The following is a 144,179-nucleotide window of genomic DNA, read 5'->3' on the forward strand; positions in this document are numbered from 1 at the left end:
ATCGGTCCCAATAGAGAGGAGCAGTGCAGTGGTTAAATGAGTTCTCCAAAGTATTTTTAAATGCCCTGACCCTGGGGTGAATACTTATCCCTGAACAGAGGCACGATTTAAGGCTGGCAGTGGAGAGCGGGTGGAAAAGATGGACTGGTAATTGCCGTGCCAAGGCAGGGGTATATTAGAATGCCTGAATACATGAATAAGTATGTTGCAGATGCCGTGGAAACTTGAGGTTAGGAATAGAGTTGGGGGGCAGATGCAGTCTGAATAGCTTCTTTCCTCAACGGCAGCATCTATTAACTATATTTTTGCATTTTATGAAGAAAATGCGACCTATGCTTTAAAACCACAGTAGAGGGTTGTGGGTGGTTGCCAGGGCATTGTTAAGGTGTTCTGAGGTGGTTGCAATAGATCCCTTTTGCTATGGCATTTTTCACCTGTTTTAATTTCTGCCGGTAAAATTGTAAATCTGACCCTTTAGAAAAGCAATAATATGCTTTGTTTTAGCTAGACAGTTGGTATAATGCATGTGTGAGTAAGGGACCGTTCACATACCATTGCATTGCGCTACTTTTCAATGTTTTTCTGTGCTTTTGTTTACAGTATCAAGTTTGCATGGCAACTTTTTGATTTCTAAAACTATTCCTGAGTGCTGCATCTCGCATTTTGAGACATAAAGATGCATTCTGTGCGTATGTCCCCTTAGACTATGGGTCTTTAAATGTCTTAAATTCAGTTTGATTAAATTTAAGGTTATGAAAATATCTTAAATGGTATAACAAAAGTCAAAATTATCATTTAAAGGCCTGGTTTCGCAGACAGAGTTTAGGTTAAACCAGGATTAGGCCATAGTTCAGTTAGAACATATACCTTTTATAAACATGCCTTAGAAAATAACATTACTTGTGTTCATCTTGAGACAAAACAATGGCACTGACATATTTTAAGATCGATCAGTGCAAGTTTCTTTCAGTTAAAACAGCCCAGATATGCATTTTAGTCTGGGACTAGGCTTAAGCCTTGTCTGTGAAACCGGGGGATAAGATCTTACTTTTATTTGGTACATTTCGCTCTACAGATGTCCTGGTATGTTTCAAATTCAAGGAACATCCAGGCTGCTTCCTTCCATAGCACTGCAGCTATTCAGATTGTCCATTGTTTTTGTTGGACGTTTTATGGTTACATGGTTTTCTCAGCACTAGTTGGCTTAGTTAAAAATGTATATAGTCAGCTTGTTTACACCCGTTTGGATGTCTACGTGGAAAAACAACATCAGCTAAATTGTGGCGCAATGCATTAATCTTTAAGTATGACCTGCATAGATTGTAATTTAGTCCTGCTCTTTGAAGTAAACCCACAGGGTGTGATACAAAGTTTCATGCGGTTTAATAGACAAACACTGCAAATCACAGGTTTTAATCCATAGTCTCTCTAAGGCATATTTTATTGAGTACAAACAGTGAAATCTGTTGTCAGGTGCCTATGTTTGAGGTAAGGACATCTACAATTATGCAAATTAACCTTATAAAGTCATAGGAAACCATCTTAGCCATTTCCACCAGGTGGCGCTGTAATGTCATTCTAAGTAGTTTAGAACAAGTAAAAAGCTACTAGAGGCTGTGCTGATGTGTTCCTAGATCAACATGTTTCATTGGTACTGGAACAGCATTCTTGTCAAAACAACACAAGATGGAAATAGACTGATATAATGCTGTCAGGTTCTGACTTCTGCTCTAACCTTTAACCCTAAACCTAACTTTACAAACTAATTGATTGTTAAGAATGTGGATCTAGCAACGCATCCTACTTGGAAAAATCCCAGTCACTATTCTGGTATATATTTTTGGATGGATGGACTACTGTTTGAAAGTTTGGGGCTAGTTTTTATTTATATATATATATATATATATATATATATATATATATATATATATATATATATATATATATATATATATATATATATTTACTTTCATTCACCAAGCTCACATTAAATTGGCCAAAAGTGACAATTAAGATATTTGTAATGTTACAAATTTTAAATAAATGCTGTTCTTTTGAACTTTGTTAGTCAAAGAGTCAACACTGATAATAATAAGAAATGTTTCTTGATCAATAAATCGGCATCGGAATCATTTGACACTGAAGACTAGAGTACTGACTGCTGAAAATTCAGCTTTGTATCACAGGAATAAATTACATTTTAAAAATATATTCAAATAGAAAGCAGTTAATGTTAATGTTTCACAGTATTGCTGATTTTACTGTATTTTTTAATCCTATAAATGCAGCCTTGATGAGTATAAGACACTTCTTTCAACCACATAATTTACTGGTCTTTTTTGAATGGTAGTGTATATAGATAATTGTATATACTGTTGTGAATAAGCAATAATATATTACAAATTTCTGTATTTTTTAATTTTGTTCAGATTTTAGGAATGCAACTTGATGTCCAATTTGAAGTCTTAAGCATGACCAGTTGAAAAGAATCTCTCTTCTAGATATATCAGCCAAGTATATTGACAAAGCTGGATTATAAAAATTCAAAGTTCATCTACAGGGCCAACACCAGAGGGCTCACAGTGGTGACGCATCACTTGTCTCACAGATTGTACCCACTCAGCAGGCCGGCCATCTGGCTTGTCTTTACAACAAGGACAGAAATACAAATCATACCTAGCCACAGATTTTGCAGAGGTTACACATTAGCAAAAAATAAAAAAACGAAGGTTCTGACGTAAACTCACTAGAGCGCTGCAGCTCCTAGCCATATGGGGACTTGAATGGATCCTAGAATTGCTCAGTCTATCTGCTGAGCGCAGGTTTTGAACTACACAGAGGCAGGCCTCATCCAGCATAACGCAGAGGAATGTACTCGCTGCCATGTTGACACAATGAGGGCACTATATGGAAGTTTAGGAGCATCAATTTTGTGTCTTTTGAAGGGGCCATGGGCCTTTTGCGTGTTAAAAATATTTAACATCAGACAATGCAGCTGCCAGTGACTGTGTTTTGTCAATATAAATTATAAGTGTTGTCATGTGTGGATTCACTGTTGTGTGGATTCACTGTTGTGTAAGCAGTATTAATTGCTCAGTATAATTTGTTGGCTTTTAGGTTTTAGCTCTGAATTTCTTTGATGTTTGGCATGTCTACATATTGAGATTTTGAACAACAGTGAACAGTGGAAACTACTTCTTAATCTCTTTTTCTTTTTTCTTTTCTTTTTTTTACAGTGATTAAAAAGATTAAATGGAGAATAAATAGAGACTTTTGTCTAACTGCTTTCACAGCCTATTTTACTTCTGTAATGTGATTTGTATTTTTGAGTAAATGTATTTAAAAAATGTAAATATATTAATAAATGACATTTTTATCATTTGGGAATTTATTGGATTGTAAAAAGTGGCTGTTCCATACTACGATGGAGCCAGAATGTAAGTTTGCAGTGAATTGTGAAGGATTTTGAAGATGGTTTTTAACGGAAGTTCACCCTTGAGAGAATCTTGTCGTATCCCAATGCACACACTTTACACATTCAAATATTACTGGATGTTTTTGCCATCACATTTTTACATTTAAGCTGCCATGAAATTGCTTCATTAACTGTTGGCAGGATTTCAGTAAGGCTGCATTACTTAAATGCCTAAATTGCCGTTTGGCTGTTTTTAATGATTACTGATAGCCTTAATGGCCTAAATCATGTCAGCCATAAAGGAAAGCAGGCAAAACAAGTAGTTATTTTTTTTAAATATTAGGCTAAGAGATATTTTTTGGTTAACGTGTTGATGGATTATGCCAAGTTTGATTTTGTGTAGATATTTTAGCTGGAAGCAATGGTTTGAAGTTAAAAACCTCTTGATGGTGGACTTGTTTATTACAAACAAGCAGCTTTTTGCTTCTCAAGGCATTGTTTGGTGAACTGGAGTCATTTGAATTACTTGTTGATTATAGTAATGTTTTTATCAGCTGTTTGGACTTTCATTCTAAAGCACCCATTCAAAGTAGATCCTTTGAGCAAGTCATGGAATGCTAAATTTCTCCAAATCTATTCCATTTTCATTTTTGGATTAACTATTCGTATAAGAAATTTTAAAACTCGCTTCTTCAGCTATAGAAACAAAACTCTGCAATATATATATATATATATATATACACATATATATATATACACATATATATTATGGTTACACTTAAAGTTTTACATGATATAACCAGATTGTAGCTAGACGTTTCTATGAAAGCACAAGAGCACTTTCTATAGGCATAAGATGAAGTGTGCGATGAGTAAATAGAGGTAATGCCACAGCTCCAGTGTGAGAGCCGTTAGCAGTGACATTACTGCCTGCTAGAGCGAAGCTGGATGGGCAAGCACTGGTGCACTTTAAGAGTATTGCAAAATACATTTCAGAAGATCTGCCTGCCCATTAATGTAACTGTACTACTCCAAATAATACAATGCTATCTAAACCATCCAAACTGTTAACTCCATCCAAAATGCAAAAAAGAAAGATGGCATCATGCATCAGAATTCCCTAATGTAACATTTATTTCCTCAGCTCATTGGTGTTTAATTATTGCATGTAGCTTGTGTGTGAATATACAGATAGCATCAGCGTGTATGCGATCTGTTTGTGGATGAATGTGCAATTATCCCAGTGCATTGCATTTAGTTGTACAATAAGCAATCTTAGCTCTGCAATCAAACATTTATGTGCATGGGCATTCAGTTCTGTGCGGTTCATTTCCTTCTGCTTTATTTCTCATTCTGTGTAAATACAAAGCTGGGCTGGATGGAGACTTGAGCAGACAGACATTAGCCGTGTGGCATATGCCCTGAACCGCTGTGATCTATGTCCATGTGGCCAGAATTGACCCCCAGTGGATTAAGAGATCCAAATTGGATGTTTGATATATGGCCAGTCCTTGTTAACAGTGTTCCCTCCTGTCAATTCTCTCCATTGCTTTCAAGGTCAGCCGCCCTTTTCTGCTGGACAAATCAGAGAGCGAGTCAGTAATGCTCGCACATACATGCATGGACTTAAAAAAAAAAAAATGTTTTAAAATATTTGATTATATGTGTTCTAACAAGACTTTCTCTACTTTATCCTCCCAGAAATGTATATAGGAAATGTTTTGAAATTGATTCCTGTTCTGCCCTAATCATGGCCTTACATTAAAAAAGTAAGAAGGAAATTCAAACCAAATAGTTTTAGTTTCAGATTCTCCTATACCTTTATACTCTTATATACATATACATATTTATTTTAGCCTGTGTGTTGTATTGACCTGTTTTTTTTTTTTGGGGGGGGGGGGGGGGGGGGGGGTGTATCTTCTGTATTCTAAGTGCTCTTTTGCTTTTTTTTTTGCTTTTGAATCTTAGCTTATGTCTGTGATCCTATTTTCATTTCTTCTTTAGAGCTTGCAGAAAATACATTTCATTGCCTGCAATTACTGATGCATGCTTAAATGTTGTGCACTTGACTGCAAGACTCTGAAACGGATCAATACCAGACCACACATCTCAGACCAAGACTTGATGATTTATAAACTAAAGGAAATTATTGTAGCCTTCATTTCAAATAGTGGCATGCTGAACAAGTTTTTGCCTTGTTATACTACAACTTTAAAAAAAAAAAAATTATCAGTTTAGAAACATTTAGAAATAATCCGAAATGCACACTCTCACATCGCTTTTGTAGTGTAAACACTAATCTGTCCTGATGCAACACAGAAGGGCCGCCTACTCCCATGTCATTCAACCACTGAACAAAAAACATTTGCTGGTTACTACTTTGAGAGAAAATCCAACATATAAGAATGCACCAAATGTGTTTCTTAGACCTTAAATTAAACATGGAGTAACACACGTTTAAAGTTTAATACTGGCGCACAACTAAAATAACAAAAAGATTTCTGCTGGAATTTTCATGTTTGCCACAAAATTACAATATGAAGGTATAGTATAAATCAATATTATGCACCTTTTTTTCCCTTTATTGAAATGCAGTGGCATATTGATATAGTAAGTGATATAGGTAGTCACAAAATCAGAATGACAAGTAGTAACATAAGATGCATGTACTTTAAATACCAGTTGTAAATGCCAATCTGTCTCTGACACCATTCGATTGGTTCTCTCTAGATGTTTGTAGCAGGTGTTCAGGTGTAAACGATGTGAAAGATATCAGGAGTTGTTAAGACGTAGCAGATTTGGGAACTGTAAGCCAAGATGCCAAGGCTGCAAGACTCCAACTGAGATGGTACTGATCCAGGTGAGTAATATAAAATCCTTAATGCTTCTTAAATTGTCACATTTTAGTCTAATGTGTTTCTCAAGTGTGATGACAATTAACCTCAGTGTGCACCAAAGCTAATTAGAAGCTGTGAAGGTCAAAGCCTCCCCTACTTTATCTTAGCCTTTAGCTATGAAATGTCACACTTGACGGTCACAGCAGCAGAAATCTGTGACATGTAGAAAATAGATTGAAAGAAACAATCAGACTGGTGGTCTTTTGAACCTCCTCTTTTCTATAAGCTCTATATATGACCCCATTAGGAGTGTCACACAGCGCTTCCTTTCATATTAAACCTTGATGTGTTGAACAATAGAGACCTCGACGGGAGAGCACTGCCTCGTCTATTCTTTCCTGCTTTTTTCGTGGCATGTTTATTGTGACAGACGTTTTTCTCCACGCAACATGCATGTTTCAGCGTGAATGTATGGCCATCAGATCTTGTGTTGTTTGGGTGTAGGGCTGCAAACACCTCAAAAAAGGCCACAATTGCTCCTCCTGTGGTTGGCCTGGGTGCAAAACTTCCTGAGAGGAAGAAAAAATCTATTGATGTCTGTTTTGTGAAGGTTTACTACGAAACGCAGAGAGAGTAAATATTTTGGCTTGGTGTCACATCCAGGACACAGTCGCTCTGAAATGAAAGAGTGACTAGGCCTTTGAAAGTCACAGAAGGGAATTGGGAAGAACGTGTTTTACGGTTTGACTCTGCTGATGCGTGGAGCTGAGCATTTTCTAGTTTCATAAAAAAAATAGAGTGCAGTTTATTCTCGCTTGGGAAATATTGTTTAAAACATTGTCACCTTTGTTCTTTGATCCAATGAAGGCTCTGCAACTTAATGTTGATCTATTAGTTCTGTATGGTTACAATTTAGATGTTTCAGTTGGAATTGGTGAGCATGAAGACACTGTGAGTTTTGGGGTTCCAAAAATTTATTTGAATTTAAGGAAGTGGATTTGATAGATAGATAGATAGATAGATAGATAGATAGATAGATAGATAGATAGATAGATAGATAGATAGATAGATAGATAGATAGATAGATAGATAGATAGATAGATAGATAGATAGATAGATAGATAGATAGATATTTATACAAATGGGTACAGGATTAAACTTGTATTAGAGAAGTATATACAAAAAAATATGTATCAGATCAGTGTAACTAAAATTTGTTTCTGCATTTATTTGATCTGGTTGGCTGTTGCATCTAACATGGCTCATAGTATTTGTAAGTTATTCTAAGAAATTGCATCTAATTCTGACATTAGCCTTTGCACTGCAGTTATTTTTCTTGAACCGCATGGCAAAACAAGAAAAACCTCTTGTTCTGAGCATTTTATGCAATCTTGGTCACAGATGTCAAAGAGATTACCAATTGTAAACGGTTGCTGTGCTCGGAGGAAAGGATTTGACCCTTAGGAAACTGCGTGTGTGTGTGTGTAATGGTTTTTGTACATGTCACATCTCATGCACAGCTGCAAACGCTCATCCTTCTTGTCAGTCATTGTTTTTTATTCCTTGACCTGATTGAAAGACAAGTAACGTGAATAAGAGCTAATTATAAGTTAGCATGTACACGCTGCAGGAAGTATAACAACGTCAGTGCATGTTCCTATATAATGGGTGTTTGTTGACAAAAAAGCAATGTACATGCTATCTCAAAGACCCCATATTGAAACCTGTATCCTTCAAAGGAGACCTCAACAGAGTCCTGGATGGGTGGCTCAGACAAAGAACAAGGAGGAGGAGAGTGGGCATGGTGGCAGATATCAAGGAGCCAATAGAAACTTATCTTGAATTCTCTGTAGACATTGGGGGCCAATAAGAGCTGCCCTGAACTCAGTTGAACACAGTTTGACAAGGCTGACCATATCACAGGCCTGTAGAAGTTTCAATAGTTCTTTTTTTTTTTTAACAGGCAGACCTCCGTGTTTTTCCTTGGGAATATTCACATAACTAGAGACTTGCCTTGACCCAGACCGGTCCCTTAAAATGCTACTCGCCATCACTGTGGAATAGAAGAGTACTTTGGACAATTTTATGCAGAGAATTTATAGAGTGTGCCAGAAAGGTAGGAGCGCTTCTGTGTGGAATGTGTGATTCTAAGCTTGAATACGCTAAAATGTCTAGCTTGGTGCCGTGTCAAGGACCCGTTTTACCTGTAAAGTGATTCAATTCATTCTCACTTCTTTTTAAACCATACAGCACTTCAGTTGAAATAAATAATATGCTCTGCCAACATGATCAAACTGTCAGATTGTCCAAAATCAAAGTGAACAGCCCAGTGATGCAATAATGGCTAAATCAAAATATATCTTTAATACAAAATTGTTTTAATGACATGATAAGAGAGCTTGTATTAATTCAGTTCATTCTGTTGCATTTGAAACTGTTTGACAATACCTTAAAAATACTATGCGCCATTCTGGAATGTTTGATTCTGATCATGCAGTTAAATATTTTTGTATAATTATATCAGGTAACCAATCACTCCATGGATTCAGTGTTGTCAGCTTGGGGGTTAGAAAGAAATGGATACTTTTGTTTAGCAAGAATGCATTAAATTGAGGTGAGACATTTATGATGTTACAAAAGATATATAATTCAAATAAAGGCTGTTCTTTTGAACTTTCTTTTCATTAATTAAAGAACTGTGTAATATGGAGGAGAACATACAGGCAGCCAGTCATTATCACTAAATAAACCTCTTCGGGGTGATGCAAGACCCTCTTAACGTTGAAGTCCTGATAGCCTTGTATGAATTAGTTTTGTGATAATGACTGCACATTGTTTTTTTAATGAGAAAGTTGTTCTTAAAAAACGATCTAGCAGCTAATGGCAAGGCGCCCTGATGCCTCAAAATCACGCTGTCTGGGCCGGCAAAACAAATCCAAGAGCACATGTAGAGAGGCTTAAATGCCAGTGGGGGAAATAACCTGATATTGGTATAAGGTGCCTCTCTCTGACATAAACCTCTGATCCTCCTGAAATAATGTAAGTCGCATTTCCATTTTGGAGGGCATGTTCACTTTAAAAGCCTCCTGCTGTGGCTTTACAAATACTGGATGCACTCAGTTCGGCTGTGAGGCTTTAATATGTAAAGGCACATGCCTCTTTATGTACCGTCTACGTTTCCTTTGAATATTTTTCTACCACATGTATGCACAATGATTTCTTGCAGCTGTTGGATATGATTCATGTTTATTGATGTGTGATGTTTTGAAGTTTTAGGTTTACCTTTAGAAGTCTAGTTGTGCAGAAAATCTTGTATTTTCTGGCCATGAATCGAGGCTTTAGAGATGCTAGCATCACTTTTACTATTGCTCGTACTTAATGATAGGGATTTGAACAAACCCTTGGTATTAAATTTCAGCGCGTAACTCATCCCACACCACTTGTGCTTCAGATATGAATGTTGCCTCAAATGATGCGGTTGGAGCTTTTCTGACTTTAGACGTTTCTCACCTTCTGGGTAAATGGACAAGAATATCCTATAGAATTACACTGAATGAGTGACATGGGCCATATCTAGAGACCAGAGTATTGTAAAGAATCAGCAAACAAACAGGAACATACTGAAAGCAACTAAGAACACACTAGCTTCATTTGCACCAGCAAACACTATTAATAAATACTTAATTTCTAGTGATTATCGTCGATTTGATTACACAATCTGTATTGTTAAAAGTGCTATATAAATAAAGGTGACTTGACTTGAATAAATATGAAAGTTGAACTGAAAGTTCATTAAAGTTGTGTTTTCTTTTAAAAAAAACTACTAAAAAGTTTTCATAGTTTGCTGTTCAAAAGGCCAGTAAGACATTTTTATTATTATTTGAAAGAAATAAATACTTTTATTCAGCAAGGATGTGTTAAATTGATTTAAAAAAAAAATGACAGTAAAGCATTTACAAAAGATGTTACAAAAGATTTCTATTTCAAATACATGGTGTTCTTTTGAAACAAATTTCACAGTTTCCACAAAAATATTAAGCAACTTAATTGTTTTCAACACTGATAATAATAAGAAATGTTTCCCAAGCATCAAATCAGCATATTAGAATGATTTCTGAATGATCAGCCTGGAGTAATGATGCTGAAAATGAAGCTTTTCCAGCAAGAATCAATTACCATTTTTAAAAATATTAAAATAGAAAATGGTAATTTTTACTAATCTTACCGACCCCAAACTTTTGAATGCTATATGTTTCCTGTATGTTTTCTATTGTGAAGTTCTTTACAGTTTATATTAGGTGACATCGTTCAAATATGCAGTCAACAATGTTTTTATAAGGAGCCTTGGAGATGTTGAGATTTTGATGTCAAAACATTTGACCTTTTTCTCTTTTTTCCCACTCCATTTTCCCTGTTTCTGTACAGAGAGAGCTTTGTGAGCACCTGGAGCCATGGCACCTGCTGTTGGAGGTCCTGTGGGATACACCCCTCCTGAAGGTGGCTGGGGTTGGGCCGTAGTGTTTGGTGCCTTCATTTCTATTGGTTTCTCCTACGCCCTCCCAAAGTCCATAACTGTGTTCTTCAAGGAAATTGAAGTCATCTTCCACGCCACCAGTAGTCAAGTGTCCTGGATCTCTTCCATCATGCTTGCTGTCATGTATGGAGGAGGTAAGCAGTGTCTTCCTGCTTTTTCCTATTTCTCCTCCCCTTAAAACTCTCAAGCTCTCTTTATAAAAAGTTATTTCTGAATTCATAATGGCTTAATCTCATACTAGATGTTTGCATTGATTCATAACCAGAGTTGTTTAATAGAATAATTCTGTCCTTGGGTAACTTTTAAATCAAGCTGTTTTGTCATCCATTCAAGCCAGTGGTGAGATCATGGCACAGGTAATGAAGATCCCGACGCAGTTTATCAATAGAGGTGGTGCGAGTGAAAGGCTCTTATTCATTTGAATTGTAGAAACGAGAGGCATGCTAGACAAGGCTTAGACATCAGCCACCGGCTGCTTTGCTGAGAGATTGAGCTCTGAATGGGCAACTCTATCTCCCTCTGGAGTCTTTCTTCTCAGTCAGCTCTTTATTCTGCAAGTGTCAGATGTTTTCCTTGGAGAGAGATGAGGAGATGAGATGCCTAACTCAGGAGTCACACAGACTTGTGATGACTAGCGTCAATAGCAAACTTGTCTCAGGAAGTGGAGCACCACCGGATGATGTCAGCACACTCAGACTAAATTGCACGTTCGCCTTCTCACGCTACTGAGCAAATCAAATGCGAGATAAAAAAATATAAATCATTACGGGTATAAAAAATAAAAGTTTGAATGTTTCTGACAGTATGGTGTTACTTTTTGGTTACAACGCAAAAGCCAATTAGTGTTCAGAATGGTTTGCTTGTGTGCTTATACATAACCTTTAAAACAGGCAAAAATAAACCAACCTGCAATTTGAGTAAAATATTTAGTTAAAAAAATATAACTCTTACTCTTAAACTTATCATTTTTTTTTACTATTCTCATGTCATTCCAAACCTGTGCGACTTTCTGTCTTCCATGGAGCACAAAAAAATACATTTTGTAGAACATTAATACTCTTATTTTCCAAGAATACAGTGACTGGGGTTTGTAAAACTCCAAAAAAGACAAAAAAGTTTCAGAATATGGATAAATTATTTGAATTTTCCACATGCTCTAAGGGAGAAATGGTTCAAATAATCCTTAAAGCATTAGTTCACCCAAAAATGAAAATGGTCATTAATTACTCACCTTCATGTCGATACAAACCCGTAAGACCTTCTTCAGAACACAAATTAAGATATTTTTGAGGAAATCTGAGAACTTTTTGACCCTGCATAGACAGCAACGCAACTGACAAGATCAAGGCCCAGAAAGGTAGTAAGGACATCGTTAAAATAGTCCGTGTGATATCAGTGGTTCAACCGTAATTTTATGAAGCCACGAGAATAAATAAATTGCTGAATAAAGTCATTATATTTGTTATTTTATTTTTGTTATTCTATTTTCATCAAAAATATCTTAATTTGTGTTCCGAAGATGAACAAAGGCCTTACAGGTTTGGAACGACATGAGGGTGAAGAATAAATGACAGGATTTTCATTTTTGGGAGAGCTATCCCTTTAATTACTTTATTGTCTTTATTGTAGACAATAACCCAAAAAATCTACTGGTAACTGATAAAATCAAAAAATTAACATTGTGGGACCAAATGGGTGGATATATAATTACATTAATTTTTGTCCTAAATATTGATTTATTCAAAAATATATTTAAAAATGCAATTCATATGTACAATGACTTGACTACACATACTGATGAGTACTTTTCATTGTTGAATTAATATTTATTTTGATAATAGGAGTAAAAACAAAAAGAAAAAAACATTTAATTTTTGTTAGTTCAGGTTGTACAATGTGATTTTGTTTCTTTCTTTCTTTCTTTTACTTGTGCTGTATGTCATTGACTCACATACTTCTGTCAAACTTGAGCTTTTACCCTTACATTTGTCATGAAAAAGAACAAGACGCTCGATCAGGATGTTTGTGAAAGATAGACCTTTCAGTTTATGCCGGTAGGGGGTTGACATTATGGCCATGAGAACTCATGGCATGTGAGAGGCACATGACTTTACATTTGACCTCATACTCCTACATGCCCCTTCTGGCCCAGCAGAGCTAATTCCCTACTGTAATGCAGGGGGCAATATAGCACATGACCCAGATGATCACAGAACCAACCACGCGTGGAAAAAATCCAGCAATTTGTTCTGACGACAATGATAAACAGAATCGCATTATGTAGTGCTACTGGTTTGTACTAACATGTTTGCAGGCAAGACATAATTGTGTGAATATTTTATGCTGACTTATGCACATCAGATGTCAGTGTGGCAATATATTCCATATTCATAATAATTCACAATATGCTCACAAGTAAATCAGAATGCCATTGTTTTAGCATCTAGTTTGATGCTGGCCATGACTGACATGTGTTGTGTTGTGGTTCCCCTTTTGCTCTCATTTCCCTGAATACAGCCACTGTCTCACTCATAGTTTGCAGAGAAGTCTGAATGCCCTCTAAGCTAAATACTGTCAGAAGGTGTTCGTTTCTTTTCCAGGGATGTGTTGTTTTGGCATTCTAGGCCAAGACATCTTCCTGCATAGACCTCTAGTGCATTTAAGCTTGTTGTCGGTGACCCAGGGAACCCAGAGGTTGTTTGCCTAGAGCAAGAGAGGACCAGATATGAGGATATTTACATTAATGTGGACTGATCCGATATGTCAGGAGCGCGTTTTTGTTTAATGTCACCCAAGGGCTTAGCCTAATTCTTGATTATTCTTGTACCACATTTACAGTCACATTAATTTTATTTACTCTAATTTTAATACAAAGCTGCACAAAATGTAGTGATGCTCCCAAATTACTCTGGAAGTTAAATAGTTAAGGCTTACTATTAGGCTTTCTGCATCACTACAATGTCACATAATGACTGTTTTCATACAGGTTTCCTGAGTACTCCGCTCATCTGCCATTGGTTGGTTAAACAGATAGCCTTAGCCCTAGCCTGACACCATTGGTTGCGACAGTGATTGCATATTGATCTGGTATTCAAGCTGATTTGTAAGGAGCGTTTATTTACATCTAATGTTTGAAAATGAAGAAATTAAGACCAAAATAAGCTATAAATATTAGTATTGTAATTTTACAGTTGTAATGTAAAATAAATTATCATGTTATCAAGTTTTTATTTTTACAGTGAAATGTTAAAGAAGTAAAATTTCTTGTTTTTTAGTAATATTTATATGTACTCTAATATCAACACTCTTATCAGCCAATCAGATTCGAGGACCAGAAAGAACTGTTGTGTAATATTATTTATTTATTTTTTACTGATGTATAATCAAAATATTTTGGCCAAATTGTGTAGCCCTACAAATAGCGAATCCAGATTTTTTTATCAGAAAAATCACAGATTTGTCCACCTAAATGTATCTTCACCATTTATATATAGAGCCTGAAAGCTCAAATCTGGTGAAAGTACTGTGTATTAGTCGTTGTTGTGACGTAAACTAGGGCTTGTACGTGATGCTAATGAATCTCTGCATTTATAAATGTATTAATACGTTCTTTCGTACATGTTCGCAGTGACTCGCTCCCCCACTGTATGAGGTGGATTAGAAAGGCAAACAAGGCATCCTATTGTACTGGGAGGCTGAAGACGTGTAGGCGCTCACCATCACTCCCCGGTTTCCACATGATTAGCAGGCTTCCTTCCTACATTCATGATAGGATTTGGACTCAGTACACGGAAGCCTTAAAAACACGCACGCAACTGGAAATATCTTTGGTATCCTTGTGTTTGCTACTGTAGGGTGGTATCAAAACACATTAGTTTGGTTTGTTAGGACTAAAGTTTGCCATAGGGCGAAACGTATCTAAATTATTATTTAGTGGATCAGCCTCTGCATCTCACATCTTTTGCTCAGGTAGCTGGATGATGGTGGGAAACAGCAAAATCTGCAGTTTGATTATTACTGCAGTAATATGCAATGTCAAATTGTATTGTTCTTCCCCACAGAGCTGCAATGCCCTCTCCTGGTCTGAACAGAGACTATCACCTTACATCATGAAAAACCTAAATTTACCCTGCTTATTGTTTTAGTAAACATTCCTGGTGTTATTGTGAACAGTTCATGTGTGCATGTTATTTCAGATAGATGTTTGTCTTCGTAATCTTTTATCATAACGTAATAACATGCTTCCCCTCTGAAACAGTGTTCTTGTGATAGGCCAGACCATCTTTTTTCAACCCCACTGTTTTCAATCCCATCAATTGCCAATGGATAAAATCAAGTCCTGTATTAAACTTCCTGATAACTTGGAATTGGGTGTTGCTTGAACCATTTTACTATTACCTTGATTTTTCTTCACACGCCACATATCTTGTACTTAATCTCAAGCATGCTTTTCAACAACACTGTTATCTCCTTGGTAAACAAGTACACTAACTTTAGATAAAGTCATAATTTATTATACATATATATGTATAATAAATAAACTCTGTGTGTGTGTGTGTGTATGTGTGTGTGTGTGTGTGTGTATACCTATATGTGTGTGTGTGTGTGTGTGTGTGTGTGTGTCTGTGTGTGTGTGTCTGTGTGTGTGTGTGTGTGTGTGTGTGTGTGTGTGTGTGTGTGTGTGTGTGTGTGCGTGTGTGTGTGTGTGTGTGATTCATTTTCACATTAAAGTGGTTTATGATCACACTTTTTTAAGAGTAAAATAATATTTTTATGATGGACTTTCATATTTTAAGGTTTAAAATCTGGATTTGATAAAAAATTCAGTAATATCAAAGTAATGGTTTTACTTTATTAAGATGCATAATGAGGAACAGGTTAGGGCATTGTGCATTTCTTTTTTTTCTTTATATATAGGATTTTTTTTTCAGTTTTAAAAGCATTTTAAAGGCTATAAATCATTATTTATATATACATATATAATGATTAACCTATTGAAGTATCAGTATTAAAAATATATTTTTGGGCTTCAGATTACATAAATAAATACATTTTCCTCTGCTTTGTGCAAATTCTGACAGAATTTATTTATTTATTTATTTTGCATCTCATTCCCAGGTCCTGTCAGCAGTATCCTGGTCAATAAGTATGGAAGTCGACCTATTATGATTTTAGGAGGCTGCCTCTCAGGAGCAGGACTCATCGCTGCCTCTTTTTGCAATACTGTCGAAGGCTTGTACTTCTGTATCGGTGTAGTGGGAGGTATAATTAAAAACAAATAAGATTTTTAAACACACACCATTGCTCTTATCCCATGCTATTTACAGTAATAGCACTCCTAGTGATGTTACACTCTTTTGACACATTTTAATATCACCCAGGGGACCTGTTTTCATTTCGAACCGTGTGTTATGATGTTTTCCAGGTCTGGGACTGGCATTCAATCTCAACCCAGCTCTCACAATGATCGGCAAATATTTCTACAAGAAGCGCCCAATAGCTAATGGTATCGCTATGGCTGGTAGCCCAGTCTTTTTGTCTACTCTTGCTCCCTTGAACACCTGGTTCTTCGACGAGTTCGGCTGGAGAGGGAGCTTCTTGATCCTTGGTGGACTTGTGCTGAATTGTTGTGTAGCTGGATCACTGATGAGGCCCATTGGGCCAAAACCCCAACCTGCTGTTAAAGCTGCTAACAGTAATAGCGAAGCCAGAGAGCAAAAGAGCGTGATGGAGATCATCAATGGTTTTATCGATCTGACACTCTTCAAGCACCGTGGCTTCTTGCTTTACCTTCTGGGTAACGTGGTCATGTTCTTCGGCCTCTTCTCTCCTCTTGTGTTCCTCAGTAATTACGCCAAGAGTAAGGAGATTCCCAAGGAGAAGGCGGCTTTTCTGCTCTCTGTCCTGGCCTTTGTAGATATGGTTGCACGGCCTTCAATGGGAATAGTTGCCAGCACGAAATGGGTGAGACCAAGGGTGCAATATTTCTTCGCCGCATCCATTCTCCTTAACGGTGTGTGCCACCTGCTTGCCCCTCTGTCCACAGACTACACAGGGTTTGTGATTTACGCCATCTTCTTTGGGTTTGCCTTCGGCTGGCTGAGCTCTGTGCTGTTTGAGACCCTCATGGATCTTGTGGGATCTCAACGTTTCTCCAGTGCTGTGGGACTGGTGACGATTGTAGAATGTGGGCCAGTGTTACTGGGGCCTCCTTTACTAGGTGAGTAGTTTTTGTTAAATAACAAAAGGTATTTATCTGAAACTAGTAAAGGCAAAATGTAGTTTAAAAGTTTTGTTTGTTTTACCAAAAATGACCAGTCACATGATTTAAAATAAACTTTCCTTCATGCATTCAGTAAAATTTTAATAAAATAAAAAATATATATTTTGCGTGCCTTTGTAAAATTAAGATGCATAATGAGGAATAGATTAGGGCATTGTGCATTATTATCTTGCAAAAGTTTTGTAAGTGAAAGCAAAATCATGACCTACATTTGAATCACTTTTTGTTGAAAATGCATTGATGGATTCCACTTGGATCACTGATGTTTTTTTTTTTGTTTTTTTTTTTATAATAATTGTCTGCACTCACAGGGAAGTTCAATGATATCTACCATGACTACAAATATACATACATGGGCTGTGGAATTGTCCTGCTGGCTGGCAGTTTGTTTCTTTTCATCGGAATGGGCATCAACTACAGGCTACTGGATAAAGAAGCAAAAGAAGAATCCAAGAGAGCCAATCTGCAGGAGGAACCTGGCAAAGAGGTTGTAGAAGCACTGAAAGCACCTGATGACAATACTGCAGAGGATACTGTGTGACAATAGCTGATCCTGGTTTTATTCTGGGTGATTCTTACATTTCTGCACTCTCTATTGAGGATCTGATTACAGACATCAATCTTGGGCTATTCGCGTCACTGATGCAAACATTTCAGTGCCTTGCATGAGCACATGGTCGTGCAATTTATATTTTTATCTTTTAGAATTTAACTTTAGTTTAAAACGTATGCATTTACTGTAGGACAAGAACTGTGGCCATTATTTTGGGGCATTTTATGTACGCTGAGAGTGGGAGAAAGATTAAATCAGTGAATATATGAAGAATTAATCTGCAAGAAACAAATGTTGCCTTCTAACAAAAAAGATACTGGAGTAATGTAAAAGCAGTAGATATGCAAATACTGTCTCGTTAAATAGATGCACAAATTAAACATAATTTGGTAAATATTTTCCGAGTTAAAACAGTTAATGCATTGCTTTGTCAGTATCCATGGACAGCGTCAGCTTTTGTGTATTTTTGTGCATGTGTGGCTATGTGTGTAGTCTAGCAATTTAGTGATAAAAGATGATTTACTTGTTTGAAACAGTGCAAACACAAAAGCAATTTGTGTACAGCATAATGGGAAATTGTTTGTTAAATGCCAAATAAGTTACTATCAGAGTCGGTTTAAATGTTTGTCATTTTTCTGTTGCAAAATGGTTTTTAAAAAAATTATTCTCATTTTAATAAAAGTTTCACATCTCCTTTCAAGTGTTGGGGTTAACCCTGGAGTTCTTTTGATGTAAGTAGGCCTAATGTTACCTCTTCTTTTGCAAAATGTTCTTCTGACCTCTAACACATTTGAAGCTTTAACCCTTAGTTGGATGCACCTTTTAGAAATGTGACAGGCATGCTTTAGGAAATAATTGAATAAAATAAGACTGGCAGGAGTGTATTTTTACACCAGTCTGAAAATACCATCAGGTGAAAGTTCAACGCCTTTATGTTGCATTGGGTCTCTGCGGCGCCAAATTAATGCAAGTAATGTAATTTTGAAACATGCTATAGAGGCTAACGCTTGTCTTATAATTAGCATTCTTCATATATACTGATAGTGAATAGCTAGCCGTCATTTAATTTGAATCTGCCGCGCAAACTGTTTCAAATCTGGGTCGCGTGAATCAAACTGACGTCAGGGAAAAAACCGTTGGTCAGCGGAGTCGTAATAAATATAAAATATCCAGAAAGTGCAAGAGTGATTTGCTTGAAGGTAATGAAATGTTTCTAAAATTAAGTTTAATTACATACACGTAGTTTTTAAAAGAGGAAAAGTAACCGAAATCAAATAATTTGTGAGGAATTTCTACCTTTGCTCAACTGCCTTAACTTTCGACTTGACGTTTCTCAGCTAAATTAGCTAGGTTAATGTCTCAGAAGGGAAAAACTAAACAATAAAACTATTCGGTATACAGTTGAGGATTTTTGAAGTGATATTTCGTTTTACAGCATGCAAAAACCTTTCAACTTCAAACTGCTGGTGCCCCCAAGAGCTCATTTGAATCCAGTTTCTGCAGTAAAGCCTCAGGAAACAGGCTTGTTTGAAGAAAACTCAGTTTTTTCTCCTTCAACCCAGGTTTGCAAACTTGTAAATTCTCTGTTTGTGCTATAATGTTGCCTTTTGACCTCTGTAGGAACATTCAAATGTAGGATGATACGTGTATTTTGTTTGTAGAGTTATAACAAGTGTTCAGATGTGGAGACAAGCCTGCCATTTCCATCCAAAATGGTGCTTCCCACGAAGACATCAAGAACTGGTAACATTTATAATCTAAATGGGAAGGTGTACTGTATTGAATAGGTTTTAATGAAGTAAGTCTATTAATCCTGATACTTTGTTCTTTCAGAGGGCATGAAGAAGGCTGCGGTCATGCCAATGGAAAAGGAGGTTAAATGCTTATTTCATTTTGTATTGTAGTTTACTGCTTAAATCATTATTATAATTATTTTTAATCATCTATAATGGTTTAAGGTCCATATTATGAATTCAGTGAAATCTCAGTAAATCTAAGCAGTTTAATAGAGAATGGGAATGTATCGTCACAGCAGCAATGCATTCTGGGAATTTAGGTCACGGGCGCTACAGCGGAGACTGGATAATATAGTGAATGTGGACATTGATATTATTTAATGTTTATATTATTGTACTTAAGATCATGTTGGTGTGGTTAAGGCTACATCGTTTGCCATAGCCCTTTACACGGCCGGTGTGAAAAACGTGCTTTTTTCAGCTTTAGAAAGTGAAGTGAAGTGACATACTGCCAAGTATGGTGACCCATACTCGGAATTTGTGCTCTGCATTTAACCCATCCAACGTGCACACACACAGCAGTGAACACGAACACACACGCACACACACACACACCCGGAGCAGTGGGCAGCCATGCTGCAGCGCCCGGGGAGCAGTTGGGGGTTCAGTGCCTTGCTCAAGGGCACCTCAGTCGTGGTATTGAGGGTGGAGAGAGCGCTGGACATTCACTCCCCCCACCTACAATCCCTGCCGGCCCGAGACTCGAACCCTCAACCTTTGGATTACGTGTCTGACTCTCTAACCATTAGGTGATCTTAAGTTGAATCATATAAACATAAAATAATATAAAATGTCTACATTCACTACGGAACTCAGATGAAAGTTAAACTGAAACTCGATGTGGTAAACAACTCAAATAAGATGTGGATTGATCTCCGTAGATTTATTATATAGAGTGATTTTTCATTAAACTGTAAACCCTCACATTACAAAAAGAAGAAAATCATATATGGAAATATTATCTGCTGCAGCTCGTTGATACCCAGCCACTTGTTTGTACAGATTGAGTTTAATTCATTTATTTGTTTGCTTGGATCCTTGTTCGCATCTCTAATAATAAGGAATCTTCAACTTTCATTCAAGTCAAGGTATTTGCATAGCATCCACAATACACATCGTTTCAAAGCAGCTTCTAGTAAGTTCTGTTACCTCTAATGGCTTAATTCTTTACACTGAGCAGTTTTACTGGGTAATATGACAATATATAACAATGATAAATGATCCATTGTTTGAGATCTAGCTATGTATTCTCCCCATTAAAAAAAATAGCCATGGTTGTGTTACTCTAACCAAAGTGTTTTAGCAGTTACCCTATATCAGTACCAGTGTAGTGAAAGAGACTGAATAATGAATATTTGCAGCCTCTCAGACAAACCAGAGCGATTTTTTTTTTTTTTTGTTATTATTCAAGGAGATTTACATATTAGTCCGATTTATTCTAAGAGTGTGTAAGACGGTTTTCAAAAAAATATTAATAGTAAACGGTCATCATTTTCTGTGGTGATTTGCGTGCGTTTACATTGTGTGCTCCAGAGCGTGACCTGACATATGGCGGAATTCAATGTGGCGTGACGTAGATTCCCATTCTCTATTGATAGTTTTCAGTCACGTGACCGGCTTGAAGACTTTGAGGGCAAAACATCCATAGAACTGCTGTTTCACAGCCGCAAATATTTAGATCACCTCTCAAAAGAATAAAACAGTAAAGGTATTTCTGAACAAAATGCAAGTTTTGGCCATTTGCAATCCATATTAAGCACCCACGGCAATATTTCAATCATAAGCAGTGCGACAAAATGTTGTAAAAACACTTAAAGTGCCTTAATATATTTAAAACAGAAATATTAAAAGATCAAATTCAGTAATCACCACATTAATGATGCATAGTTTACACAGGCAAGCAGATGAGGCTGGGAACATGAATGCAGTCCGCTTAACAGTCCTTCTAATGGTTTTCTATGGGAAGCCATTTAATGTGAAACTTTGCACATTGTGTTTATATTCTGGCTTCATCCTCTTGCCTGTACAAAATATACATCATCAATATATATCCACTGAATCAGTGGTGTCCACTGAATCTCACCTTTTAATATCTGCATTTTACTACATTATTACTTGATGCAATCTGCGTAAAAATAGCTGGCGGTCAGTGGAGCAAAGCTTCGTTTTGCCCCCCAGGTGGGCATTCCTATAAGTGTGTGACGTCACATGAAAACTATCAATAGCTGTTTTGCTTTTGCATTACAGACATCGTTAAGATCCAGCCAGCTGTACTCCAGATTGCTTGATGAAGCTGAGAAAATCAAACTCTGGAAGTTCAAAATAGATTCTGAGATTTCACAAAAAGACAGGAAGCTTCAGGAGAACAGAAAAACCATTGAGACGCAGCGCAAAGCTATTCAAGAGCTTCAGGTAAATCAGATTTGCAGGTAGTAGATTTATTTTCATTATTTTTTTGTCTGCTTCACTAAAGACAGAATTATGACTTATGTCCTTTGCAGTTTGCAAATGAAAGTCTGAGCATGAAATTAGAGGATCAACTGAATGAGAATGAAGATCTTAGAAACAAGTATGTACATCATGGGTGATTTTTATATAAGCACATGTATTACATTATGTTATATTATATTATAATTGATTATATTCTTTATTATACAGAAGCAATGCAACCAGAAATTTGTTTAACATACTAAAGGACACATTTGAGAGATCTGCTGAGAAAATGAATCTGTGTAAGTGTGAGAGCATATTAATATGTCATACTGTAGCTTAACACGAAATTTGTTAATTCATTGACAGTTATTAGAGGACAATAATGTGTTTTTTATTTTGCCTGAATAGTTGAGGCTGAACGGGAAGAAACTCATGATCTGTTCTTACAGAACAATGAGAATATTCAGGTAACTACTTTAATTATTTATTTATTTAAGATGGATGCAGAGTTGACAATAGGCCGAACCCTAGATTAGGACAATCCTTTTCATGACATTGTAATTTGTTCATTTGCAGAGGATGGTGGTAGCGTTTGAAGCTCTTCGGAAGCAAGCAGAAGCTGATCAGCAGGATATGTTGAAATGTGCTCAGTTTTTTATTTATTTTTGAAATTAAGTAAATTCATTTGATGCATACAGTTTATTTGACACAATGAAATGAAACATTATTTTGTTAACATCCTACAGTAAGAGAATGCCTTACACAGATTGAGGATCTTAAAGTGCAGTTGGAGAGTGAATGCCATGTGAAGGAGGAGGAGGTTAGTGCCTTTGCTCATGAGCCTTACAATTAACTCATTCAGGCTGAAGGGGGCAGCACTTGCTTGAATAATCTTGATTTTGAAAGACTTTGCATACAGTAACACTCACCTGTCTTTGCGTTCTTGTTGTGACTAAAACACGTGTATTTTGTGTTGCTTGACTTTGACTTGTTGAGGTTGCTATGCTTCAAGAAAAACTCCAAGAAAAAGAAAACAATCTCAAAGATGTTTCACTAAAACTCAAAGAGGCACAGCAAGGCTGCAGTGTAATAGAGGAGTCAGCAAGTAAGAATGCATGAAACATTTGTGTCAGTATTTTCTTGATTAATTTTCAAAAAGTATTTTACCTTCACTTTTGTTGTTTTTAGGGAAACATCAGACATTACTTCAAAGCGTTACACAAGAACGGGAGGCACTTGAGGACAAACTCAGGTTGACAGAGCAACTCAAATGGGAGATGGAGGTTTGTCCTTTTGCAAGGTCTTAATACAAATGTACTTACTTACTTGTAAGGATAGTACATAAATAATAAAATAATTCATGTTATGCATTGTATTGCTGTTCATAGGAAAACCAGAGAGCCCTAAATTGCAAACTGGAACAAAGCAAGGAGAACCATGAGAAAGTTCTTCAGAAGAAAGATGATGAGCTACAGGAGCTCAACAACATCAAAGAGCAACTGTCAAACCAGCTTTCAGAGATGGAGCTGACAGTGAATTCTTTGCAGTCCTCACTAACTTCTGAGATACAGAGGTATGTTAAAGAGATGATATCAAATACAAGACCTAGCATAATGTTTTGTAAATCTCAAACCATTATCACAGAAAAAAAAAATTAACTTAAAAAATGTATTTAATCTTTTTTTAAATGCTTTCTTTGTGTTCACAGGGCACAAGACCTTGAGACAAAGATAAGCTCTTTGGTGAATGAACTCAGTGACAAAAACACAGAGTTAGGTGTGTTAAAACTGTGTATGGTAATGAATAATGATATTTTTGCATGCTTAGTACCGTTCTAAAATCATTGGTTACACTATCTTCGTGCAGAAGTTATCAAGGGGCAGAAAGAGGACCATAGCAAGCAAATACAGAAACTCAGAGATGAGCTGGTTCGTATTTTCTTCTGTTTGAGCATTCACATTCTTTGAATTGCAGTCATGAAACCAAGCTCATAGTATTTCTGTAACAGGATGAGAAGTCAAACTCACTCTCGTCTATAATGGAGGAATTAAAGACAAGGGAGGTTCAGGTATTCCAGCTTATTGCCTCACTTGAAGAGAAACAAAGTGAGGCAAATAATTTGAAGGTGAGGAAAAGATCATTAAGCATTCATTGACATAGCAACATAGTAATTTAAGTGCTATATGTGCTTCATATCTAACAATCACCCCTCTCAGGATGAAATGGAGAATGTCAGCACAGAAAATAAAAACACGAAGGAAGCCCTGACAAAAGCTAGACTTGACAGTGAAGAGCTGCAAGAAGTTATAGTTTTAAAAGAGGTCAATAAGTTTATATTTCCATTATATTACAAAGCATGTGTATTTATTTGAGTTTTATGATGAAACATGGTCGAATAACTTAAATACTCACATTGAATCTGTACATTTTTCATCCAGGCTAAATTAAAAGAGGTAGAGGAACAATTGTCAGGTGCTTTGGAGAGCAGTTCTAAATCATCAGAAGAGGTAGAAAGATTGGAGAGGGACATAAAGCAGCAGAAGTAAGAGCATCCATGACCTGTTTGGTTTTATATCATTAATCTTTATATCACAGACTGAGCCACTCATGCTAAAAAGTATAAATGTAAATTTGTTTAGCTATTTGCTCCTCTAATTTATTGCTTACTGTTTCATATACTATACAGATAGTGTAAATAGATAGATGGATCTGTGTTTCGAGTTATTATATGTGGAAACAAGAATGTACACAAAAGTTTGCTAACTCTTTAGATTGGGACCAATTCTCACTATTGACTAGTTACTTATTGGCATGAATATTACTAACTTTATAGTGGTTTATTAGTACCTATAAAGTATATATTAATGCCTTATTCTGAATTACCATATTGTCCATCCCTTAATCCTACTCCATAAACTTAATAACTATCTTACTATTAACAAACTGTAAATAGGAGTTTACTGAGGCAAAACTCAGTCAATATTTAGTTAATAGTAAGAACTGGTCCCCAAACTAAATTGTGACCTGAATTTCTTATAAGAAAACAAGCTATAAAAACATTGTAATGTTCATTTAAATCTCATTAATGTAAGTATTTTGGCCATTTTGCTATTGTACCATTGAAATCCATTCAGTATTTTATGAAAATCTCTTCTTTTATTTTCTTAAAGGGAGAAATATGAAGAGCTGATATTGAAGTTTAATGACCTGCAGATACAGAAGGACACCATTCAACAACAGGTTGATAGTGGTGCTTTAGAGAAGAAAGTCCTTCAGTCTCACCTCATGGTTTGTAAATTAAATCAAGTCTCTGTATGGAGTAAATATGAGAAAGAGATCCTCAAATGCTGTATGTTTATTGCTTTACAGGAAAGCAATGCAAATGCAGAAAGAGAGAAGACAGAGATAGAGAAACTTGAGAGAGAGAAACAACAGCTTCAGTAAGATTAGAAGAGACTTTTGTCTTGTAACATTTCAAATTTGGTTTTATTTATTGTTCTATTTTGTCTTACATATACAACTTCATATTCCAGGGAGCAGGTGGATATTTTATCTGCAAAAATTGCTGGGCAGGATGAAGAGAGTAAGAATGTTCAGCAGCAGTTGAAGGAGAGTGTGCGTTCTCTTTTTTACTATTTTATTATTTTAGTTGAGTATCATCTCATGTATCTAACCATAATTCATGTTAAATCACCCCAAAAGGGCAAAACCGCAAAGCGGGAACTTCTGTTAAAAGACAAACAAATCAAAGCACTGGAGTCAAAGGTAAAAAAAACATATTGTGACATACATGACGCAATTGTTCTCCGTACTCATTTTTTAAATGGATTTTTTTTTCAGCTATCAAACACTAAAACAAAACTAGAGACCAAAACAAAAGCTCACGAGGAATGTCTAAAAGAGGTAGATCATTTACTACTATTTTTCTGAGTGATCAAAAAATGTTGAAAGAAGTTTGTTGAAAGCCAACATGAAACAGGATCTTGGAAATGTCAGCCAGAATTCATTTAATTTGTAACAAGTTGTTACACTGCTTTCTCATAAATCTGATGTAAAACAGTGGTCATGTTACAGTGTTTGACATACAGTATTTATTGCAGATTATTAAATTGAAGGAAGATTCAGAAAGCATAAAGAAGTGTCAGAAGGATGAGCTTCAGAAAATAAGCTCTGACCTCGAAGACAAATCAACATCAGAGGTTCAATTCAACCTTGAGGTGAATTTTTTTTCCATCAATTGCTATAACTGAAGAATTAACTTAACTTGATGCAAATAATTGTTTTGTTTTTTTTGGTAGGTACAGAAACTGAAGCAAACAGCCATGGAGGCACTGAAGAGTAAAGATGACACAGATTTCAAATGCCAGCAGAAGATATCAGACATGGTTGCTTTGATGGAGAGGCACAAGGTCATTATTATTCTTAAGAAGTGGCCTCTGAAATTATACAATATTTTCAGCACTTTTTATTCACTTGAATGTTGTTCTTTTCTTGGTAGCATGAGTATGACAAAATGGTAGAAGAAAAAGATGCAGAGCTCAGTGAAAAACGGATGAGAGAGGCTGAAGTCAGCGCAAGCAAAGCATCTCTGGCAATTATTTGACCTTTTATGGCTTAAGACATCTTGCAATCCAAAGCTTGAAATGAATATCATACTTAAAATAACATAGTCATTAGATGCCTAAGATGTTAATTATAGAGTCCTAGGTCCAAAATATGGATTTATAAATTCATTGGAATCTTTGATGCTGAGTTACCATTGTGTCTTTGAGACGTTTAATCCAAGGTTGCTGTTGCAGCACTATTGTAGATTTTAATAGATAATGTAGATTGTGGCCTAATGGTTAGAGAGTCGGACTTGTAATCCGAAGGTTGCGGGTTCGAGTCTCCGGCCGGCAGGGATTGTAGGTGGGGGGAGTGAATGTACAGCGCTCTCTCCACCCTCAATACCACGACTGAGGTGCCCTTGAGCAAAGCACCGAACCCCCAACTGCTCCCCGGGCGCGACAGCATAAATGGCTGCCCACTGCTCCGGGTGTGTGTTCACGGTGTGTGTGTGTTCACTGCTGTGTGTGTGCACGTTGGATGGGTTAAATGCAGAGCACGAATTCCGAGTATGGGTCACCATACTTGGCTGAATGTCACTTCACTCACTTCACTTACATTTTTGGGATATACAAGTCTCTGCTAAAAACCAAATAACCGATAAATTTAGGAACTGGAGCTGTCTCATCTGCAAGTGGAAAATGAAGAGCTTAGACAACAACTTGAAAAGCTCAAAGGAGAGAAGATGGCCTTGAGGACACCAGTCTCATCTCTTGAAAAAGACACACTTCAACAGGTGTTGTATATTGTTATTTGATATACCGTAAGTATACATTGCATTCAAAATGGCCAGTGCAATATGAAAATATTGTTTTAGGCAAATGAAATCAAACCAAAGAAAGGAAGAAACAAGATCTCTAAAACTCAAAAAGCTAACATCACAAAGACGGCTGTGTATGAACTTTTAAATGAGGATGAAAATGAAGCATCAAGAAATGCATCTTACACTCCTGCTGTAGGTTTTTTCCCATTATCTTTGTCCATTTTGTGCATTCTTATTCTTCACATCTATCAACATTTGTTTTGTGTGTGTGTTTGTGTTTTTGTTTGTTTGTTTGTTTTTGTTATTGATGCAAGGGAACGGTGAATAAAGACCTTCATACCCCATTATGGAGCAAAACGACTAAAACAACACCTCAAATAAAGGTATGGGGGCAACCTGAAATCTTTGATTCATCATTCATCTTGAACATTTATATGAGCCAGTTTGTATTCCACTGCAGTCATTCAGAATTCGCACACCACCCGCACCTGAGATTATAGGGTCTTGGAAGGAAAACATTCTGAAACTGGATCCAAAATCAGACAATTCAGACAGCAATGATATACTGGTAAATTTGATTTACATACTATTGGTATTGTGCTATATACAAACAGTTTGTCAGTGATCTGCATTTTTATTTGCAGTCAGTTTTATTTGGTTTGTGTTACTCTTTCTTAATTTCCTAAGAGTTTCTCTCCAAGACCAGTGAAATCAAAGAAACCTATGCAACCAAAAGAGGCAGACAAAGGGAGTTTGGACATGTTTAAGAAGGTAAAAAATAACATTTGACCAGTTTTGTCCCAATTTTATGCCTTTATGTTCTTGTTTTGACTGTCATCATGTGCAAATGATGTACAGGTGCAGAGTTCTTTTCCATGCAAGTCTCCAGGAACAGTGCTGAAACTGGCTGCAATAAAGAGAATGCGAGATGCTGGATGGACCACCGTTAGCAATTCAGATAAGAAGAAAAAAAAAGTAACAGACAAAATCTTTGCTTAAAAGTATCAAAGCATCAAAAAATGTGTGATTATCCTTTTAAAAAAAAATATAGAGTACACATATTCGTAAGACAATAGCTTTTTATTGCTTGCAGTTTCCACTGATGTTTGATAGAAGTATATTTATATTATTTATTCTAAGCTCTTAGTACACAGATTCTCTATATAATATGTTCAGTAAAATACAGTACCTTAAAATGTTTATCAAAAAATGCTGGTTCCTGGTATTGTTGGTTGCAGTTGTGTTTTACACATATTTGTATTTACATTTGTGTTTATCTGTTATGTTCACTAATTTCATTACTTCAAAAGTTCAGTTTCAAAGTTCAAAAAATATAATTGTTTAAAAAAAGGCTTTTCCCATAGAAGCTTCAAGTGAAAGTAACATTTTCAGCTAAAAAGTTTTTTTTTCTAATAAAAAGAGGTTTGTTGCTGAGATCTTAAGGCTCTTGGTCATGTTCATGGAATGTCTGAAAGGTGAAGGTCTCATGGTCGAATGCTCTGTCTTGATCCTCTCTCACACACTCCAAGCGGAACTGAGTGGGTCTGGAAGCAAATCCAGATGCGTCTGCCTGGAATTCTTCATTCTGCACTGTCATGGTGGGGTTGTAAATCTGAGGGCCATCATAGAGTCCTCCTGAAATGACCAGCGTGTCATCTGACAGTGCAAACGGCTCACCTATGAAAGGGAATTACAGACAATATCACCATTCATAGTGAATATTTAATCTTTATGATTACTGTAAACTAAATGCTAGATTAAATGTGCTTTCCCATCGCCCATGACTTGACGGCATGATGTTGGAATTGGCCTGACAACTTTATCAGACTTTAACCTATTTCTAAAGTGTTATGAGTGGTTGCTAGGTCTTTTAAAAATTATATTTTAAAAAATCATGGTTACCTTTGCAAACACTACCAATAAGATCATTGAACATATTAAAGGTCATATTAGTTTTAACAGATAGGTTTTCCTAACCTGTATCTTCATTCTGGAGACGGCGGTGAGTGTATTGGACACTTCTCTCTTTGCTCCTGCCGAACTTGTACACAAAATATCCCAGAATTACCAGAACTATTACACCAAGCAGAATGCTGAATAAAATGGTCAGAGATTTCTCTGAATGATTCAGGCCACCATCTGCTTTAAAAAAGAGGTAGGAGTAGTTAGGCAGGGTAAACATATTTCATTATTTGGTTTACATTATTAATGCAGGGTTATGTTCAGACCTACCTTGAGATTCATTGAAGGAAGACGAGCTGTTTTGAGTTACAGCAGTAGAAGTAATCACTGTGGATTTGGTCACTGCTGTAGTGTTTGATGTAGCACTTCCATTGCTGCTACGAGTGCTGTTGTCTGTAGAAGTGACAGCTGTTGAACTGATGTTGAATGTTGAGGATGTGGCTGATTGGGTTGTCTGAGCACTTTCTGTTGTGTTTGGCTGCCCTACTGATCCTGTTACATTACTTTGGTTGGGTCCCAAAGTAGTGGTCGGGGTTGCCTGGGTTGTCAATTTGTTTTGAGTTGTTGCGGTATCATTGTGTGCTGAATAGCTTGTTGAATTTGAGACATTATTTTCTGTGTGGTTTCCTGTTGCATTCAGGGGTGGAGCTATTGTAGTTGTCAAGCTTGATGGTGACACATTGATCCTTTGTGCATTGGTTATATTATTCAAGACAAACGAAAACAATATTAGCTGGCCACATACCAAAAGCTGAAGAGTTAACACACCCATAACTGTTGCAACTGCTTGCTCCTTAAAAAAACAAACATATACTCAACGTAAGTCACAACAGGTCAAGCGATAAAGACATACACTTTCATACAGCGCATGCCCTAATTCAGCGCGTTTTATCTGTATGTGGTGTTGACGTGGTTTCCTGTTAGGCGCTTGCAAAGTTTCCATTTATCTGGTAGTTTTATTTCTGGTAAATAAGTAGCATCATGACTTCCTTTGTGTTTTATTATTAAAACAATGTTCTTCTCTTCTTTAACAAAATACTTTTTTTTTGTACTAGACATTTGAATTATTAATACATAGATTAAAAAAGAAAATCATACTTTGTTTAAAAGAACACATATAGAAAGTTAGAAGAACATATTATGTCTTCTAATGTCTAAAATGGCGCTGACATGAAAGTGAAGACAACAAAGAGCCACATGGTTTTGCATAGGCTAAACAAACAGCCATGGGCGACCCATTTTATAAATGTCACCCATCACAGATTTACCCTAATAAAGTGGCTTCCTATAATTTAATTGTTTTGCAGACAATTCTGTTGTATTTACATCCAGTATACATTATAGTTACAAGTTATAGTTAAAAGAAACTAATTCTGCTCTTATTTCTTTCTCTCATCTTGCTTTCATTCTCCTACACCCTCTCGTTTGTGTAATTGTTGTAGTTTATATAAAAACAGAATTAATATTGGACAACAAGAGCAGAACTTACCTGCAAGCTGAAAGAAACAGTGGTAGTGAAAGCAGGAAGTGGCTGGCAGCAGTTATTACACTCCCCCACCTGCTGCAGGCTCCGCTCTTTTTCCACTCCCTGAAGAAAACAGCTTGGCTCCACGTCAAACAAACAGGTAGAGTGGGCCGGCCTTGAATGACTGACTTCCTTTACCAGCATCGAGGAGGCAGGTGTTCAGCCATTGTGTAACCCGAGTGATTTTAACCCTTCACTCTGATGCACTTGTTTGATTTGAGTGGTTCCATCCTGAGTGTTACTATATTTCCCAGTGAGTTTGACAATTTTCAATTTTCACTTGTCAAATTTTATTTCAAAACCTTAACCCTAAACCTTTTACAGTATTCAAAACTTGATCATTAAAATCACAAAATTTTGATATAGTTTATGAGAAAAGTCCATATAAAGTATAATGTAGCCTATTGACATTAAAATAAAAATACATTAATTTTTTGCTTCTCTTATGGAAAGGTTTGAAAAGATTGAATGTATTATCATCACTTAACAATTTCAACATACAAAAAATACAGTTATAATTTACTATTTACAACATATCCAAAACTTAGTTTTTCACATCAAAACTTAGTGATCTTCTCCTTGTAGTCTTTTTCTTTCAGTGCAATTTCATTGTCGCAGAAAACTGGACTCTCCAGCCCTTGGATATTTTTTGGATCTTTCTCAATTAAGTCTGACACCTGAAAAGAATGAAATGCAATTAAAAGCAAAGTCAGCTTACTGCATGTTGTTGTTGTTATTATTTTATTTTTTAACTGAAAAATTTTATTTGAGACCTAAAAAACTATGTATAAAAATCTGTTTCTATGAGGGTTATTTTTTTGGTATAGTGTCTGTCACACTGGTAATGAAAGCTCTTACCTCTGAGTCTGAGTTTCTGCATCGAAAGCAGATGAGATCTGATTTTCCAATAAAGAGCTCGGGTCGAGCTTTCTCCTGCTTACAGCCACCTAAAGTAAAAAATAAGAGTTTAAGTTCAATGACTGGAGATTAGGTTCTGACTCTCTTTGCCAGACCAACAAGAAGATGAGAAAGCGTCACCTTACCTGTGATTGCACTAACTATTAGTCCTGTGACCATGGTCACTATTATGCCCACAGGGCAGAAGTACAGGTAGGACAATGAATACCAGTTGTCCGCCAAATCTGGTCTTGGCCTGAAGAATGCCATGATACAAGTTACAGTTAGCTTTGATTTCTGTATGTTGCATTAAATTGATCAGAAATGACAATAGAGACATTTATAATGTTACAAAAAATTTCTATTTAAAACAAAGTATTATTTTTATTTATATATATATATTTTAAAATTTTCTATTTAGCAAAGAATTCTGAAAATGTATCACATTTCCACAAAAACTATTAAGAATTACATTTTTAAAAAAATTCAGCATTGATAATAAGAAATATTTATCGAGTTGCAAATCAGCATATTAGAATGATTTGCGAAGGACATTAAAGACTGGATTAATGGCTGCTGAAAATTCAGATATGACATCACAGAAATAAATTACATTTTAAAATATATGAAAACAGAAAACAATTATTTTAAATTGTAAAAATATTTTTACAATTAACTGCATCAGTATGTTTGAATAAAATAAAATGAATGCAGGCTCGATGAGCATAAGAGACCCTGACCCCAACCTTTTGAATTGTTTTGTAAATATATACAAACATGGGATTGCTTACTGTGGAGTTGTGGTTTGTAGGACTGTGGTGAATGGTGTGATAGTGGTGGTTTCATTCATATCTGGTGCAATGCATCCTTCCACACTCAAGGAAAGTTGAAGGGTCTTCTCAGGTAAAGGAGGATACACCTGAGCTCCAATTCCCACCCATAACGTTATAGCCAGGCCAGAAATCAAACCAACTAAACCTCCCTGAAGGAACAGACAGTTAATCCGTATGAATCTGTGGTACATAAAATATAAACTCAAAGGCCCGGTTTCACAGATGGGGCTTAGTTTAGGCCAGGACTAGGCCTTAGTTATATTAAGATATTTAAGCAGCTTTTATAAAAACGCCTTAGAAGAAAACGTTACATGTGTGCATCTTGAGACAGAACAATGGAACTGACATGTTTTAAGATATGTCAGAGCAAGATATTTTCAGTTGAGACAGCTCAATCGATAATAAGAAATATTATCATTCAGTTAACATTCACGACTGCCCCTTGAGATAGGTGCAGTCGTGGGCTAATAGGGGCAGTCGTGGCCTAATGGATAGAGAGTTGGACTTGTAACCCTAAGGTCATGGGTTCGAGTCTCAGGTCCGGCAGGGATTGTAGGTGGTGGTAGTGAATAATCAACACTCTCTCCACCCTCAATACCACAACTGTGGTGAAACCCTTGAGCAAGGCACCAAAACCCCCAAATGCTCCCTGGGTGCGTTGGCTGCCCACTGCTCTGGGTGTATGTTCACTACTGTGTGTACGCTTGGATGGGTTAAATGCAGAGCACATATTCCAAGTATGGGTCACCATATTTGGCCACACACCACTTCTCTTTCCCTCAAACAGGCATTTTAGTCTGGGACTAGCCTTAAGCCATGTCTGTGAAACCGGGGGAAAGAGTCTAATTTTGGTTTAGTGTTAAAAGTGCATTAAGTACTTTTGTTAATATGACAGTTGTCTTGAAACCCTATTAGTGTGGATGTAGAAAAAGATGCACAAAATGACACTTGAAATGTAGTAATGAGTACATTAAGATGTATGTTCTTACCGTGGAGTTCGCACAGCGGAAGAACATGCCCAGTATATAAAGGCCCAAGAGAGGTCCACTGATCATACCAAATATAGACAAAGCTGCCTGTTAAGGAAAGGTTTCATAGTGTGTCATTACAGTCTATTATCAGCAGAGGGTGCCTTTGATACAGTGAAAAACTCAAGTTTTTCAGGGACAGTACTGCAGTATTGCATTTTAAATGTTGGCTTTGTGTATAGAATGGATTTACCTGCAGTATATTGCCCATCAAAGATGCCACACCAGCCATACCGATGCATACGCCTCCATAGAATACACCTAGAGATAAGCAGCACAGCATTAACACGTCAGTCCGTCATCCCCCTCCTCTTCCATGTCCTGCTTCAGTTGTCAGTGTATATCCAGCTGTTGTACTGAAACTCACTCATGCCCATGTTGATCCAGGACAGCTGTCTCTCTGTCAGCCAGGGCCATGCTGGCTTCATGAAGTCTTCCACTGTGACAGCCACCAGAGCGTTGATACTCGACGACACCGTACTGTTGAAACCAGACACATAAGTCATAACTAATGCTGACCTGACATCAACAAAATTCACACATTTAGTGTTAGATCATGACCTAAAATTTAGAGGTTCCCACACTAGAGTCTAGAATTTAGTAATGCGTGTAAGTGTAAAATGTTAGTAAAATAAAAACATATAAGTGGAAAAAATAACTAACATATTAAAAAATATATTTTAATAGTTTGGTGTAGTTATCGTATATGTATATTGAATGTATATTTACATGTATTTGGCTTAGCACTGCTATAACAATTGCCCTTGAAAAAATATATATATATTTCTAATGGGCCTGGTTAGAAAACCTTTCCCAAAATGATGAGGGAGGAATTACTGTATCTGACAGACATTTATTTCTTGTTCACCTTAATGTTCCACTGTAAGCTGCAGCCACGAACAATCCAGGCAGTCCTTGGAATTCTGCTAGTATGTCCATCACCAGATAAGGAAGGAGCTGGCGAACATTAGATTTGGTCAGATTAACCGTAAGCATTGTGAGTACAGATTAAAACGCCACTATTGGAACTTGTATTACCTGGTCTGAAGCTCCTACATCTTTGTTGGTGAAAGGATCACAGTCTTTATAAATGGAGTACATGCAGAGACCCGAGAGCATGGCCAAACTCACTGTCACCCATAATCCCACCATATTCAAATACAAAGATCTGTGAGGGCAAATGTTGACAGGACACTAGTGTTTGCACCATATTAGCTGTAGGAGCATGTGTAAAGTTTCATAATATCATGTCTTGAGTGAATATACTCACAGTTTGGCATGAGTCATTGTCTTACAGGAGATGTAGCGCTGGACCTGTGATTGGTTGATCGAGTACATGGATGCCCACATCAGACTGCCGCCAACAACAATTGTCCAAAAACTATGACGTCTCAATGGATCAGGATCAAAACTAAAGAAACATTTGAGAGGTTTGTGAGAATATCTCTGTTTGTCCATCTGAAGTAGTCTGTATTTAACTATAAATAACTGTTCAGAGGTTTGTGGTCGGTACAAATTTTTCATAGTTTTTGTTCTAATATATGCTCACCAAAGCTGTGTTTAGTTGATCAAAAATACTATAAAAACAGTAATACTGTATTTTGAATATTTAAAATTTTCAGCATCATACTCCAGTCTTCAGTGTCACATGATCCTTCAGAAATCATTCTAATATGCTGATTTGCTGCTCAAGAAATATTTCTTCTTATTATCAGTTTAGAAAACAGTTTGTGCAGCTTAATATTTTTGTAAAAACTAATACATTTAATTTTTTAGGATTCTTCAATGAGCAGAACATTGAAAAGAACAGTATTTGTTTGAAATAAAAATCTTTTGTTACATTATACTGTCACTTTTGATCAATATAATACGTCCTTGCTAAATAAAAGTATATATTTCTTAAAAAAAGTGACCCCAAACTTTTGAACAGTACTGTATGTTAGTGCAGAATTCTTTACCTGAACGTTTCCAAACGTCCTCCATGGTAGCTGTCATTCCAGATCTTTTCAAATCCCCCCTGCAGCACAGCTCCACGAGCGATGACCGCCACAAACCCACTCAACATGATGATCATCTGGAACACATCTGTCCATATCACTGCCTTCAGCCCTCCCTGTTAACAAAAGCATATTCAGGTAAAACACACAAATGGATGAACATTTTGTCCTTTTATGCAAATCATAGTTTAAATGTGCACCTAAAGGCTGAGAATACTATATAAAAGCTAGCAATGTTGGTGATTTCGAGTCTTTTTTCACAGCCTATACTGATTTCATTTTTCATGGAAATTTATGCAAAAGTAGAAAAGAGGCAGGAGTGTATGGGACACTGTGTGAAATTGCAATTAAACTGAATTATGTTACTGACCAGGGTACAGTAGATGATGCAGACGGCCCCTGTTGCCACTAGCACTCCCCACAGATCCAGACCGGTGACTGCAACACAACAGCTTATTTATAGATATTTAGGTATTTCATTTGCTAAAATCATCCTTTGGGACAGAAAAGTGCCTCTAACTGAAGAATCACCCTTATGAGTTTTCATGTAAGCTTTATTTGATTTGATATACAATACCAGAATTCAGAATAATAAGATTTTTTAATGTTGTTGAAAGAAGTCTCTTATGCTCACCAAGGCTGCATTTATTTGATGATAAATGCCCTAATATTATGAAATATTATCATTTTCAATAATAGTGTTTATTATAAATATATTAAAATAGTTTTCTATTTGAATATATTTGAATATATAATTTATTCCTATTAATCAAAGAATCCTGAAAAATCATGGTTTCCAAAAAAATGTTAAGCAGTACAACTGTTTTCAACATTGATAATAATAAGAAATGTTTCTTTAGTAGGAAATCAGCATATTAGAATGATCTCTAAAGGATCAAAATTGCAATCATATTTCATAACATTGCAATTTTACTCTATTTTTGATTAAATAAGTGCAGCCTTGATGAGCACAAGAGACTTCTTTTATTCAAACCTTAATAAATGCAAATGATTCTTTACTTACTCTGATTAAGTGCGAGTGCAGGTGCATAGATAACCATGCCTGTGTATAAAACCTATGAGAGATAACCCATTAGATAATTGGACAAAAATCTCTTTTGCCTTAAATTCTTCAATATATTCAACACTCATGCAACATTATGACATGAAAGAAGCATAGACCCAACAGACATTGTTTTTCCAAAGTGAAATACGATGACGCAATTGAAATGCGTCTTTAGTTATGTATAAAGTCATGCAAGAAGCTAAAAGCCAACTCACAGTTTGCGCAATATACATGCTGGTTCCAATCATTCGTATCAGCTTGTTGTAACGCATCTCCAAGTACTGCAAAAACAAGTGACCGATTCAGTTATTTATTAGCAAACGAAATAACAAATTTGCTTTATATAATTTACATAATTACACAAAACTTGATCAACTATTACACGATCAATTATTACATACTGTTAACATCTGTTGTTTTAAAGGTTAATGATAGAATCTTGTGTTGAAATGCACATCTTATTTTAACTGTAAATATATACCTTTTTGTTTTAATTTAGATTTATTTTACGTTTTAAAATATTTTTGAGTTACATTTTTTGATTGTTGTTTTTTCCACACTGCACAAAATTATGTATTCTCTTAGTCTTGGAATCACAATTTCCATTACTTTAATTCAAAACCATTTAACCATTTTAAAATGATTCCTAAAGTTAGTGTAAAATAATTGAACCTGAAATGGCTTAAATTTGATTATACATAAAATTTAAGGCAGCAGCTGAACTTTAGTTTTTAAGTTGAAGCAACTGGAAATATTGTACAGCGGTCATGGACACTAACCAAGAACAGCTTTTGCACTTTTATACAATTTTATATATAATTATAGTGTACAATAAAAGGATTATACAATAAAATTATTCACTATGAAAATGTCTAGAAGCAATGCTTTTTATCCTTATTTCACTCTCTCTCTCTGGTCCTCGTTCTGTTTCCATCAATTGATTCTTTTTCTGTCTCTGTCCTCATGCAAACCCTTTGTGCCCAGTGTCGCCCTCTTACCTCGTATGTGCTGGTGATGCTCAGTCGGTAAAACAGAGGCACGAAGAGTTCAGCGCTGATGATGGACATGATGGTATAGGAGAAGATGAAGAGCCAGAATGGAGTGCCGTACATATACGCCTCTGCAGGAGTGCCAATAACAGTGATACCTGACATAAAGCTAGCTGTGAGGGACAAAGCCACAGGCACTGCAGTCATCTGACGGCCGCCCAGGAGAAACTCATCACTGCTGGCCTCCTTGCGTCCACGAATGGCTTGGAACAAGCCGATGCCCGCAGCAAAAAGAATCAAGCCGGCAAACACAACATAGTCCCATACTGAGAACGTTGCAACTGGACCTCCGCTGCCTGGCATGATTCGGAAAGTGCCTTCAGAGAGACCTTCAAAAGCTATATAGCAGAAGTGATGTTCAGCTGGAAATTCCTCCGAAGCTTTTGCCAAGAGGAGAACGAGACAAAGTAGCTCCTGTCAGTGACAATAACTGATAAGAAGTCAGGTCTTCTGTAATCTTGGACCAACCACAAAAAAACTTAGGTTAATGATCCCTCAAGGCCAGACCAAGTTACATTGTAAAAGAAGTGAATGTTTTTTATTCCTAATCTTGCAGGAACAGTTTGATCGAAGTTGATTAAAGAATTTAGGAGGACGCTTTGTGCTGACGTTAACCACGCTTAGTCAGTCAGCTCATTTGCCCTCCATTGATAAGCCAGCAAGGTAAACTGCAAGAAGCTCTAGGCTCTTTTCAGAAGATCAGAGGACTTCCAAAACGTGACAGAACAAACGTACCATTTCATCACATGCCCGTAGAAGGCACTCTTTTGAAGTTTACTTGAAATAAGACTTGTTTTTAGTTTAAAATGTTTCCCGTAGGTCCTGTTGAATCAGTATCTACCGACAATTCCAGGTAAATCAGAAACTGTGCAGTTTTCCATTCAGTTACAGCTTGACAGAAACATTACAGGTGATAAGATGCAGCAATTATTAACTGCATGTGAAACAAGGGTTCTATAGGACGTCGTCAGATATGAGTACATAAAGGATAGCTGTAAAATCACATATAGACGCTATTCGATGGCACGTGTACTGTGAACATGAACCTATAGTTCACAAATCAACATAAGTAATGGCGCTGCGACAGTTTGGAAGTTAATCTGTGACACTGTCAAAACATCTTGTCGTTGTGATGCTGTTACAGGTTCTCCAAGCTGCAAAACAATTTTTAATGGCATTCTTTCTCCTATTTGAGCGCTGAAGATGCGAAGCACTCAGCTGGAAAGAATTGCACGCAAACTGTGCATGCGTTTACTTTTCCATTTTCTATACTGTGAACTTTGCACACCAGATAAGACATGAAATATGATGAGAGCTCAGTAAATTGACTGACCCGATAGCGCGTGGCTTAATTAAAGATCAGGTGTACGATCTGCCAAGCTAGATGACTAAATGAAACCCATTTGTTGCCATGTTATAATACAGCTTAATTTGTGTACATAACCGACATAGGATATATTTCAAAACTGAGTATCATAGGAACACTAGAAAAGTATAAAATGAATCCTGTAATTATTGTAGAAAAGTGACATTATATATGTTTATACCAAAGCATTCATACAGTGGTGAGATTGATTTTGGATCAGACCCAAAAAGCTACTGTAGGAAAGGAAAATCCCAAATGAGATCTCTCTAGTATCTTAGTTGTTTTTCTTAGACTTATAGTTGTAATTGTCTATTCATGAGATTAACTGAGATCACAACAATGTCTCCAACTGTCCTCAGATACAAAGTCTGCTATCAAAGGTCACAGACTTTACTATAAAATTCTCATAAAGTTCCTCCAAGACCAAGAGATACTACCAAAACCAAATACCTAAAAAAAAGTTGTCAGTTTTTTATTTTTTATTTTGCTCATTTAATTCATTTTTAATTCTATTTTTATTTTTTATTTTACAAGTCGTTTTAAGAGAAACACTTGAGACATAATTTGATATTCAAATGTATAACAGACCTGCATGAAAAGCAGCAGCAGCCTCTCCACTTAGTAGAAAAACCTAACTAATTTTGATACAAGATGAATATTAAGTGGGCACTGAAAGGTGAGCATACAGCATGTGGGTGATTTGGTTAGAAAGCGTTAGTTTTATGCATGCTGCACAATAGATGAAGATGGAAACAGATGGAGATGAGGTTCAGTGTCTGTATAAGAACAGCAGCCTTTCAACACAAACAGGCTTAACCAGATTCTCTAGGTAAGTGGTCCTTTGATTTCTTCTATAATAATGCTGTTTGACAGTCAAAAAGTTTAGGAAAGCTCAGAAAGACACATGAAATGATAGCTATGACATTGGAATGGCATTGTTACACTTTTAAGATGGTGTATAAATTTTAAAGTACCTCAATTTTACACTTTCAATCTTGTTTTTTTCTTTCTTTCTAGTGCTGCATCACTGTATGCTGTAACAAAAAAATTATAATAATTATAAAAAAACAGACAGACGTTTTTCTGTCGTCTCGGACTTGTCTTGGACTCGTTGGTATTTGGACTCGGACTTGGTCATTGGACTCGCCAAATGTTCTAGTTGGTCTCGACCGAGTCCAGCTATATATACTTTTTTTTTCTCTTTCAAAACAAAACCATTAATCTGGCTCGCTTCTTCGGAAAATGGGTAATGTAATTGGTTTAATTTACAATCTATCTAGAACGGGCATTGCCATTGGTCGCCTGGTAAATGCACGGCTGCCTGGCTCCAAGTGTGCGCGCTGCACAGAGGCACAATTAATTTTTATTTTGGCCACAGACACAATGTCGGCGAGTTGCATAATACAGTTTGGTTTTACAAAGTTCGTTGGAGTTTTCCCTCTCTTCCACCTGACTTTCCTTCGCTTTTATATAGCTTATAAATGCCCGCGCACAATTTACTTTCACCGCATATCAGCGCACATGATTAACCGCTCTCTTGTGATGCTCTCTATGCCATTCACACAGAATGAACGGGCAGTGGAATAGAAAAAAAATGCAAGAAGATGGGAGTTAAACATCTTTTAATAATTAGAGCGCCGCGTTTTTAGAAAGCCGTTTCATGCACGAGACACTGCAAGAGACACGAGCGCAACAGTCAAACGCGTCCATGTTTACATAGAAAAAACAATGGAAAAGCAGCGTAATAAAAAAAAAACCTGTGAAGAACTACTGTATGTCTGCTATTTCATGTTTGCATCAGGGTGACAGGCTGAAAACTACTGTTCATTGTTTTTACAGAGCATTTATAGTTAATAATAGCACTCTAGGTGTTATACCTTTAGTCATTTTGAATTTGAATTACTTGAGAATTTTTTTAAGCATTTTTCTTGTATTATTTCTGAACATATAATATGAAAAGTTTGTACAAGATGTAGTTGTAGTTCATGTATCTTTTCTGCAAAGATATTTAGTGATTTGTTTAACATTTATCATGATGACAACTTCATGTGTGTGGTGCACTTAGAATAGAATTTTCTTTAACTAGAGGTTTAATAAAAAAAAGTTGCTTGAATCATGTTGTAGTTATATTTTAAATTATTTCTAGTTAAAATTGTACAAAATCGAGAATTGGTCAAATATTCTATGAAAATCAATTTATTTATTTATTTTTTTGCCACATGGTCCAGCCTAGAAACAAATAAAAAAACCTTCCAATTTTTAATTTCTTTAATTTTTCAATCTTTAATTGTCTGTTCTCTAACTGAACTAAATGATTTTTATTTCTACTATTAAAAATGGCCTCAGCTTAACACCTGTAATACTGTCTATATCCCCCTATCCCCGGGGGACATATATTGCACCTATATTATATGGCCTAAGGTAAACAGCAAACAAATGCATGCGCGGCCACACACAGACACACATAGCTGAAGGTGTTTATATGCTACACAGCCTTGGTTGGCCCTCCTTACATTGTACTATGGTTTCTTTAGGACAGGGGTCTCAAAACTTGGTCCTGGAGGGCTGGTGTCCTGCAGAATTCAGCTCCAACCCTTAACAAACACATCTGAAACAGCTAATCAACGCATACTAGAAACTTTCAGGCAGGTGTGTTGAGGCAAGTTGGAGCTAAACTCTGCAGGACACCGGCCCTCCAGGACTGAGTTTGGACACCCTGCTTTAGAACAAGTAACAAGTTCAAGAATGGGAACATGTAGATTTATTTTTTAGACTTATGTGGCTTGTGCTTTGTAATATTTTCCATTGGCAGCCCAGAATGTGATTGTTACACTTTAATGAAAATGTGAAGTTGCACTTCAGTTTATGTGACTTTAGTGAAACTGCTAAACCTAAAGTAAATAAAATAGCCTAATTTGATCCTACAGTGTTGCTGCACATGCTTTTAGATCATTACAAATAATAATGCAAAAAGATTATCTTAGAATAGAAGGTATGCTGTCTCTCGTGTCACATAAATTATCAATAGTTAAGTATGTGGTTTTGAAGAAGATGTTTTTATTTTCTTTCTCCGTTTTGACTGTCTCATTTGGACTTGGACTTGACTTGGACTCGAACCTCTTTTGACTCGGTCTTGACTCGGACTCGATAGTCCTGGTCTTGGACTTGTCTTGGACTCGACAAAGGTGGACTTGACTACAGCCTTAGTTTATTGTTCACAATGTATTGTCCAGGTTATGTTTCCAATTTGAATGCGTGACAGGTCGCAATGATTTTATTTATTTATTTATTTTATTTATTTAGTCAAATAGCAGACGCTTTTATCCAAAGCGACTTACAAATGAGGACATAAGAAGCAATCAAAACCAACAAAAGAGCAACAACGTGCAAGTGCTATTACAAGTCTCAGTTAGCCTAACGCAGTACAGATAAATATTATTATTATTAATTTTTATTTATTAATTTATTTATTTTTTTTTATAAAAAGACATAGATAAAATACAATTAGAATAGAGAGTGCTAGAGTTAGAGGGTCAAGTAAAGATGGAACAGATGAGCTTTTAGCCGTTTCTTGAAGATGGGTAAGGATTCGGCTACACGGATTGAATTGGGCAGGTCATTCCACCAGATGGGAACAGTTAATGAAAAAGTCTGTGAAAGTGTTTTTCTGTGTCTTTGGGATGGTACAATAATGCGTCGTTCACTTGAAGAACGCAAGCTTCTAGAGGGCATATAAGTCTGAATTAATGAATTTAGGTAAAGGGGAGCAGAGCCAGTGGTGGTTCTGTAGGCAAACATTAATGCCTTGAATTTAATGCGAGCAGCTATTGGTAGCCAGTGCAAATTGATGAACAGAGGCGTGACGTGCATTCTTTTCGGCTCATTAAAGATTAATCTTGCAGCGGCATTTTGGATTAATTTTAGAGGTTTAATAGAATTGGCTGGAAGACCTGCCCAAGAGAGCTTTGCAATAATCAAGTCTGGACAGAACAAGAGCCTGAACAAGGAGTTGTGTTGCATGTTCCGAGAGAAACGGCCTGATCTTCTTAATATTGTATAATGCAAATCTGCAGGACCGGGCAGTTTTAGCAATGTGGTCTGAGAAATTCAGCTATCATCAGTCACAACTCCAAGGTTTCTGGCTGTTTTTGAAGGAGTTATGGTAGATGAGCCTAACTGGAAGGTGAGATTGTGATGAAGCGATGGGTTAGCTGAAACCACAAGCAAAATAATAAAAGCCCAACTCCAAGGTACCGGAAGGCAGCATATGTAACCACATAACAATGCAACCACCCACAAGTGCCAGCACCACTCACATTTCTCCAAAAAATGTTATCTCTAGTTTAAGAGGACTTTTAAATCATGTTGCTTGGGTTACTGTCTACTTTTGTGATTTTTAGTGTTTATTAATTATATTCACTGTGGTTCTCCATATCTCTTTAATAGACATCCTGCTATACCGCCAGATATGTCTCCTGTGTATTTGGTTGGCATGCTGGGTATTTTGATGAAGGTAGCCATGCCTATGTGTGCACCCACTGAGTACATCATCTACATCGAGAGACAGGAGTGCAATTACTGTGTGGCTGTCAACACCACCATCTGCATGGGCTTCTGTTTCTCCAGGGTAAGTGAACACGGTGAGGAAAAGGGAAGATGTATAGGGAACTGGATCCAAGGAGAGATGTTCCAGCTTGCAACAGGACAAGCAGGTTTGCAAAGGATAATTCTCTTAACGATCTGATCTTATTGTTTGATTACGACTGACTTCTGTGGAACACAAACAGAGAAAAAAAATGTATTTCCATTGAATTTTATTTTGGATTCCACAGAAGAACAAAGGTTGAATGAGTTTGGAAATATATGAGCATGAGTACTGCAGTTTACAGACATACACTATAAAAGTATTGGGTCACCCCCTTCTAATGAACCGGTTTGACTACTTTAGTCATTTCCATGAGTACAAATCTTAATGATAAGATGTTTGGCGATGAGTTTTTGGCTCAAGGTCTGCATTTAAAGTCACACCAGAGGTGTTCAGCTGGGATTAGGACTTTGCTTTCTGCAGACCAGACAAGTTCTTCCACACTGACTGAATCAATCATTTCTTTTTGAACCTTGTCTTAAACACAGAGGCACTGTCATGTTAGAATAGAAAAGGGTCCTGTCCAAACTGTTGCTATAAAATTAGAAGCACACAATTCCCAGAATATCATTATATGCTTAATTTAACTGTCACTGTCCCGTATACGGGACGCCTAACTTTACTTCACTATATTACAATTAAATCCTAATGTAATCATGACAAACTATATATCATTGGAAAGGTCTAAGTCTCCTAAATAGATATTTTGCCATTTTTTGTTGTTACAAATTATGTAGGAACAGTAATAGATTCATTTATGACAAGAGTGTGTGATAAATCTACATCATAACATGAGTTCTGACCTTTGTCACAAAAAGTCTTTATTTTCTTGCCTTTTTCCTATCACGTTTTAGCAATCATCATATGTTATATACCATATGAACGCTTAAAATCACCAATCATTCATCCTGTGAAAACTATTTTGAAATCGGACATTGCGTTACCATAGAAATGGTACTTCAAACTGTTTTAGCTGTCTCCTCCCCCTTAAATGTATTACGGTCTTTTAGAATCAAAACTTTTTATAATCTTGACAAAATACATATCGTTGGAAAGGTCTGAGTCTCAAGATTCCATATTTGGTGTTTATTTTGTATATAGATGTAATATTGAGAGAGAAATGCATCAACAAAAACTTCAATGGAGTTTGAATGGCACCCGGTGGCTGTTTTTGGTATAACGCCTAAACAAAATTGCATATGAACCTCAATTTTTTTTTTTATATCAACTTCAAATTTTGGAACACAACTTATGTACACATGGCTTTAATTTTATAGCAATTTTCGATTTTCAACAATTTTTTTAAATATTTATTTTATATAAAATAAAAATAGTATAATACATGTGTTTTACAGTAAATTTAAACTTCTATAACTTTTTAATACTTTAAATTTATTAAATGATTTCACTTCTGTAATAATCTGCTAATGGTCTTCTTTAAAAAGAGACCAACCTTAGGTCTGTATTGAAAGCGTTCATGAATTATAATAATTTAAGTTTACATAGTGCACTTTTTCGTGAATTTTCAAAAATGGGGATGACAGTTAAGGGGTTAAACATTAAGATTTGTACTCATGGAAATTACTAAAGTAGTCAAACCTGTTCATTAGAAGGGGGTGACCTAATACTTTTGGCAATACAGTGTAGATAACTGAGATGTTGATTTTATTGTGGCTAAATCTGCATCAATATCCGTTCTAGGACAGTAATGTGAAGGAGTTGGTGGGTCCTCGTTTCCTGGTTCAGAGGGGCTGCACGTATCAAGAAGTAGAGTACCGGACGGCCATCTTGCCCGGGTGCCATTCACATGCAGATCCTCACTTCACCTATCCGGTGGCACTTAGCTGCCACTGCAGCTCATGTAATACCCACAGTGATGAATGTGCCCACAAAACCAGCAACGCTGGCATGAAGTGCTCCAAACCTGTCCGTCGTTTGTACCCCGACCCTGAAGAGAACAACTACATCCAGGCATATTGGGAATGAGTAATGTTCAATTAGTCCTTTACTAAAACTTAAATTAAACAAAGTGTTTGTAGCATTGACTGTGTACAGTAGTTTTTTTTTAGGTAATCGTTGAGTAAACCTTATTTCACAAAGTTACCTAACGTATTTTATATCAAGCGTATGATGTCTTTAATGAGGCCAAAAGTGTTTAAAAAGAAGGTGTGGTTTTAATGGGGTTCAAATACTTATGCTTTTATGGATAATATCCATTCTGTAAACTTTAGTGATGTTTTATTGTTTGATTGGCAGCGCTTGTAAAAAATACAGAGTGAAAATCCTTCCATAAATTTTTTTTTTATCATTATTGTTAGTGTTTATGGTTTAATAGTTTGTGTCTGTGTAATTATTCATACTCTATTGTGGTTTCCAGTAAACTGTAAAGACAAAGGCTTGCCGTGCAATCGAAGCAAAACAAGAGGAGAAGCCCCAGAACCAACAAACTTTCATGGCAATTTTTATTAATTTTACATTTTGGCAAATTGGTAGCTAATTCATATGAATTTGTTTGATTCCTTTCGTACATTTGAGGGTTGAGGTGAGGGTTGTACCTTCATGATTTTTTCTAAAACATGTATTTCCGTATGGATCACATTGTATAAAATCATATGAAATCATTCATTCGTACTCCATATATACATTTTTCTCCATATTACACTTCAATGGGAGGCAGTGGGTTGAAGGGCCAAATTGCAGTTTCATTGCAGCTTCAACGGGCTCTACACGATCCCAGCTGAGGAAAAAAAAAAAAAGATATACTTTTTAACCGCAAATGCTCGTCTTGCACTATATAGCTCAATTTCACACATTACGTAGTCATGTCGGAAAATTGATTTGCAACTGAAGAAAAATGCATATCTTGGATGACATGGGGGTGAGTAAATTATCAGGAAATTTTCATTCTGGAAGTGAACTAATCCTTTAACCAAAAAAGATGCTCTGATGGCAATCCATATCTATTATTCTGGCAAATTGGTGTCTAATTCACAAATTTGTATAATCTCTTTTGTATATTTTCATATGATCTTATATCCTTTTGATGGTTATGTGTATGGGTGTAGTTAGGAGTGGAACTTCATGCTTACTTTTCTGGTAAGTTCAGTGAATTGTACCAATTTGTACAAAATCATTCATTCATACTCCATTGTGGTTGTCAGTTGGTTGTTAGGACAAAGCTAAACAAGAGGTGAAGTAATTTCAGACCCAGAAGCATCACACTTTCATGGCAATCAATTTTTCATTTTGGTGAATTGGTGGCTATAATTACATGAATTTGTCCAACATGCTTACGTCCCACTAACGGTCCTTCAGGCTTACTTTTTACGAAAAATGGCATGTTTCTGTATGAATCACATCGTACAAATTCATACAAAATCTCCACCTTTTTTAGGTGGATTTTTACATTTTCTAATGTGATCAGGTTGGCCAGAACTGCAAAACTAATATAAAAAATATTCACCCTGTCTGCCATTAGTCATCAAACAGATCCTGCCTAAAAACGCATTCCATGGGTTGAACTAATGTTGCTAAACTGAGCATGATTAGGAGGCTGAAAGGGCCATTTAAAAATTGATTCTGAAATTGTGCCACTTGGTAAAGCATTGTTTTGCGTAAATGCTGTTCATTAAAATAACTGTGTTGTATTGTATATTGTATACAGTGTCATTAACATTTAATTATGTTAGCCGTCATTGCGGGGTGTTTATGAGCACTCATTGCTAGATAATGCATATTTAGAGAGGCAAACAGCTGTGGGTTATTTATATTACGAGCTCATAGGATGGTTAACCCAAGCTTGCATTCATTCTAGTCATTTTGTTACTGCCTTTAGAGGCCATATGGTATTTTATGGGAAATTGTAACCAGCGTTACTACGGCTTTCTTTTATGGCTGTCATGCAATAATATATTCTTCATATTATTCAAGGATTCCTGTCGGCTTCGTCACAATCTGGCCAATCAAATGAGAATAACGCAGAGGTTTTCTCGACAATGGTGCATGAGTCTATGTTGTGATAATCCAATGCCCTGATATAATAATGCATCAAACAATAAAGCCGGTGGAATCCGGCTGCTCAGCAGTCTTGGTGGGACTAGCTTCCCATGTGTTCAGGGTCCAGTGAAATTTGTGTGCCGCATTCCTCTTGCTAAAACTAGACTTGAAACATAAACCAAAGGTTGAGAAGCCCAAGGCTGAATTTCAATGGGGCTGTTGTTGCAAGTTCAACAGTGTTGCATTCAAATTTGAGTCTTTAAGGTACATTCCAAGCGGGTCTTTTAAGATGACCTAAATAACTTTCACACAGGTCTCAACAAGTCAATACCTGTAAAAATCTGTCTAAGAGAAGTCTTTAAGATAAAATAACAGCATGACACAAGAATACAGCCTTATCTAAATTAGAGCTGATCTATAGTTCACGTGTTACGAGTCAGTGACCTAAATAAAGATGTGTTACTCTGAATGAGAACCACCAGCTGCAGGCTTGATAGTTTTAATAGAACACCTGTACTATCATTGTCTGTTATTTTAAGCATATCAGACAACTGTTTACTTAATTTAGAACTTTATTACTAGAACTGTCAGCCAGAGAAACAAAGATTTGCACGTCCATCACTGATCTTTCTGGAGTTTCACTGAGAAGAAGCTTCTAGGTATTTACTTTCATCATGTTCTAGGAAAAGGGTGTCAGTGTGCTACATCTCTACGTCACAGTAAGGCTACTTAGCTACACCAAACAAGTAAACATTGTGTTTCACAACACAGGTTATAACTATAGGGCTTTCCCCAGAGTTTACCTTTTCTATGTAAGCATTCTTATATTAAGCAGGGCAATCAAAAATATTAGTGTCTTTGAATTAGTGTCATTTTAGTAGTTTCTGTAATTGCTGGAGAACACATCCACTATATCTGTGTGTGTATGTTATCTGGGGGGAAAACATTGTCAATATCGCTCTCTTTTTTTTTTAAATAATCAGAAAATATGAAAATTACAAAAGTAAATATTTCAAATAATAGCCTAATGAAATAGTAGGATATTTTATGGTAATTATATGTTTACCTTTGTCATCTAGTTCTTAATGTATTATGAAAAATAATATAAATCATGACCATAAATAATTTTCTTTTGTTATTCATACATATTGTGTTTAGAACAAACTGAGCTATTATTCTGGAAACGTCTTCCATATGGCCGCTGTAATTTGACACCGTGTCCACTGTCACCTACCCCCCACCCGGCTTTGACTCAGAAGTAGGCGGTCCTTAGAACTGACTGGCAAATGATTGGATAAGCCCGATACAAATGCCCCGCCTCCTATTTTAAAGCAGAAAGGAATTTTCCATTCAAACATTCATTCAAAGTTCCTCGTCGTGAAAGGTTCTAGAATACGGAATTTTATTAAAATATTTGAACGATATCTGCTCATTTTCTGAGGTAAGTGTTTATTTTGGGAAACTAGTAACGTACTAATATAGAAGTTAAATAGCAGAAATAGAATCGTTGTGGAGCAAGCTCTTCACCGCCCAAACGTTTACTGGTAATATTACGTTACTCATAAAAATGTGATATATTCGGTGTTGGAGGCATGTTCTTTTAATTTATTTAAATCGGTTTTAGTTTGCCGTGTAACTAACCTGCAGTTTAGACCGTTAGGCGAAACCGGGTAATTCATTTCCGCTTTTTTAGAAACGCTGACTGAATTGTGTTGCTTTTGAGATTTGTTTATAAATGTTTTTTTTCCATTGCATTATGAACTCTCGTTAATACTGTATCATCGTTAATGCAATATCCACAAAAATGATGGGAATTAGGTGTGAAAATAGTTAATAGGAAATAACACGCAGAGACTTGAGCCTGGACTAATGAGTGAGTGTATGAGGAATGCCACTGAAACATGTCAGGTCTTGAGTTATCTTGTTATAGTCCTGTGAAGCGAATAGGTATAACTTATAAAGCCCGGGTATACTTCACTTTCACGTTCCGTCTCGCGGATAAACTCGACACATGCGCAGTACCACCAACTTGACTTGCCCTTTCGCAACATTCACCTCGCGCATGCGCTGTTGTCCGCGCGGTCTGACTGGATTAAAATGTCATGCGATGCCTCGGAAGAGTTTAATGACAGTGAGGTGTAAATTATTTATTCTGGTTGTAGAGTACGTGTAGACAGGCTTATATCAGTCAGTTAACATTGATCACTGTCTGTACTCCAGGTCTGAAATCCTTTACTGATCACTGCAAGAAGCTCTCATCAAACTCCGTCTTCATCTCATTCCTGAATTCCTCACAATGTCTCAGCAAATCAGGTACAGGAGATTATAAATTATAGATTTTAATTTGGTTATTTTTGGGTGATGTAATTTTTTTTGTTGTTTTTCTTCTGTTGAATGTCCTTGTAAATGTGACTTTGTAAGTAAAGTGTTCAAAAAAAGTATACTCTGTGCTCGCACACACTTTTAGCAATTTTAAGGTCCTTTTGATATTAAATTATACGTGTGTATAATATATATATATGTGTGTGTGTGTGTGTGTGAGAATGTATAATTTTTTTTTTTTTTTTTAGTTTTGATTAATTTTTTTACTTTTCCCCCTCACCTCTAGCCTCCCTGCCAAGCTGATTAATGGTGGTGTTGCTGGCATCGTTGGGGTCACTTGCGTGTTTCCCATCGATTTGGCCAAGACCAGACTCCAGAACCAGAGACTAGGCCAGCAAGTCTACAAGAACATGTAAGGGCTCTCGACTACTTTACTTTTCCTTTTCCTAGTCTATTTTAATTCACACACACTATTATTATAAACTCCTGCTTGTTTCATGGCTGTGTCATTCCTCACTTTGATTTGATTAGCCATGCATTGGTAGATAATCCTAGTGGAATGTGTGATGCATGGTCAGGCATTAGTGTCCGCCTGACATGACGGTTCAGCCGCTATGGTCACTGCAAAGCCTAATAAGGATTGAGGCCAGACCGTGTCTCATGCTTGATGTAAACACATACCGAACATACCACACGTTGCTTTTGTTGCTAATACAGGTTAATTTGTTGAAGCAGATTGGCTGACCCATGTTAACACAACTGTTTCTTTTAGGATTGACTGCCTCATCAAAACAGTGCGATCTGAGGGATACTTTGGCATGTATAGAGGTAAGAGTCACTCTTATTTATTCATAAGTGACTTAATGTATAATTATACTCTATTTAGATTAGTATAGCCTCTTATATGGCATGATGGGTACACCTGAATAGACTTGAGGAATCCAGTCCATATGACTTTGGAGAATGAACTAGAATAGCTTGGCTGGTGGTAGTTAAATTAAAACGAATAGTTTTTTGCTATTTGTAGCACTGAAATAGCAATATTTAAGCACTTTACCAACATTTCCCAGTTTTTTTGTTTTTTTTAAACGTTCAGAGTACACTTTGGTTGGTAAAAGGTCACAATAACAGCCTAGAGAAGTACATAACCCTTTATTTTTAACCCTCTGATGCATAGTGGCATTTAAACCATTCATGTCCAAACCACCTTGGGGTAATTTTTATTTGACCCTCAGCCGTAATTCTACATTTGACCGCACATCTTGCATAAGTAGCTGTAATATTTACCATTAGCTTAATGTATTTTGAGAGATTGATCCATTAACATTATATTTTAAATTCAAGAAAATAATGTACTCAAATAAGTAGGACATGGTTTTATGGTGTGTTAAAGTATGCAGAAACATTACTTTTTTGAGATTTAATAAATAATGCATCAGAGGGTTAATTTTAAATGAAGCAAATCAAACATGTTGTAATGATTACATTTGTTAGATCGGTTATTTGGCTTCAGTTATTCAGTAGACCAATATAAGTTTCCTTGAGTGTTATCTGTAGAGTTTGGAGGAGATTGGAGTCGGTGTTTTGTGCCGGGTCTCCATTTCTGTGAGGAATGCTGTTGTTTGCATCTGTGTTTTTCATGTTACAGACATGGGTCCCCGCTGGGATAGTGAAGGCTAGCCGATAAGGCGCAGCCACGCTGGAGGCAAATCATTTATCATGGTTCTTACTCACTCTGCTCTTACAATTAGGCACCAGTTTGTTTTATACATAATTGTTGAATTGATATTTACTTTTTTTGCTGCTTGTTTCTTAGTAGTATTGTTTTTTTGTTTTTTTTTTCACTTTCTTCACTGTCTTTGCTCTTGTCTCATTCAGTACTAACCCATCTTGCCATGTTCTGTTAACATCTAGAATATTTTGTTGGATATTCATAATCATCACTTATGCTCATTATCTACTTGTCTTTTTTTTTTAAGGTCTTTTTATGATCAAGTGAACAACTGCTGTGTAATAGTCTTTAAAGATAGTGGCATCTTAAAATAACATGGTTTCAATTAGTAGTATTAGTATTTTCAAATAGTCTGCTAAATAAATAAATAAATTAGGGCTGGGCAGTATGACCAAATTATTTATATATATATATATATATATATATATATATATATATATATATATATATATATATTTTTTTTTTTATTTTATTTTTTTTAATTCAACCCAAATTGTTTTATTTTACATTGTACAGTTATACTTTTCTCAATAACATAATGAATAATTTACAAATTAAAGTTTCTTTTATATGGATTATTTTCTTTAGTATGTGAAGTTGAGGAATGTACAACAAATCCATACGTCTGTAAAACATTTAACACTTGTTTAAAAACGAGTCAATACAATACATTATAAATATAAGTATAAATAAATTGAAGCTGTTGTGACCACATCAGATGACTAATATTAAAACTACAGTTAACACGTGCAACGCATCAAAACTACACAAAGCGGTTTTCAGTGTAAGCGGCTGTTTGCAACAGTTTGGAGAATAGGCTGTATTTCTCTTTGTTGTTTGCAGATTAATCACTGCATAAACGGCACAGCAAAATCTACCTGCTCACACGTGTCTCTTCTATTATATACCGTGATACTGCACAACCCTGTCGGTCTCTTTCTGGAATGTGCCTGCATTAATTTTTGTTTCACTACATTTATCTGAATATTCTATCCTATTTTTCTGTCCACTCTGTTTGTTTATGTTAGTTAATTTGTTTTTGGTTTTGTTCTCATTATGTAAAATCCCCCTCCATCAGCTCATAGTTCTCTCATAAGCTTTGCTTATCTTACAGTCTTAGTAGCATTTTTAACTGTTTGAATGGTATTTGATAAGGTCATGTTGTAGATTTATATCTGGTTTGATGGTGGTGGGGAATGTGTGTTTGCTAATCTGTGATCAGTTGCTTTTTTTTTTTTTTGCTTTTTTTTTTTTTAACCCTCTGTTTGTTTCTCTTTTAGGTGCTGGGGTTAATCTTACACTGGTCACTCCTGAGAAGGCCATCAAACTGGCTGCCAATGACTTCTTCCGATGCCACCTTTCCAAAGATGGGTACGTTTACAACCGTTGCACTTCTTACTGATTGTTCAAATGCAGTTCTTTTAAAATATACATCTATAATCATTGCCTTGTTTGTTACAGGAGAGGGCTGACTGTATTTAGAGAGATGTTGGCTGGATGTGCTGCAGGCATGTGCCAGGTTATTGTCACTACTCCAATGGAGATGCTGAAAATTCAACTACAGGATGCTGGGAGATTAGGTAGGTTTAATTTTTGTGCTTAATGAAGCAAATAAATCTAGCCTATTGAGTGTTATTGATTCTGTTGGTCATTTGGCATCAATATTTAGGATTTTTTTACAACGAGTACAGTGTAGTTGTATTTCTCACTCAGTCATTTAGCTGTAGTAACTAACTTTCCGATCATCTTCACAGCCGCTCAGCAGAGAAAACCTGGCATCATTCCTCCCAACAGACTGGTGACCACAAACGCAGTGTTGAGTCGCTCCTACAACGTGGTGCCCACCACCTCACCCAGGGCTGTATCTGCCACCCAGATCGCAAGAGAGTTACTGCACACTCAAGGCATTCAGGGGCTCTACAAAGGCCTTGGTGCAACTCTGTTGAGGTAATGCGTCATAAAATCTATACTGTAACAGAACTAAATGCAAACATTCACATTAATGAGACCATAATAAATGACCTGTTTTGTTTTTTCTCTTATTTAGAGATGTACCTTTCTCTATTGTCTACTTCCCTCTCTTTGCAAATTTGAACAAGTTGGGTAAGCCCTCGCCCGATGAGGCTGCACCATTTTATTGGTCGTTCATTTCTGGATGTGCTGCAGGCTCCACAGCAGCTGTTGCCGTTAACCCATGTGATGGTAAGAGTAGTTTTGGGTCCTCTTCATTGGCACACCATTAAAAAAAAGAAAAATAAATTAATTTGCTCTTTTTTATTTTTTTTTTCTCATATATTTGACAGTGATTAAGACCAGGCTGCAGTCTCTAAGCAAAGGAGCCAACGAGGAAACCTACAGTGGCATAATTGACTGTTGCAGGTGATGCATCAGTCCTACAACTTGTTTTAAAATGTTACTATTTAACTGATTTGTAATTCTGGAATGGGAGTATATCATCTACATTGTGTGACCTTTGCATGTTTTTTCATTCTTACAGCAAGATCATGAAGCGAGAAGGGCCGTCTGCTTTCCTGAAGGGAGCGGGCTGCAGGGCTCTAGTCATGGCGCCACTGTTCGGTATTGTACAAGTCATGTACTTCCTCGGCGTGGGAGAGTTTATCATGAGCCAGTCCTCCCTAAAGCTAATCTCTGACTGAACAGACCCCAGTACCTCTCAGACTGTGGCAGCTACACAACCAACTGTACATTTTACAAGAGAAGATAAACCGTAATCAAGATGGTAGAGTTGTCGAGAGAACGGCAACTTCTACTCTGGTTAAGTTCCTGTGAGTTTTTTCCAGCTTTACCACACTTCCTGCTCGGTTTACAGGCTTATTTGATGAGCTGTGGCCAGCGTTTTGCACTTGTTGGTAAGGATGTCTGGAGGAGAGCACTTGATGTGCTTACATTTTCTTCAAGCATATGCGAAGGTTTCCCCTCAATGAGGGAGACTGGTGTCACTGTATTGACACTGTAGATAGATGAAAAAAAAGGTCAAGAAAAACAATTCTTTTGTATTAAATTATTTTATCTTTTCCTACTCAACTCACTTATTTCTGTTCCTGTCACTGTTTTCAGTGTCTAAACAAATGGGTTACTTGATGCTTTTGAAGCTTTCAGCCTTTGTAACTCTAAATTGTTCATAGTTTTAGGGAATGTCATTGACTTTCATTCCGCTTCGTTCCATCAGATGCCCATTTCAGATTCTGAGCTGATTTTGGTGAAGGTACATATGGGGCAGTCTAAAAATGAAGTATGCAATGACTACCTAAAACAGCCTAACATTTGATGCATATCATATTTATGCAATATTTAAGACGTGCATTTATTTTTCTTTTCCGTTGTATGGACCAGCATGTTACTGTAGCTGTAGCTTCCAGGGAGTTCTGATCCCATAACGTAGGTCATTATTTTCAGGTCATGTGTTTGCAAGGTCATTTTGCAGGTCATTAACATGCAAGACGAACTCTTTACAAAGTTTGAGGGACCTGGCCTTGATCAAAAGGCTGTATGTTTAAGTGCTGTGACGTTTGATGACAGTATTAACATCTTCCTACAATGACACCTCAATGCAACATGTATTAATTTCTGTTTAATGCAATGGTATGCTTCAACATTACAAAAATGAATAAAAAAATCTTAATTTGTGTGAGCGCTGTTTTAATGTTGCTTAGGCTTTCATGCCCTGTAATCATAGTTTCTTATTTCAAAGCCATTTACATGCAACACGATGCTATGAAACGGTAAAAAGAAAAACCTACTTCATGTTAAGAGCAAATACAAAAATGTGCATACTGTAATTGCAAACATGTTGCAGCTTTGTCTGTTTTAAAGGCACATAGAACAATATAACTAGTGCGTCACATTCCTGAACAGACCTGCCAAAGCAAAAGTTAGAAAAAAAGAGGAAATGGTTGAAGAAATACTTTAGATGTGTTTTTGCAATTTTACAGTGGTATTGCAAATGACATTTGTTGATCTCCTTAAAAACTGGGGTTTGAACTCTTACAGATTCAAAATCAGCCAAGTAAGGAAAGTAATATGCATTAACCAGATTAAAAAAACAAACAAAAAAAAAACCAGTGACACTTGAAAAAGTCAACATGAATCAAACTATTTTAAGGTTTTTATTATCTAGAACAGGCTCTCTCAACCCTGGTGCTCGAGGGCCACTGTCCTGCAAATTTTAGCTCCAACCCTAATCAAACATACCTGAACAAGCCAATTAAGCTGTTCAGGATTATTAGTAAGTAGGGTTGCAAAGGGGTGGAAAATTTCTGGTTAATTTCCAGAAACTTTCCAAACATCCCAGGAAGATTCCAAAAAAATCCCAGAAAGTTTCCAACTTTTTGCAACCCTACTAGTAAGCTACAGGCAGGTGAGTTTGATCAAGGTTGGAGCAAAACTGCAGGACCGTGGCCCTCCAGGACCAGGGTTGAGAACCCCTGGTCTAGAACATGGAGGTTGAAAGTTGAGCTTCCTCTCAGCAGTAATATTTAAAAAATGTGATCTACGATAGAAGCCTAAACAGTGATGGGTTTTTTTTTTGGTTAACATTAACCAGTAGCACATAGGTGCGAGGTCAAAAAGATGTTTCAGAGAAAGAGCAAGTTAAGTTTTGGTAAAATTATGAAGCTCATTGTTTAGTTTGGAAAACCATGCACTGATGAGCCTTCACTATAAAACTTGAAATGTTATGAAATTAAATTGATTTTCAGTTCGTGTTGACTTCATTCAGTATCTGTATGATGTGGCAAAAGTACAATAACCAAATATTAATAACCAGCAAAACACAATAAACATATGATCCATTACCTATTAGCACAAAAACCTGGTCTAGTTCACACAATAAATAGCATTAAAAGAAAACATGAAAAGTAGTTGATCAGTGAGGCAGCAGAGAGCTTATTTACATCAGCAAGTAAATGTCCAGGTCACTGTGAAAGTCTGAACTGAAAACTGTTAAAGGAGATGTACACTGTGAAGTTTCCCCTTGTGATGATGATTCAGTAATAAATAAAGACAAAATAAATGTAAAAGATTAATGCGGTTACAGTAGCAGTCCATGCAGTGGAGGTCATCATCAAACAATGCAAGTAACAGAAAAGACAGAAACAATCGCTGTTCACGAAACAGTACCACAAGACCCACACTGCCTCATGGGAGCTCCTCCACCCGCTTCCCGAGCCTGAATGTGATGGTCTGATGAGGTCAAAGACGGTGGGCTTTGAAACAGTCCAACTGGGTGAGAGGGGAACCATGAGGAACCTAAATAACTTCTCTGCTGTTCCGAATGGCGCAGCACAGAACCATGCTGAAGATCATGCCAATTATCTGCCATAACAGAGGGAATGTTCAAATGTTAAACATGACAAATACAAGCTATAGTCTTCCCAAAAAGCATTTGAACACTTAAGCCACATGTGGCCAACGATAGTAGCCTAAACAGTGCAACACTGCTGGAAATGACAAAATTTCAAACCAAGTCTCATTAATATTAAAGATAACATATGCACATTTTGTATATACTTTTCTGTACTATAAAGCAAATCTCAGCTACCTAATTTTTAATTAATTGCACATTGTAACTGTATTATCACCTCTTACTATTAAATGATAAAAAAATGTATAAAAATTGGACATTTAAGTATTGTCATACATGGACTATACTAATGTAGGACCATATACATTGCAAAATGCAAACTATATTATCGCTCGGCTTTAATCAAGGCATGAGCGGCACGCACACACACACACACACACTCTCTTAAGATACAAAGATATACTAACCTTTAACATAATTTTCTGTCAAACTATGTACTGTGAAAATCACTATACAAATAAATATGACTAGATTTTTTAAGCACATTTCACAAAAAGAAGTTTGTTAGAATTGTGTTACCATAATTCCAGCAATGCCGATGCCAACATATCCGATTATGAAGAATTTTTTGTTGAAGAATTCTTGTATAGCTGTGTTACAATCCTTGAAAATAGTTCAAAAGAACATTAGTTGAGTGCGGCATACTGATGTAGTGTGATAATGTTACAACAACAGCATACATACACAACATCGGTTCAGTTCTACTGATTATAAAATTAATAGCTCTGGCTCTGAAATCTGATTGGATGAACCACTATCAAAGTTATAAAATAGCAGCCACGGATATGCATGTTTTATCACCAACAATTGTAATTGCTTATAAAGTACTTGAACTATGTACAAATCATTGTTATGCACAACTGTGTTTCCTACCAAATTATGCAAATATAGGCACTGACTATTTATTTTACGATTGTTTAAATTAAAATTAAAAAAAAATAACAAGCGATTTGACTGCAAACCAAATAAAACCTCATTTTTAAGTTCAAGTTTTTTGCAGTCAGTGAGACTTTTAAATTGTTACAAAAGATTTCGGGTTTAAATAAATGCAGTTCTTTTAAACTTTCCACTCATCAAAAAATCCTGAAAAAGATTTCCATAAAAATATTAAGCAGCACCAGTTTTCAACATTTCTTAAGCAGCAAATCAGGATATTAGAATGATTTCACTCATGTGGCACTGAAGACTGGAGTAATGATGCTGAAAATTCAGCTTTACATCATGAGAATAAATTACATATTAAAATAGAAAGCACGTATTTTAAATAGTAGAAATATTTCACAATATTGCTATATTTTATATTACACCCACCCAGGGCTGCAGCTAATAATTGTGATGCACAAATATATATTTGAATAGTTAATTTCTATGCTCTTTAGCCACTGTAAACACTATGTAAACATGCTGTTGCAGTTTGGTTTTCTCTAATGTGCTTTGCTGAATGTGATCAACTGACAGTATTAACTTGACAACTGAAGCACAATGTGACATCATGTTTCTCGGCCGATCAATGTGTCTTCCCGCCTGCTATAAATAAAAAAAAACTGGCGCCTTTGTGCCCCTGTGGGCTTATCGGATCAAGTGACTCATGGGACATCTTGCCATTGTCTGCTTCATTTCTCTCTCTAAGCCCCTCTTACCCCCTCACTCCACTGGTCTGTGTCCCGCACCCTTCCCTCTCTTATACACCGTACAGAACAGCATGGCTGCCATCTAAGGGTCTGTGTCAGAACTACTCATCACTTGAGTCCGAAACATGTCCTGCTTGTGAGTCAAAAGAGCAATAACAACCTTTGATGTTTAAGTAACACATAATAAAGTAAAAACCGAAATGTTCTGAAGTGTGCTTCCGTTTCTAGGGTCATATGGTTTCCACGAAAACGCGGACAGGATGGTGGAGTCCATTCATAAAAACGGAATTTACTCTATAGCGTGGAATGCTATAATGCAACGGAATTCGTAAATTTTTGGATGAATAGAAGAAGGTCTGTCGCTTAATTCGAATCGCGATATAAACTAGTGTGAGTATTAAAACGCAAAAAGACGGTTTAAATATGAATCCTGCATGTTCCGTTAGCCTCGGTATGTATGAATGGCGGAGACGCAGGTCTGTTACTTCACAAATACTGAAGCACACGTGAACTCGCGGTGATTTTCGGCCTCTCACTACATGTACACATGAACTTACAGGCTGTGAGAGTCACTTCATGAGAATTTTACAGTTTAATTTGAGAAAACTAGCATCATATCATACTGTATACACACAGAAACTTCACAGCAACCTGTCAAAATAAAAGTGCGGTTTAACATGTAACAGAAATATCTTACTCTTGTATTACTTTTGTACGTCTTAATATATTCCATTTACTAACAAATTTAAATAAAGCAATTAAATGGTAAAAATAATTATTACAACCGCATTAACCATTTAATTGTAGAAAAAAATACAATTACTATTAAAACTTTTTTAAGGGAATATTCACACAATTTTGCTACCATATATTAATTTTAACAGTAGACCTCTGTTTGTTTGTCAAAAAATAAAAGGGTTCATTTGATTAAAAATAAATAAATGTTTCATGCCTTCATTTGATTATCAGAAAAAATTAAACAAGAAAAAAAAATTGTAGGGCCCTATTATTCAAAATGTTGAAATTGAGCGTTTTGGACTTATTTTTTCACTGAAATAAATGTTTTTGTTGATACACAGAGAGTAAAGTCCCGAAAAAAAAGGTACCGAATTACAGGTACCGATACAAATGTGAACGGTACCCAAGCCTACTTTGGATCATGTGTCAAAGTTAATTTAAGGCACCGAATTATGTATCCCTTCAACTAACTCAAGAGATTCCTTCAGATTTGTGTTCAAATACATATTTCAAAAACAGATTTGAACATACCATACTTTCAGCAGTGCACAGTTCAGAAGAGGAAGAGTTCTCGCAGCATTTAACCTGTGAAAGATGAAGAGAAATGTCAGAAGATCATGATGATGCTGCCAATATAGGCACACATCATTTACTAACAGTGTCTGTAAAACAAAAGCTTGACTTGCCACACTCCGATACATGGATGCAATAGCAGTCCCGTTGTTATTAGACTGGTAATACTTTTGGACATCTTGAATGATCTAGAAACACATGTGAGAGTATCTGATCATATCACATGATTAGATGACAGATGGTCATATTTACGTTCAATAAAATTATTGATACAGTGTGTGACATACCTTATCCTTATTTAGAAAGCCAAAGACTCCAGCAGCAACCTCTGTGCCAAAAATTACAAGAAGGCAAGCGAAGAACTAGACAACAAAGAGACTTCACTTCAGTTTGTCAATACTAACTGCAAATCAACAGTATCATATCACAGGATAACAATTCTAATAGGACTGTTATTACTTATTTTATTTTTTAATACTTTTAAACTGATTTAAGACCAATTATAAATGAAAATGAGTCCAGTAACTAAACTGATCCCAATTAAAAAGTAAATAAATAAAATAATACAAATAAAATCAATCTGTTCGTATAAACAAACTAAGGCTTAGCCTGTGCTCTTTCCATTAAAAACTAGAAGAGCTTAAAGTCAGTTTTATTCTTGAAGAAATCACAATAGTGGTGCTTTAAAGCAGTCACAACATTCAGAGTGCATGTAGGCTGTAGAAGGGGATGGTGGAACAGTGTTTTTTTTTATTTACTGTTTCGTAGTTCCTACCCACCGATCCCAGAAGACACTGTGACTCCCTCACGGCCCCAAAGCAGCCGAAGAACCCCACCAACATCATGAGACCTCCTGCTCCGATCAGGATGTACACCGCTGAGGAGAAGCCAAGAGTACAGTGTAATGTTTAGAGTTAGCCTATTGAAAGTTGAACTTCAATCCACAAACATCCCAGCATGCAGTTCACTGTATGACCAGATGATGGCAGAGCATGAATAGACCTGTGTAATGAAATCATCTGTTAATTTTCAAGAAATGTGTAAAATGTGGATATTATAATTAATTATAGATATAAATCGGATATAGTGGTTTTTCAACCAAAGGGGAAATAAATGAAAATAAAATTTTATAGTTATAGGCGAGACACTGCAGGTGAATAGGGTAAAAAAAATAACTAATAGTTATCACCTTACTTACCTAGTTGATTGATTACATTGACAATTGCAAACATTTTTGTATTACAAGCTTTCTAAAATGTTAGGTTTAAATATGCAAATGATGCATTATTTAATGAAATATGCGCTAATCTGCATACATTTCTAGAACAAAAATCCAAATACTGGATGAAGTTGGTTTCAAAATTCTTATTTACATATTAGAGTCAATATTTTTTGGGAATTTTGGGTATCTCATTTTGTCACTCCATAATTCAGAAAATACTTAGAACAGACAGAAAACAATGCATTTTCAAAATTTTGTGGGGAATAAAATGCTGTATATAATCAAGCAAATTATATATGAACAAATCCCTCTGTAAAAACCTTCAGGATATAGACAGGAAAAAAGATGTAAAGTTTGGTGTGTGTAAGAGCTGTTGAAGTGGAGATTTATGGCTCAATGTAGGAGAGAAAACTCATTTTGAGAAACGGCCTTTAAAAATATGTATTGTAATTTAAATCTATTGACACAAATAAATAAAGTGCTATAAAATAAACGCTTAACGGTGTCTTTTGGATGTTTTCTTTCCACTAGTCTGAAAAAATACTTTATTAAAATTATTTTTTTTGCCTGCAGTGTCTCCCCTTAAGCTCTAAGCTCTGAGATGCAAATGAGCATATGCTATATTCTCTATGCACAATCAATATTTTCCAGCTTTTCGGCTGGTTTCATGTTCTTTGTACTGTCCCTATCTAGCGAAATAAATAAATATTTTATTTTCATGTAAAAACTGCTGAGAAAATTCTATTTGTGAATAAAAATAATTACAGTGTTATTTTAGTATTATTTATATTACTATAATAGTTTTTTATTAATATTTTGAATTAGTATTTATTTTCAGATTTCAATTTCAATTTTAGTAAGTTTTTATTATGTACTTTTGTCATTTTTTTCTGGGCTTTTAAATATTACTATTTAGGTTTAATTTATTTTTATGTCAGTTTTATTTTTAGTTCAGTTTTAGTTTATCTATTGACAGCGCTTCAACACAAAGACTACTTTTTTAGTTTTTCATCTAATATTTAGATTTTATTTCAGCCTCATTTCAATTAACAACAACAACAACAACAACAAAAAAGTAAAAGACACATGAACAAACCTTTATTATTAAACTTCGATGTGTAATCTAGTTCTCTCTGTTGCTTTACAGTGTTCTAGGATCACTGATGTAAAACCAGTCTATCTCAGCATTCTCACTTCATGGTGGTTTATGAATGTGGACCCAGATGTACTTTTAGATGATTGAGAATGAAAGCAGCTAATTCTAATTTTATAAAGATTCTGTGGGCATTTCCTGACAGATGGTCAAAATCACCCTTACATGTTACGGTACTTTCCAACACAATGCAAACTACAATCCCACGCAAAAAAAAGCACAAGGTATTAAGCATACTCTTGTGTTTTTCATCTTGTATGCAGGGAAGTTTGAGACTGTGTGAAATGTGTCTCCTCACGTATCTACAACAAGCAGAGTGTCAAAGGCCTCGCCTCAACAGAAACAAACAGTCTTTGTGTGCACAACACACACAGACACCACAAGCTCAACCAGTGCCCTAAGACCATAATCATATTTACCGGTGAGATTTTTCCTCCAAAACCAGTTAAGCACAAATTTAATCGGTCATCTCAATCACACAGTCACCTGTGGAAAAAAAGTTCAGATTTTATGGATTCACTTCAGAAAAATCATGGACGGATCCAAACAGGCCAGTTTGCACGTAACTGGTTTATGTTATGTTATGTTATATTTTTAAACCATTTTGCATAAATATAATGTTAAAAATATATTATTGTTATTTATGAAATTATAGAATTTATATACTGGGACTAAAATTAACAATCGCCAAGCGTCAAATGCGAGTAAAAATTGGCGTTGGCGAGTAGATGTAGATTAGAGTAGATTCCTGTTTTTTGTTTGTCAAACACGATCAGTTTCACCAGGGAAGAACTGTTGAACAGTCGGCAGAACACACCACAAAATCTCCAACCGGTTTTCGATTATTCTGATGTTTTGCTGAACATAGTAGTCGGCGGAGCTGCGGCGCTGTTTAGATGCTTTAGGACGCGCAGACGGTGGAAGCGAGCCGGCATGCTCGTGAAGCTCAGACAGCGTGGATTTCAAATGCCGTTGCCTAGCATCCATCTGGCTAATCTCCGCTCTCTACCCAACAAAACAGACAAACTTCTTCTGCTTTCCCGGTTAAACAAGGACTTTTCAAACTCTGCTGCTCTGTGTTTCACGGAAACCTGGCTGAACGGCGCTATTCCAGATTCCAGGGCGTTACATTTGCCTAATTTCCAGTTGAACAGAGCAGATCGCGATGCGGAATCAACGGGGAAATCGCGCGGCGGCGGGACTTTTACATCAATGAGAGGTGGTGTAGAGATGTAACAGTGTTAAAGAAGATGTGCTATTCAGATCTAGAAACACTTTTCATCAACTGTAAACCCTTCTACTCGCCGCGGGAGTTCGGCTCGTTCATTCTAGTGAGTGTCTACATTCCACCCCAAGCTCACAGGAGCTGTGTGAAGTCCCCTCATGCTTCAAACGCTCCACCATCATCCCCGTCCCCAAAAAACCCAAGATAACAGGACTTAACGACTACAGACCTGTGGCTCTAACCACATCTGTGGTCATGAAGTCATTTGAAAAACTGGTTTTGGCTTATCTGAAGGACATCACTAGACCCTTACTGGACCCCCTGCAGTTTGCCTATAGAACAAACAGGTCTGTGGATGATGCAGTCAACATGGGACTGCATTACATCCTACAACACCTGGACAGACCAGGGACTTATGTGAGGATCCTGTTTGTGGACTTCAGCTCGGCCTTTAACACTATCATTCCAGACCTCCTCCTGCCCAAACTAACTCAGCTTTCCGTCCCCACCTCCGTCTGTCAGTGGATCAACAGCTTCCTGACAGACAGGCAGCAGCTAGTGAGGCTGGGAAAATACACATCCAGCACCCATACAATCAGCACTGGAGCTCCTCAGGGCTGCGTTCTCTCCCCACTGCTCTTCTCCCTCTACACCAACGACTGCACATCTAAAGACCCCTCTGTCAAGCTCCTGAAGTTTGCAGATGACACCACACTGATTGGCCTCATTCAGGACGGTGACGAGTCTGCTTACAGACAGGAGGTTAAGGAGCTGGCTGTCTGGTGTAGTCTCAACAACCTGGAGCTCAACACGCTCAAAACTGTGGAGATGATCGTGGACTTCAGGAGAAACCCCCCTGCTCTCCCCCCACTCACCATCATGAACAGCACTGTGACTACAGTGGAGTCATTCAGATTCCTGGGCACCACCATCTCTCAGGACCTGAAGTGGGACAATCACATTGACTCTATTGTCAGAAAGGCCCAGCAGAGGTTATACTTTCTTCGCCAGCTAAGGAAGTTCAATCTGCCACAGGAGCTGCTGAAACAGTTCAACTCTGCCATCATTGAATCCATCCTCTGCACTTCAATAACTGTCTGGTTCAGCTCAGCTACCAAATCTGACCTCAGAAGACTACAGAGGGTAGTCCGGACTGCTGAGCGAACCATTGGTACAACCCTCCCCAGTCTCCAAGAACTGTACTTATCCAGAGTGAGCAAAAGGGCTGGTAAAATCCCTCTGGATCCCTCACATACAGCACACTCCCACTTTGAACTGTTACAGCCTGGTTGACTCCCACTTTGAACTGTTACAGCCTGGTTGACGCTACAGAGCTCTGAGAACCAGAACGACCAGACACAGAAACAGTTTCTTCCCTCAGGCAATCCATCTCATGAACGTTTGTTAACAACTCTTAACAATAAACATGAAACACACAACACTATCATACTTGGGGAAGTCGTGGCCTAATGATTAGAGAGTCGGACTTGTAATCTGAAGGTTGCGGGTTCGAGTCTCCGGCCAGCAGGAATTGTAGGTGGGGGGAGTGAATGTCCAGCGCTCTCTCCACCCTCAATACCACGACTGAGGTGCCCTTGAGCAAGGCACCGAACCCCCAACTGCTCCCCGGGCGCTGCAGCATAAAATGGCTGCCCACTGCTGTGTGTGTGTGTGTGTTCACGGTGTGTGTGTGTTCACTGCTGTGTGTGTGCACGTTGGATGGGTTAAATGCAGAGCCCGAATTTCCGAGTATGGGTCACCATACTTGGCTGAATGTCACTTCACTTCACTTTTTATTTTTTATTTAACACACATACTTATTACATTTCAAATTTGCACTTAACATACCTGTACATACTGAATTGTCTATTTTGTATATTGTGTTTGTGCTATTTTGCATATTATCCATTTTGTATATTTGTACATTATTTTTTTATTATCTGTGTCCTGTCCTGTTGCTGTCATTCTGTTGCACTGTGGAGCTACTGTCACTAAAACAAATTCCTCGAATGTGCAAACATACCTGGCAATAAAGCTCATTCTGATTCTGATTCTTCTTAATATTTCAGGGCCTAGGCTATTAAATGTTAAAAAATAATGGCTTTCAATTAAACTGTAATGTTGAATGGCTATAATTAATAGGGAAAATTGAGGGAAAATGCATTTAATAGTAGCAGTATTGGTATTAATGCTTCATTAATAATAGGCTACTTTGTAAAAAGATGCCATTAAAAACATATTTAAAATATACTATTTTTATTTTGTTTCTACATTCATTTGGAGGTTCAATGTGAAATTATGACAATATAAATATGTGATTAATCATGATTAATTTCAGAGAAATGTGTGATTACTTTTTTTAATCGATTGACAGACAGCACTAATGTTAACCTTTTTTAGATTTTAAATTTCAATTTAATTTCTAATTTTATAGGTCCCCAAGAAAGAGATCAGGATGGCCCCCACCCCCTTGGCCCCCTTCAAATTTTCAGTTCGATAATCCGGCCCTCAAATGAAGCTAATGGAATAGCCCTGCTCTAATCCGTTATCATGGGTGTGAAAAAAATAAAAAAAGGAACCACATACGTTCTGCAAACTGAGTATGTGTGAAACAGGTGTTAAGATAGACTGCTCCATTTGCCGAAAACATGCAAAAGACAACAATCTCAAAGTTTTTAGGACCAAAAAAGATCAATCAATAAATCTCTTTATGTTTTTTTCTTGTAAGTAAAGGACAAATTAAAAACATTGTAAATATGTTTAGTCATTGTAGCAGTAATAACCGCCTGTTTTTGCAAAAAGAGTTTCATTGCCGGTAAAAAAAATTTTGGCCGGTAAATTTTTTTCATGTAAACGGCCATTGGCAGGTGTGGCAAAAAGTTAGATTTAGGCCCTGTTTATATATATATATATATATATATATATATAAAATGCATATTATGTTTTATTACTGATCATTTAGTCAAAAGCAAACCCAATAATAACAGCAGCGCTCTGGGACCATTTATATCAAAAACAACTTCACATGATATAAATAATAATTGTATATTTAAGTACATTTTGCAATTCCTTTTGCAAAATAATAAAATATATTGATAAAATTATTATTGTTAAGTTGCAAAAATGTAATTATATTTGTGTTAAACTTAGCACAAATATAATGTACTAATAACAGTAATAATGATGATGATGATAATGCTCATGATTGTCATCATCATTATTAGTATTTTATTATATTTATGCAAAGCTGTTGTATAGGTTAATAGTTCAAAATTAATATTCATTTTTGTTTTGGCCGGTGTAATTGTTAAGCTACACATTTTTCACTTGAGAATGAACTGCTGTTTAAAACGTTCATTAATTATACAAAGAAAACCTTATAGAAGTTACTTCATTGAGAATATCATTTCTGGGTGCTTTTCTTTAGAGACGCACCAAATGTGTCATATATCTTCAGTGCTGACAAGCGACAAACAACCACCTAAAAACACCCTATCAATGCCCTGGAGCAACACTTTAGCATTGTGTCGACGTCTTCAGAAAATGTAAAGCTGTAGTTAAAAAGACATAACATTTCAGATCTATTCTGGACATTCATGATTACAGGATCTTCACGATCTTGTTGTCACTCTCCTCATCTTGCCAATTAACTCACCATAGCAACAATTGAGTCACCCCAGATGCAGGTCGCTAACACGTCTGCGTGCCACAGTCACTCGAGACGCCGTCGCTAGGATGCGCAATCTCCCTCGCGAGCAAGTGCTTTCCCTCGCCGCCGACTCAGAGCCACTTTAGACAAGCTAGGGCCAAACTAATTAATGGAAAAAGATAGACTAGAGCAAATCAGAGGACCTAAATAAACTACGATCCCTGTCGTTTAACAGCCAGCAGTATATAGTGTTTCAAACATGTTTCCAGCCTTAAACACAGGTTTACATTTCAGATATGACATTTCAATCCTCCAAGGAGTCAAGAAGACCAAAAGACTTGCCAAAAAGCACAGCACTGGAGCTTTGCTGAGGTTTTATTAAGGCTCAGGGAACACAATTGTCACAACACACAATAATTAATCCCCGAGCGAGAAAATAATGTTGTTTTCAAGGACAGGGCAAAGGAGATTTGACACGAGTCCTCTGTGAGTTCAGCAAGCTAAAAACACCAAGCCCTCACTGCTCATGACTTCCTAATTGCCAAATGGATGGAAAACATGCTGGCATTTCATATAAACAGCCCTCCTGCCTTCCTTATAATATAAACACTGAACATCTCTAAACGGGCAGAGAGATCTCTCTTAAACATGCCAAGACTCAGGCAATTCAGTGGCTCATGACTTGAGAGCACGGAAAATGGGCAATTGTTGTTTACCAATGACGCCAGAACAAGAAAAGCAAAAAGATGAGCACATGGAAAGCTTTGACTCATCTGCAAAGATGTTTACTGGAAGATCATAGGCTGTCAACTTTCAGCAGTTATTGTAAAATAGATTGTTCCAGTCATTGTTGCTAAAATGCACAATATAGCAACAGATACAGTATGATGCAATGCTGCTTTATGCAAAAAAAACAACAACAAAAACACAACACAGAGGCAAACCATCAACCTTACAGCAGAAGGAAGAAACTTATTTGCTTAATATTATGACGTCTGCGACTTATTGGTTTCTTATTGGTTAAATAGAATTAGACCAACATTTCCTTGGGTTTGGCTTCACTTACATTATTAACTCTTTCCCCGCCATTGACGAGATGTCTCGTCAATTAAGAGACAACGCTTCCCCGCCAAAGACAAGTTTTTAAGGCTAAGGCTGAAACAATTAGCCGACATTATCGACAACGTCAACAATAAAAAATTGTCGACAAATATTTTTGTTGTTGAGTAGTCCTTTGATCTCAAATGACCTAATGCAAGAGCCTGCAATAATGCCGTTTGGCCAGTGTGACGTAATTCAGCCCTCCTGGATGCAATTCAAGAGAAGACACACACAGCGCTTCAGAGCAAATGCAGCCGAACCTGAGCAGCGTTTGGATGAATATGCAAATATCTATTGCGCGCTAAATAAACACAACAAAAACTGACAACAGTGTGAAAGCAGCAGTTACAATGATGGGGATGTTTACATGAGCTCTGCAGTTCATGTTTATTTATATAGTACTGTATGCAATAGACAGCCTTAAAAATGTAGATCATATATGTAGATCATGTTTTGACCATTTTTAATCTGATCTGACAAAGTAGTCAGTGAGGGAGATTCCTTTACAAACACAGAAACATCTCTAGTTGTGTCGTGGATAGACCGATAACCCGTCAATGTATGTGTGTGTGTGTGTGTGTGTGTGTGTGTGTGTGTGCGATATATATATATATATATATATATATATATATATATATATATATATATATATATATGTGTGTGTATGTGTGTGTGTGTGTGTGTGTGTGTGTGTGCGATGTTCTAAAATGTTCTCCAAAATGTTCTATTTCTGATGAAACCTATCTGCATTTTTGTTTAAAAGCAGAGCCTCGGTTCTTTATTTTGATATATAACATGTTCATATATTCATAACAGAAAATATTCTGAGCGCCGTCTAATTTAGTTGGAAATCATCAAAAATGCTGGTGGTGGCTGGCAACTTCTTTTTTTTTTAAATGCTGGCGGGGAAAGAGTCAAAAAGTAATAAATGTAAAATACAAAATGTAAAAATGTATGTGGCTAAATATGGAGTATTAAATATTCAATATAGTGTTAAATATTCAAATATCAAATAAAAATAGTAATGTATAAATAATGTTTTAAAAATAATATGTATAATTTAAAAAGCAGACACACATATATATATATAATTTTATCCATCTTGCTTCCTGTTTTTGTCTCTGCACATCTGCTCCATTAGCTTCAGAGCACATAGTTGTTTGCCAAGTGATACATCTTCCGTTTCTGGGTAGAAACTGTTTGTTCCGAGTATAAGTTTATTGCCAAGAAATGCTTGTTATCTTGTGTATCAGTGATGAATCCACAGAGCTTCTCTCACTTCTCCTTTTGCTCTGTCGCCGAGACATTATTGAAAAATTTCTGCTTAAGATTATATCAGTGCTGATAAACCTAACTGCTCAGTAGATTTTTTTAATAGTAATAAAAATCATTTAGTTCAGTTAGAGAACAGACACTACAATTAAAACTGAACGTGGCTGCTCAATGCAGCACACAGTCGTGCATCACAGATCAGATTTCATTGAACACGTGAGTCGAGCTGACTGACAAGAGTGAGGTGAAAAAGACAAGACGATGGTAGAAGAGTTTCAAAACGAAATGTAAAAGCGCCTGTTTTAAAAATATTTAGGATTTTGAAAAGCTTGTTGACCTGTCATTTATCTAAGGTGATATTGGAAGGTTTTTTTTAACATTCGTTTCTCATTTATTTGGTTCCACAGTATTTGCAGATTTTTATTTTATTTAAAGTGTGATTTTTTCCCCATTATTTAACATCAAGGTGTATGCAGTCTGTGCCTCCAAACTTTCTTAATCGTTTGGCTAACGTTCTACGTTTTGTAATTATTTGTTACTCAGTCTTTACTGATTTTCAGTTTTGTATACCTATTTCGAATTTGTAAGTTATTTGTTATTTTATATTAGGCATATAGCATGGTGTATATTTATTTGTTTGGTTAATAAAAGTTGAATGTTGTATTTTGTTGTTGCTTGATTTAAATTCAAGCAATTGATGGCGAATTGCCATCTAATTTAAAAGTGAAAGTAAAATGCGCACGGTGCTTTTACAAGCTATTTAAGCAAAGGAAAGTGTGGGAACGAGTGAAAACTCAAGCGACCTAAAAACAAACAGCTTGAAGCTAATTTGAAAGTGAAAGTAAAACGTGCACGGAGCTTTTACAAGCTAGGCTATTTAAAACCGAAGCGAGGAAAAGAGGGAAAACTCAAACGACCCCCCCACCACGGTGATACTGGTATTACTGGTGTTGTCACACATTGATTAACCTTTGGGAAAATTTCCTCACCGTCACAACCCTACTGGGTATCTTACAGCAAAAAATTCTTTTCTTACTTAGATTTTTTTGTCTTGTTTCCATACAAAATTCTGCCATACCTTATCGGCAGATTATTTTGCTTGTTTCGAGCATAAACTCACTTAATTTTAACTTGTTTTTTTTCTGAAAACAAGACAATAATTTTTACTAGTTTAGAAAATCCGTCTTGATTTCAGAATTTTTAGATATTTTGGCTGGAAACAAGACAAAAAATCTATGCAAGAAAAGCATTTTTTGCAGTATATGATGTCAAGACTTCCGTATTGCAATTTGTTTGCAACTTGCAAAGTAGTAGTTTGTCCATTACATTTACATTTATTCATTTAGCTGACACTTTTATCCAAAGCGACTTACAATTGCTATATATATGTCAGAGGTTGCACGCCTCTGGAGCAACTAGGGGTTAAGTGTCTTGCTCAGGGACACATTGGTGTCTCACAGTGGATTCGAACCCGGGTCTCTCACACCAAAGGCATGTGTCTTATCCACTGCGCCATCACCACCCCTAATTATGAGCGCTTAAATGCAGCTCAGGACCACGGTCTAGTCACCAGAGGCCAATATACATCATCTCATTGCTACCACGAGCAGAAAAAACATCAGGATGCCGGATTATAAATGAGCAAATAACCATCCTTAAACACCATTCTACAACTAGTGACCCCTAACCTTTTGAAGTAAACAAATTACTGCTTCAGTCCTCTACAAGACATGGAGGTACATGGAGAGACAACCAACGGTACTTCACCAACTGCCTGCTCTGGGGACTAAACCAGAGCTAAAGGGGAAATAACGTTTTTATAATTCACTGACACCAGTGAAACAGCCTCTCCTATGAGAAATCAGCTTTAGCCATTAGCAAGAACTATCAGCGTCTCTGCTCATTCATCACACCTAAAACCAATATCAGATACGCCATTACAGAGGCCATTAGGGTACCATGACGCAGATGGGAAATTTCAGCCTGAAATTGCCGTTGAAGCCCTATGCTTTGTTAATAGTGTGCTGGTGTTGTGCTTGTATGAATGAAACTGCAATGTATGGGTTTCTTATGACGGTTTCTGTGCTTTGTGATTGATAATATAGATAAAGTACAATGGTAGAACTAATAAATGCCACATGATCATAAAACACATATCCCATTATGTAGTGCATAATGGCAAATTTAGCATGTTCAAGCACAAAAAAAAGGGAAGTATTTAATGATTATTCAGCGTCTGTCTAATAGAATGCACAAAAAATAATAAATAAATAAATAAAAATCTATCCATCCAGAAGGCAGAGTACAAAGTTTACAAAGTATTTTGTTCTGTTTTTCAGTCGTTATTAACTAAAACTATGTAAAATCATTTTTGGTAACTGAAAAAATAAAATAAAATAAAATATGAATATTACATGAAACAGTTAAACTTACAATGATAATTAAAAATGTTGTCTTAGCATCGAAGTGTAAGGTTAAATAAGCATAAGGATATTAAATAAGTATTGGTATAAACTGTTTTAAATAATCTCATTCCTTAATGATGAAGAAAAAGAAAGGAAACTTTGGTTGGTCATTTTATATGTTGGTCACATGTTTTTTTTTTTTGTTTCTCTCATTCACAGATTTCCACATGGCCCGTTTCCTCTCCTAATAACTCCTGAAAGTCTGCATTCCTGAGACTATAATATGTGTATACAGGTTTATGAAACCTACAAAAACTGTTATGCAAACATGTGATGTGGGCTTTAACGTTCTTTTCCAACTCACCAATGAAGAAGTGCTCAGGGGCATCATTTTCAGCTAAGAGATTGTCCGTGTCTGGGTCAAACCTCAACCATAATCCCACAGCCAACACCAGTGAGCCCGACAGCTGCAAACAAGAGTGAAACACATCAGAAACATGTACAGAAAAATCACCACTTCATTAGATCAGCGTTAACAAGTGGAAAAAACTGTTTGTGTGACATTTGCTGGTTTACTCATTGGTTTCACATTCTGCACAGGTCTATTTAGGTACAAACACACGAATGCTGGGTTTGACTTTGAGAACAGGATACTTCGTATTTTGCCCATCACCATAACATGAGGGATAATAACCTTGACTAAAATAGAGCATTGATTGAAATTCTGTAAGATGAAGTGCTTTGTGATACTGGAAACAACTATTTGTCCATTTGAAAGAACACCAGAAAGTCCTTATGCCATCTAGTTATAAAATGAATCATACTAGATATTTACATTCACAAATATTTATCCTTTCGAGTGAGTCTACAGTAGGGCTGCACAATTAACCTTTATCGCATCGATATTGAGGTTTTAACTCCCGCAATAACCTAACCTCAGGAGTCTGAGGTTTTTTCCCCCGCCTCTGACATTTGAGTGACAAACCTATTAGCCAATCAAAATGGTCGAATCTCGCGTTCCTGGCTTGCTGGCCAATTAGAAATGGCAATGGAAACAAGGTTGTATGCAGTGCACCGGCTTTCTGTCAGCAGCAAAGCAGCTAACACACAACGTGTACCTCGAATTGTGCCAATAGAAAAAGCTTGTAACTGCGCAGTAAATGGCCGAAGGCACTTCTTCGGTGACGGGAGAGGAAGCGGGGGAGCACTTGGTTAACAAGAAGGGTGGTACTTCAGCTGTTTGGACTTATTTTGGATTCGCGAAGAACGACGTGGAGCAAAAGAGTGCTAAATGTAAAATATGTCGACGTGCCGTGGCCAGATCCAGAGGAAACACTACCAATCTATACCAGCATCTTAAAAATCACCACCGACAGCAATATGATGCATGCACATCAAAATGCACGCAAAAATCGAAAATCGCATCGCAATCGCAATATTTGTCAGAAAAACCGCAATTAGGTTTTTTCTCAAAATCGTGCAGCCCTAGTCTACAGTTCATGTTTGCTCCGTTAAATCAGTCTCAATCTGCAATAAATAATGTCATAATTATGATACAAACTTGAAATTATGACGACAAACAAAATTATGATACAAAAAGTCATAATGACATTAAAAATCATTTTATTTGACATTGTATGTCATAATTGCATTTCTCTCATAATTTGAACTTTTGCTGTCAAAATTATGAGACAAAAAGTTCAAATTAAATTAAAAATTAAAAGTCAAAATCATTATAAAAATATAAAAACAGAGTCTAGATTTTATGCCATAATTTTGTCTTTTAATGTCATAACTGACTTGTATCTCATAATTTCGTTTTGTTTTGTGAAATGACATTTTTAAGCTTTAATATGTAAAAATACTAATAAAATCATAATTATGATATAAGGTAGCAATTATGACTAAAATGTAAAATTATGCGATAAAAGACTACACTTTGTTATAATTAATCTCTCAATTTTGACATTAAAAAATTAAAATGAAAAAAATTACCTTTAATGTCATAACTGACTTTTTATGACATCATTCTGCATTTTAGAATTTTGTCTTTTTATGTCAATTATTTTATGTCATATGACTTTTTATGTTTTATCTCATAATGACTTCTCAATTTCATCTTTTTATTTCATAATTACGATTTTACAAAGCATAATTTTGTTCTAATTTGGTGGAAATGAGATTCCATGGACCAGGTGATTATTGTAAAGGCAATTCAGAAAAGTTTTTTGAGAAAAGTTTTGAGTTTTTATTTTAGTGTAATTTGAGCATCTAAATAGTTTTAGGGCCACTGTAGGTCTACTATGGTGCCCATCTCTACGATCAACAGGCAGGCTGTGCCAGTCTGACAGGCTTGCCCTGCTAGCATCCACATCCCCCGGTGCCATCCCCTGCCCCCTCATGCCCACCCGACGCAACACCAGGACATAAAACTGCACAGGACAACGACCCACTTCTTTTTTTGCCTGCCCTCTCAAAGACAAAGGCCTTGCTGTCCAGCGCAGTGAGACCACTCTACAGATAACCAATGACTGACGCCACTGTCCTACATTACATCTTACACTAACCGTTTAAGCCAATCTAATGTGACCATTAGCGCAGTAACAAAATCACAATGTGATGAGGAGTAGGAGGAGTTACATGTGCTCTTTGAACGGTTCCTATGACTTTTGTGCGGATTCAAACAACCAAGACTAAAGACTGAAGAAAGATTTAAAATAACTTCTTTCATATCAGCTTCAAATGGAAAATAAAACGCAGGAATTTATGTTTTATCTGATGCAGTGTTGTTGTAAGCTAAAAAAGAAATGAAGCTATGATAAACACTTAATTAATTAGAAACTAAAATTAAAGAAAAATTAAAGAAAGAGAAGAAATTAAAGAAATGCTGCCTGCGCAACTAACTGAAATAAAATAAGTTGAAGTTGAAGTACTAAAATGACTGAAATTAAAAATTAAACAAAATAAAATTGAAATAGAAATATAAAAAACAAGAAAAAAACAAGAAAAATGGCAAAAGCACGACAGAATTACTACAAGTTTAAAAAACTGAAACTGAAACAAAAAAAACAAAAAACAATTCAAATATTAATAAATACTACAACAGTGCATAAATACAAGGGATGCACCGTTCAGGGCCCGATACTGAGCTCCTGTACTCGTACTCATTAAAATGCCCTGATACCACACAGCATGTGATAAGTGCCATATTCAGACAAAGAAAGTCCAACAACAGAACATCAAACAGCAGAATGGAGTTAGATTAAGGATGTCTACGAAGTATATGCATGCAACGAATATAATGTTAAACATTCAGTATTAACAGCTGTATAGCTGATGTGTGCGAGCTAATAAGCAAAGCACGCTGATTGATTTGAGCGCGCGGCGGCGCAGATGCATGAGATTCTCGAGTGACTATCCCTTTCTCACAGACATCACTGGATAGTTTGTAGCTCGGTCAAAAACAAGTAAAACAATGCACAAGTTCCCAGTAGGAAAGGAGAGAGAGAGAGCGCACGCTTCTGTTGTGTGATCTTTATTGATGTTCGCTCGCTTAGCATGCATCATTTGGATTAAGACTAAATCGTAAATATAAGACCTTTTATAGGGGCCTTCACTATAAACATCATTTATTTTCAACCTTAAGCATACACGACTTTCTGGCGAAAGTGATACTAGCAGTCTGTTTGAAATGCGCGAGGCTATATTGTACTATATTCTATATTGTACTATTGTCCCTCTCATTCTGCACCAGTACAAATACGTGCACGCGCTGTGCATGTTTTGCTTGCTTTATGAGTGTTTCTGCATTATATGAGTGGCTTTGGAATATCAATCACAGCACGTTTCAGATGAAAAAAACCCCCCCGCTACTTCTATATATGAAAATATCACAGTTAGGAGATTTATAACGAGTGGTTCCCTGCATTATTACAGCAAAACGCGTGATTACAGTACTGAGCCTCTGCAATGGAGCAGCTCTAATGCTATTAAATTAAAGATGATGTACCATTGAGCAAAAAAAAAATGAACAGTGAAAGTAACAAAAACTTGTAAAATACATTTTAATGGGCATAATTAAGTGTGAAAATAACCGAAGGATATACACTCAAACCAAAAATTATTTATTGACCTGATATAATTTTTTATATTTTTTTACTTGTGAGTGCAGGACACTATTCTTCATACAGTGAAGTACTGTATGAAGTACTGTATACTTCATACCAGTAAAATTTGGGACCAAAAATTATTCAGACCGAGTCTGGGAAAAAAATTAAACTCAGGTTTGCATGAACCTGGTTGACAGCGTGCCCAGGAGACTACAGGCTGTCGTTAAGGCAAAGGGTTGGCCGACAAAGTATTGATAGTTGTGTAAATATTGTCATACTAACAGCTGTCTGAATAATTTTTGGTAGATTGTATCCATTACATACCTTTCTATCAAAGTTTTCTGACATTATCAAGCTGAATTTATTCTGACACAGTTTAACTCTGTCATATTTTATTACCATTTTCTAAACTATAGCGAATAAACTGTGAGAATATATATATATATATATATATATATATAGAATATAATGTGAGAAATGTTGAAGGTGTCTGAATAAATTGTGGTTTGACTGTATCTATTTGATAAATTAAGTTAACCAACTAACATTATACACAATCTTTTGGTTTCATTTAAAAAATGTACAAATGCAATGAAAATACTGGCATCGGCAAGTACCAAAAATAAAAGTATCGGTATCGGGCGAGAACTGGAAAAAGTGGTATCCCTAATAAATACTAAAATAACACTGATCCAATCTAATTAAAAGATCTGCTGGCTTTTGCATTAAAAGAGTAAACATTTAGACAACATTATAATTTTGTACAATTTTATCATCAATTATATACATGACAATTTATCCATCAATAATAATGCATATGTATCCAAATAATGCATTCCTGTAGCTCAAAGAGGGCACTAGCAACACAAATGTACTATTTCTTTACCATAAAACACAAAAGCATATTGTGTGTTACATTTTTTTCATGCAACAAAACAGAATGGTGATTTATACTGCCACGCCACAAAAAGGATAAAAAGCTATAAAAACTATAAAAACAGTCGTCATTTTAAGTATTGTTCACTAATAGATTTACGTGTACATAACGTGAGGCATCACAACTGGTCACGTGATGAAAACCAGTGATTTTACTTCAGTGACGTGATGCTTTGAGTCTGTTTTTCACACAAAGCTATCATTAAGTGCTAATCATAGTGATTAATATGGGGTCAAAATAACAAATGGATGAGTTTTGTTTCTGGATGAACTATCTCTTTAAGAAGGATCAGCATAGCAGGGAAAAACCAGGTTCCCTTTCATTTAGACAGCGATGGATTTATGTGTGTATAGCACTAGGATTGTACTTATATAAAACAAATGATAAAAGTGAGCGTTAAAAGCAACCGAGACCATAAAATAATAAAAATACAACCTTAGTTCCATCTCATGGGACATGCTATAACATTATTATCAGAGTATATGAATAATCTCTCCGCTTTGCATGCATGTGACAAAAAAAGTGTTCGCCAATGTGGTCTTGTCTTTAAAGAAATGATAACGCTATTACAATGCACCCTTCTGAATTCACTGCGGTTCAGTGAATAAAGGAGTGCTGAATACAGCACAAAAGGGAGCTACTTTCAATAACTTTCCACAGTAACCCGATCCTTTACTGACTGAAGACTAGCTTTGAAGGTTTGCTCATTCAGCGTGTGCAGCTTGAATCTTAAAAACAGAGGAATTTCAAAGCCACTTATGTTGGAATATGTATGTTGTTTGCTTCTTACATACTCAAGCTATACAAATCCTGTTAGCAAATTATCACATTCATGTGGAAGTACAATTAACAAACTTACATTTCCACTTTGAAACACAATATGGATCTACACAGATTTTCTAAAACTTGCCCGAAGGAAATCACATCACAATCTCAAATGATTCCTGAATAAATAAGAGTATTTCTGTGTATCTGGCCATGCATGAGTTATGTCAAAGATGTCACAACAAACTGACAGTCTGCTAAATGTTTGTCACTCTCAGCTGGTGGGAAGTACTACAAAATGACACTAGGAGCCAAATAAATCACACTGGGAGACTATCCAACATCCAAGTCAATTAACAGACAGTTTTTCCTATGATACGGAATGGTTATAGTTAACTGTTGGAGGCTCAAGCATACAGGAGAGGCTGGGCCTTGTTTTATATGGTTTCAAACACCCAGCAACATTTGCATTTATGCATTTAGCAAACACTTTTATCTAAAGTGATTTACAGGGCATTCAAGAAACACATTTTATCAGTAACAGCTATCCCTGGGAATCGAACCCGTGACCTCGCTCTTGATTATGGCATGATGTTCTGTCGGAGCAACAGGAAGGCTACAAACTGTCCTAGATAAAACTGTCCTAAACTAGAACTATTTTGTAAATTATATGCTACAAATTAAAATGTCAATTATTGTGTAATAGCTTAGTGAACACCATAAAACCACACTAGTGTCCATTCAATCAAGAGTAAACTAATGAAGGTAGATTTTAGTTTTTAAATTATTTTTATATTAATTGAGATTTAACTTTGTTACTACTTGCATTTTAATGAAAAGCCAATAATGTATTTATGTGTGTGTGTATATATATGTGTGTGTTGTTGTTTTTGTTTTTAAACAAGGTGTTCTTTACCTATTTTAAACTTCCCATTGTGCCAGGCCACTGTCTCAAATCCACGCTAAAAATATTCACTCGAGAAACAAAAAGCGTGGCAACCAGCCCCATTCTCCCCTATAGTAAACAATGGAAAGTATACTAATAAAAATGTTAACTTTCTCGAAAACAAAGGTATATGGTGGCTATCTATCTAGTAGACTTTGAGCATTAGAGGCGCTTGATGCACGTACGATGCTCGAAGTGTCTGCACGTGCCTATGATGCTCAGACGCGCTAGGATTTGAGACACGACCGACATCTGTCACCTACTTGTACTTTACAAAATCATCTGCGTCCCAAATGTAGTGCTATTGTTGTTGCTAGAGTCCACAGAAAGCTGCACAATGCCACATCTTCGCGTTAAAACAGAAAGAGCATTATAAAGATGTTGAGCAACTCCAGGACAAACAGGTGACGGTATATGCATGAACATTTGCTTTCGTGCATTTCACTCTAAATCAAAGCATGCATGCGTGACATCATCCCTCAGACATCATCAGCACTTACCCAGAATATGAAGTTGAAGACGAACAGCAGGTATTTGACACATTTCATGCAGCCCTGGACTTTGCTCATCCTGCCTGCCGTTTCGTTCCGCGCGCTCGCCGTTTCGACCAAAATGTTTGCGCAGATGTTCAGGCCTGTCTCAGAGATGTAGGTCAGGAATATTATTCAAGCAGAATCCACTCACGGCCCGTCAACACCAGCGCCGCACTTCGCCTGTGTGTGTGTGTGTGTATGAGCGGAGCGCGCGCGCGGATCAGCACCGCCCATTGGTCCAGCAGGACATGGGGGGGCGTGGGCAATTTCCCGCGTTTTCTTTAGACCTCAATGACTGCATCTAGATAGATAGATAGATAGATAGATAGATAGATAGATAGATGGATGGATGGATTGATAGACGGACAGACGGACAGACGGACAGGCAGACAGACAGACAGACAGATAGACAGATAGACAGACAGATAGATAGATAGATAGATAGATAGATAGATAGATAGATAGATAGATAGATAGATAGATAGATAGATAGATAGATAGATAGATAGATAGATGGATGGATGGATTGATAGACGGACAGACGGACAGACGGACAGGCAGACAGACAGACAGACAGATAGACAGACAGATAGATAGATAGATAGATAGATAGATAGATAGATAGATAGATAGATAGATAGATAGATAGATAGATAGATAGATAGATAGATAGATAGATAGATAGATAGATAGATAGATAGATAGATAGATAGATAGATGGATGGATTGATAGACGGACAGACGGACAGGCAGACAGACAGACAGACAGACAGACAGACAGATAGACAGACAGATAGATAGATAGATAGATAGATAGATAGATAGATAGATAGATAGATAGATAGATAGATAGATAGATAGATAGATAGATAGTCCTGTTTTTAAAATCCTATTATATATTATAATTATAATATAAACTTTTTAATATTTTAACATGAAAACACATATAATAATAAGATTTAAAAATATGAAAAAGTTGATATTAAATTATGAAAAAGTTTGTATTAAATATAAAGGTTATATTAAATTAAAAAAGTAATTAAAAATTAAATTAAATTAAAAATTAATTAAAAAAGTTATATATATTTATATATAGTTTTATATATATATATATATATATATATATATATATATATATATTAAAAAGTTTTATGTTAGTAGTAAAAGTATTTATATAAGAACTTTAAAAAGGTTTTTTTTTTTTTTTTAGACACAAAATACATTGTTTTGCAGTTTTCAGAATTGCTTTCAGGCATTATGTTGAACCTGTGGTGTAATTTACAACGCCTTCATGATGTGGTCAGACATTCAGGGTATTCATTATTGAGTCTCTTTCATAAGGTTTGTCTCACTACCCAATACATCAGTCACAATCACTGTCATCTCATTGGTGAGAGGATGCATTGTCTAACGGTTTGAGGTCAAACTCAGGACACGCTGAGATAATCTTGAGATAATCTTTCTCACATTTTCAGGAGAGACTGTCATTTTACTATATTTATTCAAACCCATGAGTGTTTGTGTATTTTTGCATGTAAACCCAGCCTCTATATTATACATAATTTATATAGTTTGACTATATTTACTTTGGTAGTGGTCTTTGACCTTCCCTGTTTTTGTATAAACTTTAAAATGTTTTAATGCAATGATGTCAAAACACAAGTTGCACCAAACAAAGAAGAGATCAACCTATCTCTCAAAGCACAATGACCATCTAAGGTTTATAAAACATACATTTGAGTAACCCTACAGGCTTTGACCATCATCTGAGTTCAGGATTATACAGCCGGCAAAATCTGAATATGGTTTTTACATACATACAGTGTAGACTTATTTAGGATTTAGACACTGATATGACTCTAAAAAAGAAGAATAATAAATATTTTAAAATTACACATTGTAGTAAAGCTTTATACTTATTTGTTTATTATATTTCTTTATTTTATAATTGTTTTATTTTAATTAAGGGAATTATTGTGGTCATCTCTGTTTCATTTCAAAGTGGAAATGCTGCTATTTAAAAAAAATGTTATCTCAAGTTTAGTCAAGAAAATGCTTATATGAATCAAGTAAACCCTTGAATGAACGGCCTTCTATAAAGCTGCAATACAATCAGGACAAGTGATATTTAATATATTTAGTATATGAGCAATTAAACATGTTACTTTAATTAAAACAACATAGAATAAGTTTATAAGAGCAGTGCGCCCTCTAGTGATAAAATATGTATGCTACAAACACGTGTTCTTTCAATATTGTACAACAACGGACCAAATGGCAAGTAAAACTGAGTTACATGACATCTGGAATCTTATTTCTGCACACACACACACACACACAAAATAAAAAATAAATAAAAAACTCATTCATACTATTACAGAAGAGAATGGCAACATTAAATAGGCCTACTGCCCTCATCCATTGTAGATTTGTGAATGAACCACTAGAGGGCGACTGTTGTTTGTTTTTGAATTGGTCTATTTACTGTACACCTTATAGCTTTAGGTACCTTAATTCACTATTATCTCTCGATTAAGATTGAGACTTTTATGTGAATGTAATTAGGGAATCTTTAGCCTTTCTGAAGACGATAAATCCTACACTGTAGTACGCACACGCCTTGTTTGGGATCTCCACGGTGTGTCAGTACCATCCACAGTTCATTAATCTCGTTAATATTCTTTGTGAATTAAACAAAAGGGGCTCTTTTGGATTTGTCACAGCAGACTCTCCACAGGGAGCTGTCCTACAAACAATTAGAGACACGCTTGTTTGTTCCATTAACATGAGCGTGAGGAAAATTCTTGAGTACACAGAGCTGTTTGAAATTACCGTTGACCACACAACATCCTCTTCTAATGAGAGCAAATGGTTGTGTGAAAGTGACTTTGTTTGAAATTATGACCCTTTTATTTGACCCGCACTATATCGCTAAACAAACATGTGCTGATGAAGGACCTCATGGGTGATGTGACACATAAACCTAAAAATCTTGTTGATTATTCCACCCGAACTTTGCCGTCTGACCTTGCAGACCTGTGGCTTTCAGGCTTCCAGACATGACCTCATCATTTGGCCATGCACCTGACCTTTGGCATGTGGTCTCCCTCTGTTTACACAATCAAACCTGAGGTGGGTCTCACAGTGCGATCCATCGGTTTTTTTAAGACTTCCACATGCTGCCTAAACAAATGTATTCAAAGTCTGATTGGAGTGACACACCTGTTTGTGGTTGTTAGAATTGCTTTTTAACTATTTCCACTCTCAAGGCCAGTTCTCCTCTGGAAGGGGAACATCTAATGCATTCCAGCGTGGGTCCGTTTCCATGTGTGTGAGGCACATCTGTTGAAACGTGAGGTCGGTCCCACCAACAGTTTCTGTAAACTTTCCGGCTTACTGAAATTGTCTGACAAAATTTGCCCCAACCGTTTAGTTTCTCTGCCACATGGCTGGAGGTCGTGTCTGAGTCACGGCGCTTTTTTTATTTTTTTTATATCAAAACCAGGAAAAAAAACAACTAATTCCCGAAAGCTTAAACTGAGGCTGTTCTGTAAAGTTCAATGGCTTTTTTGGGCTTACAGCACAATGGAAAACATTTAAAGGAATATTCTTGATTTGGCTCTGTCAACAGTATGGCATGCTGTCAATGACCACAGAAAATAATCTGGACAATGTGAAATATTTATAGTAATGCAGTTACACTGGACGCCTAGTGGGACAGCATTTAAATGCAAAAAAATAAAGGTCACTTCTGTTATAAGTTTATTTGACCTGTAAAATTGATCTATTTTTCTAGGTCAACAAACTACTGTAACTAAAAAATGAAAAAATAATTTTTGGGTGAACTAGCCTTTTAAGTATTTATTTATATTACTGCATGCTTGTCTAAGTGCACTATGGAAGAAAAAAAAAACTTTTTCATATTTAGTTTTCATGTCAAATTATTTTCTGTGGTAATCAACAGAACAAATGCTGTCGAAAGAGCTTAGGTCAACATAAAACATGTTTGTTTTACCATTTCCAAACCATTTTAATTTGATAAGATGATATGTTTCAGAGTCAAGATATTTAACAAGAACATGTAGGCCAGTAGACGTCTGTAAGAAGTCCCTAAGGTTAAGAAAACCCTTGACAATACACTTCTTGCAACTGGGCCCAGGACTTTTTTAAACATTGGTGACTGACTGACTGACAAGCTGTCTGTGGAAATTTGTTCACAGGAGGGGCATTCCACATGGACATCAGCCAAAAATAAAAAGTCATTCAGTCATTTTGTTTTCTTTGGAATAATGTGCACCAATCAATAATACCATGAACATGTTTTAGTTAGTAAATTAGGTTACTTTTAAAGTTACACTGACAATAAGTTCATCCAAAAGTGAAATTTCTGTCATCATTTACTCACTTTCATGTCGTTCCAAATCTGTATGACTTTATTTCTTCTACAGAACCAAAAAATGACAAAAGGTCAATGCAATTATAATGAACAGAGACTGAGGTTTTCATGTACGAGTAAATGATGACAGATTTTTAATTTTAAGTTTATTTAACTCAAAATGTTTCTTTAAAATGACCTCATTTCCTAATATGCACAAAATAAACTAGACAATAATGATGCGGTTTAATAAATAACAATTACCACACAACAATGTACATGTTCTCGTACTGCTGCAAAAGAAAACAATTATCTTAAGACAGAAATGCATAAAAAAGAACTGAAAAAGTCCATCGTAGCGTCCTATGACAAAAACACATATTTATCCTCCTTAGATGGTCTGTTTTATGTCAGGAGTTGTCATTAATGGTTTGCACAAGGAAAATGTCCACCATCACAAAGAGGAATATGAGTTTGATATCATAAGGACGTGTTGGAAAGCAGCCAGTTTGTTATTGTCTCCAAGACTTTCGGCTCAGCACACACACACAAGCTACATCGATTCTTATGAGTCTCCACGCCACCAGGTTCTTGAATGAAGTCAGCGCTCGCACAAACGTGTGTGAATTGGTACAGTACGAGTTCCAATGGCGTGCATCGATTCCCAAACACCCGGATCCTCCGGTCCGCCCGCTGCTGCACGTCGTCTCAAAAAAGTACTGCTTTTTCTTGGAGTTGTTGATGATTACGTCGGGCAAGACGGTGACCTCGTTGCCCGAGATGTCCGTAGCTTTGGTTTTATTTCCCTCCCAAGTGCTAACGCTCTCACAGACGGAGTAAACTCCACGGTGTTGAGGTGCTCCTGCTTTTCTCTTCATCCTGCTCCTCGTCTGGTGCCCAGCGGGCTCTGAGTCGGGGGGCTGTTCACTGAACAGAACGCGGGGTGAGCGGTACCGTCTCTTGTTGAAGAGTTTAGGATCCACGGTCGGCACAGGGTCGGCCGTGACATCATGCTGTTCGTGGTCAGTGTTTTGTGGACAGATGTCACCTGGGCGCTGGGCAAACATCTGGCTGCAGGACAAGAGCAGCAGGGCTAGCATGGACCACCGCATGGGCTCAACGTGACCTGAGTATGGCACAGATTAATGTTAGATTTCATCACACAGAATAACATACAAACAAATATGATGCCAGATTTCTTTAGATTTTCTTCTGCATAGCGATGCACAGACACTGGCTGATAAAGGTATACAGCAAAAGAATGGTAGATAAACAATATGATGGTTGAAATCTGTAGATTTAAAAAAAAAAAAAAAAAAAGCTCAATAAAGCTCCAAACTTTTTTTTCTAATATATATTTTACACACACACACACACACACACACACATATGTGTATATATGTATATATATATATATATATATACACATACACACACATCTGTAGCTGAAAGTCTTATTTATATATATTATATTTGTATATATAAAATATTTTTTCAGATACCGATGGTCATATGGTCACACCTAATCTACTTTCTGATAACATTATTAAGACACATTATAGTGAATATACAGTATAAAACCTAGTTAAACAGTTTTAAGTATCAATTATCTAATATAATACATTTTTGAACGAAAATACTCAACAAGAGAATGTTTTATAGTCTTTTCAACTGAATATTTTGACAGTACAGTGATATCAGATTGGTACCATAATAATACCGAATGATTACCATATCTATAAACTATACAAATTTCACTGTAATTGTTTAGCATTAGCTGTATACTCCAAAACTATGGTAGTACCATGGTACAATATCCAAATTACTGTCCAATGGACTTTTTGGTACTTTTTGTTGAATCTGGGAGCCAGGACTATATCCTATAATTGACAGCTATTCAAGCAGTAGAAATCCCTCATATCAGCACAGCCTGAACCTCCGCAAACTAGCATAGCATAGCTTTGACTTTTTAAAAATAGGTTTATATCTGCACTTTACACAGGTAATCTTGTGCTAAAGAGGAAAAAAAGAGTATGTGTACCTGTGAAATGTGTCCAGGTGAACTGTTTTCTCCCGTTTGTCTTTAGCGTAGCTCTCCTGTGCTCCTCATGGTACATGTATCGACCAGCGTGGCATCTTCTGCTTCCAGCTCCTCTGCAGAGAGGTACAGAAAAGTATGAAGCAAGCTGTAATTTCACATAATTACCATTTACCGCACGCGTATCACTCATGCAGCGTTGGATTCTAGTGAATCGATTCATACAGACAGATTTACAAAAAATGATTCACCAGACCCAGGAGGGGAGATATGTTAGATTAGGCCTTTTTTCTGAAGACAAACATCTAAAATTGACATCTCGCTGCCGTCAAGGAAAAACATTTGTCATATTAAAAAGATCTCCTATTTCTTTCCTACAGGGAGAAACTCCTCATCTGTCCAAATACATTCCTTCCATGAATGTATGGGTGAAATGCTGGGGGAAAAAATGCACATTTCAGACCATGTTTCAGCGGATAAGTAACATCTTCTATGAGTGATGTAGTAATCACTGTCAAATTACTGCTCAAGCGTGACGTGCGCAGACAAACAAGACAGACCAAAACCCAAATGTGACACACATCAACTTACACCCCACACCCAAACCATCCGACTGCCACAACATACACAAACCTCCAGAAAATTTCTTTGGATCTCAACCTTTCTGTGTGGCTTATGGAGGTGGTCTAAGAAATCCTCAGCCACTGACCTCAAACTCATTAGCTGTGATAGAGACAATTTAACACGTTCCGTCTGGCATAGTTGGTGTTATCGCACTGACACAAAGAGCCGAGCCAGGCGGTGCTCTCCTTTCAAAACAGTCTGCTTTCATATGGTAACAGTTCCTGGGTGGCAAGGGTTTCAGTGTGTAACGTGAGCCCTTCCAAAGCACACATACGCACGGCCTTATCTGCAGCCAGAGCTATGGATTCCAGCGTCTGGAGGGCAGCTTTCTCTAAGCACTCATGTGTGGCAGAGCTCAGGGATGAAGCGTGGCTTTGTGCTGGCCCTGGGTCTGTGGACTAGTAGTCCGTGGACACAGGCAGCATCTGCTTTAGTGCACACTGAAGACTTGTGCTACAGTCTACATTGCTTCATGGGAAGCTGTCACATGGCATTACGTAAAATGAGAATCATTGAGGTTTAGGATAAGGTGAAATGGCAGGCATGTTCTGACCTTCCTGCCAAAAAGAAGCTACAAGCTAGTCAGATGAAACTTGTTTTCAAAGTATGAAAAATACCTAGATAAAAAACATGGGTTCAATTCACAGTGGCAAACAAATTAACTCAACTGTATATAAATTACAGCGAAGATGCATTATTTTTGTGCAGTTTTTGCTATGTTCTAATATATATTTCACACAGCCACACAAAATAGTATATAGTGTGTGTGTGCGTATATATATATATATATATATATATATATATATATATGTGTGTGTGTGTGTGTGTGTGTGACCCTGGACCACAAAACAAGTCATAAGGGTCAATTATTTTAACTGAGATTTATACATAATCTGAAAGCTGATGCATGGTTTGTTAGGATAGGACAATATTTCTGTCGAAAGGATAGGAAAATCTGGAATCTGAGGGTGCAAAAAAAAAAATCTAAATATTGAGAAAATCGCCTTTTAAGTTGTCCAAATGAAGTCCTTAGCCATGCATATTAGTAATCAAAAATTAAGTTTTGATATATTTATGGTAGAAAATGTACAAAATATATTCATGGAACATGATCTTTACTTAATATCCTAATGATTTTTGGCAAAAAAAATAAAAATGGATCATTTTGACACAATGACACACACACACACACACACACACACACATATACATATATGTATATGTATATATATATATATATATATATACAGTCATGGCCAAAAATATTGGCACCCTTGGTAAATATGATCAAAGAAGGCTGTGAAAATTAATCTGCATTGTTAATCCTTTTGATCTTTTATTTAAAAAAATCACAAAAGTCTAACCTTTCATTGGATAATAAGAATTTAAAATGGGGGGAAATATCATTATGAAATAAATGTTTTTCTCAAATACACGTTGGACACAATTATTGGCACCCCTAGAAATTCTTATGAGTAAAATATCTCTGAAGTATATTCCCATTCATATTCACAATTTTGAGCACTCCAGGGTGATTATGAACATGAAATTATCCAGCCATGGCTTTGTGTTTCACAGAAATATAAATAGGAGGGAAAACAAAGCCCAAATTCCCTTAATCATCCATCACAATGAGAAAAATCAAAGAATATATTTCTGATGTGCAGCAAAAGATAATTGAGCCTCACAAATTAGTGACATGGCTTTACGAAAAGAGCTAGAGCAGTGAAAATGTCCATTTCCACCATCAGGGCAATAATTAAGAATTTCCAATCAACATAAAATGTTACGAAACTGCCTGGAAGAGGACGTGTCTATATTGTCCTAATGCACGGTGAGGAGGAGAGTTTGAGTGGCTAAAGACTCTCCAAGAACCACAGCTGGAGAATTGCAGGAAATAGTTGAGTCTCAGGGTCAGAAAACCTTAAAAAAATAGTCAAACAGCACCTACATCACCACATGTTGTTCGGGAGGGTTTCAAGAAATATTCTCCTAGCTCATCCAAAAACAAACTCCAACATATTCAGTTATCAGACACGACTGGAACTTCAAATGGGACTGGCTTCTATGGTCAGATGAAACTAAATGTTGTGGGCCTATATTTCTGCTGGAGGTCCTGGACATCTTGTTTAGACGCATGGCATCATGGATTCTATCAAATACCAACAGATAAAAAATAAAAAATCAAGTAACTGACTCTGTTAGAAATCTTATAATGGGCCATGTTTGGATCTTCCAACCGTACAATAATCCAAACACAAACCTAAAAAACAACACAAAAATGGGTCACTGAGCACAAAACCAAGCTTCTGCTATGGCCATTCCAGTCCTCTGACCTGAACCCTGTAGAAGATGAGTGAGGTGAACTGAAGAGAAGAAGCACCGTCATGGAGCTGTAAATCTGAAGGATCTGGAGAGATTTTGGATGAAGGAATGATCTCTGATCTCTTGTCAGGTGTTCTCTAACCTCATCGGGCATTATAGGAGAACATTTAGAGCTGTTAAACTGGCAAATAGAGGTTTCAAAAAGTATTGAATAAAAGGGTGGCGTTAATTGTGGCCAATGTGCATTAGAGAAAAACATTTATTTCATAATGATATTTCCCCCCATTTTAAATTCTTATTATCTAATGGAAGGTTAGATTTTTGTGAATTTTTTAAATAAAAGATGAAAAGGATTAACAATGCAGATTAATTTTCACAACCTTCTCTGATCATATTTACCAAGGGTGCCGATATTTTTGGCCATGACTGTATATATATATATATATATATATATATATATATATATATATAAATATTTGTTTTTTCTACAAATTATATATTCTTTAAAAATATAAAATGACTGAATACAATAAATTGTATTATATTTTTTTTTTACAATTAACTTTGTCAAAATAGCCCTAGTCTCTATTATTTTATGGCTCCAACTCTTTCTTCCATGTAAGTCTACAACATTTTCCACTTGTTTGATCATCTGCCAGGAGAAAATCATAAATCATATTAGTATGAGTTGTATAATTACAGAAGGAAATTTGTTAGGATATAAAGAACATTTATTTAGGCCGCTTGGCCACAATGACAAAGCCGGCTTGACAGCAATTGAAATTTCAATGCCACAAATATAGTTTATCAATGTTTCCCTGACAAATTTATGATTGTTAATATAACCATAATGCACACAAGCACACTCACATACACGATGGCTGGCTGTATGAGGTCTGTTATGAGATGGTGTGAAAGACTTATTGGTGTTATATGGTGCTGGTGTTATTGACAACAGATGGTGATGAATCCAGATGGGGCCATATAATCAGCTCTGGATATAGAACTGGACATTATTGTACCATCACATAAACAACCTGTTAGCAATTATACAAAGATTTCCATATCTCATCTCCACTAGACATAAACAGCCATGTATGACTTACATGTGAAACATGATCAAACCCCTGACCCTAAGTTTTAAACTTTGGTGAGTAACACCATTAGTGCTACAGACATAACAGATATCATGCAGCTCACTGACGAGGTGTGCTTTTACCTTTCTAATGAAAAAAATCCAGGCTTAAAATCCATGCCCAAGTTAGTGTTAGGGTTATCAGAAATATCATAATTGTACATACATAATTAAAGGAATAGTTCAGTTGAGTTTGTTTATTCATTGGAATGGATTTGGTGAAATGTAGCATTATCACTTGCTCACAAATTGATCCTCTGCAGTGAATGGGTGCCGTCAGAATGAGAGTCCAAACACCTGATGAAAATATCACAATAATCCACACCACTCCTGTCTATCAATTAACATCTTTTAAAGTGAAAAGCTGCATGTTTGTAAGAAACAAATGAATCATTAAGACGTTTTATCTCAAACCGTCTCTTCTGGCCCGTTGTCCTCTCACATCAATATCCACCAATATATTCATTTAGAACTGTTATGGACTGTTTTCACTTGCAAACAGTACTTGAGCAGTATGACTTTTTCACTGGAGAAAGCATGTTATGGATAGAGAACTCATATTTTAGCTGGAAGTGACGGTTTCTCTTAATGATGGTTTTGTTTCTTACAAACACAGATTTTCACTTCATAAGACATTAACTGATGGACTGGAGTGGTGTGGATTACTTGTGTATTATTGTGATGTTTTTATAAGCTGTTTGGACTCTCATTCTGACGGCACCCATTCACTGCAGAGGATCCATTGCTGAGCAAGTGATGTGATGCTCAATTCTCCAAATTTGTTCTGATGAAGAAACAAACTCTTCTACATCTTGGATGGTCCGAGGGTGAATAAAGTTTAAGCAAATTTTCCTTTTTGGGTGAACTATTCCTTTATATATAAGATATATGAGTATAAAAACCCTAAATTAACAGTGAAATAATCTTGAAACCTTGAATATGTGTCGAAGAATATGTAATGTCAAATCTGCATAACATACTATGGGCATAAGTTTTTATTCAGCTAAAAACTCCTACAGCTGAATGCACACACCAGTGCATAGTGTTCTGCAAACAGCCACCCAGCAGGTCAACATGATCAAGATGAAGGACCTGCTCTTCCTGTGAGGACTGGTCATCACAGTGGAATGCACACACATCACTTCCTCTGTCAGAGTGAGTAGCCAGAGGCTGTATGTGTGTGGTACACAGTGTAAGGCTCAGGCTATTGTATCAGACAGGTGCTCAGGCCTCCCCCAGGACTGCCTAAAACAGTCATTTTTGTTTCTTGATGAACAGATATGACAGTTAAAGTTTAGTCAAGTCAAAATCTATTTATCAAATTTATACAAGCTCCAGAGAAGCACATAAAGAGAGAGAATCAAAAGAAGTAGGGCTCAACAATGAATATATATTTTTGTTCACTGACACAGTTAGGTAGTTAGTTCAGATTGTTGCTTGCCCTTATTTTTGAAAATTATTAATTCAAAGGTTTGAGGTCTGTATGATTTATTTATTTATTTTTGGAATAAATTAATACTTTTATTCAACAATCAGGGGGCTGAAAGATATTTATAATGTTACAATACATTTTTATTTCTATGTTTTGAGCTTTCTGTTCATCAAAGATAAAAAGAAATGCTTCTTGATCACCAAACTAGCATATTAGAATGATTTCTGAAGGATCATGTGACACTGAAGACAAGTAATGATGTTGAAAATTCATCTTTGCATTACAGAAATAAACAGCACTTTAAAATTGCAATTATATTTTAACCGTTAATTTTTTTTAAATTGTAACAATATTTAATAATATTACTGCTTTTACTATATTTTTGGTAAAAAAAAATGCAGCCTTAGTTAGCATAAGATACTTTCAAAAATATAAAGAAACATCTTATATATATATATATATATATATATATATATATATATATATATAAATCATTCATAATTACACCACCATTCAAAAATTTGGACCAGCCTTAGTTAGGATAATTCTTTATAAAATATATTTCTATTTTTCATTGAATATTAACAGAAACTATTTTCAACTAACAATTTATTAAAATATTTATTGGAATTTACATTACAATTTACAAATAATGAAAACTATTGCAACATTGGCTGTAATGTAACTCCGTTGCAGCTGTAAATTTCTAAATGCATTTTTGCTGGAAAATGAGGACATACATTCCAAAACATTACTCATTTGTTTATAACTTTTGACTAATGCTAAATGATGCTTCCAAGACTATCACAAATCATTTAGACAGAACCTAATCCAAATCAGCCGACCAGATAACGTTACTGTGGAGATGTTGTAAATTCACAACAACACTATTCAATACATCACTGTAAACCAAATGTGTATGTTTGCATAAAACACAACCAGTGATTTAAAAAAAAGGATATTTCCTTAACCTAAAACACATCATAATGTAGATATTGCAGTGCATAATTCAAAATATGTGTAAAACACCCTGTGAAAAATCAATGATTTCCTTCATATTAACAAAATATATTGTGCCCTATTTTTACAGACTTAGAGAGAAGATATAGCAAAACATGCCCTGATCTCTCTCAAGATATCTATCTTGTTGATTCCCTGTTTTCAAATTTCAAATGCATCAATGGTCTCATAATGAGCATCTTCCGTTTCCTTTCCAAAAACACAGCTGAGACTCTCTTTTGTTTTCAGAGTAAAGAAAACAGGTTGACTTTTCCCACAAGAGAAAGAGTCTGAGTGCTTAAATATGAAGACATCAGTGTAAAATATTACTCACATCTCCCAAGCGTAAATCCAGATCTCCTGTGCACTTCTCTAAACCACCAGCTGTGTAATTTAACTATTTCAACAAATTCCCTCAATGAGAAACAGAAGCTACATCATTTACTTGGACAACAGTGGGTGCGCTGGCGCTTGGGACAGCCCTGTGCGGAGGCCCCCTCGCTGTGTTGAGTTATGGCTAAATTTGCTGATTTTTACTCTGTGTAGAAGCCACATCTAAGCAATGAAGACTGCAGGACAGAGAGGCGGACTGAATGTATTCACAAAAAACTACAACTATGCTCTAATGTTGATTCACATGCACAACAGGCAGACAACAAGATGATCTTGTCAAGCTTGCCAGATTTGTTCTTTCTAAATTAAAAAAAAAAAAAACTGAAAAGATGATCCAAAACCATTTCAGTACATAAAAGTATGAGAATGCATAAAAAATAAACTGCAGAAGAATAACATCACATGAAAGAGTAGAGACTACATTTGATAAACTTTGATACCATTAAAAAGTTCATTATAAAGTATGTTTATAAGTCATTTATATTATGAATATTTATTTTTTACTTCATACACCTGAATTCGTTTAGTAACCCACTTGTGCCGCCCTCTTTGACATGATTTGTCTAGATGTAATACATGTTTTGAACTGAGCTTGAGTACACAAGTATAAAGGAAGTCAAAGGACTTTTATTCACTAAATTATTTTTGTTGTTTGGATTTCCAATAGTTTAGCATTCAAATGTTTCTATCAGATACTTAACCTGAGATTACATGATGATCTTGTTTATTAATTATTATAATTAATTAATTGATTATGAGTTATTATTATTATTATAATTATATTATTAATATTATTATTAATAGAAAAAAAACTTTTAGAAAAAGATGTATTTTTAACTTAATATGAACTTTTTTCCCCATATAAGAATCAAGTTACAAATCCATCAGAAAAACAGTGTCTAAAAATATTTATATTTTTCATTTTCATTTACAGTAATTTTCTGTAACATATAAGAAATACTTTACTTCACACACTATTTTTACACCTGAGACCAATTCTAATGCATGAGAGCCCTACATGTTTATTAATATTTTTAAAAATAACTATTTCTTTAAATGAAAATTAACATTATAATTTTTTACCATATCAGAAACAATTTAAAATGGTAAAATATAAAAAATATTTACAACATATTACATATGGTTTTTTTATGGTTTAATTTTTTATTATTATTATTTAACATTATAAACTGTTACCATATAAGAAACTATTTAAAATGGTAAAATATTTAAAATTCATGATTAATGATTTACAAAACTCCATGATAACCCTACGTTAAATATTTATATATATATATTTTTTTTTAAATAAATTTATTATTTTCATGAATTATTTGCAAAAGCCTATTTTTATAAATGTATTAATATTTTGAATTTTTTACATAATTATTTACATTATTTCAATACTATTTCATACCTTAGACCTGATTACCATGCATGATGTCACTTTGTATGGGCGTGGCCTAATCAAATTGTTTGTAGAAGCTGCCAAAAACATGGAGTAGAACAAGGATTTACCTCATAAGTAAAACAAATACATAGCAAATGCTTTTGTGTGGGCATCAATTCAAATACTTCACCAATGCCTTAAGTCTTATAAATAATGATGTTTTAGTAAATTTGCTTGCACTGACAGTCAGCTATCTTATCGACAACTATACTTGAGAGAAAAAATGCATTCATGGTGAGTTGATCAAAGGTATCACTGCACTGCATTGATGCTCCTGGCCAAGCGAATGCTTCTGTAGGATTGCATGCTGTCGGCTAGCTCCGGCCTGCTTGGAATCCAGAGCCTGAGATTTTCTCTTGTTTGCCCTCTGGATGTTATTTTGCGGAAGCTGTCTTAAAAAGCATAATAGCAGGCAATTTAGACCAACTGACAACTGTCCAATTTTCTCGACACCCTTCCTGTTTCTCTGTGTAGAGGTGTGCCAATTAAAGAATAACTGCTACTGAGTAACTGTGGGGAAATCGCAGGCATGAAGGCAAAGAAACCTAAATCTGACCGCTTCTGTCAGGCTATTTCAATCTAAAACAGATGTGCTGGATCTTCTGACCAGAATCAGGAGGTCTTGGTAGGTTTAGGAACAAGCTGAAATATTTCCCTTTGAGTAGCATGAATTAGAGACTAAAAAAGCTCTGCACATCATTTCAAGGCCTTGTTTTTTCTATTTGTCAACATATACAGGACTTAAGTAGGTTATAATTTATTAATCCAAGCTGCTAATGTATTAATGCACAACGTTCTTGTTGGTATAATACAGATCACAAATTTCAGGCTTATACAATCAGGAATAGTTCACCCGAAAACGAAAATTTTGTCATCATTTTCTCAACTTTATGTCGCTCCAAACCTGTACGAGTTTCTTTTATGTTATGTTTTATGTTGAACATAAAATAAGATATTTTGAAGAATGCTGGTAATCACACAGTTGATGACTTCAATAGTATTTTTATTCCCCATGAGGGTGAGTAAATGTCATTTAAAAGCCTTCACATTAATATTTATTCATTTATATATCTATTTCTGCCATGCGGAAAAAAAATTATTTACATTTTTAATCTAATTCTTATTTTTTTCTCAGAATTCTGAATTTACATCTCACAATTCTTTTTTGTTTCCACCATGGAATAAAAAAATAAAGTAACTGTGACTTTTTATCTCACAATTCTGAATTTTTTCTTGCAATTCGGAGAAGAAAAGTCTGAATTGTGAAATATCAACTGGCAACTGTGAGCAAAAAAGGCTCACAAATTGTGAAATAAAAAGTCACATGGTTTTTTCATGGTTGAAACAAAAAATAATTGTGACATGTAAATTCAGGATTTTGAGAAAAAAAGTCCAAGATTCCAGAATTGCGAAACGTAAACTCAGAATTCTGATTAAAAAAAAGGCAAAATTGTGAGATGTAAACTAAGAATTCTGGAAAAAATGTCAGAATTGTGAGATGTAAATTAAGAATTCTGATGGGAAAAAAATAAATTAATTCTGAGATGTACACTAAGTCTAAAAAAAAAAAAAAAACTCAGAATTCAGAATTGTGATATAAATATATTTCTTATTTTTATTTCCATAGTGGAAAGAGGATTCCATATTTATTCAAAACAACTTATAAATTAATTCAAAAATACATGCGAACAATGATTGCATTTTCTGAATCTGAACGTTTTAGCCCAAATAGTTGTGTCTCACCTTTCAAAGCAGAGCAGAAGACCTTTGCCAGGACAAAATACATACAGTATTTACATTGTTTCAACACTTTTGGCAGGTGAGGAGCGACTTTACAAGCAAGCCTGAATAAGGTTCTGGATGCCAGTAAAAGAGCGAAATGACATCAGGAACAGTTAAGTATGAATTGTTAACAGTCCTGAAATAAACACTTGGACATTCTAACCCTCGCAGTCACGAAAGCAGCTCTCTCCATGGCTGGAAAACACAGACATGAACGGTATTTAAAGAAACTGCTGCAGCACATGGGTTTCACCTGGACAGTCTCATCACTCGCTTTAAACCATGTTTGGTATCTGCTGTGACAGGGTACAGACGGACTGATGCTTCTTTAGAATAATTATCATGGGTGGAGAACAGCAACTGTTTTGGAATGCAGACTTGATTCCTCTGGTCTTAGGGATTTGTGAGATTTGGCCTCAGACTTGTTTATTGCTACACTCGAAATACACCTTAGAAACAGACAAAGTTACTGTCTCGGCAGCTAATTCCACTGCATGTGAACTAAACGACATTTCTGCATTATCTGTAAGTTGTCAAACTGTTTAAGACCACATCGTTTGGTCTGTGCGAAAATCTATACAAGTTTTGCCCATCGTATATTGAGGGATTTTAATTTAAATAGTTTTAATTTATACATAACATACAATAATGTCATTTTAAAATATAACAATAATAATAATAATGCAATTATAAAAATGGAAAAACATCTATAATTATCATATAGATATTTGTTAAAAATTGTACAAGAACAAAAAAATTGTAATAAAATTGTAAAACAGTAATACAAAAATAGTAAAACATAGATGAATGGATAGATGGAAATTAATGTCAGTAATTTTTTTTAATTAATACTTTTATTCAGTGATCGTAAAGGCTTATATATTTAAAAAGTATACACACATTCAGTATAAAACTCAATTAGATATGAAAAATTATATATAGCCAATTTATATGATGCCTTTGACATCAAAGTGAAGTTTCTTCACCCCTGACAACAGAGTGAATAGTAAAGCTATATCATCTATCAACAAGTCACGAGTGAAAACTCATTTGGAAAAAAATAAGGGCTGAGGATGTTGTGAATCTGTCATGATCAAACAGCCCGGCTTTGCTTTGCGGTGCACAAATCCTGAGCCCGAGGCAGCGTGGTGAAGTTAGTGCTCCTCTGGCCAATCCCTGCTCAAGCTGTTTTCTTTACAGCCCAGTTCCTCCCAGATGTTCTGATTTACACTGGGCTTCATGGTGGATGTATACAACTGTCCTCAGCCGCTCTAAATATTGAAATTTGTTCCAATGTTAGGATGGTGAAAATAAATCCTTGTCACATTGGAAAAGATCATTCTTCCACAAGTAAAATAAACAGGGCTTAAAAGGTGCTGTAAGTGATTTCAGCTGTCTTGCTAACTTCCGTCATCTTGCGAACTTCAACCACGTTCCCTCTCTCCAAAGACATGTCAGCAAACTAAATAAAAGGTGGTCTGTAATACCAGGAGAAAGCTATTTGTAAGCAATTCCATTCATATGAATGGCTCGGCTGCTGCATGCCTGTCTGGAAAGTACATAATTTAAATTTGCCATCTTTGCTCATGGGCTAAATGCCATGTGACTAATCACTCTGGAGCCACAGGAAATGAAGGCAGGCAATGTTGATTGGTTGATGGCAAGAACACGCACAGACTTCATCACTAAGACAAATGTGATTTCTCAGATAAAAGAGTCACGTTCTTCATAGTGTTCCAAGAAAGCCACTTACAGTATCTAAAGTTAAAGCAGGAAATGAAAGACCTGTTCATAGGAACTGAAAAACCCCAATGTAAAAGCATTTTATGGCAGAAGTGAGCGAGATGTTGTAAAACGCTGTCATAACATAACATACTTATCTTGTTATAAAGTGATATCATTGCTAAACCACAAAAGAATGACTGATTTACAGCCACTAAACAGCCACCTGCCAAAAAGAGTTTGATCAAAATACTGTATTTGCCTACAAAATCGGCTCTTAAAGTATAGTGATGACCGGGCGGTGTGACTCTATACACTTCTGATTGTAAAAATGTTGATATCGATACTGTAGGTAAGTGCCAAAAATCTATTTAACAATTTGAGTGGAACCTTTATTCCATAAATGTATAAAAAATTTATTTTCTCTATTATGGTTTAAGAATGTTCCCAAGAACATCTATTGCTTCAGTGGAAGCAATAACATCTAACTTTATACATATATAGGTGTTTCTAATAAGCCGACTTGGTGCTCTTATTACCATTTATGTTGAGAACAGCTGCTTAATATATTTGTGGAAACTGACATAATTTTATCAGGATTCTTTGATAAATAGAAAGATTATCTGAAACAGATTTTTTTGTAAGGATATATCTTTCACGTTCAATCAATTTAATTCATCCTTGCTAAAAAAAAAATAATAATAATTTCTTAAAAAAAGAAAAACTTTTCAGCATGGATACATACATTTTCAAAAGTAAATGTACCATTTTTGTTTGTGAATTTCTAGTAAAATAAAATCACTATAATTTGATATATATCATTACTGTGATTTTAAAAAAGTAGTCATTTGATCATAGCACCCACCCCTTCCGGGAGTGAATGGTTTGTCTTCCTCAGATATAATGGTCCATTTAATTCTTTCCCTACAGGTGCATTCCACTGACATCATTACCACCGAACAAGACGTGACACCGCAATTACAGCAACTACAGTACGAGCTTGTTATGTCAGGTTTGAGAGCTAAACTGCAGGGGAATTAGAAGTTCAAGTCCTTAAACACACAGCTCCCTGAAGCCACACACTCCACCAGGTTGAAAAGAGTAAATGAGGCTGGCGGCGATCCAAGCCTGAGATAAAGGCCTCCAACACGTTCCTATAGTTTACAGAGCGCGGCATAAAAGGATGTGTCAGAGAATATTTCACGGGCAAACACCTGCATCTCTGGAAACTATTTGGAGGAGAAATGGTAAATATGCTAGATAGTTTACATCAAAAATCAGATTTAGAACGGTATGGGAACTGGCGGCATACATTTAGAGCGCTATTTATTGGAGTGCCTTTGAATTGAAACCACGTGTTAGGACACTTTAAAGCTCTGTCTCTGTGTTCTTCAAAGGGAAAAGAGACAGAAATTACCCTTGCCTGTTACACTCTTCTTTGCCGATAACTCCCAAGAACACGCATGAATCCCATTTAGCACATGCTTGAAATTTATCATACGGTAAACAAAGTTTTTTCCTTCCGTGCCCCTTCAGTTCTTATTTCAAACACCTCTTGAAACCATTTTGACATCGCAAATCCAGGTGTTAATTTCTATTTAGTCTGAGCTTTGATAATCACCTTTCAGTTCCCCTTCACCCCTCGCTCTCGGGGTATTTGCTTTCACAGATTTTCTCGCCCATTTCTCTTGTTATTCTTCAGGTAATCCCTGGCTCAAAGGAGGAAGGCCCAGGGTCATCACCAATAATCCCCTCAAGGTTGACACCATAAACCCCTCTGAAAAGCCTCGGATGGTTGTGGGAAAGGGGTCAGGTGGACTAAAATCCCAAAGAGAGTGATGTCTTATGAGTCAAGTCAAGTTTTCCCCCTTTGTTCAGTTCTTGAATTTCAGGCCAAATGGAAATTTTTTCCTTTTGTGAGAACGTGTTGGCAGATGTTGAAATTTGAAAGTTACGGCCAGTTTTAAAGTACCTGATGGGCCTCGAAAAATATTTCAAAGCATATAGACAGAAGTTGGGAAGCAGCTTTTGATTTAACAATGTCCACGTACACACTGCAGCTAATTACTTGTCACTTGTCTTTAGGAGTATTTAATTTCATTATGAACTACTCAGAGTTCAACTTACAAAACTGACAGCCACATTTTACAACCTAATTTGATCCTTTAAAAAAAATCTATAAATTATGAAAAATTATGAGAAGACTATAAAATTATTTTTTCAGTTGAAAAAACAAAAACAACTTTCTGATAGAAGTCTTGTGCTCACCAAGGTTGCATTTATTTGACCAAAAATACAATATTTTTTTTTTTTTTTTTAATATTACTACAATTGAAAATTTCTTAAAAAAATAATACCCCAAACTTTTGAACAGTATGTCTTTTATAGCTGATACTGCTTCAAAAATAGTTAACAACCAACATTTTAAATATTTGGCATTCATGTTTCTTGCTTACAACTTAGAAACACAAAGCTATTTCTATGGTAATCACTATGTCAACCATCTCAAATTCAAGATGCAACACCTGTATTTTGTACACACGCAGAACAATAATTTATTTTTAATTGCATTTAAATGCTGTTCTCATTCCCAAAGCATATGTGTATGTGGCCTGGTAGCCCTAAAAAGCCTGTTGAGTACTAGGCCATTAGTACAGATCACTTGGATCAGCTTCTCCTACCCAAACACTGTCCTTTCTAAAAGAGAAATGGCACAAGAACTTGGATCCTCATTAAAGTGCAAAAGACAACCTGTTGTGTTCAAAACATGAAGCTGAAAGTGTGTCAGGTGTCTGGAGAACATCATGGTGCATGAACCTGGCTTTCTCTGTGGCAATTGACCCGAATAAACATCTGGCTAAACAGCATGAAATGTAAGTTAGTTTAGAGACTTACAGTAAATACTTAAAAGGATAGTTCACTCAAAAATTATACTTATGTTGTTCCAAACTCTGGAACACAAAAGGTGAATATTTGAAGAATATCTAGGTCACAGTATTCAATATAATGAAAGTGAGGAGCTGTCAAGCTCCAAAATGACAAAAAAGTACCATATAAGTAGCATACTATATAGTGCACTATACCAAAACGTCTTCTGAAGAACAGACAGAAATTTCAAATCATTCACTTAATATCTAAATATAAGTCAATAATGGCTTAAATTTTAATCTGTTTCTAATACAAAGCATTCAAAAGGCTTTAAATCTAACAGGGAAGTCAGATGAACTACTTTTATGATATTTTTATGATTGTTTTATGGTGCTTTTCCTTTTAGAAGCTCACAAACCCAAGTTCTCATTCATTATAATAGCATTTATAAATACCTGTTGTGTTCCATGGAAGAAGGAAAAGTTATAAAAAGCTTGGAATTATGTGAGGGTGAATAAATGAAGACAGAATTTTCATTTTTTGTGTGAACTATAGTCTTTAAAAAAACATAGAAGTATAAAACACTTGATAATTTTACACTTTAAAATAATTTAGCATTTTTATTTTATGGCATGTATACAAGCTGCACCATCCTTACAAAAAGTCAGAGTGCCTCACAAGAATGCTAATGTTTCATTGCTTCCATGTGTATGCTGTACCACACATAGAATGCCTTGTAATGACTGGTACTCATGAATCAGTAATGAGTGATGTAGGTAACTGAGATGGCTACAGTCACGTCTGCCTTACAACACAGAGAAAAAATTATGATTAATAAAAAACGGAGAGCGCTGAAAGTTTGTGCACTTACAAGATATGAAAAATATGGAAGGTATGTCTGACCTGATGCTACATCCTCAGCAGTGTATGACTGGAGGTAATATGAGTCATGTGTGAGTAGAGGTTTGTGCATATGTGTTGGAGCTGAAAGCGCTGCTATGGCCCGTATCGCAATGGTAACCTGATGATCCTGAAGTTTGAAGGGAGGGGAGACCCTTTAAGCCCCCCAAAGATGGGACAAATGGGATTGTTGGTTGCCCCTGAAGACTGTGAATTAAGCTACTCCTATAGGTAGTGTTATAAACTCTCCCACATACAATTACATGCATAAACTCTGGCTCTGAAACTTGCACTTTTTTCTGTATAAAGTATAGAGAGGGATAGAAATTTGGATTTTTTTTTAAAAAAGAGAAGATTACACAAAATAATTAAAAAAAAAAAAACTGTCCAGGTTAGGGTTTGAGTCTAAAACATTAAAGTGGACCAAGGTTCAACTAAAAATCTCATTTGTTTTAGCATTTTTATGGGCACAAAGTACTTCAGAATTTATGGACACAACTTCACTTGTAAAGTATTAAATGCATGCATGTGTTATCAAACTGTCCTACCTCTCTCCTCTTCTTCACTCTCTATCACTTCAGAAGGTTTATCAGATGATGCCTTATATTTATGTTTCAGTATTCCACTTTTGTTCCAATGCTTAATCCTGAATGGGGAAACAGAATGCTCTTGTCACCCAGTCCGAAGCAGCTCCTGTTGTTGAGAAATTGATTGCTGTGGTAGTTAGAGCCAGAAGTCCCCTGTCTTAGTGCCTCCTCTGTGGACGGGAAGCCACAGGTCCTAAAACCTGACAGGTTCAAGATTTTAGTTTACAATGGGAAGAAAGTAATTTTCACTTCTTTAGGTATGGCCAGGAGCCCATTTCTGCTACAAAATAAAAAAATAAAAAGGTAAATGCAACTTTTTTTTATCTCTGAATTCTGACTTTTTCCTCACATTTCTGAGAATTAGATATAAATTCAGAATGGCGAGATACAAACTTGCAATTCTTTATTCTGTGGTGGAAACAAAAAAAGGAACTGCAAGATTTAAATGCAGAATTCAGAGAAAACAACAATTGTATGAATTGGTAATTCTGAGAAAAAAAAAGGCAGAATTGCAAAATGTAGACTTAGAATTCCAAGAAAAAAGTCAGAATATAGAGAGTTTATAGTTGGGGAGTTTATAAACGCACAATTCTAAATTTATATCTCCTAATTCTGACTTTTTTCTTAGAATTGTAAGAAACAATGTCCATATTTTTAGATATAAACTCAAAATTGCAAAAAAGTCAAAATTTTGACATTAAAAATATGCAATTATCAAAAAACTAGTGCTATCAAAATTAACGTGTTAACGCGGGCGATTAATTTTTCCAGTTTAACGGCCTTAAAAATATTTAATGCGGTTAACACAGGGGTGGATCTAAGGTTGCACCCCACTCACAACTGCTGCTGCTCTCTCTTTTTTCTTGAGAAGAATTGCATTTTTATTTAGATGCAGAACTTTTTTACGCCATATCAAACAGAAGACTTTTCAGATGCACACTCCAGCTTCACTTCAGCGCAGAAACATTACAGGTGACCAGAAGCTTTCAAGAAGTGAACCGTGATCAGATGAGATGTTATCAGTCCATATGTCAGTAAAAACATATTTTCCTGTCCTGTCTGCTGTTATACTGTACTCGTAGCGTGTGCTCTTCAGTTGCACGCACAAATACGACGGCGCATGCTGTAGTCTATTTAATTTCATATTAAAGCATGAATTAAACTATATAAGCATGCATGATAGATCCACATCACATTCAGCAGCGGCAGCTCTTAAAGTAATAGCAGCCAAATAACCTAGTAACCAGCTGCTGTGAAATCAGAGGAAATCAATAACTTTTGTAGATTTAAAGATTCGTTTATATTTAATTTAGTTTTTGACAGATTTATTCAATTTCTGTATATTTACTTGCTGAAGGGCACAGGTAAATGTCACATTTATTATAAAGGGTTTATGTGAAGACTGTTTTAAATTCACTTAAATTAGAAATTGTTGTTTTTTAAAGTCTAATAAATGTTAAAATTGATAGCTCTCAATTATACTGTAATGTTGAATTGCTAATGGTTAAATATTAGGGAGAAAAAATAATTTCGTAGAGACATTAGTACTGATATCAGTGACACTCACCTTCAGTCATAAAAAAAGGTGCCATTAAATATTAAATATATACTGTCTTTATGTTTTTTCTACATTAATTTGAAGATTGAATGTGAAATGATTACAGTACAAAAAAGTATATTTAAAAACATTAATGTTAGGTGAGTATAATAACGACTAATTTCAGAAAAAAATGTGTGATTATTTTTATAATTATAGTTATTTTTTTAATCGATTGACAGCACTAAAAAAAACAAAAGTAATTCATCCATCTCTTGGGCTATATTGCAAGTCTCCTAAATATGATATGCCATGCCATAAAGAAATGCTGAGTGACTCAACTAGTCCTAACTCTTTGATTTGTGTTTGTTGAAGGATTGCAAAGAGTGCATATGCCAACCTCTTAAAATAGCAAGCTGAAGACCAAAACATCACAAAGACACAACAGCAATCACTGGAATTTCACACCTGACACCAGCAGTCACAAATCCAGTGATAGACCGCATGACCTTAGAGACGTCACCTCAACATCACTACTTGCATAAAACAAAAAGAAAAATCTATTTATAACTACAATACCAATCCTAATCCACTTTCCATATAATTTAACAGATCTTTACATCTGAATCATTGAAGTTCCTTGTCTCTGAATAAATAACAATATAGTTATTTTCAGCCAGTTTAAGCCCTTGAAGTCAGGTAGATATTATAGAGTTCATCTAGCAAATAAAAATGTGTTTAAGAGGTCCTTCAACCCCAATGCAATTAAGATCATTAATTCAGCAACTTTTTAATCAAGCAGTGTGTAAGGCTTGAACTGTATCTTTTTCATTTCATTTATGTTATGTGTGTAACGTGACTAGTTATTGTGATTTTATTGGTTCCAGTGGTCTTTCCCGATGGCTGTCTAAGTGGCGGGGTCCTCACTGGGGATCTGTCTCTGGCGCTCATCTCGGTGTCCTGGACTCTGCTGACATTCAGGGCTGTAGAGGTCGTCTCTGGGTGCTGATCCACCATCTGATCTGGATACGGACTGGATCTGGTGACTGCTGTGACCATCTGGGCTGGATACGGACCGGATCGGGTGGCTACGGTGACTAGGGATATGTCCCCAGGGCTCATCCAGGTGTCCGGCCTCCGCCGACAATCAGGGCCACATACATCATCTCCCGGCGCCGATCCACCATCTGATCCGGACACGGACTGAGAAACAGAATACAAACAGACAAATTTTAGCGTAGATGCCATTCTTATTATGATGTAACGAGTACATCATGTGTTATGGGGAGTGTTCCCGGTTCCAGTTAATCTAATTAACGCAGCCTAACAATCCTTTAATGGATTTGAATAATAGAAGTGTATTCGTGTGTTATGTGTAAGCCAGGTTAAAGAAATGTGTCTTTAATCTAGATTTAAACTGACAGAGTGTGTCTGCCTCCCGAACAGTATTAGGTAGATTGTTCCAGAGTTTGGGTGCTAAATAGGAAAAGGATCTGCCACCCGCAGTTGATTTTTATATTTTATTATTATTATTATCATATGGCCAGAGTTTTGAGAACGCAGGACGGAGGACTATGTGATTAGAGCTCGCTCAAGTACTGAGGAGCTAAGCCATTCAGGGCTTTATAAGTAATTAACAAGATTTTAAAATCTATACGATGTTTGATGGGGAGCCAATGCAGTGTTGACAGGACCGGGCTAATATGGTCGTACTTCCTGGTTCTAGTAAGTACTCTAGCTGCTGCATTTTGGACCAACTGTAATTTGTTGATCAAGCGTGCAGAACAGCCACCCAATAAAGCATTACAATAGTGTAACCTTGAGGTCATAAATGCATGAATTAGTATTTCTGCATTTGACGTTGAGAGTATAGGTCACAATTTAGATATGTTTTTGAGATGGAAAAACGCAGTTTTAAGGATGCTAGAAACATGGCTTTCAAATGAAAGATTGCTATCAAACAGCACACCTAGGTTTCTAACTGATGAAGAAGAATTGACAGAGCAGCCGTCAAGTGTTAGATAGTGTTCTAGGTTATTACATGTGGGGTTTTTAGGTCTGATAATTAACACCTCTGTTTTTTCAGAATTTAGCAGTAAGAAGTTACTCGTCATCCAGTTTTTTATATCGACTATGCATTCCGTTTTTCAATTTGGTGTGTTTTACTGGGCCGCGAAGAAATATAGAGCTGAGTATCATCAGCATAACAGTGAAAACTAACACCATGTCTCCTGATAATATCTCCCAAGGGTAACATGTAAAGTGTGAAAAGTAATGGCCCTAGTACTGAGACTTAAGGTACTCCGTACTGCACTTGTGATCGATATGATAACTCTTCATTCACTGCTACGAACTGATAAAGTTATACTATACTATACTATAGGTAAAATTCCATTTATATGGCTTACCGCATTGTAACTGAACAATTTTTTGTTGGTGGAAAAAATGCTAAATAGCAAAAGTAGCATACAAAATAGCATATGGTTGACATTATTTTGTTGTTTACAGAACTGTTGTACAAACGTAACTCCTGCAATATTGCTTAAATTAAAACTGCTCTTGTGACGTGCAGATTCAGAGAGTTACTTGCACAGGATTTCTGAAGTCTTTGCTACATCCTGAGGTAATTCCAAAAATGAAATATAATTATAATGGGATTTCTATAACAAATTACATTAGACGAAGCATTCCAGTGCAAGTCGGGCCTTGTTAGTTCAATGCCATTTTGCAATATCCAGATTTGTCAAGGCTCATTTGCACAGCAATGAAGCTGCCCAGCAACACATGTTTGTTTACATTTTGGGGCCAATCAAATACTCATAAACATGTGTTTTTCCATCTGATGACTGAATTGCAACACTCTCTAAAACATTGCATTTCACGGCAATAGAAATGGAGGTACAGAAAACAATTTGCCAGTTAACTTTGTCAGTTAACAACGTTTCACAATTATTCATCAGAAAAAATAATGATGCTTGTCTTGGCAAGAACCACACTAATAGACATAAGAGAATCTCAAAGAACAGAGCATCCAGCAACAGATATTCAGCTCAGTTTCTCAATATAATATCAGCACGGTCTGGATCGGTTTTACACTGGAGGATGGAGGTCACTGTCAGCTTGCTGTTTGTGTTTGTCAAACAAATACATGCCACTCTCACTCCGTTTTTTCTTCAGGCTATTACATAAAGGTCTCACTTTTCATTAATGGAGATGGAGTAATGGATTCTCGCAACCGCACAGATGTGCAAGGTCGAATGAGGTGATGTATAATGATGTAAAAATCAAAGCACATTGCAATCTATAAAAATTTCCTCCAAGGGTGATTTAACTATATACGTGATAGGAAATGGTCATGTTTGCAAACAGACAATCAAGTAAAAGACTGGAGGCCTTATGTAACAGTGTAAAAGTGATTTTGAGGTTTGTAGGCCATGGCATTCCAAACAGTTTAGTTTCTTGTTGCTATTGGCATGGGCTCAGGACTCTTGTTTCTCTGCTGTTTTCAACAACAGCAGGGAAATAAAACCAAGAGTCTGGAAGAAGGTGATCGGCATAGTTTCAATACAGACATTGGAACAAAAACATGGGCTGACGAATAGAACACATCTGAAGTGATCACTCTCAAGGAAATTGTGTCAAGGTTTTAACATCTAATCATATTACTCCTGAACTAGTCTTTCTGGTAACATCTGGTTGACCTAGAAGCTTATTCTGGCCAAGAACCATCCAAAAAATCATCTGACCAACATACTGTAGTATGTTTGCTGGTCTAAGATGAAGCAAAATCCTTCTAAAACTTGCCAAAAGACCAGTCTTGCCAGATGAAGGGGAGTAAACGATGACAGGATTTTCATTTTTGGGTAAATCCAAATCCCTGCTTATTTTGCGGGGATGTTAAACCCTGCCAAACCTGAGTCAAGGTGCATTCATCTTTTCTAATATCCTGTTCAGGCCAGGAACAAACTATTCCTTTCTTCATAATTAAATGGAACTATAACAAACACCGGTTAACAAACCTGAGGAATAGATGGGTGGAGGTAAATATGTATTATTGCCATTTAAATTGGTTTCAGGCTCCTCTTCATATCAGTGATCAAGACTGTTGTACAATCTATTGTGTACTAGGTTTTGTGTAAGACCCATATATTAATTCCTGCTACTGCCATGTGATCTGTAAATGTCATCAAATGTCTTTGAGTGTGAAATAAGTAATTGGATAGGAACATACTGAACATATCTGACAAAGACAAATCACCTTGCGTCTTGTATTCAGATCTCCATAGCCACATCTGTGTTTTGTGAATGTATTATGCGATATAGGAAGCGGCTCAACTTTCACAGTTTTGAGGAATAAGTGCAAATGGACCTTTTGCATGGACGCAATCTGTTCGCATTTATTATCCACCTCTGACTCGCAGTCAGATGAAAAGAATTACAAGATCATTTCCTATTAATTTCCCCCTCAAAAATACACCCAGAATGAATGAAAAATAAATTCCTCGGTTGCTTGAAATTCTTTCATGAAAATAATCAGTAAGGATTTTGAATCAAGCATGAAAAGGAGGATTAATATCTTCAAAAGACATCAAAGGCAGTACAGTAGCACACGGCAAAGAAAAAAGGGGGAAGGAGTGAAATAATCTATATATCTATATATGAAAACCTGGAAATAAGAGGTGAATTTTAAAAGTATGATTTCCAGATCTGCAAAAATCATAAAAATTCATAAAATCTTAAAAGTCATGGAAATTTCTATATTTATTCTACATTTATATTTACGTGTAAACACATGATTTCTGTCAGCTCATTCGATATCTGCCATTTTGACATCAAAAATGGAGATAAAACAATGATTTCAACGTCTCCTGTAAATGCATTTCATATGGCTGTCGGCTTTACATGCAAATGCACTCACTGTGACAACACAGAAAAGGGATCCATAATTGGAAAATCACACAGATGTACTGCATCTCAACAATACCATTTATGTGACTCAAACACACAGCAGCGTGAACAATACTGAACTTATGCACTCGAAAACTGAACTTATGCACTCCCCCCATTCTGCACTTGAGATGAAGAGTGGCTAGGAAAAGTCATTTCCTCTGAACGAGAGCATGAGCCAAGTGTTGTTCATAAGATGAGAAGAAAGTCTCCTCAGCTCTGCAGATTCTCAAGACTGCCATACAGTCAGAATGAAGGAATTCAGACTCCGAAGACCAAGAATCTGCTGCCAAAAGACCCTTTGACCTTCTCCTTGAGCCATCAGAATGGACATCATTTCACTCCTGACAGTATCTGTGTTGTGTCAGACGTAAAGGTCGATTTCCATGCTGGATTTCAGTTTCCTGACAATAACGTGGACAGAAATTCACAAAATCCCGCCATTTTGTGTTCTTTGGAACAGACAACCGCCTCTTTGAAAATATTGACTTTGAACGTGTTCGGTTGATTACGTCAATGAGAAACAGAGCTTTAGTACAGTTATTTCAATAATGACTGGAAATCCATGTGAACTACTTGGTAGGAAGGAAACTCTTCATGCTGACATATATTATTACAAGACCACAAGAGAGAGCATACTTATTTGATCCATCAAACTCTTTTTGTTCAAATGCTACCAACATTTTTTATCTTAAACACTATTAATAGTCTTTTAATAACCATATAATCTTCTGGAGAATGTTGAAGAAAAGTAATTTTTAATTAATCTCAGCATTTACAGTATGACATTACAGTATTAAAGCTGAAGTGTGTAATTTTTCATTACTCTTTTTGTTTGAGGCCAACATACTTTGTCAAGCAATGGAAAACAGATGAGTGTTTATAGTGTTTACACACTTCAAGTTCGTTTAAAAATGAAAAATTTATCATCACTTACTCACCCTCCAAAACCGACTTTCCTTCTGCTGTGGAACACAAAAGAAAATGTTTAGAAAACATATTGCACTATTTCATATATACAACTGATTCTATTTTTCACAGCTGTTAGAAATAAATGTTCTCTTTATTATGACAAATACGCACTTTAAAATGCATTTTTCACCACATTAAGTGCTCAGTGACCTTTAATATGAATAGTGCCTTTAATATGAACAAAACCGGCAGCTATACTGTTTCTCTATATGAATATGTGGCATAGTTTGAGGTTTGAACAAAATTTGCATTTTTATCCTGAGGGGGAACAGTATTTTTATGCCACAATAATAGAAGTGTTAATTCACACTCTCGCTGTCTGCACATGGCGCCCCTTTGTACGTTTTCTTCAATGTAGGCATTATTTCCTGTTGAGTTCAGTGCTTCACATTCTCAGACAGAAATTTCTTTATCTTTCATATGAACGCCTTACAAATCCATGAGAGTTTTTAAAAGAATTGAATATAATCGGTTGTATTTCCGTTTATGGCATTACATAGGTCATGCTATATCCTTTATTACACAGCATCTGAAAGACAGTTTAACAAGTGCTAGTTAAGTGTTGATTATTGTTTTGTTTTATCTTTTGTCCCATTTTTTTCACTAGGATAAAATGAGACTTAAATGAGGGTTATTATCTCTCAATAAACTGTTTTCTGAAGCTATTCTTCCTGTTTATTGAAAGGGAAGGTCATATGTGAAGTGTTTATAGGAGACATATCACCATATACTAAAGCATTTTACACAGAATATATGCAAGGTAGCAAAAAACATGCTTATTAAAAGTTGCAATTTTCAACAGTTGAAAGACAATGAAAAAGAGCCTAGACTCGAGCACAACTGATAAACATGTCCATCTACCCTAATAAAAAAAAACTATGGCATAATTTATTTAAAATACATTTATTTAAGCATACTTTTAAATCGATAAACATATTATTGAAATACCACTTAAAAGCTACTGATATAAAATTATAATTAAACTTTATTTGGAGTATTTCTATATTGCACAATGCACATTTCTTAACATTATGCCTAAATGAGTTTTAATATCACTATTATTAAGGATTGTATGATCTCTGTATTATCTGCCTTTAAATGCTATATATTTACCTAAAGTATACTTGCAACAGGTCCACTTTAGTACAATCAAATATACTTAAGTATATCTTTAGTTAGAGAAGATTAGTTGTTCCAATTTAGCAGACTTTAAGTATACCAGTTTAGTATACTTAAAGTGTAACTGTAGGGTATTTTTATTAAGCACATATATTGTATATGTAAATGTATTTGTAGGATACTTAGCACAAAATAAATGAATTTTAAAAACATTTTAGTATATTTTCACTTGGGTAAAAGCATGTTTACAAAAGAAGAACAGTGCAGTGGAATGCAGCAATGTGTCAACAGTTTTGGTTGTGAGCATGAATATAGCACTTTATATATCAATTGACATCTGAGAGAAGGGTTCTGAGAAGGCATTGGAGTAACAGGTGCTATTTGGGTGATAATGACTTTATATCAATAAGCAAAAGGTTAATGTTGAGTAACTTACATTTTAAATACAATATTGCAATACTCTGTTTTTACTGCACCAATTAAAACAGAAACAGAACAAAGCAGAACACTCAGTAGTGAAGTTTCATTCCTAAATGATTCAGTGTTTACGAACAAATCGGTTGAACAAATGATTCAACGACTGATTCAAAAAGAATCAACTGACTCATTCCTGAACGTATTAGCTCTTTTGAACTGATCATCTAAATCATTCAATGACTCTCTTATAAAGGCTTCGCTCCTGAATGAATCAATGCTTTTGAATGATTCAGCTGAACGATTCAATGACTCGCTCATACATTGCAGTATCTCCTGTGGACCCACTGATATTTAGCCTCAAGTTAAAGAAATAACATGATTCCCCTCTGGATGCTTGGAGAAATGTGAGAAAGAAAACAAGTGGGGAAAAGTCTTGTACGGGAGATGTTTCTATAGGGAATAAAAAGATACTATCTCCACCTGTTTTGTCAGTTCAGATAATTGTCTTTTTCCAGATGTTCTAGAGATTTCCGGTGACCTCTGTAATACAGCCACGTTACAAACATCTGCCCACACACATCATCAGCTTGTACAGGAAACACTTTGATGAGGCCTGTCTGTCTGCATCACAAGCTTGTATCGCTCAGTACTTAAGAGCTGTCAACACGACGTGATAAGTGAAACACGATGGAGGGCATAAAACAAGATTGGATTTGAACAGCGGTGAACAATTCTCTCTGTTTTAAGCACCGCTGCCGATGAAGTAACAGTTTAGGACAGGAAAAGGAACAGAAAAGATTTGTGTCTAATTTCACCAACACGCAAAATAAATTAAAACTCTAAATTTTTAAATACATAAAATACAAAATAAATACATTTTAATAAAATACTAACTGTACATCATTGGCTCTGAAATTTTTGAACTCATGGCTTGTTTAACTTTGGATTTTAATAGTGTATACTAAATATAAATCTAAACTAAACCACACTCTAGGTATTGATTCATGATTTGAATTATCAAGGATTTGACCTCATTACTTCTATTAAAATTTGTTAAAATATTTGGGTCCAAAATATTCTCTCATATGGGTCAGGCCTTCAATAAATATCAATGGGAATGTGCACGGAATAAACAAGCATCACAGCAATGCTCATAATGACCTCTCCAATCAGACTGACTAATGTAATGTCAAGTAGTGTTCTAGAATTCTCCAGCAACTTAAAAACACACCGATTTGTCTAAAGCTTATCATTTGGAAACCAGCTGAAAGTCCAAGTTACAAGACAAATTACCAGTTAGAGGATTAGGTTTGCCAAGGTACTATTCCCACCCACAGCATATGTGTGCACACACAAACACAGAGATCACTATAGAAAAGCTCCCAAGCTATTGCATGTCATGAAGCCCCTCCTAATAAGCACCAGCAGATCAAGTGACCCCTCTCACCTTTGAAATCCAAGAAGCGATCCAAAAAGCTACCATCTTTTAAGGAATTAGCACAAATGAACGTGCAAGGCTCCCGAAGAATACAATGACCCCCAGGCACTGCCTCGATTGATATAGCTTATTATGTTCTGACTAAATGAGTCAAAAATAATACTAAAAATGAATAAATAATTGTTATTTTGTTCACAAAGGCAATTGTTCGTCCATGTACTTTGGGTTCTGTATAGACAATGGGAAATCCAGCAGGTTTCTTTTGCACGTGTGGCGACCCATGTCATCTCTTGGGTTTACCTCCCACTGTCATTTACACTCTTCTCCAATCTGTCCATCCAGCCCTCTCTGTTCATTGTTCTCCTCCGTCACTGGGGAGAAAAAGAAGGGAAAATTCCTTTGTAATTAATCTTACAACACGAGTCAGGGATTTTGGAGTAAAACTACTGCCGCTTGGCTGGATAAATGAAACAATAGTTTTTGTCTTTTGCTCTAATACTCTCTCAATCATACGATCAAATGATTTCCGGATTATAAGACTTAAGCATATTTAATTTCAGAAGTCAGATGTTGAAACGCATTTATAGACAGTAGCTTCAAAAAATTGCAAATATATGCTCTTTTAGTGTCAGGGTTATTATAGTTAACTAAAAAATGTGTTATTAACAATAAAAAAAAAATGCATATAAAAAAAATTGTCTAGTTTCCAAAGCAACATTTCTAATTTTCTTTTAGTTAATGAGTTAGTTAACTTAATGTATTAAAATAACTAAAACTTAAATAAAAATTAACATACATATAAAAAAATTAAAACCTAAAACCTTAAGTAAAATGAAAACAGAACATTGAAAAAAATATATATCTCAATCATATTAAAATAACACCGTTCAGAGTTAATGAGTAAATTTAAGTTATGTAATGTTATGTGAAATGTTTACATTTAACATTTTGCAAATATTATGGGAAAGTTCTCTGAACATTCTGAAATAAAATCAACATTTAAAATTGTTCCAACTATAAAAACATTCCATGAATGATGTATAAACAATGATTTTCAAAACATTATTAAAGACCAGATAACTTTGAACAAAGGTTCTAATAACGTTACTGGAAGAGTGCTTGTTCATAACTTTATTCATAGCCAGAATGTGAGCCAAAGTTCCTTGTTATCTGATCAGTTACATCAAAATTGATTAGGTTAATATTCTCTGAAATTAAATGATCAGAACTTTAGATTTCCTTGTACACACACAGTTGTATGCGGTTGCTAAGTTGTTCTGAGCGCTTGTTCGCATGTAGCTATGGCATTGCTAGGCGGTTGTTGGATGGATTGTTCAAACCCAAACAAGTGATTATTGATGCTCGCTTTGGCAAGCACCACTAATTAACTACAACCAACACAGAGAGCACTGATGGATGGCAAACTCTGCACAGAAGCATCAGATTGGTGATACACATTTGCTGCCTCCTTGTGGTGTCCATCAAACATTCTGTTGTGTCTAAAACTCTGCAACAAATGTTCTTGTGGAAATACACTACTGGGTGGTGTAAAGATTGTTTATACAAGAACAACTGTTATCTCCAAACCTCCCAGCTGGAGTGTTTCACATTCAATAAAAGTCAATAACAATTTTTTTCAACCTAATAGTTGTGCTGCAGCCAATCCTGCCTAATCATTTATAATCACTGCAGGCTCCATGCTCAACCATAAGAGGGCGCTTTTTAGACACTGGACTGTCCCCAATTCAGTGTTTACCAATGCATAAATTAGGTTATGCTGTGAACGCAACTAGCCTGATGCACATTTCATTTTAACCCTAAGACTGTATTTCTAAACATACGTAATTATGCATGTATCTTGTTTTTGAAGTCCTCTGAAGGGAACAGATTTGACCCACCAATGGCTTGTTAGCAGAGAGACAAAATTAATTCTCACCGGAGACGCTCAGCAGAAGATTCCAACAACAGATGCTACAACCAGCAGCTGGAATTTTAAATTAATTAGTTAATTAAGCTTGACTTCCACTTGTAGCCCATCTACAGGTCAGTGTATAATGTGATATGGCAAACCCATGTCCACTTTGCAGCAAACATGCTGTGACGGTCTCAGTTATGAGAGAAAATAGGCTTTCATGAACATGTTATTATAGAACAAATGTATTAGATTGAAACCTTCTAATAGGCCTATCTAAAGCAAAGAGGAGAAGCAAAAAGTCAGAAACACTGAAGTCAGCCTTGAACTAAATTTTATGTTCCAAAACCTATTGAGCTGTCAAGCAAATAAACAATTTCCAAGCAAACAGGGAACGTTCTTAGAACTTTGGCTAACATTCTGACAAGGTTTTCTAAAAGATATGAACAGACATTCTTCCAGTAACAGTAATAGAATGTTTGTTCAAAGTTATCTATAATAATGTTCTCAAAATGTTAGCACAAAACCATTATTGATGTATAATTTATAGAGCATGTTTCTGAAACAGGTTAGTTTGTCAACATTCAAAAGTGGATTTTTCATAACGTAATGGGAACACAACATCATAACATTAATGTCAGCATGAAAAGGAAACTGTGATCATCTTTTATTTCCTATTGTAAAATATAAACAGTTTATCGAATGTAAAAAATGTAGGGCAGGACACGATTTTGTCCATCAAGGATTTACTGGATTGTAGGATTGTTTGCTGCGTTCTCATGTGAGTGACAGGTATACCCAACTTACAGGGAACATTCTCACAACGTTCACTAACTTTTTTATTTTTTTCAAGTTACATTAAGAATGTCTTGCTCCAGAAATTAAGTAATGTTTATGGAACGTTGAACTTTATTAATATTTGATAAACGTTCCAATAGCATTGAGAGAAAACCTAAATTTGTTACCTGGGTAGAAGTCAGGGATTATTGTCCTGCCCTCAAATCGGTAAAGTTTATGTTTTTGATTAAAGATTATGAGGACACATTGATTAAAAAATTAATGTGCATAAATAAATTATTTATAATAAACACTTCAATATTCCATAAAGAAATAAAAAGTGTCAGTTTTTATATCATGGTGACTTTGAACTAATTTAGAAGGGGTAACTGCCTGTGAGGAGTGTCCCACTTTAGTTGTGGTGCTGCATACACAATGCATTCTAGCGTTACCATCTGCCCTATTTTTTAATTGTTGGTCTATGTAAACAAGCAGTAGACGAACAGTGTGTCATGTCATACCAAGTTAAAAATAGCTCACCTTTTGACACAAATCAGCATCAGTTGTAAAACAATGGAAAAATATGATAAATCTGGATATGGGATAGCTGTATTTATTATATGGAGTGATAGTAACAGTGTACACTGTATATATGTGTGTGTGTGTGGGGGGGGGGGGGGGTGTATGTATATATATATACATACATGCATACAGGTATGTATGTGTATGTATATATATATATATATATATATATATATAGATATATAAAGAGCCCTCCACTAATATTGACACCCTTGGTTAATATGAGCAAAAGTGGCTGTGAAAATAAATGCACAAAATTCTAACCTATCATTGAAGAAAAACAACTGAAAGTGGGGAGAAAATCTCATGATGAAATAAATGTGTTTCTCCCATGCATGTTGGCCACAATTATTGGCACCCCTAGAAAATCTTATGAGTAAAATATTTCTAAAGTATATTCCCATTCATATTTACATTTTTTAGCACACCAGGGTGACTAGGAGCATGAAATTGTCCAGCCATGGCTTCCTGTTCCACAGGATTAGAAATATGAGGAGCACAAAGGCCAAATTCCCTTAATCATCCATCACAAGGAGTAAAACCTATATATTTCTGATGTGCAGAACCTGATTGTTGAGCTTCACAAAACAGAAGGTGGCTGTAAGAAAAGAGCTAAAGCATTGAAAATCCCCATTTCCATCATCAGGGGAATAATTAAGAGGTTCCAGTCAACTAAAGATGTTACAAATCTTCCTGGAAGAGGATGTGTCTATATATCATCCTAATGCATGTTGAGGAGGAGAGTTTGAGTGGCCAAAGACTCTCCAAGGATCACAGCTGGAGAACTGCAGAAATTAATTGAGTCAGAAAGCCTAAAAAAATATCAAACAGCCCCTACATCATCACATGTTGTTCGGGCGGGTTTCAAAAAAAATTATCCTCGCTCATCCAAAAACAAACTTCAGCAAATTCAGTTGTCAGACACATCTGAAACTTCAAATGGCACTGGCTTCTATGGTCAGATGAAACTGAAAAAAATAGTAGCAAACCCACCAGATGGGTTTAGTATAAACGGATAAGAAGTACCCCTTGCCCGCATGGTTATATATTTTAAATATACTGCTGGATCTTTAATGTTGTGAACTAGAGAATGCATTTATGTGATGAGATCTTGAGATTTTCCCCCCACTTTCTATTGTTTACTTCAGTGACAGGTTAGAATTTTTTGAATGAAAAATCAAAAGAATAAACAATGCAGATTTATTTTCACAGCTGCCTTTGCTCATATTTTCCAAGGGTGCCAATATTAGTGGAGACATATATTAAAGTAATAATAATCAAAAAATTAAAATATTTTTCAAAGTTTAAATAAAACAAATATTATAATTACTAAATAAATAATAATATTTCATTTTTTTTTACACCAAAATTTCATTGTTAATTCAATGTGTTACTCATTTTTTGTAATTGTGCAATTTCTAAGCAAAAATTGTTTCTACAACCATTTTCTTCAGTGAATAAGTTTAAATGCATATAAAAACAGATGGTAGAGACAGCAAACTATCGATTTATATAATGAAATATAAAGACGATATACTGTAGATTGAAATATGTAATTAAAGCCAAAGGCCATGCATGTTGTTTTATATTGATTTTTATGACACGGACTGTTCATACACAATGAAAAAACACTGGGATATGTTACGGATGTGCTTTTCAATTAGAGATGATCAAACAGAATCACTAACAAAGACCCAATTTGCACTACAAAGGGCCAGCGGTACTTTCAACTAGCGCTTTTCTCTCAGAAAACAATCCCACTGTCAATATTCTAACGGTGAAGGTGACAATAACAACAGGTTACGCTAGAGAATAGGACACAGGTGTGATCGTGAGCGGTTCCGTGTAATTTGCTTTCCTTGTCCCCGTAACACGCAACCACGTCTGATCTCACAGGTTAATGGCACTAGAAGATATACCGTCTATTACGGAGGGACCTCGGGGGCAGCTGAATACATGATCAGGAATATTTATACCTCTTTCTAACCTCTCAGTCCCCTCTGCACAGAGAATTTTCCTCCTTTTCATAAATCACTGGGTTGAGGCAATTGCACACAGGCACACTGGAATGGGATTTTACTGCTGGGAGGGGGATCGTATTGGGGGAATGGAGCAGAAATGAGAGCGCTCGTTTGTTTCTCAAAAAGGAGCATGTTAAAATGCAAGAAAATTTAGGTTTGAGACTTGACACATTTAGCAATGTGCATTTAAAAACATCCCAGATTTGCAGCGCTCGGCTGTGTCGTCTCACAGCAACAGAATGTGCAGATTTGGTTTACAGAGCAACAGACTACATTTTTAAAGACAGTAATTTATGCCTCCAATGTTAATGCCTCCTTCAGTAATTTGGATAACTGCATCTTGCAGCGTGCTGTGAGCTTCTAGAGCTTCTTCCTACTTGTATGTAAAGAGTCATTTGTCAGAGTCGTTTAGATGAGATTTGTGGGCAATTTTCCCTTCTGTTTCGGTGATGAACTCTGATGGCGTGCTGTGATGTCAGGCATTTATACATGTCTGTGTCACAATCAATAAAGTCATTAGGATTCCCTGACCAGGCTTTCCTACTTTCCTCTCCTCAATTCTTCAGGCTGCTCTCTTGAGATTATAAGAATGCAATTCAAGACCCTCAAATCAAGCAGCTTAACACCAGTGAGCATGTAACCTGAAAAGCAGAAAAAGAAGCAAAGTATCACAAGCAGATATCTTATTGGGTCAATGACAAATAAGGAAATGCGTGTCTGCTTTTGAAAACCTATTTACCTTCTAAGTTTTTGACTTAATTACATAAATGTCAAGCTTGGAAACCACTAATTACAAATGTATAGCATGAATCACTTATATATACAGTCATGGACAAAAATATCTGCACCTTTTGTAAATATGATCAAAGAAGGTTGTGAAAATTAATCTGCATTGTTAATCCTTTTGATCTTTTATTTAAAAAATTAACAAATATCTAACCTTTCATTGGATAATAAGAATTTTAAATGGGGGGGGGGGGGGGGGGGGGGGGGTATCATTATGAAATAAATGTTTTCTCTAATGCACATTGGCCACAATTAATGGCACCCTTTTATTCAATACTTTTTGAAACCTCCATTTGCCCGTTTAACAGCTCTAAATGTTCTCCTATAATGCCCGATGAGGTTAGATAGCACCTGACAAGAGATCAGAGAATCACTCCAGATTCTTCAGATTCACAGCTCCATGACGGTGCTTCTTCTCTTCAGTTCACCTCACTCATTTTCTACAGGGTTCAGGTCAGAGGACTGGAATGGCCATAGCAGAAGCTTGGTTTTGTGCTCAGTGACCCATTTTTGTGTTGTTTTTTTAGGTTTGTGTTTGGATTATTGTAAGGTTGGAAGATCCAAACATGGCCCATTATAAGATTTCTAACAGAGTCAGTCACTTGTTGATTTTTTATCTGTTGGTATTTGATAGAATCCATGATGCCATGTGTCTAAACAAGATGTCCAGGACCTCCAGCAGAAATATAGGCCCACAACATCAAAAATACAGCAGTATATTTCAATGTACACATGGGGTACTTTTTTATCCCTGTGTTCACCAAACCCATCTTGAGAGTTTGCTGCTAAAAAGCTCATTTTGTAGTTTCATCTGACCATAGAAGCCAGTCCCATTTGAAGTTCCAGTCATGTCTGATAACTGAATATGCTGGAGTTTGTTTCTGGATGAGCTAGGAGAATTTTTCTTGAAACCCTCCCAAACAACATGTGGTGATGTAGGTGCTGTTTGACAATTATTTTTTAAAGGTTTTCTGACCCCGAGACTTTTTCTGCTATTCTCCAGCTGCGGTCCTTGGAGAGTCTTTAGCCACTCAAACTCTCCTTCTCACCGTGCATTAGGACGATATAGACACATGTCCTCTTCCAGGCAGTTTCATAACATTTTACGTTGATTGGAAATGTTTAATTATTGCCCTGATGGTGGAAATGGGAATTTTCACTGCTCTAGCTCTTTTCTTAAAGCCACTGCACTAATTTGTGAGGCTCAATTATCTTTTGCTGCACATCAGAAATATATTCTTTGGTTTTTTCTCATTTGATGGATTATTAAGGGAATTTGGGCTTTGTTTTCCCTCCTATTTATATTTCTGTGAAACTGGAAGCCATGGCTGGATAATTTCATGTTCATAATCACCCTGGAGTGCTCAAAATTGTGAATATGAATGGGAATATACTTCAGAGATATTTTACACATAAGAATTTCTAGGGGTGCCAATAATTGTGTCCAACGTGCATTTGAGAAAAACATTTATTTTATAATGATATTTCCCCCCATTTGAAATTCTTATTATGCAATGAAAGGTTAGATTTTTGTGCATTTTTTAAATAAAAGATCAAAAGGATTAACAATGCAGATTAATTTTCACAGCCCTTCTTTGTTCATATTTCCCAAGGGTGCCGATATTTTTGGCCATGACTATATATAATATAGTGTGTGTGTGTGTGTGTGTGTGTGTGTGTGTGTGTGTGTGTGTGTGTGTGTGTGTGTGTGTGTGTGTGTATGTATGTATGTATATTGTGACGAGCCTCCTGAGTCCACATTAGTGTTGCCCTGGAAATTCACGAGGAGCACCTGCTCACAGCTCATCACGGGCTGATCGGCCACACCTGTGGCTCGTCAGCCTGGCTGCACTTAAGCAGCGTGCTCACAGAGGAAGGGTGAGAAGCCTCTCCATGAGACAGCAAACTAACCCTCTTTCTCGATCCTGTTCCAGACAGCAGTGTGTGACCGATCAGCACCGCCACGAGCACCGCACAGATTCACCCGCACCTGGACACGATCGAGAGCACCGCCACAAGCAAGAACGCCACCAACACCCACGTATTCACCTATTTGTTAATAAAATCCACCCCCCGGGGCCTTAACCTGAGCTCTGCTTGTCGTGTGTTCCTTCCACCCTGTCACACTGGTGGAGAATGCGGGCATGTTAGTGGAGGGAACACAGATCAGCGACCTCCCAGCAAGCGAAGGGGGGAGGAAAAAACTTTACTGGTGGTGCCCCGGACGAAGACAGAGACGGTGCTAGAGTTGGCCCACTCGCACCCCCTGGTGGGCTACCTTGGGGCTGAAAACACCACCCACAGAATCCATGACCGCTTCCACTGGCCAGGGGCCGAAGTCAAACGGTTCTGTCAGGCCTGCACAACCTGCCAAAGAACGTCTCCGTGGACCTCCCCCAGCCCTCTGATTCCACTGCCCATCATTGAGGTGCCCTTCGAGCGCATCGGGATGGACCTAGTAGGGCCGTTGCCTAAGTCTGCCTGGGGCCATGAACACATCCTTGTGATTGTGGATTACACCATCCAGAAGCAGTGCCCCTCCGAAAGGCCACCGCCAAGTACATCGCCCGTGAGCTCTTCCTGCTCTGTAGCCGGGTAGGCATCCCCACCGAGATACTGACCGACCAGGGGACCCCCTTTATGTCCCGGCTGACCGGTGCGCCCTCCTCAAGGTGAAGCAATTGAGGACCTCCGTATACCATCCCCAGACTGGTGGTTTTGTAGAACGGTTCAACCAAACCCTCAAACAAATGCTACGGCGCATGGTAGCCGAAGCCAAGCGGGACTGGGACCTCATGCTCCCCTATGTGCTGCTCAGGATACGGGAGGTACCTAGGGTGTCAACTGGCTTCACCCCGTTCGAGCTGTTGTTCGGGTGCCAGCCCCGGGGACTATTGGACGTGGCCAAAGAAGCATGGGAACAACAGTCTGCGCCCCACCGCTTGGTGATTGAGCATGTAAAGGAAATGAGGGAAAGGATGACCGGGTCATGCCATTAGTCCGGGAACACCTCCCCAAGGCTCCAAAACGGCCAAACCCAAAACGGCCTTCAGTACTTCTGGTGGGCATTGACAGTACCGGACCCTTCCCTTCGGCCTGCACGGGGCTCCTGCCACGTTCCAGCGCATGATGGACATCTTGCTGTGGCCCCACCAGTCCTATGCCGCGGCGTACCAGGATGACGTGGTAGTCCACTCCGAGCATTGGGAAGACCACTCTGCGGAGGGTGTTAATGGAGCTGCGTAGGGCTGGGCTCACCGCAAACCCCCGGAAATGTCACCTGGGCCTGTCTGAGGTGAAGTAGGCTTCCAGGTCGGACGGGGCTTCATTAAGCCCCAAGAAAAGAAGGTGGAAGCAGTCTGGTCCTCCCCGAAACCCAGCACGAAGTCCCAGGTACGAGCCTTTTTGGGGTTGGCAGGATACTATCGCTGTTTCATCCCTAACTTCTCCTTCTTAGCCGCCCCTCTGACAGACCTGACCAGGAAGGGGCAGCCAGAGAAGGTGTGCTGGACACCTGAAGCAGAGGAGGCTTTTAGGAGGGTGAAGATGGCGCTTACCTCAGAGCCAGTCCTGCGAGCACCGGACTTCAGCTGCCCCTTCCTGCTGCAAACGGATGCCTCCGACACAGGACTTGAAGCCGTCCTGTCCCAGGTTCAGGAAGGTGAGGAGCATCCCGTCCTGTACATCATCAGAAAGCTGACCCCGGCCGAGAAGAACTACGCCGAGGTCGAAAAGGAAGCTCTGGCCATCAAGTGGGCGGTCCTGGAGCTGCGCTATTACCTCCTGGGCTGGAGGTTCACCCTCGTTACGGACCACGCGCCCCCTCCAATGGATGGCCCGAGCCAAAGATACGAACGCCAGAGTGACGCGGTGGTTCCTCGCGCTACAGGACTTCCACTTTCAAGTGCAACATCGGGCTGGAGCTGCCAACTCCAACGCGGACGGCCTCTCCCGGATCTGGTCAGCTTTTGTAGGTCTGTCGGGGGTCACTCCCCACCGACCCCTTATATCACCCCTACTAACACCATATTATTCTGACGAGCACCGCACAGATTCACCTGGACCGATCGAGGGCACCGCCACAAGCAAGAACGCCACCACCGCCCACGTATTCACCTATTTGTTAATAAAATCCACCCCCCCGGGGCCTTAACCTGAGCTCTGCTTGTCGCGTGTTCCTGCCACTATATATATATATATATATATATATATATATATATATATTGTGGCGGGAAGAGCAAACGACAGACACAGTGGGCAACGTTCCCTCTAATTTTTTTCAGCACTGAGCAAATATTTTTTTTTCTGAGCGCACATTTCAGTACTGTGAGCAATTCGCAACCACACGACCTGCCGAAAATGACCACGAGCCTGCGTTAGCCATAGGGGATTCAAAGAGATGACAGCAAATGCATCAATATGTCTACAAGGTTGATATTTATGCAATATCCTTTATAATGGTTGGACTTTGGGAACATTTTAATGATGGTGTTTTAGCAGTCAGTTTAGTTGAACTTAAAGGATCTTTGGTTGATAAGGTTTCAATAAGGTTTAGAGAGGTTATGACTGGTTCACTGGTTATGACTGATAATGATATATATAAAAAATAAAAGTATCCAAGATGTTTAGTCATTTCTCAGCAGGTACAACATTTAAGTGGAACTTCATTGAAAGAAAAATGCTAATGCAGTGCTTAACAATAATTATAGGCCTATTAAATTGACATGGTGTAATTTTTCCTAAAGGTAGCCTATATAAACAATTTAATAAGTGCAACAAACTAGATTACAAAACATGTCATTTGAATTTCATTGATGATAGGCCTATCTGGCTATGTGGCTCATCTTGTCTGCAGGCCTATGGAAGACGTACACATCTCTCCAAAGAACAGCATCTGAAAAACAGGTTAACCAAAAGAGAAACATAATTTCTCTTCAAAACACAAAATCATTATTACATTAAACAACTGCAAATATATTAAAACAGAATTAACCTACATGATTCAATGACTAAACATATGTCAAAATGTTGTTGCCGTTCTCAAGATCACTTTGATCTATATTAGGCCTAATAGGTCTAATTGAAAATATTGGAAATAAATTTCTACCTCAAATCTTCTCTCGCCTGTCTTTGTCCCCTTTCCAGTGGTTGTAGACCTTGTCAAGGTCTATAGGACCCTCTTTTTGCCTTGATTTAATTCTCATCAGTTGGTCCAAATGGAAAACTTCAAGGCGGTTGCGCGATTTTGTCTTAATGGCATTCATTAGACTAAAACCGCGTTCACAGTCGGCGCTGGATGCTTGGAATGTGCCACAAATGTCAAGAAGTTGTACCAGATCTGGAAAATGCTCACTTTTCAGCGACCAGGTTACAATATCAGAAAATGATCTGAGCAGTCCGATTTTCCTTTTTTTCATTAACCATGAATTTGAATTCGTTGTATTGTTGACAAATGCGCCCCGGGACCGCATCGTCTGCTTCCTCCAGAAGCGCTTCGAACTTCTTCGCCAGACTGGTCACGTCATTCAGCCCATGATCAAATTCACCAACTGTAACCATTTTAAATGTTTATTACCTAGCCTGCATCGCCTTTGATGCTCAGATGTTTAGCCCCTGAATTTTTTTTTTTTTTGTGCGGTCTGAAAAATGTGCGCGGTCTGAAAAATCTACTGCGCGGCCACTTCGACTGGCCTGCGCGGCCGCGCGCGCGCGCAGCTTAGAGGGAACATTGACAGTGGGACCCCTCTGAGGTCCGGGGCGCGAGGGACGGTGGCTTCTCCAGCGGCTTCGTCTACCTCTAGGTCCATGGCGCTCGACGGGACTAGTCGGCCCGGCATCCTGGCCCGACGGCCGTATCACGGGTGCGGTTTTGTCCGCACTGCGGGTCCGGCAGCTCATGTCTCTGGTGGTACGGGAGTCCCTCTACGCTCCCTTCCTGGACCCACGAGGACACCAGCGTGCATGCACAGGAAAGAGACCGGTCTCTCGAGGAGAGGCGCGCTCGGCATTTAAACAACGGCGGTGATGAGGCTCCATTCGGTTCAGGTGCGCCTCATCACACGCCACCAGCCCTGGCTAATTCAGCGCCCCTCCTCTCTCACACACACCCACTCCCGTCAGGAGCCTGGTGAAGGGCGGCGAATAAGGGACAGGGTGGTGATGATAATAAGGGGGGAGGCAGCCAACTCGTCACAATATATATATATATATATATATATATATATATATAGCCTATCATAAGGAATTTTAATTCCAAAATTGTATTTATTTGTAAATGTTTTTTGTGTTTCTAGAATGCTTTAGAATTTCTCTACACAGACCTTTAAAATTATTTCATGTTTCCTTTCCTGTGGGATGTGAGCTGTTCAAAAAAATGTAATGGCATTCTAGATCCCGTTCAGTTACATCCCATCCATTTTTATGTTAATGACATTTCTGTGGCATTTAACAGACAGACAGAGCTGACCTTTCAGTGCTTGATGACTCCAGGTGTCAGATGATGGCTCTGCTCTAACATTTAACAAATCTTCCTCTGCTGCGTATTGGCTGCAGAAACAAAATTGTAAATGGAACATAGCCCAAAAATCAACTGTCCTCATCCAACCCCAAGCCCAATGTCCTCTAGTTATAGCTCACCCTTTAGCTGTATCTCAAGCATGGGCGGAAAGTGAGATGACTGCAATAATTACCAAGTAGCCCGTGGCTTCTGTAACTCGAATGGAGAATATGATAGAAAAATCCAACTTTTCCCAAACAAAACCATGTTAACTGCAATGTTTCGGATTAACGGTAACATGCTCTGACCTCAAAAGCACTAAACTAAGCATTTGTGTCACTGTGCCCAAGCTGTCAGTTACTGTTAGTCATTTTTTCAGTGTTTTCCCTTTTGAATTTCTAGTTAAACTTCAGAAGCATTTGTTGTTTCTGTTTGGTGCTTTAAAGACACAGCAGTAACCTGACAAGTCTGGCTGTTCTGCAATAATGAATGCTGACGCGGTTAAGAAATTAGACATGTTTATGTAATAATTTGTGTTTATATCTTTAGAATGGAAAAGACAAGTCATGTGGTACTACTTTCTATTTATATTACATTTTGATGACATAACGCATGCATTTGTAATGTACTTCAAAGTCTACATAAAAGTTAAAACAGATGCATCGCAATGTGATTTAGATCCTCATAGCGCTGCAGGTTTATAAAACCCTTTGTTGCAAACTATTTATGATGCACCTCACATTGGAGGGAATGCATCATTCTATATAGATTTTCTGCTGCTGTCTTTTGTCTGGGTTTTCGTGCACGGCAACATTTCTTGATGCATTATACAGACACATTTCCATTGTAAATTAAATAACAAAACTGGAATTATTTAAATGCCGTGCAGTTTCAAAAGCTTCATGCCGGTTTCGTAATTTTTAGTGCAGAACTTCATTAAATCATGGTTTTATTTCCACCGGAAGATAAACATCTCGCAAGACTCGTATGCCAGAAAAAGATCCATGTTGCTTCTAGAACACGGAGTCGACTCATGAGATCTAACCCACTTTTTCCTCCACTTGAGAGAGATGCTGATGTGAACTGGATTAAAATCATTAAGATGGAATCAAAATCATTTGCGGTATCAATTGTACCTTTCTTGCAAGACGAAAAAGATGGATTTGTATTCTTTTTGGAGAAGGATTATGCCTTTCATTACAGTCAATTCAAAGAATTTGGGTTGTTATGGGTTGGACAATGACTACACATAATCTCTCATATAATTCTAATTGTCTCATTCTTAATGCCCTTAAACCACCAAATCCAAAAGCCTCCTTTATAGTTGATGCAGTTTCTGAAGTATACTGTGGTGTGACATGCTAGAAGTCACTAAAACTGCTCTTAAAAATAATTTCTTCTATAATTAATTTGCATGCAGTATTATGACCTTATACTAATTGAGGTTACATGGAATAGTTGGTCACACCACAGGACCATTTAAAATGAAGTAATGAAGGCACAAAGGCGATTAAATGTTGTGAATTTCTGCCGTGACATACATTCACTATTATTCAAAAGTTAAGAAAATGTTTTTGAAAGAAGTCTCTTGTCACATGATCCTTCAGAAATCATTCTAATATGCTGATCTGCAACTGAAAAAACATTTCTAATTATGCATCTTGAAAACAGATGTTTTTGTAGATACCTGTAGATGTTAAAATAGAGAATTTTTGTAACAATTTAAATGTCTTTACTGTCACTTTTGATCAATTTAATACATCCTTACTGAATTTTTTTCTTAAAAGATATAGTGAAAAATTAAGGTTTGATAGTTTTACAACATCTAGATTACAGGTCTCATAACATGGGCTTTAATGCAGGAAACACAACAGCGTCGATACACATCACCCACAGACACGAATAGAAATGGTGCACATGTCTACATTTGATGTCATCTGCCTGACCCAGTTAGGATATGAAAGCTTGGATCATTTAAATGATAATTCTTACCTTCCTTTCAAAGGCAATTTGGTTCCTCCCACTGCTATTAATATCATGAACTGTTTGACTTCAGTGTAATCAGAAAAGCAGGTGAGTCTACTTTAACATGAGCCAGGGATAACAGCATGTAAGTTTAAAGCTCTTATTCAAACATCACTTTGAAATTCATATACACACAGACCTCCATAGATGAAGATATGAAGAGACATTTGATCAGTATAATATACCCACAGCTGTTATGAATTATGCAATAGAATCTCTGTTAGTCAATGCAGTTCGATATGTTACAGCAAGAATGCACAGCTCAATCCAAGTTGCACAACATATCTCAAGTGCGTCATTATATTACCAGAAACCTGAAGACTGATTAGAGATTGTTTTTTAAGTGCTTTAGTTCATGAACTGAATCTTGTGGGAGTCCTGATGTTCTCCATGCAATCACTTCTTGATGGAGATAGTCAATTCTGATAACATTTCACACAGCTCACCTCAATTACCAATTTTAACACGTTACCTAACTGATGCCAAGTGTGAGTGCTCTTGTTTCATTAGTTCAGGGTATTGCTAAAGACGCACATAACCACTTTTTTGCTACCAGGATATGTATGGTCGTTATTGTAGCTTATTCTGAACACAGTCCACCCACTCAGACAGGAAGAGACCGTCTGATTGACATGTAAAGCTTTTGACGATGTGTTTATCAGAAGGGGATGATATCATGAATCTGTAAAGTAGCATTTTGCATGCACAAACCAGAATGTTTGCTGGGTATAAGGAGATATTTCATGCATTTTTCACTCTAGCTCACCGCTTAGCTTCCTATATGATAAACCCGTCCTGCTCTTTTTGCATAATTCACTGTTATATATCATAATTGTTGTATAGGGCATGTGTTCTTGTTATGGCAGTCCCTATGTTATGTAACCAAGTATTGACATTGAGCTGAAAGTGGGGGATTTTGCAGGAAATTGTTTATTGTTTAAGGTAATAACCTCACACATACAGTACGCATATAAACAGTGCATGTATTTGTTATGTTGTGGCTTAAAGCCTGTAGAGAGTGTCCAGGATAATCTCGGTCCACATAATGAATACGAGCACGTGGTCTGGCTCTGTGAGGTGCTCAGCTGCCAGTGTTTCCCAGCTCTGAGGTGCAGGAAGCGAGAGGTAAGAGGAAGTGGGGGCTGGGAAGCGTGAGCTCTTTAATTCTGCACCAGGGGAAAACCCTTCTCAATTTGTGTGTGGGTGGATTATAGGTTATAAGTGTGCGAGTGTGCACGCATGTATTATGCAGGAGCGTGCATGTGTGTGTGCATGGCTTATTTTGCGCTCAAATGGATGTTGGAGTATGTATGTCAACTGCAAATAGCCATGAGTGTTTGTTTTTTCCATAGGCTTGCACTGTATGTTTGGAGGGCAAGTTGTCTAGTTGTGCATCTATGTGTGTGTGTGTGTGTGTATGTGTTTGGACGCCTGGTGTGATAAATGAGACACAGAGGTAGGGGATCCTTTCCCCCCGTGTGGAGCAGATTGCATGTGTGTCTAGGCTTGCCTGTCTTTGACAGCTCCTATAGGACGCATTGGGGTATTGGGGGAGGGGGCTGAAATCCAGTCGTTTGGAAGTATTCAGCACATTGATTAAATCACTTTAGGTGTTTTACACCAGCAAACAGGTTTGGTTGTTGGCTTTATATCTACTTCATACTGCTGTTTATGCCATATGTTCAAAATATAATATAGTTTTAAAGGAACAGTTCACCCAAAAATTTTAATTCTGTCATCATTTACTCACCCTCGTGTCGTTCCAAACCTGTATGACCTTCTTTTTTTGATGGAACATAGTAGAAGATATTTCACAGAAGGCTGCTCTTGTTGATGATGGTGACTGGAGCTGTAGAGATACAAAAATTATACATCATAAAACTCGATTGTATACTGATTTGCCAGCCCTGGTCCTCATTACACTATTAAAAGTTTGTAATCGGTAAGATGCACAAATGTTTTCAACATTGATCATAATCAGAAATGTTTTTTGAGCAGCAAATCATTATATTAAAATGATATCTGAAGGATCATGTGACACTTCAGACTGGAATAATGATGCTAAAAATTCAGCTTTGCATCACAGGAATAACTTAAAATAACATATAAAATAGAACATAGTCATTTTAAATTATAATAATCTTTCACAATATTACTGTTTTTTATGTATGTCTGATCAAATAACCCTAACCCTTGGTGAGCATGAGAAGCTTCATTCAAAAAAAATAAAAATCTTACCAAGTCTGGTAGCATAAATGTGTCAAATCAAATGAAGCACCTACTCTAACTAAAATCTACTGTACAGGCAAGATTCGTTAAAACTAATTCTGTCATTCGATATGCTAAACAGCACGGAAAGCCTTCGTTTGGTTCTGCTATAGAAATTGTAATATATATTAGCACTTAATTGGCATGTTTATTACACAGCAGTCAAAGTGTTACTCAACCGAATTTTACTGCTGGAAGTGAAAGTCAGTGTCAGTCATGATGAGTCACTACAAAGTATCTCTCTGGGAAACAGCAGCAAATAAATATTTATTTGAGCCACAGAATAAAGGAAATGTCATCCTTCTGTTTGTTTTCATACTACTAACGGCAGAAAGATTCTCATTGACATGCCTAATGCCAGACGTTCAAATGCATCTCATCTGCATCGCCCGTGTTCCCTGCGTGTTCAGTATGTTGACTGATGTGAACTCCATGTCAAGCTTTCTTTGAAGCCATCTGCAGCTGATGTGCTCTGGCAGCAGCAGCATGTAGAGAACACTCACTGATGGAAGAATGGATGAACATGCAGACAGTCTGTGGAGTGTGTCTCACACAGCACCCTGCTGACAGGATAACGTTACGGAAGCTGCATTCATGTCGCAAACACACATAGCCCCCCCAAGGGCATGTCAGGATATAACCTAATAGCCAGCAGGGGGATTAACCAATCTCAGTCCATTCATTACACTGACAGAGCCCTAAAGAGGAGAGGTGAAGACAGAGAAATAAAGAGAGGTGAGTTACAGCCACTCATTTCCAGTGCTTCTCTTTCCCCCGACCTTCACCCTTCATCTCCAAACGGGGTCATATATGCTTGTGTCTCTTATGCACACAAAGACGGCATTTACTTGCTCAAAAATACTTTAAATGTGAAATAATATTACAATTTAAAATAATTGTTTTCTATTTGAATATATTTTAAAATGTAATTTATTTCTGTGAAGCAAAGCTGAATTTTTTGCATGATTACTCCTGTCTTCGGGGGCACGTTCAAGAAACATTTCTTATTATTATCAATGCTGAAAACAGGTGTGCTGCTTAATATTTAGAAACCATGAACATTTTTTCAGGATGAATAGGCTGTTCAGAACAACAACATTTAGTTGAAACAGAAATGTTTTTGTAACATTATAAATATCTTTACTGACACTTTTAAATCAATTCAATGAATCTTTCTTGAATAAAAGTACAATTGTCTTTTTATATTTTTAAAATATGTATCATTTTTATTAATTTTATTTCAGGTTTAGTTTTAATTATATACGTGCATTTAAAAAAACTAAATGAGAATGAAAAATTCTGCCTTGGCAACTAGCTGAAATAAAATTATTTATACATACTATTTTATTTTAAGTAACTATATTTTGCCATTTAAAAATCTTTAAAGGGGGGTACCTTCGGAGTTGTTTACACTGTTAAAGAGTTGGATTCTCATGCTAAGCATGGCCAAAGTTTCAAAAAAGATTTGGAAGTATAACAGAGTATTTCTGTGCCAAAAGTCTTACTTCCGGGTTCGTACAAGTTTCAGAGACTTTTTTTCGATCGTGGCTCTTACTGACGTAAACGACGGTGGAACTCCTTATATGGGCATTTCTCCCGGAAGAGCGCGCCCATCAACGAGCTTCATTCAGCAGAACTGCACGGGCCTCACTCGGGAAGAATGTCTCTAAAGAAGTGTGTTTTTGGTTGTGAGGGAAAGATAACCTTGTTCAGCTTCCAAAAAGAACCCAGCGTTACGTGAACAGTGGATGCAGTTTGTTTTTCCAGAGCAGCAACGGAGTTTCTCGAGTGTGTTTGTTGACGAATGTTTTGAAAGATGGAGCAGTCCCAGCTATAAAAGGTCCCGGTCATGACTCAGAACTGCAGACAGTAAGTGAAACGGCATCAAATGTCTCTGTTTTGTTGGCAATTGGCACAAGTGCTCGTGACTCTTTAGCTCCGCCCACAGCGCGCCTCCAGGAGCTCGGCTTTTTGCAGCGAGAATCGTAAAGCTATATCTTTCTCTTATAAATATGATCAAATTAAAAACTTTTTGGCGATATGAAGGATGCAGTACTACTCTAGATACTCAAGATTAACATTAGATTGGGTGAAACTGTGTGTGTTATGTCCCCTTTAAGAAACACACAAGGAAGGAAAGTTGTGACAAGTCTTTTAAATGTTTACAGTTGCTGAAGGCAAAAAAAATAAAAATGTTTTATCTTTTTGCATTTTACCTTAATTTTTCCACTGAAATTTTGTCATGATCCTACTGTGACAACTTATAAATTACAACAAAACCCAAAATTGGCTATTGATTGAAGTGCTTATGCAAATCATTGCCAGACTGGTGATGTGTAAAAGTTTTGTTTTGCTTTTCCCACAGATAAAAATGAATGCCAAATTACACAGGACAATGCACTAATTTTGCTTGTTCATTCTCTTCTAATTGCAATATTTATTCATGAGAAGTTACATCCTTTTTAAAGCAACTGTGTGTACATGCTTGATATGTACATATGTGAGAGTGTACTGTACCTGTGTGTATGTCATATTTCCCCATGGTTGAAATGGTTGGCAGGGTTGAGGAGGTGTCAGCGATTACTCCCATGGAAATAGGTGTCCAAGTCAGTGCTGTGTTTGTTTTTTTAATTACCATGGCAGCAGCTGTTCTGATTGGTAGCACTGCCTAATTAGCAGGGATAAGAAAAGAAGATGCTCAAGATGCCATGCATTTAATAAGATTGCCAAAACAAGTGGCTTTATTCTATATAAAAAGAGAAGATGAGTTTGGAATGAGTTTTTAAATTGAGGTATTGATGCTCTAAAAATCGACTCTCTTTCGACCAAAAATCAGGGGGAAAAGTGAAAAATGTTTACATTTGCTTAAAGAAAATAGTGTATTTTTAAGATAATTAAGCTTCTATTGTGTTTCCATTGTGACATTTCCATTAGGTCATTATCATTATATCTCTTAACTTCCATTCTTCAAGCAACTCTATGTAAGCTTTTACCTTGAAATATCAGTTTCAAAATCATTTTGATGATATGCTGAGTTCTAACAAGGCGAATGGCTTGTGTTTCTTTCCAATGCTGCAAAGGCTGAATTGCTTTACAGTAGCAACAAATGCAAGTGCACAACTATCCACTTTCATTACAACAGTGGTATTTTTACGACAGTAAATTCCACTCACTTAACTGTAGGGGGCTCTAAATTCGCAAATATATACAAACCTACAGTTGCTTTAACATTGTATGTGTGTACGCGCGCACGCTTGTTTATATGGCACTATGATGACACAAATTTGTATAATGGCATGGGTTTGACAAAGGTTTTACAACGTGAAGGTGATTTTTATTTTTTTTATCTAAAAATGCAGAAAGTTTCCTGTGAGGGGTAGGTTTAGGTGTAGGATTGTTGTAAGGCTATAGAAAATACAGTTTGTAGAGTATAAAAACTAGTACGCCTATGGAGAGTCCCCATAAACAGCACGTTCTCCATAAACCATAAACACCAATATAAAGTATCTAAATATCATGGAAGTGTTTGTTCTGCCATCAATGTGTAATTGACTTTTGAATTTTAAAAAAATCTTTGTATTGTAAGAAATCATACACTTTTTAATGAGAATCTCAGCCAATCGAAATTGCAAAAAAAATAAGTAAATAAAATAACAGTAAGTAGATTTGGGGGGAAATGTGCTTAATTGTCATGAAAATGTGGTCATTATACAAAAATAAAGATCCAAAAATAGGCTGCTTCTCATAATTTCTTAATTTTTGTCTTTTGATTTTTGAGGGTGAAATGTGACCCCTAGACATGTTTTTGCAAGATTCACCAATACAAACGGCTAGGCTTTGACAAAAATAATAATTACATAAAAGACAATAATCGGATTATAATAGTCCACAATATGTCACACAGCCTGGCATAACCCTCTTATTCCCTGGCATAACCCTCATTTTCATTACACACAGTAGCCTAGATGATAACTGACCAGCCACTGAGCATCACAATCATAATGCAGTAGTTTCCAAAAACAGACATTCAACAGATATCAGTTTCACACAGATCAATTGCCACTCTTTTGTTAGCACTAGGACAGGCTGGATAGGAAATATTTCTACTGTCCTGCATAGACTGGCCATCGGGAGCACCGGAAAAATTAAAATAATAAATCGGTTTGTCTTGTGCTCTGCATTTAACCCATCCAAGTGTACACACCCAGAGTAGTGGGCAGCCATTGCTGCGGCGCCCGGGGTGCACCCCTGTGCTTTGCTCAAGTGTGTTAGTTATTCACTCCCCAACCTACAATCCCTACCGGACCTGAGACTCAAACCCACAACCTTCAGGTTACAAGTCCAACTCTCTATCCATTAGGCCACGACTGCCCAACCATATATATTTTACACTATATAGTTCACCATGGTATTTGCAGTAAAACTCTGGTTGTACAATTGGTAATCAGTCTGCCAAAAAAAAAAACATGGGTTACTTTTACCATAGGCCTAATAATACCATGGTTAATTTTCCTTATAGGACAAAACATGACCCATGATAATGCAAAAACATGTTCAGTGTTAAGATTTTTTCTATAAAGATATATTCAGGATGTATATATTATTTTTTTCTAAAATAAAAGTATACCATGTGCAAACAAATTATAAGGAGGTGGTTGTTTTGCAACAAGGTGGAGATGTGGTGATGATGAAAAAAATTTGAAAAAAGTAAAGATACACATAAGGGACAGAGAGATGTCAGGGAAAATGAAGAGACTAAAAATGAAAATAGAAGTTCAAGTGATAACCTTGAATTATTTTGCACGGCCTCAGCCTAGGGATTTAAACTTTTTTATGTGATGAATGATGATGATGATGACGGTCATTCAAAAAATATTGTTGTCCGTGGTTTCAAATTTTGTTGTGGGTTTATGGGATGGCCTGGATGAGTGTGAGATTTCCCGGCCTGAAATTTTGTCCCAGTCCGCCCCTGACCTTTTCAATGTGAACATGTAATGATTTCCAGCTTACGCATTCACTGGCGGTAGCTTCCTGATCAGTGACCCCAACCCCCATTGATTTCTGCTTTTGCTCACTAGCGAGTAGTAAATTAGTGGCACTGAGGCCTTGCAGTCCCTAGGCTAATATTTGCTGGACTGTCTAGACACTGTGTGTCAAAGTACTTAATCTGTATTTTATTTCCCTCACAGTTGCAATCTATTGTATTTTCAGCTACACTTAGAATGCAAGAATTCATCACCAAAGCCTGCTATCGAAAGAATAGTTTCACTTAATTTAAATTCAGATTAATAATGCATTACTACTTGCAGGCTCATACAGAGGGCATGACCAAAAATGCTCATGAATATTTAATTACCCTGAGCTCTTCTTTTACAAAGATGAATCACCCCTGTGCTCTCTTGACTGCTGCTGCTGTGCAAATAACCTGCTTAATCTGTGGCTAGCCAATCCCCGCTTGTGCAATCATGACAGACATCGGCTACAGATCACAGTGGAGAACGCCATTCCATTATCAGAAAGAGGGACTGCTTAACATGAGCTCAAGAATGAGGACACACATACACAAACATAATTACTGACACAAGTTCCCTCTCGAGTCAAGGACCGGTACTTGCTTGAATGAGATGAAGAGAGAGGGCGAGATTGGTGTAGCAGAGAGCTGCCATCTTAACAGCTTTGTGAGAATGACGATGGTGGAGGCTGAATATGAAGAGAGTATCTGTACTACTCACCCTCTCCTCCCTGTGTGTCAAAGCATTAATTTATTGAAGATAAGATTGAGTGAAAGGGACAAATCAAGGCTCACAACATCACTCTTTTCAAATATGGGGGGAAAAATCAATTCTAGTAGTGTTTGAAGGATTTATCTGCGTCAAAAAGATTTTTCATAACTGTATAAATGTGTCTTTATTGCTTCTGTATGGTTCTTATTTTGAACACCACAAGAAGTAGAAACGAAGAGCCTTTGGAGAAAGTTTAGATTTTGGTTATATTTACACTGTATTATTCATACTGCACCGTGATTTCATGGCGCAAATATTTTTTGTTTCTTTGTTAGTGGTTTAATAGTTAAAGTCTATCTTTAATTAATAAAAAAGACTCTGGTTGTGGGGTGGGGTGGGGGGGTACTTTTAATCACCCCCAGAGTGAGTGCGCTCATAATTTGGCAAAACATCCAGGTACAAAAGGGTAATTGCGAAGATGTGATTCTGTTCAGCAGATACAGGTCAGTGTCTTCACGTTTTCCTCCCTCCCTCGCTCGCTCCAGCGCGCCACCGCTTCAGTACCATGGAGAGCTCCGTTTTCTTCATAGGAACGTTCAGCCAATCAACGCTTTTCTCAGACAAAGCCACAAGAAAAAAAATTCATGCCTTAAGCAACAACCAGTTTGTTGTATAAAAACGGGAGGCAATTATTTACGCCGTGCTATCTTTGCTAAAATGACAAAAAGACCCTTGTAGTAGTAGTTTAAACAAATATGGCATCGTTTGTTCTCCTTCCTTTTATAAACAATACAGTGCATGGCATTTCTGTCATTAGGGATCTGCTGAGATTCTAATGAGACACAATTGACTTAGCCAAAAGACTTTTTAAAGTTTTTCTGTATTGCATTTGTCATATGCAAGTGATAATGACAGTTTTGTCAGTTTGCAGTCTGTTAACAATACGAAAACTACCATATCGTACTAAATAGACGCGGAACGGAGGAGGTAACCATTGCAACAGTATGCTTTCCATTCAGTATTGAAGTGAAAAACGAGATTTATATATCAATATAATTACCAATAAAGGTGACAGATGACTGTTAAATAACTGCCCTGGAGGTTTAAAAAGACGATTTTGGTTGCGCAAAAAAGAACCCCATAGAACCTCTCCAACACTGAGTGTGAGAGCGCGTCTTTGGAACTGTTGCCATTGTTTAATCTCGAGTCGCGTTTTGGACAATTTGTGAATGATTCGCGTCGTGCGCGCAAGGCAAACCACAGAATCGATGCTCTTGTCTTGTTTGGGCTCCGATTGGGCGAGTGGTGGAAATGTGTTAGGCATATGCTCGCCGTGGGCGGGAGTAGACATGTGTTTATAAAGCTCCGTGGTGCGGCGACAGTGTGTTAAAAAGCAAACGAGAGCGCCCGACAGAGAAGCTCTCGGTTCACCCGATGTTGGGTAGGGGAGGCGGGTCGCCCTCTGCCGCTCCGTCTCCTCACCTGTATGGATGACCACTACAACCTCATCGACTCGCCCTCAGCCAGCCACAGAGGGACCAACGCAGACAACCACGGCTACGCGGAGACGGAGAAGGACATCATGACAGTTGTGGCGTGCGATAACATGCTGGAGGAGACCGCGGCGCTGCCCAGCCACCTGTCGCTGGATCGATACGAGCCGGACCACGAGTGCTGCGAGCGAGTGGTCATCAACATCTCGGGGCTGCGCTTCGAGACCCAACTGAAAACTTTCAACCAGTTCCCGGACACGCTGCTCGGAGACCCGAAGAAAAGGATGCGCTACTTTGACCCGCTCAGAAACGAGTATTTCTTTGACAGGAACCGACCCAGCTTCGATGCCATCCTCTACTACTATCAATCCGGGGGGCGCATTCGGAGACCCGTCAACGTTCCCATTGACATCTTCTCGGAGGAAATTCGCTTTTATCAACTTGGCGAGGAAGCCATGGAGAAATTCCGCGAGGACGAGGGCTTTATCAGAGAAGAGGAGCGACCGCTGCCAAACCACGAATTTCAGAGACAGGTTTGGCTTTTGTTTGAGTACCCAGAGAGCTCTGGTCCTGCCAGAGGAATTGCTATTGTGTCTGTCTTGGTCATTTTGATTTCCATTGTTATTTTCTGCTTGGAGACCCTGCCTGAGTTTAGGGACGACAAGGACCCGACTACTGTCGCGCCTATTGCGAATGCCACTGGCCCTTTCGTGTCCAGCACTTTCACAGACCCTTTCTTTGTGATTGAAACCCTTTGCATCATTTGGTTCTCTTTCGAACTGCTTGTGCGATTCTTCGCGTGCCCCAGCAAGGCTACTTTTTCCAAAAACATCATGAATATCATTGATATCGTGGCTATTATTCCTTACTTCATCACTCTGGGGACGGAGCTGGCCGAGAGCCAGGGCAACGGCCAGCAAGCCATGTCTCTGGCCATCCTCCGCGTGATCCGTCTGGTGAGGGTCTTTCGCATCTTCAAGCTCTCGCGCCACTCCAAAGGCCTCCAGATTCTCGGCCAGACCCTCAAAGCCAGCATGCGGGAGCTGGGACTCCTCATCTTCTTCCTCTTCATCGGGGTCATCTTGTTTTCCAGCGCCGTCTACTTCGCCGAGGCCGATGACCCTACCTCCAGTTTCAGCAGCATCCCTGATGCTTTCTGGTGGGCTGTGGTTACCATGACTACGGTCGGCTACGGAGACATGCATCCAGTAACCATCGGAGGCAAAATCGTGGGATCTCTGTGCGCTATCGCTGGCGTGTTGACCATTGCGCTGCCCGTACCTGTCATCGTGTCCAATTTCAATTACTTTTATCACCGGGAGACTGACGGAGAGGAGCACGCGCAATATCTCCACGTTGGCAGCTGTCAGCATCTCAACTCCACAGAAGATCTGAAAGGGACACAGAGCACGTCCTCCCTCAGTAAATCGGAATATATGGTCATAGAGGAAGGAATAAATAGCGCTTTCAAACAGCCAAACTACTCCAACCAGAACAATCAAAACTGCGTGAATATTAAAAAGATTTTCACAGACGTGTAAATCATGTACAGTGCCAGACAGTCTTATAGTGATCACCATGATGGCACCGGTGCGAATGCGAGGTGCTGCGGTGTTATTAGGGTACAACGGGGCTAAAAGCCCCCGTTTGAGGGAAAAAGTGAAACATTTTTTCTTTTTTTGGTCGGGTCCCAAAGTATATGACAGTTGAAAAAAATATTTATTTTTACTGAATATAGATGGAGATAAATATACTTTGTATCAAGTAAATGCTACAAGTAGTTTGTTTTGGTTAAATATAATATTTTAAAGGCAGCTAGTGGGAAGAATTTGTCACCATATGCAAATACTTTTGATATAGCAAGATATTTTTAGAGTAACATTTAAATACATACTTCAGCAACTGTAGCAGCTATTTTCAGTTTATTTTCTGACTTTTGGCATTTTATGGAGCTACAGTGTAATTGCAGTCAGATTTCATATTGTAACTATAGGAGTTAATATAAATCCACTTTGCACATATGTAACAAAATTATTCCCAAACAAAAGTCTTGAGATATATAAAATAATTGGAATGATTTCTATTAGGTACATCAATTAAAAAAAAAAAAAACGTCAAAATCAGACTTTTGTCATTGCGCACCTAATGAATCAGGACACTTGGAGACAAAAAGGTGTTTAGGAAAGTACTTTGGTAGTTTTTGTTGCCATTTAGTCTTTTGAGAGTATGTAAATCACATGGGACTTTTACCCTGGGGGCCTTTAGATCCGTTGTACCCTACATTTTATGGACAAGCCAGCATATTACACTAAAGTAAAGCAAGGCGCTTTTTTTGGTTGAAAGGTGCCAAACTCCGATTCACGTGTTGCATTTGTCTACAGCGCAAAGGATAAGGTTCAGGTCAGGGACTAAAAAGAAGCAGCACCCATACTGCAAATATTGTGCTTGTAAGTCTGCGTTTGTTATCAGTGTTAACATATAATCATCATAATACGTTAGTATTCGCAATATCTTGCGTTTTGTGACAAAGTGAAACAACCGGATATGTGTCGCTGTTAATGTGAGCAAATTAAGATAATGCTGTGTTGGTCATATGTATTTTGTTGAATATATGGGTGATTCTTCAATTAGGGGAACTAGATAGAAAAAAAATTAAATAATAGATTTTAATATGTCTCTTTAATTGTTTTTTTCTAATTGTAAGAATTAGGCTGAAATGTTAAATTTGCCAGAATTGTCTTATACCCAGACTTTTTTTATTTATTTTCTGAAGTCATTTATAAAATGCATTCAAATCAGGGAAAGTAATTAAATAATTTTAAAAAAAAGTATCTTTTTAATTAAATTGCTATTTATGTGTAAAATTTGCCAATATTTTATAACAAAGAATTACATGTCCCCAATAATACTATAATTATTATTTATTTATTTTTAATAAAAAATAAAATAGGAATTAAGAAAAAATCATGACCTTAGAGTATATTTATATTAGGCATCATAACCAAACATTATTATGTGTCAATTTTAATTCTGAAACAATTTGTTTTTGTATTTTTGTTAATTATAGTAATTGGCTCATAACGGACTTAAAACTTCTGATCTGTATTCCACGATAATTAATATAAATTGACATAGATTTCAAAAAGTGCCCCTAATTGAAGAATCACCAAAACATCTAAGTGCCGACTTCATTTAAACGCAATGAATGTGGGAAAAAAAAAAAAAAAACGTTTTGTTAATAATGTTATCAAATCTTTGAGTGTCTATTGAATCAGACTTGCTTGTACCAAATGAAATTGGTTAATACTGAAAGCAAATATATCTTTATTTTGTGATCAAGTTGTGCTAAACGTAGTCATCTCCAGATTATGTAAAACTCAAATCACGTCTCGCCTAAAAATAGAGTGTTCGCGATTTCCCTCAAAGTGAGACGTCACAGCGCTTCTAGATTATGGGGGGGGGGTGAAGCATCTGAAAAGGTGGCTCAGATACGGGGGGGGAAAGCACGTCGGATTCATCGCCTCCACGGCATGGGAGACTACCAGATCAGAGACTGAAAGACTGAGAGATCCTGCCTTGAGTCTGTCTTGTGATGCAATCTCCATGGTGACTACAGTTTCCTGGGTAACCCCCATTAATGTTACCATGACATCCTCCCCTGTTGTCAGAGCAACGCTCCAGATGGTTCACAAAGCCTGACTGGCAAAATAGAGCGCGAGATTTGCCATCAGAAAAGGATCTCGATCCTTTATTGGATGTATCTCTAACATTTTACAGCCTTGTTCTAGCATTTAAAAATGATGTAAAACGACTTCTGCAAATAATTTGCATAACCCTGGATTTGCAAACCATCCAGAGCTGATGCACTACCACATATTTCCCTTTTTTAATCTTTTACAAGCGACTGAATGTGTTGCATGTGCAAAATGACTGATATTGACAAAACAGACCGAAAAGCATGCTGTGCATGCAAAATGCATGCATGGCTTCGGTGCATGAAGTAGGTTGTGGTGGATTGTTATTGTCGCCTGTGGCTTGGGTGCTTTCTCTTTGTAGCTGTCAAAGCATGATTGTGTATAGGTTATGGGATCACTCAGGCGTTCCCTATTTTGCTCTCCCGTGGAGAAGACAGGACGAGAGGTGCAGCGTGAGCTGATTACCGGAGGTTTCACGCTGACACTCCCGTTGATGGGTGTTAGAGGCCACACAGCAGTCCGCCAGACACTTTCCAAGCACTCAGTCAGAGACAATCATTCTCAACCTGTAGACCTGTGCGCTTCACTCACAGTCATCTGTGCTCTCTGCCCTAGTCGTCATTTCACACTACCTACAAATAGAGCAGCAACAGAAGACAAGCATGGCTGTTATTAAATTAATTCATAAAGAAAACAATTACAAGCTAATTATTTACATTATTTAGCTACATGTAATTTATTTCTCAATTGAATCTAATTCCATGTACACCTTCATAACACCAGATTTGTGATGCTTATTTGACTGGTATGAATCAAATAGGTATTTGCTGACTTGTTGCTCAGTGCTGCCACCAAGTGACGCGTCCATGCTACAGAATCACTGCTCTGTTGACAAAGTATTCCTGTGCAAAGCTGGGAAAGCCAGGTCTAACTTTGCCATCTAGACCCTAAAAAGAACATAAATCCGTTTAACATGAAATATCTGGCAACAATGCTATTTAGATGCACTAAAAGCTTTTATTTGCCATGGACCCCCAAATGTGATCTAACTCGTTTGAGGGACCCTCATGCTGAAATTTAAAAGGCATCTATATGGTTTTTTGTATAGAGTGCCTATTTATGTTGTGAAAAAATTATATTATTAATATGTCTTCACTGTAAATAATTTTCACCTATTTCAACTTAACTTATTTCAACCTATAACCTAAACTTAAGCTCAGTTGCTACAAGTCATGGTCGTACAAGTCATTTGAACGTAAATCACTTCAAACAAGTCGTCATTTTTACAGAATAAAATAATATTTGGAAAATGTTTAACTTCTATTAAGCTACATTATTATATTGGATTTCTATTAATAATAGGACTGAACTGTTAAATTTACTATTAACTAATTCATTTACTTATTTACTTTTTCTGTATTTATTTGAATCTATTTTTATTTATTTATTTTTAATATTTTATATTATATTATTTATGTTTTTATATTTTATTTATAATGTTTTTTACTTTTAAATACTATATTATTTATATTTTCAGTTATTTTTTGCATATATTATTATTATTATTATATAAATACATACACTTTTTATTTTTATTTTATTTTATATTTACTTTATTTTATTTTATTGTTTTTACCATATTTTTCTCTTAAACCCCCTAGCAGTCCCTAGTGGCCCCCTGGTCTCATGTATGTGGAATAAAACTACCAAACTAAATTCAGCCCAGTTTATAGTTCCCTCCATCCTCAAATCTTTAAACTGTTTTTCCGTCTCTCTGAAACATTCAAGCATTCCTGTGACTAGGAAGGGCTTGTCTGTGTTCAGCTGTGAAGGATTATTTCTTATTATAGTGTATGTGTGTTCATTTGGTGCCTGCGCTGACTCTCACATTTGCTTGCTGTTATATCCGAGGTGTTAACCCATAGAGCTTGCGGTCTTGTGGCTTGCATGACACCTCTCAAAATTCAGTTTGACATCATCATCCTAAGACTCACGAGTCCATTAACTCTTTCCTAAAGGGTGCTTATAATTGTGCCTTCTTCGACAAAGTTAACTGCCTTTTGTGTTTCTCTCAAGGAAACAACCTGGATGTCTGTTTACTGGAATTCTGGAGTTTGCTGACAACGGATATTAGGCTAATATGATAAACTGAAACATGCTTGTGACGTGCTCCAAAACAATGAAGACAAAAGCATTTAAAAAGGTAAACTTCTTTTTCTGGATATTGTTTTGCTGTCCAACATTATTGATGTGCACTAAAATGCAGATGATTCTTAGCATAGCTGCTTAAACCTAAATATTCACATATGCTGTTAAAACAAGAAAAGTTAAAACCTTTAACTTTAATTTAATGCATTTATATCAAATACACTACCATTCAAAGTCTCTTTATTTGAACAAAAATACAGTAAGAAATGTTATAGTGAGAAATATTACAATTTAAAATAACTGTTTTGCTATGTTAATATATGTTAAAATGTAATTTATTCCTGTGATCAATCAAATCTGAATTTTCAGCATCATAACTCTAGTCTTCAGCGTCACATGATCCTTCAGAAATTATTCTAATATGCTGATTTCATTTCACTTTTGATCAATTTTATGTATCCTCACTGAATAAAATTATTAATTTCTTTTACATAATAGGAGTTAATAAAAAGCATAAAATATATAGGGCATATATAGATGTTGTTTTATTTCTGTCCAGATGGATGCGGTTATTTTAGCATTTCTGTTGTGGAAGATAAATGGATTATTTGGCATGAGATTGCATTGTGGTGAATGAAATGTATTTATGCATGGTATTGATTTGCAGATGAAATGCCCTTTGCCCTGCAGAGCGAAACAAATCTAACCTCTAATTCACATTAGATTAATATACAGTCATTTTAGGGAAACACATCTCAGATGGTGCTGAAAAAAAAAAAGTGCTGTTATACAAACCGGATCCATCAGAGCTTTGGCTGATTCCAGTTTGAATCCACGTTTCATCCTTTCAGTCCCATTTCAGATTATCTGGCTCCTCTTTACAATACTACGAATAAAACAAAACAAAATATATATTGTTACATGTTTTCCAGAAAAATATATTAAGCAACTGTTTTCAACACAAATAATAATAATAATAAATGTTTCTTGAGCAGTACATCGGCATATTAGAATAATTTCTGAAGGATCATGTGACACTGATGACCAGAGCAATGTCTGCTGAAATTCAGCTTTGTCATCACATAAATAAATAACATTTTCAAATATATTCAACTGCAAAACAGTTATATTAAAATATAATGTTTTTTCTGATCATAAATGCAGCATGAGAGACTTTTTTAATGTCAAAAATATTAAAGTAAAAACAAAAATTCTCACCTGCCCAAACTTTTGAACAGTAGTGTGTGCCATGGAAAGATGCACACACTGCACAATTAACAAAACATTTCTACTTTACATTTTGTATTAATGATTTATTATTGACAACAAACATAAAGATTTATAGCGTTCATGAATCATGCACAGGTCATATCATAAATGCCTTTCAAAAAAATTCACACAAATAAGTGTCAGATCAAATTCCAGAGGTGTCGGATTCATATCCAAACTGTTCTGGCACAAATTTCGCCCTTCAGGTGAAATATGAAAACAAATATGAATTGATACCCTTTTACAGATAATTATGCATACACAAAAGGTTTTGTTTACTTAACCTTGAAGGCTCCAGTAAATAGAGCAGATTCTTTTAATTTATGCTTGTAATTCTGTTTTGATTCTTCAAGCTCTCGGCGTTGTTGTGTTACTGGAGCAATTTACCACCGTATTCGTTTAAGGTGTGTGTGTTTGCACTCACAACATGTTAATAATCCCCTCTAGTCATCTCGCACTCGCTCTTGAGTGATATAATTGTTCTATCATTGTCACCGGAGGTGCCGCGTCTGCTTCAGTTCATTAATTAGCCAGAGACAGAGGCCGACTGAATGGGAGAGTGAGATAACCGTGACAGAGACACATTATAATGCAGAGCTGCGCTCAAGTAGGCGGTATAATATATAAAAGTCTTTTAGCTTGACA

At 36.7% G+C, this 144,179-nt stretch overlaps 8 protein-coding genes and 1 pseudogene across 13 annotated transcripts; 5 read left to right on the forward strand and 4 right to left on the reverse strand.

Moving 5' to 3' along the window:
- The first annotated feature begins 8,132 nt into the window (after positions 1 to 8,132).
- On the forward strand, positions 8,133 to 18,324 carry LOC306878761 (monocarboxylate transporter 1-like). The gene is made up of 5 exons (XM_079431277.1): positions 8,133 to 8,368; positions 10,678 to 10,920; positions 15,905 to 16,048; positions 16,212 to 17,006; positions 17,381 to 18,324. The coding sequence occupies exons 2-5, from the start codon at positions 10,704 to 10,706 to the stop codon at positions 17,608 to 17,610; spliced, it is 1,386 nt and encodes a 461-aa protein (XP_079287403.1). The 5' UTR covers positions 8,133 to 8,368; positions 10,678 to 10,703; the 3' UTR covers positions 17,611 to 18,324.
- Positions 18,325 to 18,697: 373 nt separating this feature from the next.
- LOC306878837 (uncharacterized protein) lies at positions 18,698 to 28,658 on the forward strand. 2 transcript variants are annotated; one of them, XM_079431396.1, is made up of 32 exons: positions 18,698 to 18,821; positions 19,058 to 19,184; positions 19,284 to 19,365; positions 19,456 to 19,496; positions 21,666 to 21,830; positions 21,920 to 21,987; positions 22,077 to 22,150; positions 22,260 to 22,318; positions 22,428 to 22,494; positions 22,598 to 22,671; positions 22,848 to 22,956; positions 23,040 to 23,134; positions 23,240 to 23,424; positions 23,560 to 23,627; positions 23,718 to 23,779; positions 23,860 to 23,976; positions 24,068 to 24,172; positions 24,290 to 24,393; positions 25,022 to 25,139; positions 25,221 to 25,291; positions 25,385 to 25,466; positions 25,554 to 25,616; positions 25,692 to 25,754; positions 25,952 to 26,068; positions 26,156 to 26,260; positions 26,350 to 26,442; positions 27,067 to 27,192; positions 27,274 to 27,411; positions 27,534 to 27,602; positions 27,680 to 27,787; positions 27,907 to 27,990; positions 28,078 to 28,658. In XM_079431396.1, exons 2-32 carry the CDS (start codon positions 19,059 to 19,061, stop codon positions 28,216 to 28,218), a joined length of 2,979 nt encoding a protein of 992 aa, XP_079287522.1. In that variant the 5' UTR covers positions 18,698 to 18,821; position 19,058; the 3' UTR covers positions 28,219 to 28,658. The 2 variants fall into 2 exon arrangements, with proteins under 2 accessions (XP_079287522.1, XP_079287523.1); XM_079431397.1 differs by lacking the exon at positions 27,274 to 27,411 and having other exon boundaries at positions 28,078 to 28,654.
- On the reverse strand, positions 27,969 to 30,928 carry LOC306878838 (uncharacterized protein). The gene is made up of 4 exons (XM_079431398.1): positions 30,671 to 30,928; positions 29,452 to 29,974; positions 29,197 to 29,358; positions 27,969 to 28,896 (listed from the first exon to the last, which is right to left on the reverse strand). The coding sequence occupies exons 1-4, from the start codon at positions 30,848 to 30,850 to the stop codon at positions 28,658 to 28,660; spliced, it is 1,104 nt and encodes a 367-aa protein (XP_079287524.1). The 5' UTR covers positions 30,851 to 30,928; the 3' UTR covers positions 27,969 to 28,657.
- Positions 30,929 to 30,983: 55 nt separating this feature from the next.
- On the reverse strand, positions 30,984 to 37,879 carry LOC306879711 (sodium-coupled monocarboxylate transporter 1; the record flags this gene model as incomplete). Its single annotated transcript, XM_079432854.1, has 15 exons — positions 30,984 to 31,383; positions 31,565 to 31,653; positions 31,750 to 31,859; positions 32,395 to 32,585; positions 33,426 to 33,512; positions 33,658 to 33,725; positions 33,832 to 33,944; positions 34,333 to 34,421; positions 34,503 to 34,632; positions 34,735 to 34,875; positions 35,423 to 35,577; positions 35,832 to 35,899; positions 36,486 to 36,537; positions 36,743 to 36,808; positions 37,526 to 37,879. 15 exons carry the CDS (start codon positions 37,877 to 37,879, stop codon positions 31,264 to 31,266), a joined length of 1,833 nt encoding a protein of 610 aa, XP_079288980.1. The 3' UTR covers positions 30,984 to 31,263.
- Positions 37,880 to 39,698: 1,819 nt separating this feature from the next.
- On the forward strand, positions 39,699 to 45,573 carry LOC306878738 (thyrotropin subunit beta-like; annotated as a pseudogene). The gene is made up of 3 exons: positions 39,699 to 39,775; positions 43,389 to 43,569; positions 45,289 to 45,573. The product of its transcript is annotated as a thyrotropin subunit beta-like (transcript).
- A 3,338-nt stretch (positions 45,574 to 48,911) lies between these two features.
- On the forward strand, positions 48,912 to 55,374 carry LOC306879401 (mitochondrial glutamate carrier 1-like). 3 transcript variants are annotated; one of them, XM_079432325.1, is made up of 10 exons: positions 48,912 to 49,024; positions 49,804 to 49,896; positions 50,192 to 50,317; positions 50,678 to 50,733; positions 52,918 to 53,008; positions 53,099 to 53,217; positions 53,392 to 53,584; positions 53,685 to 53,839; positions 53,941 to 54,016; positions 54,135 to 55,374. In XM_079432325.1, the coding sequence occupies exons 2-10, from the start codon at positions 49,880 to 49,882 to the stop codon at positions 54,292 to 54,294; spliced, it is 993 nt and encodes a 330-aa protein (XP_079288451.1). In that variant the 5' UTR covers positions 48,912 to 49,024; positions 49,804 to 49,879; the 3' UTR covers positions 54,295 to 55,374. The 3 variants fall into 3 exon arrangements, with proteins under 3 accessions (XP_079288451.1, XP_079288452.1, XP_079288453.1); XM_079432326.1 differs by lacking the exon at positions 48,912 to 49,024 and adding an exon at positions 49,628 to 49,714; XM_079432327.1 differs by lacking the exon at positions 48,912 to 49,024 and adding an exon at positions 49,641 to 49,721.
- On the reverse strand, positions 55,209 to 79,494 carry LOC306879402 (tetraspanin-2-like). 2 transcript variants are annotated; one of them, XR_013785008.1, is made up of 9 exons: positions 79,247 to 79,494; positions 72,354 to 72,456; positions 60,742 to 60,839; positions 60,250 to 60,324; positions 60,076 to 60,150; positions 59,921 to 59,974; positions 57,540 to 57,623; positions 56,081 to 56,971; positions 55,210 to 55,792 (listed from the first exon to the last, which is right to left on the reverse strand). XR_013785008.1 is itself a non-coding variant. In XM_079432328.1 (8 exons), exons 1-8 carry the CDS (start codon positions 79,313 to 79,315, stop codon positions 56,906 to 56,908), a joined length of 624 nt encoding a protein of 207 aa, XP_079288454.1. In that variant the 5' UTR covers positions 79,316 to 79,494; the 3' UTR covers positions 55,209 to 56,905. The 2 variants fall into 2 exon arrangements, 1 of the variants encoding a protein (XP_079288454.1); XM_079432328.1 differs by having other exon boundaries at positions 55,209 to 56,971.
- Positions 79,495 to 83,883: 4,389 nt separating this feature from the next.
- LOC306879385 (nerve growth factor-like) lies at positions 83,884 to 102,040 on the reverse strand. Its single transcript, XM_079432281.1, has 3 exons — positions 101,871 to 102,040; positions 85,696 to 85,808; positions 83,884 to 84,780 (listed from the first exon to the last, which is right to left on the reverse strand). Exons 2-3 carry the CDS (start codon positions 85,769 to 85,771, stop codon positions 84,167 to 84,169), a joined length of 690 nt encoding a protein of 229 aa, XP_079288407.1. The 5' UTR covers positions 85,772 to 85,808; positions 101,871 to 102,040; the 3' UTR covers positions 83,884 to 84,166.
- A 34,375-nt stretch (positions 102,041 to 136,415) lies between these two features.
- Positions 136,416 to 137,963, forward strand: LOC306878823 (potassium voltage-gated channel subfamily A member 3-like; the record flags this gene model as incomplete). Its single annotated transcript, XM_079431369.1, has 1 exon — positions 136,416 to 137,963. One exon carries the CDS (start codon positions 136,416 to 136,418, stop codon positions 137,961 to 137,963), a length of 1,548 nt encoding a protein of 515 aa, XP_079287495.1.
- Between the last annotated feature and the right edge of the window lie 6,216 nt (positions 137,964 to 144,179).

The sequence above is a fragment of the Barbus barbus genome (assembly GCF_936440315.1).
Source record: "Barbus barbus genome assembly, chromosome: 13".
NCBI classification, from domain to species: Eukaryota; Metazoa; Chordata; class Actinopteri; order Cypriniformes; family Cyprinidae; genus Barbus; species Barbus barbus.

Excerpts from the sequence above, each read along its gene's own strand:
- LOC306878761 (XM_079431277.1), top strand. The coding sequence starts at position 10,704 with ATGGCACCTGCTGTTGGAGGTCCTGTGGGATACACCCCTCCTGAAGGT. Across the intron at positions 10,921-15,904 it reads TGCTGTCATGTATGGAGGAG|GTCCTGTCAGCAGTATCCTG; the intron begins GTAAGCAGTGTC and ends TCTCATTCCCAG. Across the intron at positions 16,049-16,211 it reads CTGTATCGGTGTAGTGGGAG|GTCTGGGACTGGCATTCAAT; the intron begins GTATAATTAAAA and ends GATGTTTTCCAG.
- LOC306878837 (XM_079431396.1), top strand. The coding sequence starts at position 19,059 with ATGCAAAAACCTTTCAACTTCAAACTGCTGGTGCCCCCAAGAGCTCAT. Across the intron at positions 21,988-22,076 it reads AATGAAGATCTTAGAAACAA|AAGCAATGCAACCAGAAATT; the intron begins GTATGTACATCA and ends TTTATTATACAG. Across the intron at positions 27,412-27,533 it reads ATGCATCTTACACTCCTGCT|GGAACGGTGAATAAAGACCT; the intron begins GTAGGTTTTTTC and ends TATTGATGCAAG.
- LOC306878838 (XM_079431398.1), bottom strand. The coding sequence starts at position 30,850 with ATGCTGGTAAAGGAAGTCAGTCATTCAAGGCCGGCCCACTCTACCTGT. Across the intron at positions 29,975-30,670 it reads CTGTTTCTTTCAGCTTGCAG|GAGCAAGCAGTTGCAACAGT; the intron begins GTAAGTTCTGCT and ends TGTTTTTTTAAG. Across the intron at positions 28,897-29,196 it reads TCTCCAGAATGAAGATACAG|GTGAGCCGTTTGCACTGTCA; the intron begins GTTAGGAAAACC and ends TCCCTTTCATAG.
- LOC306879401 (XM_079432325.1), top strand. Across the intron at positions 53,009-53,098 it reads TGCCACCTTTCCAAAGATGG|GAGAGGGCTGACTGTATTTA; the intron begins GTACGTTTACAA and ends TGTTTGTTACAG. Across the intron at positions 53,218-53,391 it reads ACAGGATGCTGGGAGATTAG|CCGCTCAGCAGAGAAAACCT; the intron begins GTAGGTTTAATT and ends TCATCTTCACAG.
- LOC306879402 (XM_079432328.1), bottom strand. The coding sequence starts at position 79,315 with ATGAGCAAAGTCCAGGGCTGCATGAAATGTGTCAAATACCTGCTGTTC. Across the intron at positions 60,840-72,353 it reads CCCTGAGCACTTCTTCATTG|CGGTGTACATCCTGATCGGA; the intron begins GTGAGTTGGAAA and ends GCTTCTCCTCAG. Across the intron at positions 60,151-60,249 it reads GCTTTCTAAATAAGGATAAG|ATCATTCAAGATGTCCAAAA; the intron begins GTATGTCACACA and ends ATGTGTTTCTAG.
- LOC306879385 (XM_079432281.1), bottom strand. The coding sequence starts at position 85,771 with ATGTACCATGAGGAGCACAGGAGAGCTACGCTAAAGACAAACGGGAGA. Across the intron at positions 84,781-85,695 it reads CACCTGGACACATTTCACAG|GTCACGTTGAGCCCATGCGG; the intron begins GTACACATACTC and ends TGCCATACTCAG.